General features: G+C 32.8%; 3 protein-coding genes across 4 annotated transcripts; all 3 read right to left on the reverse strand.

The window, feature by feature from the left end:
- Nucleotides 1-3,462: 3,462 nt before the first annotated feature.
- Nucleotides 3,463-3,813, reverse strand: LOC119605526 (uncharacterized protein K02A2.6-like). Its single transcript, XM_037958696.1, has one exon. It carries the CDS (start codon nt 3,811-3,813, stop codon nt 3,463-3,465), a length of 351 nt encoding a protein of 116 aa, XP_037814624.1.
- Nucleotides 3,814-12,264: 8,451 nt separating this feature from the next.
- Nucleotides 12,265-12,615, reverse strand: LOC119605527 (uncharacterized protein K02A2.6-like). The gene has a single exon (XM_037958697.1). The coding sequence runs from the start codon at nt 12,613-12,615 to the stop codon at nt 12,265-12,267; it is 351 nt and encodes a 116-aa protein (XP_037814625.1).
- Nucleotides 12,616-18,379: 5,764 nt separating this feature from the next.
- On the reverse strand, nt 18,380-103,236 carry LOC119605528 (eIF-2-alpha kinase activator GCN1). Of its 2 annotated transcripts, XM_037958698.1 has the most exons (5): nt 103,035-103,230; nt 102,848-102,950; nt 101,830-102,791; nt 26,817-33,702; nt 18,380-18,506 (listed from the first exon to the last, which is right to left on the reverse strand). In XM_037958698.1, the coding sequence occupies exons 1-4, from the start codon at nt 103,050-103,052 to the stop codon at nt 26,863-26,865; spliced, it is 7,923 nt and encodes a 2,640-aa protein (XP_037814626.1). In that variant the 5' UTR covers nt 103,053-103,230; the 3' UTR covers nt 18,380-18,506; nt 26,817-26,862. The 2 variants fall into 2 exon arrangements, with proteins under 2 accessions (XP_037814626.1, XP_037814627.1); XM_037958699.1 differs by lacking the exon at nt 18,380-18,506 and having other exon boundaries at nt 26,794-33,702; nt 103,035-103,236.
- Between the last annotated feature and the right edge of the window lie 40,943 nt (nt 103,237-144,179).

Below are 144,179 nucleotides of genomic sequence, written 5' to 3' on the forward strand. Positions count from 1 at the left end.
TCAAAGAAAACAACAAAAGATTTAGTGGAATATTTAAAAGATGAAATAAATGCACTGGAGCCCATTTGCATAAAAATAAAGGAATTCTCTATTAACGTATCATATCAGCTAAGCTTAACAATGATTGATGGAAAGGTCAGCAATGCCATAACAGAAACTTCTTCCTTCTGGAGATTCTCAATATGTAATGAGAAAAAGTCGCAATTCTCAAATATAAACAAAAGCAGAAGTATTAATGAAGAAGTCCTGTCTTTCGGAATTGGTAGAACGATTTTGGCCAAAAATGAGTGTTAAAATCATTTTCAGATGGGGTCGATCCTAAAGAAAATTTGTAGATTAGTTTTGGTTCGTAAAAAACTTAAAACTTGGTTAAAAGGTTTTAGTTCGTAAGAAACTTTCTTATACCGAATTTCAACGCTATATTCGCATTTTTGGGCCAGTAATGAGTGTTAAAGTCATTTTCTGAAGAGGACCTTGTACGGGGGTAGGGTCATTTATGGGCCGATCCTAAAAAAAAAATGTTGAGAGATTTTAGTTCGTAAGAAACTTACTTGTACCGAATTTCATCACTATACTCGCATTTTTGGGCCAGTAATGAGTGTTAAAGTAATTTTCTAAAGGGGACCTTATATGGGCGGTAGGGTCAATTATGGACCGATCCTAAAAAAAATTGGTAGGAAGATTTTGGCTCATATGAAACTTATTTATGTTAAATTTCATCGCTATACTCGTACTTCTAAAGCCGTTATGCCCTTTAAAGCTGTTTTTGGAGGTCCACTTGTATGGGGGCTATCCGAAAAAGGACGGTATTTCAGGCGTGACAAACAAAAATTTTATGTTTTTGGAAATGTTATTGACATATCTTTAATCGTTATTAACTCATCTTTTTTCGACCCACCTAAATGTACATATTTTTTATTTTCGGTAAATTTTCTGAGCTTTATTTATTATTTTATATTTTTTATTGAAATATATTTAATATTTTTATTCGTATGAAATAAATACATTTAAGTTATCTGAAAGTGGAATATGTTGGTAAACAATTTTATTTAAAAATTTCGGAATTTCACCACTTCATGCCAGAATACGATTTTTTTCGTGATTTTGAAATTACTTCAAAAATAACTGGAATCGACAAGGAGTTGCTTCGAAGAGTTAACACTATTTTAATGGCACTGAATAGTAAACATAAAATTAATGGAAATCGATTTGGGGAATATACATCTGAAATTTCTAAATTACTTGTATCTCTGTATCCATGGAGGGAACTAACACCAACAGTACACAAAGTATTGTGTCATGGTCAAATAATAATTGAATCGAATATTCTTCCACTTGGAGAGTTAACAGAAGAGGCCCAGGAAGCGAGGAATCGAGATTTTAAGCATGTTCAACTATTCAGCTCAAGAAAATGCTCCAGGCAATCACAGAATGAAGATATTGTTAATAGTTTACTTCTATCTTCTGATCCTGTTCTTTCAACTATGCGAAAAAGATGGATTTGTTATGAAACTCTATCATCTCAAAACAAGGTTGTAAGAATTAATTGTACTAAGTTTAAGATAAACAGTTCAAATAAAAAAAGCTATTATACTAACGGATGATATTGTATTAAATTGTGTTTTATGTTTCGGTGGGCGGGAAAGGTGGTTTGTGTGGGGTGATTTAGGTGTTGTTGTGCGTGGCTCATAATAAAATTATAATTTTTTATTGTATATACAATGTTATAGTCTTTAATAAAAAAATTAACTAAATAATTTTTAAAAATTGTCCAAATATTTTATTCAACACCAAATGTATGTTCTGTCATAGTTAATACTAAAATATGAAAAAGATGAAATTAAAGGATACAGGTTTAAATGAACATATTTTTGAATGTAATTGAGATATTGGCTTGAAATTTTTTGTAAAGGGTCGAGAATTTCCATATCTAACTAAAAAATGATATTAAGGGATAAATATGGACTAAATTGTTGTAGCTATCTGCGACCCTATTAAAATTTTGATATAAATCATAGTTTTAGAAATTTAACAAATATGTAATATAAGACAAAATCTTTATTTATGAACAAAACTCAATGAAATTTTCAACGCTTGTTAAATTTGTCATTTCAAATAAGAAAATGCAAAAAAAAATTAAAAGGTCAAAGGGCATCCCGCAATTCCCAAAAATAGGAATGAAAATCCCAAAAATGGGATTTTTTACTTTTTTGCCCATAGGGTCCACATTTCTTTCAGGGCTGGGAAAATACTTTTGGAGTAAATAGAAAACATATTGAGGTTTCCAAAACTGCTTTCAGTTTTCTGATTCCAGCTTTGGGATTTTAGAACATGTCGCCCAAAGTTGAAGTTTTGATAAAAAATAGGTCATATTCGGAAGGACGCAGTGGCAACATTTTCAAAAAATAGGACAAGTTTTTTACGCCAAAGCGTTCTGCGTAAAGATACCTTTTAGAAAACTATAAAATTGTTATATGTTCTTAAAGAAAATTTTATTTTATTAATAAAAGAGTTAAGACACATTTTTGGCAAAAAAACGGCAAAAATCTAAAATTTTTTGAATTTGTAGATTAAAAAACGTATATTTTTGTATCTGTAAATGATATTGATCTGAAATTTTTTGTATATTATTGGAAATTTTGAAAATTTAGTCCATTTGGTCCAAAATTACGCCCGGTATTCAAAAAAAAGGCGGACCAAGGTATGGTAAATTTTGTATCACTAAATTTTTAAATGCCTATAACTCGGATATTATAAGAGATAAGTAGTATGTCCAAGCATGTTTTTTCAAGATCTCGTCGAGCGCTTTCATCCAAAAATCTTTGTATTTGGATGAAAAACAAAAAAATGGCACGAGTTTAAAAATTTTACATGTCGTAGGTACCCTACTTTGAGCCGCCACAGCGCCGTCCCTGGGGCATCTGCGGGGTTCATCTTCAAAACTTAAACTCGAATACTCCTTGGCTACGCTCACGCCAGATTTATTTCCAAAAAATTTCGACTCTGCCCCACTGTGCAGTGTCGCATACCCAACATTGTCCTCCTTGTTAATGATGAACCTCGTAGTCCTGGTGCCATGCTGGAGTACGCTTGTTACGTGTGGAACGCCTGCGTGGTGATGAAATGTTTTTATTTGGAGTGTCATCAGTATTTGAAGATGTATCGACCAATTCATTTACATTTTGACCATCTGGCTGGAGACTGTCTTGTTGTGGTTGTGCATCTTCAACTGGTTGGTTGAATAATGGTTGTAGATTGTAAGACATAGAATCATGGGGATTCTCATCTATGAAACGTTCATGAATCTGATTAGCATGTGATTTTATAATTCTGTCTGTATCAGCATCCTTGATTTTCACATTATAATTCACATGACCAATTTTCTTGATTATGATGCCTGGACGCCATGTCATCTTATTGTCTTTGTAGGATTTTATGAAAACTCGTTGATTTATCCGAAATTCACGATGACCTGCGCCGTTTTCTGTTATATTGTGCTTTCATTTTTGTGTTACGTGTAACTTTAGGAGAAACTTGTGGTTTTATGAGATCGATTTCCGTACGAAGTTTTCGACCAATGAATAGTTCCGAGGGAGTTTTCCCTTCCACACAATTTGAATTAGGAGTCGAACGATATTGTAATAAAAATTCCTGAAGATATTTGTTATCCTTTGAATCATTTTCATATGCATTTTTAATTGCAGTTTTAATTATATCGACGAAACGTTCTGCTTGTCCATTGCTTTGTGGATGATAAGGTTCTGTCCTTATGTGTTGTATACCTCGTTGATTACAAACTGAACTGAGTACCATTGTCTGATACTAACAAGTCTGGATATCCAAATCTGTTTGTGTAATCCGACATAAGATCAATAATTTTTTTACTGGATATGGTGTTACATTGGTATACCTCTGGCCATTTTGAATATGAATCTACTATGACTAAGTAGTACTTTGAACGAATAGGACCTGCAATATCAATATGAACGCGTTGGAGCGGTTTGGTTGATATTGGCCAGGAACATAACGGTGTCTTTGCTGGTGATTTTGTGTTCGTTTGACAATGTGGACATAGTCGAACAAATTCTTCAATTTGTTGATCAATGTTGGGCCAATAAACATTACTGCGTGCAATTGATTTCATGCGTTGTTGACATTGATGTCCCTTATGTAGAATTCTTAGAACTCTGTTCCTAAATACTTGTGGTATTACAATACGTTCACCAAATAGTAAACAACCGTCGACAACTGATAATGATGATCGGCGATTTAAAAATGGTAGTAGATCGTTGCTAGAAAGATCTTTCGATTTCCTGGGCCACGATGACTGAATATGGTGAAGAACTGCTTGTATGGTTGCATCTTTTTCCGTTGCTTGTAGAACCATATGATGTGTAAGTGGAATTGATTGTAGTTTATCCTTTAAAATTGACTTTATGTCATTGTCGGCCAAACATGCCCCTGCGGGCATTGTGTTATTCTCACTCATACACATGCAATACGAATGTTCTCAGCAACAAAACAAACTATACACAAAACAAAAACAATTTAATTTAGTTGCTCTCTTTATGAAATGAAACACAGAGAATATTTTGAAAAGCCGTTACAAATAAATGTTTGTATAAACACTTTTGATAGATAGATTTATTATGTAAATAATTATTTACAATTATATTTGTATCGTCATTTCTTCAAGCAATTAATCGCCAAAATTTTATCGATTAACGTTTAATCATTTGAACACTTATATACGAACATACATACATACATACATACATATGTACATAAATACATCAACATATTCAATAATACATTCTTACATCAATATATGCATCAATACATCGTTTCGTCAATACATACATACATCGATGTATACATTCCCTCTGTTGTTCATTTAAAATACAAATAATATGAATAACACAAATAAGTACAAACATATAATTTTTTTCAGTGCAAAGCACACATATTTTCATTTATGTTCTCTTTCATATTTTACACTACAACATATGCATTTTAAAAATTCTCTTTCTGGCCACCAATGCTTTATGTTATATTCAAGAGTAGCACATGCAATTACAAAATCTTGATCTTCTGGTTGCATTGATGGTAGTAATCGGGATAACATATCAACGTTACCAAAATCATCTGTTTCGACGTATTCGATATCAAAGTTGTATGTCATCATTGTTAGTGCCCACCTCTGAAGTCTGCTGGCTGAATGAACTGGAATACCTTTTCTTGAACCAAATATTGCCAGTAATGGTTTATGATCAGTCCGGAGTAAAAACTTTCTGCCATATACCATGCGATGAAATTTTTTTACTGCAAACACTAATGCTAGTGCTTCTTTCTCTATCTGCCCGTAGTTCTTTTCCGCTGCCGTCAAAGATCTTGATGCGTGTGCAACTGGCATGATGTGTGAAATTTGTGCTCCTAGACCTTGCATTGAAGCATCTGCTGAAATTATAATGGGTAACTTGGGGTTATAATGAGTAAGCATTAAGTCCGATGTTAAAGTCTGCTTAAACTTTTGAAATGAATTCTCACACTCTGAAGACCAATACCATTTAGTATTGTTTTGTAGTAACTCGTCGAGAGGTGCTCTTAGAGATCTTATTGTGCTGATGAATTTTCCGTAGAAATTGATAGAACCAAGAAATGATATCAGCTCACTGACGTTTTGAGGTCTCGGTAAATTGGTGATTGATAGAATTTTGTCTGGATCTGGTCTGATACCATTAGAATTAACTATGTGACCCAAGTATTTGATCTGCGGTTGAATAAATTCGCATTTATCAAAATTGACTGTCATGCCATATTCTGAAAAACGATTTAAAACATCCCGTATTGATTGTAGGTGCTGTTGTATTGTCTCACTTGCAATGATAACGTCGTCTAAATATACTGTGGCTTCTGGAATGCCTGTTAGAATTTTTTCTATAGCCTGTTGGAATGCACCTGGTGCTGACTTTATTCCAGGAACTAGCCTATTAAACGTATATAAGGCTGGATGAGTGTTGATAGTTAAGATGGACTTTGTTGTGTCATCAACTTCAAACTGCATATATGCGTCATTAAAATCTAGTCTCGTGAAGTACTTACGATTATTAAGGCACATAAAAATATCCTCTGGTAGAGGTAGCGGGTGAAAATGAGCTTCCACATTTTCGTTGAGGCCTGTTGAATAGTCTGCGCATATTCTGATTTTACCACTAGAGCGTCTCACTGTGACTATCGGGGCTGCCCACTCTGAATAGTTGGTTGGTGTAATTACGCCTTCTTCCTCTAATCGATCAAGTTCAGCATCCACTAGGGAGATTACTGAATATGGTACTGGACGTTTTGGACAAAATTTTGGAACTGCATCTGGTTTGAGTGGAAGATGGATTTTGATTTTAGTACAATGACCCAACTTCTTCTCAAAAACTTGAGGAAATTCTTTAGTAAAATTGTTGACGTGATGATCAGCATCTGATTTTCCAACTGACTTGCAAAATGTGGTGATAGGAATTTCCCACAGAACAAATTCTTCGAAAAAATCTGTTCCTGCTATGTTCAGTGAATGAACTGTTGTCACAAAAATTGTTATATATGTTTTTGTTGTATTCAAAAATGAAATGTTCGCCTTGAATTCTCCAATGAACGATTAGCAAACGATTAGCATCCTTTGCAATACGCTTTGTTGAGGTCAATTTGGGGCGATTTATGTTGGCCCATATTTGCTCTGAAAATATGGTAATGTCCGAAGCCGTGTCTAGTTGAAGCTCGACATTATGATTGTTGAGTAAAACATTTACATGTTTACGATGAAACCAGTTATCAATGCTGTTATCGATAGCTCTTGTTTGTGCTGAATTCTTATTAGAATTTGTTTGCTGCCTGTGTGCACTGCACACTGTGCAGTTGCTGATTGTTGACGATTTGTTGAATGTCATTGTTTGTTGTTGTTTTTAACGTTGCAATAACCATCTTTGTGTCCTATTCTATCACATTGCTTACATTTATGACTCTTGTATTAGCAAGTTTTTGAGTAGTGCATAGCGCCACAAAACCAACATGGTGTTGAAGGTGTTTTTGAATCATCCTTATTATCGTTAGAGACGTACTTACTTGTGTGAGTACGAATGGCTTGTGTGTAGACAGCTGTCTGTTGGTTGTTGCCAATCATTTTGGTGTCATGCTGACGTTGAAGTGTACGCTGAATTTCCTGGTTGATAAAGTTACCGGCTTTTCGGGTTTTTCCTCATCCAGCATTCTTAAAATTTCATTGCGGAAATTTGCGTCCTTTGGTGACTGAAGACCACTGACAAAAATAAGACATTTTAAATTGTCCTTTGTAAACTTTTCTAGTAGAAAATTTTCACAGAGGCGATTAACTTTTGCAATATACACCCCGTAGTCTTCAATTTCTGATTTGATGGTTTGAAAACACTTGTACCGGCTGCTGAAAAGTGATTCCATTTTGCCAAACATGTTTTTCATCTTTTCCAATGTTACCTCGAATGAAATGTCTGATGGTTTCAATGGTAACACGACGTCCGCATACTGTTGATACACACTTTGGCTTACTTTTCTTAGAAGCAAGCGTGTTTTGTCTGAGTCTGACAGATTTCCAGCGTCAATTAAAAATAATTCCTCGTATTTTGAATACCAGGAACCAAATGTGTGATTTTCGTCTGGTTCATACCCGAACTCACTAATTTGTTTTGCTAGAATGTCCATGAGTTGTTCTTTGTTGAAAGTGCTTGATGACTGTACTACTGTGGTACCTTCCTCCACTGTTGGGGAATGTGATGGATCGCGATTGCAAATGTTCTGAAATGCCTGCTGCTGAGTGACCATGTATCTCTCTTGGCGTTCAAACATATCGAACTGTTTTGAAGCTGTTGCTGCTGCAGTATAATACTTGTTCAAGTGGTGATGTCGCCATGATAGAATAAAATAAAAAATTACTTTCACAAATATTCTCGTCGCCAATTTGTTGTGACCTTACGGTAATGAAACACGCGTTTTTATATTAACAATATAAAAGTAATAATTATTTATTCAATAAGTAAAAATAGTTTATGCAATAAGTAAAAATAGTTTGTAATTATTTGTTGATCACGACTTGTACACACAGATAGTTAAACAGGTTGATGCAGACTGATGCATGCAGCTTTTTAAAATCGTTAGATTTGAAATAGCGTTGTACAACAGCGTTGCATGTTAATAGTGTTGTATTTTGAACAGTGTCGCATACCCAACACATAACTCATATTTTTAAGCCAGTAATGATCGTTTAAGTAATTTTCTGAAGGGGACCTTATATGGGGGGTAGGGTCAATTATGGACTGATCCACATACAATTTGGTAGAGAGATTTTGGCTCGCGAGGAACTTACATACTTGTATCACATTTTATCGCTATACTCGTATATTTTAACCAGTAATGAGCGTTAAAGTGGTAGGGTAAATTATAGACCGATCCTCCCTAAATTTGGTGGAGAGATTTTGGCTCGCATTAAACTTATGTGTGTCAAATTTCGTCACTACATTCATATTTTCAAGCCAGTAATGAGCATTATAGTCATTTGCAGAGGGGGACCTTATATGGGGGAAGGGTCATTTATTGGCCGATCCAAAAAAAATTGGTACAGAGGTTTTGGCTCGTAAGAAACTTACGTGTGTCGCATTTCATCGCTTTACTCGTATTTTTAAGAAAGTAATGAGCGTTAAAGCCATTTCCTGAAGTCGACCCAATAGGAGGAGTAGGGTCAATTATGGACTTATCCACATAAAAGTTGGTAAAGAGATTTTGTCTCGCGAGGAAATTAATTGTGTAAAATTTTATTGCTATATTCGTATTTTTTAGTCAGTAATGTGCGTTAAAGTCATTTTCAGAAGGGGACCTTATATGGGGGTAGGGTCATTTATGGTCCGATCTTAAAAAAAATTGGTAGAACGATTTTGGCCAAAAATGAGTGTTAAAATCATTTTCAGATGGGGTCGATCCTAAAGAAAATTTGTAGATTAGTTTTGGTTCGTAAAAAACTTAAAACTTGGTTAAAAGGTTTTAGTTCGTAAGAAACTTTCTTATACCGAATTTCAACGCTATATTCGCATTTTTGGGCCAGTAATGAGTGTTAAAGTCATTTTCTGAAGAGGACCTTGTATGGGGGGTAGGGTCATTTATGGGCCGATCCTAAAAAAAAATTGTTGAGAGATTTTAGTTCGTAAGAAACTTACTTGTACCGAGTTTCATCACTATACTCGCATTTTTGGGCCAGTAATGAGTGTTAAAGTAATTTTCTAAAGGGGACCTTATATGGGCGGTAGGGTCAATTATGGACCGATCCTAAAAAAAATTGGTAGGAAGATTTTGGCTCATATGAAACTTATTTATGTTAAATTTCATCGCTATACTCGTACTTCTAAAGCCGTTATGCCCTTTAAAGCTGTTTTTGGAGGTCCACTTGTATGGGGGCTATCCGAAAAAGGACGGTATTTCAGGCGTGACAAACAAAAATTTTATGTTTTTGGAAATGTTATTGACATATCTTTAATCGTTATTAACTCATCTTTTTTCGACCCACCTAAATGTACATATTTTTTATTTTCGGTAAATTTTCTGAGCTTTATTTATTATTTTATATTTTTTATTGAAATATATTTAATATTTTTATTCGTATGAAATAAATACATTTAAGTTATCTGAAAGTGGAATATGTTGGTAAACAATTTTATTTAAAAATTTCGGAATTTCACCACTTCATGCCAGAATACGATTTTTTTCGTGATTTTGAAATTACTTCAAAAATAACTGGAATCGACAAGGAGTTGCTTCGAAGAGTTAACACTATTTTAATGGCACTGAATAGTAAACATAAAATTAATGGAAATCGATTTGGGGAATATACATCTGAAATTTCTAAATTACTTGTATCTCTGTATCCATGGAGGGAACTAACACCAACAGTACACAAAGTATTGTGTCATGGTCAAATAATAATTGAATCGAATATTCTTCCACTTGGAGAGTTAACAGAAGAAGCCCAGGAAGCGAGGAATCGAGATTTTAAGCATGTTCAACTATTCAGCTCAAGAAAATGCTCCAGGCAATCACAGAATGAAGATATTTTTAATAGTTTACTTCTATCTTCTGATCCTGTTCTTTCAACTATGCGAAAAAGATGAATTTGTTATGAAACTCTATCATCTCAAAACAAGGAAGATTTAAAGGACTTATATTACCTTCTGGATATGTATACCGATATGACAGATTATTTTATAGAAAATAAGTAGTGTTAGGAATTAACTATATAAGTAGGTTGTAAGAATTAATTGTACTAAGTTTAAGATAAACAGTTCAAATAAAAAAAGCTATTATACTAACGGATGATATTGTATTAAATTGTGTTTTATGTTTCGGTGGGCGGGAAAGGTGGTTTGTGTGGGGTGATTTAGGGGTTGTTGTGCGTGGCTCATAATAAAATTATAATTTTTTATTGTATATACAATGTTATAGTCTTTAATAAAATACTTAACTAAATAATTTTTAAAAATTGTCCAAATATTTTATTCAACACCAAATGTATGTTCTGTCATACTTAATACTAAAATATGAAAAAGATGAAATTAAAGGATACAGGTTTAAATGAACATATTTTTGAATGTAATTGAGATATTGGCTTGAAATTTTTTGTAAAGGGTCGAGAATTTCCATATCTAACTAAAAAATGATATTAAGGGATAAATATGGACTAAATTGTTGTAGCTATCTGCGACCCTATTAAAATTTTGATATAAATCATAGTTTTAGAAATTTAACAAATATGTAATATAAGACAAAATCTTTATTTATGAACAAAACTCAATGAAATTTTCAACGCTTGTTAAATTTGTCATTTCAAATAAGAAAATGCAAAAAAAAATGAAAAGGTCAAAGGGCATCCCGCAATTCCCAAAAATAGGAATGAAAATCCCAAAAATGGGATTTTTACTTTTTTGCCCATAGGGTCCACATTTCTTTCAGGGCTGGGAAAATACTTTTGGAGTAAATAGAAAACATATTGAGGTTTCCAAAACTGCTTTCAGTTTTCTGATCCCAGCTTTGGGATTTTAGAACATGTCGCCCAAAGTTGAAGTTTTGATAAAAAATAGTACATATTCGGAAGGACGCAGTGGCAACATTTTCAAAAAATAGGACAAGTTTTTTACGCCAAAGCGTTCTGCGTAAAGATACCTTTTAGAAAACTATAAAATTGTTATATGTTCTTAAAGAAAATTTTATTAATAAAAGAGTTAAGGCACATTTTTGGCAAAAAAACGCCAAAAATCTAAAATTTTTTGAATTTTTAGATTAAAAAACGTATATTTTTGGATCTGTAAATGATATTGATCTGAAATTTTTTGTATATTATTGGAAATTTTGAAAATTGAGTCCATTTGGTCCAAAATTACGCCCGGTATTTAAAAAAAGGCGAACCAAGGTATGGTAAATTTTGTATCACTAAATTTTTAAATGCCTATAACTCGGATATTATAAGAGATAAGTAGTATGTCCAAGCATGTTTTTTCAAGATCTCGTCGAGCGCTTTCAGAAAATCTTTGTATTTGGATGAAAAACAAAAAAATGGCACGAGTTTAAAAATTTTACATGTCGTAGGTACCCTACTTTGAGCCGCCACAGCGCCGTCCCTGGGGCATCTGCGGGGTTCATCTTCAAAACTTAAACTCGAATACTCCTTGGCTACGCTCACGCCATTTTATACCGATCGGATCAGCCGTTTAGAAATGCCAGATTTATTTCCAAAAAATTTCGACTCTGCCCCACTGTGCAGTGTCGCATACCCAACATTGTCCTCCTTGTTAATGATGAACCTCGTAGTCCTGGTGCCATGCTGGAGTACGCTTGTTACGTGTGGAACGCCTGCGTGGTGATGAAATGTTTTTATTTGGAGTGTCATCAGTATTTGAAGATGTATCGACCAATTCATTTACATTTTGACCATCTGGCTGGAGACTGTCTTGTTGTGGTTGTGCATCTTCAACTGGTTGGTTGAATAATGGTTGTAGATTGTAAGACATAGAATCATGGGGATTCTCATCTATGAAACGTTCATGAATCTGATTAGCATGTGATTTTATAATTCTGTCTGTATCAGCATCCTTGATTTTCACATTATAATTCACATGACCAATTTTCTTGATTATGATGCCTGGACGCCATGTCATCTTATTGTCTTTGTAGGATTTTATGAAAACTCGTTGATTTATCCGAAATTCACGATGACCTGCGCCGTTTTCTGTTATATTGTGCTTTCATTTTTGTGTTACGTGTAACTTTAGGAGAAACTTGTGGTTTTATGAGATCGATTTCCGTACGAAGTTTTCGACCAATGAATAGTTCCGAGGGAGTTTTCCCTTCCACACAATTTGAATTAGGAGTCGAACGATATTGTAATAAAAATTCCTGAAGATATTTGTTATCCTTTGAATCATTTTCATATGCATTTTTAATTGCAGTTTTAATTATATCGACGAAACGTTCTGCTTGTCCATTGCTTTGTGGATGATAAGGTTCTGTCCTTATGTGTTGTATACCTCGTTGATTACAAACTGAACTGAGTACCATTGTCTGATACTAACAAGTCTGGATATCCAAATCTGTTTGTGTAATCCGACATAAGATCAATAATTTTTTTACTGGATATGGTGTTACATTGGTATACCTCTGGCCATTTTGAATATGAATCTACTATGACTAAGTAGTACTTTGAACGAATAGGACCTGCAATATCAATATGAACGCGTTGGAGCGGTTTGGTTGATATTGGCCAGGAACATAACGGTGTCTTTGCTGGTGATTTTGTGTTCGTTTGACAATGTGGACATAGTCGAACAAATTCTTCAATTTGTTGATCAATGTTGGGCCAATAAACATTACTGCGTGCAATTGATTTCATGCGTTGTTGACATTGATGTCCCTTATGTAGAATTCTTAGAACTCTGTTCCTAAATACTTGTGGTATTACAATACGTTCACCAAATAGTAAACAACCGTCGACAACTGATAATGATGATCGGCGATTTAAAAATGGTAGTAGATCGTTGCTAGAAAGATCTTTCGATTTCCTGGGCCACGATGACTGAATATGGTGAAGAACTGCTTGTATGGTTGCATCTTTTTCCGTTGCTTGTAGAACCATATGATGTGTAAGTGGAATTGATTGTAGTTTATCCTTTAAAATTGACTTTATGTCATTGTCGGCCAAACATGCCCCTGCGGGCATTGTGTTATTCTCACTCATACACATGCAATACGAATGTTCTCAGCAACAAAACAAACTATACACAAAACAAAAACAATTTAATTTAGTTGCTCTCTTTATGAAATGAAACACAGAGAATATTTTGAAAAGCCGTTACAAATAAATGTTTGTATAAACACTTTTGATAGATAGATTTATTATGTAAATAATTATTTACAATTATATTTGTATCGTCATTTCTTCAAGCAATTAATCGCCAAAATTTTATCGATTAACGTTTAATCATTTGAACACTTATATACGAACATACATACATACATATGTACATAAATACATCAACATATTCAATAATACATTCTTACATCAATATATGCATCAATACATCGTTTCGTCAATACATACATACATCGATGTATACATTCCCTCTGTTGTTCATTTAAAATACAAATAATATGAATAACACAAATAAGTACAAACATATAATTTTTTTCAGTGCAAAGCACACATATTTTCATTTATGTTCTCTTTCATATTTTACACTACAACATATGCATTTTAAAAATTCTCTTTCTGGCCACCAATGCTTTATGTTATATTCAAGAGTAGCACATGCAATTACAAAATCTTGATCTTCTGGTTGCATTGATGGTAGTAATCGGGATAACATATCAACGTTACCAAAATCATCTGTTTCGACGTATTCGATATCAAAGTTGTATGTCATCATTGTTAGTGCCCACCTCTGAAGTCTGCTGGCTGAATGAACTGGAATACCTTTTCTTGAACCAAATATTGCCAGTAATGGTTTATGATCAGTCCGGAGTAAAAACTTTCTGCCATATACCATGCGATGAAATTTTTTTACTGCAAACACTAATGCTAGTGCTTCTTTCTCTATCTGCCCGTAGTTCTTTTCCGCTGCCGTCAAAGATCTTGATGCGTGTGCAACTGGCATGATGTGTGAAATTTGTGCTCCTAGACCTTGCATTGAAGCATCTGCTGAAATTATAATGGGTAACTTGGGGTTATAATGAGTAAGCATTAAGTCCGATGTTAAAATCTGCTTAAACTTTTGAAATGAATTCTCACACTCTGAAGACCAATACCATTTAGTATTGTTTTGTAGTAACTCGTCGAGAGGTGCTCTTAGAGATCTTATTGTGCTGATGAATTTTCCGTAGAAATTGATAGAACCAAGAAATGATATCAGCTCACTGACGTTTTGAGGTCTCGGTAAATTGGTGATTGATAGAATTTTGTCTGGATCTGGTCTGATACCATTAGAATTAACTATGTGACCCAAGTATTTGATCTGCGGTTGAATAAATTCGCATTTATCAAAATTGACTGTCATGCCATATTCTGAAAAACGATTTAAAACATCCCGTATTGATTGTAGGTGCTGTTGTATTGTCTCACTTGCAATGATAACGTCGTCTAAATATACTGTGGCTTCTGGAATGCCTGTTAGAATTTTTTCTATAGCCTGTTGGAATGCACCTGGTGCTGACTTTATTCCAGGAACTAGCCTATTAAACGTATATAAGGCTGGATGAGTGTTGATAGTTAAGATGGACTTTGTTGTGTCATCAACTTCAAACTGCATATATGCGTCATTAAAATCTAGTCTCGTGAAGTACTTACGATTATTAAGGCACATAAAAATATCCTCTGGTAGAGGTAGCGGGTGAAAATGAGCTTCCACATTTTCGTTGAGGCCTGTTGAATAGTCTGCGCATATTCTGATTTTACCACTAGAGCGTCTCACTGTGACTATCGGGGCTGCCCACTCTGAATAGTTGGTTGGTGTAATTACGCCTTCTTCCTCTAATCGATCAAGTTCAGCATCCACTAGGGAGATTACTGAATATGGTACTGGACGTTTTGGACAAAATTTTGGAACTGCATCTGGTTTGAGTGGAAGATGGATTTTGATTTTAGTACAATGACCCAACTTCTTCTCAAAAACTTGAGGAAATTCTTTAGTAAAATTGTTGACGTGATGATCAGCATCTGATTTTCCAACTGACTTGCAAAATGTGGTGATAGGAATTTCCCACAGAACAAATTCTTCGAAAAAATCTGTTCCTGCTATGTTCAGTGAATGAACTGTTGTCACAAAAATTGTTATATATGTTTTTGTTGTATTCAAAAATGAAATGTTCGCCTTGAATTCTCCAATGAACGATTAGCAAACGATTAGCATCCTTTGCAATACGCTTTGTTGAGGTCAATTTGGGGCGATTTATGTTGGCCCATATTTGCTCTGAAAATATGGTAATGTCCGAAGCCGTGTCTAGTTGAAGCTCGACATTATGATTGTTGAGTAAAACATTTACATGTTTACGATGAAACCAGTTATCAATGCTGTTATCGATAGCTCTTGTTTGTGCTGAATTCTTATTAGAATTTGTTTGCTGCCTGTGTGCACTGCACACTGTGCAGTTGCTGATTGTTGACGATTTGTTGAATGTCATTGTTTGTTGTTGTTTTTAACGTTGCAATAACCATCTTTGTGTCCTATTCTATCACATTGCTTACATTTATGACTCTTGTATTAGCAAGTTTTTGAGTAGTGCATAGCGCCACAAAACCAACATGGTGTTGAAGGTGTTTTTGAATCATCCTTATTATCGTTAGAGACGTACTTACTTGTGTGAGTACGAATGGCTTGTGTGTAGACAGCTGTCTGTTGGTTGTTGCCAATCATTTTGGTGTCATGCTGACGTTGAAGTGTACGCTGAATTTCCTGGTTGATAAAGTTACCGGCTTTTCGGGTTTTTCCTCATCCAGCATTCTTAAAATTTCATTGCGGAAATTTGCGTCCTTTGGTGACTGAAGACCACTGACAAAAATAAGACATTTTAAATTGTCCTTTGTAAACTTTTCTAGTAGAAAATTTTCACAGAGGCGATTAACTTTTGCAATATACACCCCGTAGTCTTCAATTTCTGATTTGATGGTTTGAAAACACTTGTACCGGCTGCTGAAAAGTGATTCCATTTTGCCAAACATGTTTTTCATCTTTTCCAATGTTACCTCGAATGAAATGTCTGATGGTTTCAATGGTAACACGACGTCCGCATACTGTTGATACACACTTTGGCTTACTTTTCTTAGAAGCAAGCGTGTTTTGTCTGAGTCTGACAGATTTCCAGCGTCAATTAAAAATAATTCCTCGTATTTTGAATACCAGGAACCAAATGTGTGATTTTCGTCTGGTTCATACCCGAACTCACTAATTTGTTTTGCTAGAATGTCCATGAGTTGTTCTTTGTTGAAAGTGCTTGATGACTGTACTACTGTGGTACCTTCCTCCACTGTTGGGGAATGTGATGGATCGCGATTGCAAATGTTCTGAAATGCCTGCTGCTGAGTGACCATGTATCTCTCTTGGCGTTCAAACATATCGAACTGTTTTTGAAGCTGTTGCTGCTGCAGTATAATACTTGTTCAAGTGGTGATGTCGCCATGATAGAATAAAATAAAAAATTACTTTCACAAATATTCTCGTCGCCAATTTGTTGTGACCTTACGGTAATGAAACACGCGTTTTTATATTAACAATATAAAAGTAATAATTATTTATTCAATAAGTAAAAATAGTTTATGCAATAAGTAAAAATAGTTTGTAATTATTTGTTGATCACGACTTGTACACACAGATAGTTAAACAGGTTGATGCAGACTGATGCATGCAGCTTTTTAAAATCGTTAGATTTGAAATAGCGTTGTACAACAGCGTTGCATGTTAATAGTGTTGTATTTTGAACAGTGTCGCATACCCAACACATAACTCATATTTTTAAGCCAGTAATGATCGTTTAAGTAATTTTCTGAAGGGGACCTTATATGGGGGGTAGGGTCAATTATGGACTGATCCACATACAATTTGGTAGAGAGATTTTGGCTCGCGAGGAACTTACATACTTGTATCACATTTTATCGCTATACTCGTATATTTTAACCAGTAATGAGCGTTAAAGTGGTAGGGTAAATTATAGACCGATCCTCCCTAAATTTGGTGGAGAGATTTTGGCTCGCATTAAACTTATGTGTGTCAAATTTCGTCACTACATTCATATTTTCAAGCCAGTAATGAGCATTATAGTCATTTGCAGAGGGGGACCTTATATGGGGGAAGGGTCATTTATTGGCCGATCCAAAAAAAATTGGTACAGAGGTTTTGGCTCGTAAGAAACTTACGTGTGTCGCATTTCATCGCTTTACTCGTATTTTTAAGAAAGTAATGAGCGTTAAAGCCATTTCCTGAAGTCGACCCAATAGGAGGAGTAGGGTCAATTATGGACTTATCCACATAAAAGTTGGTAAAGAGATTTTGTCTCGCGAGGAAATTAATTGTGTAAAATTTTATTGCTATATTCGTATTTTTTAGTCAGTAATGTGCGTTAAAGTCATTTTCAGAAGGGGACCTTATATGGGGGTAGGGTCATTTATGGTCCGATCTTAAAAAAAATTGGTAGAACGATTTTGGCCAAAAATGAGTGTTAAAATCATTTTCAGATGGGGTCGATCCTAAAGAAAATTTGTAGATTAGTTTTGGTTCGTAAAAAACTTAAAACTTGGTTAAAAGGTTTTAGTTCGTAAGAAACTTTCTTATACCGAATTTCAACGCTATATTCGCATTTTTGGGCCAGTAATGAGTGTTAAAGTCATTTTCTGAAGAGGACCTTGTATGGGGGGTAGGGTCATTTATGGGCCGATCCTAAAAAAAAATTGTTGAGAGATTTTAGTTCGTAAGAAACTTACTTGTACCGAATTTCATCACTATACTCGCATTTTTGGGCCAGTAATGAGTGTAAAAGTAATTTTCTAAAGGGGACCTTATATGGGCGGTAGGGTCAATTATGGACCGATCCTAAAAAAAATTGGTAGGAAGATTTTGGCTCATATGAAACTTATTTATGTTAAATTTCATCGCTATACTCGTACTTCTAAAGCCGTTATGCCCTTTAAAGCTGTTTTTGGAGGTCCACTTGTATGGGGGCTATCCGAAAAAGGACGGTATTTCAGGCGTGACAAACAAAAATTTTATGTTTTTGGAAATGTTATTGACATATCTTTAATCGTTATTAACTCATCTTTTTTCGACCCACCTAAATGTACATATTTTTTATTTTCGGTAAATTTTCTGAGCTTTATTTATTATTTTATATTTTTTATTGAAATATATTTAATATTTTTATTCGTATGAAATAAATACATTTAAGTTATCTGAAAGTGGAATATGTTGGTAAACAATTTTATTTAAAAATTTCGGAATTTCACCACTTCATGCCAGAATACGATTTTTTTCGTGATTTTGAAATTACTTCAAAAATAACTGGAATCGACAAGGAGTTGCTTCGAAGAGTTAACACTATTTTAATGGCACTGAATAGTAAACATAAAATTAATGGAAATCGATTTGGGGAATATACATCTGAAATTTCTAAATTACTTGTATCTCTGTATCCATGGAGGGAACTAACACCAACAGTACACAAAGTATTGTGTCATGGTCAAATAATAATTGAATCGAATATTCTTCCACTTGGAGAGTTAACAGAAGAGGCCCAGGAAGCGAGGAATCGAGATTTTAAGCATGTTCAACTATTCAGCTCAAGAAAATGCTCCAGGCAATCACAGAATGAAGATATTGTTAATAGTTTACTTCTATCTTCTGATCCTGTTCTTTCAACTATGCGAAAAAGATGGATTTGTTATGAAACTCTATCATCTCAAAACAAGGTTGTAAGAATTAATTGTACTAAGTTTAAGATAAACAGTTCAAATAAAAAAAGCTATTATACTAACGGATGATATTGTATTAAATTGTGTTTTATGTTTCGGTGGGCGGGAAAGGTGGTTTGTGTGGGGTGATTTAGGTGTTGTTGTGCGTGGCTCATAATAAAATTATAATTTTTTATTGTATATACAATGTTATAGTCTTTAATAAAAAAATTAACTAAATAATTTTTAAAAATTGTCCAAATATTTTATTCAACACCAAATGTATGTTCTGTCATACTTAATACTAAAATATGAAAAAGATGAAATTAAAGGATACAGGTTTAAATGAACATATTTTTGAATGTAATTGAGATATTGGCTTGAAATTTTTTGTAAAGGGTCGAGAATTTCCATATCTAACTAAAAAATGATATTAAGGGATAAATATGGACTAAATTGTTGTAGCTATCTGCGACCCTATTAAAATTTTGATATAAATCATAGTTTTAGAAATTTAACAAATATGTAATATAAGACAAAATCTTTATTTATGAACAAAACTCAATGAAATTTTCAACGCTTGTTAAATTTGTCATTTCAAATAAGAAAATGCAAAAAAAAATTAAAAGGTCAAAGGGCATCCCGCAATTCCCAAAAATAGGAATGAAAATCCCAAAAATGGGATTTTTTACTTTTTTGCCCATAGGGTCCACATTTCTTTCAGGGCTGGGAAAATACTTTTGGAGTAAATAGAAAACATATTGAGGTTTCCAAAACTGCTTTCAGTTTTCTGATCCCAGCTTTGGGATTTTAGAACATGTCGCCCAAAGTTGAAGTTTTGATAAAAAATAGGTCATATTCGGAAGGACGCAGTGGCAACATTTTCAAAAAATAGGACAAGTTTTTTACGCCAAAGCGTTCTGCGTAAAGATACCTTTTAGAAAACTATAAAATTGTTATATGTTCTTAAAGAAAATTTTATTTTATTAATAAAAGAGTTAAGACACATTTTTGGCAAAAAAACGGCAAAAATCTAAAATTTTTTGAATTTGTAGATTAAAAAACGTATATTTTTGTATCTGTAAATGATATTGATCTGAAATTTTTTGTATATTATTGGAAATTTTGAAAATTGAGTCCATTTGGTCCAAAATTACGCCCGGTATTCAAAAAAAAGGCGGACCAAGGTATGGTAAATTTTGTATCACTAAATTTTTAAATGCCTATAACTCGGATATTATAAGAGATAAGTAGTATGTCCAAGCATGTTTTTTCAAGATCTCGTCGAGCGCTTTCATCCAAAAATCTTTGTATTTGGATGAAAAACAAAAAAATGGCACGAGTTTAAAAATTTTACATGTCGTAGGTACCCTACTTTGAGCCGCCACAGCGCCGTCCCTGGGGCATCTGCGGGGTTCATCTTCAAAACTTAAACTCGAATACTCCTTGGCTACGCTCACGCCAGATTTATTTCCAAAAAATTTCGACTCTGCCCCACTGTGCAGTGTCGCATACCCAACATTGTCCTCCTTGTTAATGATGAACCTCGTAGTCCTGGTGCCATGCTGGAGTACGCTTGTTACGTGTGGAACGCCTGCGTGGTGATGAAATGTTTTTATTTGGAGTGTCATCAGTATTTGAAGATGTATCGACCAATTCATTTACATTTTGACCATCTGGCTGGAGACTGTCTTGTTGTGGTTGTGCATCTTCAACTGGTTGGTTGAATAATGGTTGTAGATTGTAAGACATAGAATCATGGGGATTCTCATCTATGAAACGTTCATGAATCTGATTAGCATGTGATTTTATAATTCTGTCTGTATCAGCATCCTTGATTTTCACATTATAATTCACATGACCAATTTTCTTCATTATGATGCCTGGACGCCATGTCATCTTATTGTCTTTGTAGGATTTTATGAAAACTCGTTGATTTATCCGAAATTGACGATGACCTGCGCCGTTTTCTGTTATATTGTGCTTTCATTTTTGTGTTACGTGTAACTTTAGGAGAAACTTGTGGCTTTATGAGATCGATTTCCGTACGAAGTTTTCGACCAATGAATAGTTCCGAGGGAGTTTTCCCTTCCACACAATTTGAATTAGGAGTCGAACGATATTGTAATAAAAATTCCTGAAGATATTTGTTATCCTTTGAATCATTTTCATATGCATTTTTAATTGCAGTTTTAATTATATCGACGAAACGTTCTGCTTGTCCATTGCTTTGTGGATGATAAGGTTCTGTCCTTATGTGTTGTATACCTCGTTGATTACAAAATTGTTCAAATTCTGCGCTCACGAACTGAGTACCATTGTCTGATACTAACAAGTCTGGATATCCAAATCTGTTTGTGTAATCCGACATAAGATCAATAATTTTTTTACTGGATATGGTGTTACATTGGTATACCTCTGGCCATTTTGAATATGAGTCTACTATGACTAAGTAGTACTTTGAACGAATAGGACCTGCAATATCAATATGAACGCGTTGGAGCGGTTTGGTTGATATTGGCCAGGAACATAACGGTGTCTTTGCTGGTGATTTTGTGTTCGTTTGACAATGTGGACATAGTCGAACAAATTCTTCAATTTGTTGATCAATGTTGGGCCAATAAACATTACTGCGTGCAATTGATTTCATGCGTTGTTGACATTGATGTCCCTTATGTAGAATTCTTAGAACTCTGTTCCTAAATAGTTGTGGTATTACAATACGTTCACCAAATAGTAAACAACCGTCGACAACTGATAATGATGATCGGCGATTTAAAAATGGTAGTAGATCGTTGCTAGAAAGATCTTTCGATTTCCTGGGCCACGATGACTGAATATGGTGAAGAATTGCTTGTATGGTTGCATCTTTTTCCGTTGCTTGTAGAACCATATGATGTGTAAGTGGAATTGATTGTAGTTTATCCTTTAAAATTGACTTTATGTCATTGTCGGCCAAACATGCCCCTGCGGGCATTGTGTTATTCTCACTCATACACATGCAATACGAATGTTCTCAGCAACAAAACAAACTATACACAAAACAAAAACAATTTAATTTAGTTGCTCTCTTTATGAAATGAAACACAGAGAATATTTTGAAAAGCCGTTACAAATAAATGTTTGTATAAACACTTTTGATAGATAGATTTATTATGTAAATAATTATTTACAATTATATTTGTATTGTCATTTCTTCAAGCAATTAATCGCCAAAATTTTATCGATTAACGGTTAATCATTTGAACACTTATATACGAACATACATACATACATACATACATATGTACATAAATACATCAACATATTCAATAATACATTCTTACATCAATATATGCATCAATACATCGTTTCGTCAATACATACATACATCGATGTATACATTCCCTCTGTTGTTCATTTAAAATACAAATAATATGAATAACACAAATAAGTACAAACATATAATTTTTTTCAGTGCAAAGCACACATATTTTCATTTATGTTCTCTTTCATATTTTACACTACACCATATGCATTTTAAAAATTCTCTTTCTGGCCACCAATGCTTTATGTTATATTCAAGAGTAGCACATGCAATTACAAAATCTTGATCTTCTGGTTGCATTGATGGTAGTAATCGGGATAACATATCAACGTTACCAAAATCATCTGTTTCGACGTATTCGATATCAAAGTTGTATGTCATCATTGTTAGTGCCCACCTCTGAAGTCTGCTGGCTGAATGAACTGGAATACCTTTTCTTGAACCAAATATTGCCAGTAATGGTTTATGATCAGTCCGGAGTAAAAACTTTCTGCCATATACCATGCGATGAAATTTTTTTACTGCAAACACTAATGCTAGTGCTTCTTTCTCTATCTGCCCGTAGTTCTTTTCCGCTGCCGTCAAAGATCTTGATGCGTGTGCAACTGGCAGGATGTGTGAAATTTGTGCTCCTAGACCTTGCATTGAAGCATCTGTTGAAATTATAATGGGTAACTTGGGGTTATAATGAGTAAGCATTAAGTCCGATGTTAAAATCTGCTTAAACTTTTGAAATGAATTCTCACACTCTGAAGACCAATACCATTTAGTATTGTTTTGTAGTAACTCGTCGAGAGGTGCTCTTAGAGATCTTATTGTGCTGATGAATTTTCCGTAGAAATTGATAGAACCAAGAAATGATCTGAGCTCGCTGACGTTTTGAGGTCTCGGTAAATTGGTGATTGATAGAATTTTGTCTGGATCTGGTCTGATACCATTAGAATTAACTATGTGACCCAAGTATTTGATCTGCGGTTGAATAAATTCGCATTTATCAAAATTGACTGTCATGCCATATTCTGAAAAACGATTTAAAACATCCCATATTGATTGTAGGTGCTGTTGTATTGTCTCACTTGCAATGATAACGTCGTCTAAATATGCTGTGGCTTCTGGAATGCCTGTTAGAATTTTTTCTATAGCCTGTTGGAATGCACCTGGTGCTGACTTTATTCCAGGAACTAGCCTATTAAACGTATATAAGCCTGGATGAGTGTTGATAGTTAAGATGGACTTTGTTGTGTCATCAACTTCAAACTGCATATATGCGTCATTAAAATCTAGTCTCGTGGAGTACTTACGATTATTAAGGCACATAAAAATATCCTCTGGTAGAGGTAGCGGGTGAAAATGAGCTTCCACATTTTCGTTGAGGCCTGTTGAATAGTCTGCGCATATTCTGATTTTACCACTAGAGCGTCTCACTGTGACTATCGGGGCTGCCCACTCTGAATAGTTGGTTGGTGTAATTACGCCTTCTTCCTCTAATCGATCAAGTTCAGCATCCACTAGGGAGATTACTGAATATGGTACTGGACGTTTTGGACAAAATTTTGGAACTGCATCTGGTTTGAGTGGAAGATCGATTTTGATTTTAGTACAATGACCCAACTTCTTCTCAAAAACTTGAGGAAATTCTTTAGTAAAATTGTTGACGTGATGATCAGCATCTGATTTTCCAACTGACTTGCAAAATGTGGTGATAGGAATTTCCCACAGACCAAATTCTTCGAAAAAATCTGTTCCTGCTATGTTCAGTGAATGAACTGTTGTCACAAAAATTGTTATATATGTTTTTGTTGTATTCAAAAATGAAATGTTCGCCTTGAATTCTCCAATGAACGATTAGCAAACGATTAGCATCCTTTGCAATACGCTTTGTTGAGGTCAATTTGGGGCGATTTATGTTGGCCCATATTTGCTCTGAAATTATGGTAATGTCCGAAGCCGTGTCTAGTTGAAGCTCGACATTATGATTGTTGAGTAAAACATTTACATGTTTACGATGAAACCAGTTATCAATGCTGTTATCGATAGCTCTTGTTTGTGCTGAATTCTTATTAGAATTTGTTTGCTGCTTGTGTGCACTGCACACTGTGCAGTTGCTGATTGTTGACGATTTGTTGAATGTCATTGTTTGTTGTTGTTTTTAACGTTGCAATATCCATCTTTGTGTCCTATTCTATCACATTGCTTACATTTATGACTCTTGTATTAGCAAGTTTTTGAGTAGTGCATAGCGCCACAAAACCAACATGGTGTTGAAGGTGTTTTTGAATCATCCTTATTATCGTTAGAGACGTACTTACTTGTGTGAGTACGAATGGCTTGTGTGTAGACAGCTGTCTGTTGGTTGTTGCCAATCATTTTGGTGTCATGCTGACGTTGAAGTGTACGCTGAATTTCCTGGTTGATAAAGTTACCGGCTTTTCGGGTTTTTCCTCATCCAGCATTCTTAAAATTTCATTGCGGAAATTTGCGTCCTTTGGTGACTGAAGACCACTGACAAAAATAAGACATTTTAAATTGTCCTTTGTAAACTTTTCTAGTAGAAAATTTTCACAGAGGCGATTAACTTTTGCAATATACACCCCGTAGTCTTCAATTTCTGATTTGATGGTTTGAAAACACTTGTACCGGCTGCTAAAAAGTGATTCCATTTTGCCAAACATGTTTTTCATCTTTTCCAATGTTACCTCGAATGAAATGTCTGATGGTTTCAATGGTAACACGACGTCCGCATACTGTTGATACACACTTTGGCTTACTTTTCTTAGAAGCAAGCGTGTTTTGTCTGAGTCTGACAGATTTCCAGCGTCATTTAAAAATAATTCCTCGTATTTTGAATACCAGGAACCAAATGTTTCAATAAGTAAACAAATTATTCAATAAGTAAAAATAGTTTATGCAATAAGTAAAAATAGTTTGTAATTATTTGTTGATCACGACTTGTACACACAGATAGTTAAACAGGTTGATGCAGACTGATGCAAGCAGCTTTTTAAAATCGTTAGATTTGAAATAGCGTTGTACAACAGCGTTGCATGTTAATAGTGTTGTATTTTGAACAGTGTCGCATACCCAACACATAACTCATATTTTTAAGCCAGTAATGATCGTTTAAGTAATTTTCTGAAGGGGACCTTATATGGGGGGTAGGGTCAATTATGGACTGATCCACATACAATTTGGTAGAGAGATTTTGGCTCGCGAGGAACTTACATACTTGTATCACATTTTATCGCTATACTCGTATATTTTAACCAGTAATGAGCATTAAAGTGGTAGGGTAAATTATAGACCGATCCTCCCTAAATTTGGTGGAGAGATTTTGGCTCGCATTAAACTTATGTGTGTCAAATTTCGTCACTACATTCATATTTTCAAGCCAGTAATGAGCATTATAGTCATTTGCAGAGGGGGACCTTATATGGGGGAAGGGTCATTTATTGGCCGATCCAAAAAAAATTGGTACAGAGGTTTTGGCTCGTAAGAAACTTACGTGTGTCGCATTTCATCGCTTTACTCGTATTTTTAAGAAAGTAATGAGCGTTAAAGCCATTTCCTGAAGTCGACCCAATAGGAGGAGTAGGGTCAATTATGGACTTATCCACATAAAAGTTGGTAAAGAGATTTTGTCTCGCGAGGAAATTAATTGTGTAAAATTTTATTGCTATATTCGTATTTTTTAGTCAGTAATGTGCGTTAAAGTCATTTTCAGAAGGGGACCTTATATGGGGGTAGGGTCATTTATGGTCCGATTTTAAAAAAAATTGGTAGAACGATTTTGGCCAAAAATGAGTGTTAAAATCATTTTCAGATGGGGTCGATCCTAAAAAAAATTTGTAGATTAGTTTTGGTTCGTAAAAAACTTAAAACTTGGTTAAAAGGTTTTAGTTCGTAAGAAACTTTCTTATACCGAATTTCAACGCTATATTCGCATTTTTCGGCCAGTAATGAGTGTTAAAGTCATTTTCTGAAGAGGACCTTGTATGGGGGGTAGGGTCATTTATGGGCCGATCCTAAAAAAAATTGTTGAGAGATTTTAGTTCGTAAGAAACTTACTTGTACCGAATTTCATCACTATACTCGCATTTTTGGGCCAGTAATGAGTGTTAAAGTAATTTTCTAAAGGGGACCTTATATGACCTCAAAAAAATTGGTAGGAAGATTTTGGCTCATATGAAACTTATTTATGTTAAATTTCATCGCTATACTCGTACTTCTAAAGCCGTTATGCCCTTTAAAGCTGTTTTTGGTGGTCCACTTGTATGGGAGCTATCCGAAAAAGGACGGTATTTCAGGCGTGACAAACAAAAATTTTATGTTTTTGGAAATGTTATTGACATATCTTTAATCGTTATTAACTCATCTTTTTTCGACCCACCTAAATGTACATATTTTTTATTTTCGGTAAATTTTCTGAGCTTTATTTATTATTTTATATTTTTTATTGAAATATATTTAATATTTTTATTCGTATGAAATAAATACATTTAAGTTATCTGAAAGTGGAATATGTTGGTAAACAATTTTATTTAAAAAAGTAAATAGTTATATTTGAACGAAATTAATAAATTAAAAGTGTGTCATCTAACTCCTCGTCTTTTCCAGCTGGTTGAATTGCAGCTTTTCGCAACACTTTACTCACAACTTCGCATAAAGAATCTCTGGCACCTGCATCCAAGATTTGACATACATCGTCGAAATTTTGTTCATTATCCCTTAAGCGTAATATAGATATTAAAGCAATTTCCGAATTAGATTTTACGTAACCATTCTTTTCTTTTGTTCCATTTACCAGCATTGGAATTAAGTATCTTAATAATTCAGGAGAAATTTGGTTAGCATTAAGCACTTTGGCTATGTGGTTGCAGCTTTTTGCCACAAGTTGTTTTATTTCATTACTGCTATGATTCATGGCCCTAGTAAACGCATTAACAATTTGAGGCGATGCTGTTTTATTTGTTGCCATCCAGTATTCAATTAAATATGTTGCACCTCGTATCCCATTGCTAGCAATCTGAATTTTATCAGATGATATGTATGAAACAAGTGATTTTAGTATAATTTCTTCATTATTATTATTTAATACCATTTCAACGCTTTCTTTAAGAGCTACGAACAAAACAATTGTACGCCCATGTTTAATATGAGAATCGTCGTTATCTTCTAATAATATATGATTTCGAAGAATATCATCTACTTGTTCCGATGGCAAATATTTAAGCAAAGCTCCGAGGCAGCCTCCAGCAACACTTCGTGTTACGTCTTCTTGATGCCCAATTAAACCTATTAATGTACCGCAAATCTGTTTTTTTATAGGATCTGACATTTTATCTCCAGCGGGCGTTATTACACTTCGAAGGGCTTGTAACATAGTCTCTCGAATTGCTGAGTCGTCACCCGATTTTATACTGTTGTGAATTTCATTAAAAAGGGGATCTGCACGTGTATGTATTATTACTAGTTCAGATAAAGCATGACCTGCTTTCATACGAACCAACCTATTTTGATCGTGTAAAGCTTTCAAAAAAGTAGTTTGAAGTTGCGGCAAAAACTGTTTTAGCATAACTCCAACTTTATGGAGTAGTATTGCTAAAGTTTCCAAAACTGCCGCTTTCACTCCTGCATTAAATCTGTCACCTAAGATTCTAATTAGTGGACCTGTTATATGGACAACAGATGGCTGTAATGATTGTGCGTTAGTAATGGAAATTATTTCGCCTAGACCCTGAGCTGCATTTTCTTTTTCTTCTGGAAGACCGTTTAAAATAGCTTCTCTAAATACTGGCAAAAGCGGTGCAATTCCTTTAGGTAAACAAAATCCTGGAAGTTCTAATTCCTTTGAATCACTAGCAGCAAAGCGTACAGCTTGGCGAACATCGGAAACATGAGCAATTTGTTGAGATGAATCTAACCCTTTAATTACAGCATTAAGAGAATCCCAAGATCTTTGCAATATCTCTCGATCAGATTCTGCCATAAGTCGCAGGAGTGATCTTAACAACTGCGGAACATATTGCGTATAGTCACCGGGTGTATGCATACAAAAGGCTGATAGTAAACTCGCCGATGATTTGCGGGTAGATAAGTTTTCAGATTTAGCAGATGCCATTAGAGTGTCCATGATGGTTCGTATTCCGGCTTCATCAGATACCGATAAAATTACAGCTTGGCAATATTCTAATTCCTGCGATTCGTTAGCTGTACCTTGTGCATCCGAAAGTGCCTGTAATAAAGCAAAAAGTATTTTTGGCAAATATTTTGTTAGAGCTTCTCCAGCCACAGATACAAGAATTGACAGTGCTTTAGTGTTTACAGGGTGAGCTGTTAGCTGTGGAACTAAATAAGGTAATACCACTCTTGATTTAATTGTCATCACTTGGCGTAAACCATCCAATGTATTTTCTGCAACTTCTGGATCGGGATCAGACAATCCTTCCAGCATCGACGGTAGTATATCATCTAAAGCTCTCGATCCTACCGTCGAATGAAGAGATTCAAATGTTTTTGCTGCGGCTTCTCGAACTTCCGGGAGAGGGTCCGACAAAGCCTTTCTAACCGTAGGAACCAAGCTGTTCACAAACGAGAGTACCATTTCTTTTGATGTGGAAGCCATTATCTCGGAAAGCCCAATACAAACGCCTTGTCGTTGGTCTGCTTGCTCAGAGTTGAGTCCTCGCTCTAATATAGGTATTATTTCTGGTAATACTCTTTCGCCAAGTTTTCTAACTAAGTCGCCAAGTGTTCTAGCTGCTACTTGGCGTTTATCGTAACTAGTACTTGCTAAACATCCTAATAGCAATCCAAAAAGAGTAGGTAAAATTTCTCTAAGGGTTCTGGGTGTGTTGGTTACTACTACTTTCCATACGTGGAGAGCTGCTTGGCGAACCATTAGCGATACGTCACTTCGGCCCATATACAAACCGGAAAGAACACGATTACGTCTCTCATTACCTAAGAATCTTATAATAGCTGTATGGGATTGCTCTGTTCCAAAATTGTCGTCTTCACTTGCAGTTTCGGTTGTCATTTTTCCGGAAACTCCAGATATGCGATATAACAAGTCTCCTAACAATTGAACTGAACTGAAACGTATACGCCAATTGTCATCAAATAAACCCTTTTCTAATTCTGGTAATAAAAGTGCAACTGCTGTTTCAGCATAAAGATTTACAATACGCTGCCCAGCCTTTAAAGCAGTATCACGGACATATTCGTTTTCATCTGCAAGTGCCTTAAGAATCGGATTGATTATTTGACCAATATAAGGAGTAAAATCTTGTGGAAATGCGCTAGGCATATATATAAACATCATTATGTATCCATCTTTTACGTGAGGAGCAATGTCACTTCTTTCTGCAGTTGAAATTATATCGGGCATTAACTTATGCAATTTTTCCACTCCAAGACCACCGACAACTTCCGATAGACCTTGAGCGGCACCACTTCTATCTACGCTACTGGATTCAGAAGTAAGAGTTTGCATCAACCATGGAAGTAAATCCTCAAATGAAGATTCTCCCATCCCTCTTACCATGGCTCCTAAAGCTCGAGCAGAGACTGCTCTAACTTCAGGTACTGGATCTAACAATGACATTTTTAGACCTGGAATAATATTAGGAAGATAAGGTGTAAGGTCTTTTTGATCTGTTAAAGAGTACATATTTCCAATAATTTGAGCAGCCATTTTTCTTGTTTCTGTAGATCGATCCATAAAGGCTCTTTGTACAACAGGCATTATTAATGCAAGGGAAGGTGCGTCAATAAAATGAACAAATTTGGTCTGCAACAGACTTTGTAGACAAGTGGACGTATTTTTGGAAGGATCTTCTAGAGCTTTCAACAAAACGGGGACAATGGCCTGTATTTCTGGATTTTTTATAACAGATCCTATTACTTTAAGTGCATCTGCCCCCGCTTCCTGTACTTTAGTATGAGAGTCACCTAATACTTCTATTAATTTGGGAACAATTGATGGTAAGCAAGATGAAAGCTGTTTTGGAGCACAATATGCCATTGCACCTAACAATTCAACTGATGCTGTTTTTGTACGCCAAGAATCTTCGTCAAGAGCTTCTAGCAATGATGGTAGTACTAGCTTAACACCATGAGCAGATAACTTTCCCATTACTACTTTAGCTGTATCATCTGCTGCCTGACGAACATACTGAGAAGGGTCACCAAAGCATTGTAATAAATGGGGAAGTACGTGTACTATATATGGTTCAAAAAGGCGACCAAGAGTAGTGCAAAGAATTTCAAATGCAAACAAAGCGCCTTCTCTAGATTTATAATTTTTTTTTTCCTGAATGTATGTTGTTAGCTTTGACATAATATCAAATTGTTTTAACGATAAGATTCCCAAACCTTTTACAATGCCTGCAATACCGTAGGCTGCACCTCTACGCTCGCCATACTTTTCAGACTTCACTAGTAATTGCAGAAGACGCTTTATCATTGCAGGTGCTTCTTCCTTTACTGATGGCATCAAATGTGGTAGACAGTTTGCTACTGCTTCTTGAACTTGTTGAGATGGAGTAGAAAGAGCTGATAATAATCTTCTTACTATGGGCTCTATACGTTTATCATCTTTCTCTAAGTGACGTGCTAAAGAACCCATCAAAATTACAACAGCTTGTCTTATATTATCATAACTTTGAGATTTTGGAGCTTTATCCAAAAAATCTTCAAAAACAGGCAATAATGTTATTATAGTATCCTTGCCATGCAAATCTACAATCGTAAGAGCAGAAGCTAGCATCTCCTTATGTACAACTTCTTCGCGATCACCCAAACCAGCAGATACCATAAACTGCATAACATGATTCACGTCATCTACTGAGAAGAATTGAGAAATTTTTGATATTGCTATAGCTATTCCTCTACGAGGTTTCCACTGATCAATTGCAGGTGCTATTTCACGATCAAACTCATCTAGTTTTGGTGGAATCATAGAAAGTTTTTCATTATAAATAGTGAGAAGTTTTTTTAAAATGCGTTTAGCACTTGAGCCATCATCCATTAACAATGGAACTAATGAAGATGCAGCGGCTTTTTGTATACAAATTTCCTTATGTATTACATCACACAATAAATCATCAGCTAATGGATGGTTGATTTTAACATTTTTCCAAAGATCATCAGCTATATTCCTGTTAACATTGGATGTATCAAACTTTGCCACCCAGAGTCGACGGGTAATAAATATAGAAAAATTTGCATTGGTTTTACTTTCTGTGCATATAATGTTTGATAAAATCGTTAGAACTCGTAATGCGACGTCACGTATTACTTCTTGTCCATTTTCGAGAGCATTCAAAAATATATTAATTTCATCTTGAGTTGCTGAAGCACAAAAGTCTTCACCAGAACTGCATTTTGCCACTTCCAGTAATGCAGCAACGGCCTGCGTCTGAACACGTCCAGAATGATTGCTAATAAGATCAATCAAGAATTTAAACATTTCCATTCTTGGTAAATATTTAGGATGTCTATAATCCCACAAGCCTCCATTAATGGAATCACCTCTAGTTTGAGCGTGCTGCTCGATTATTTTTATTCCAATTGCCATTAATTCTTCTTTAGATGAAACATATTTAGATATTAGTGCCCGTTTTAGAAATTCAAAGATGTATGTAAAAGCTGGAGAAGTCATAGTGTCATTGTGTTCAATAATAATTTCCTTCAACTGATGTAGAGTATCATGAACTAAATTATTTAAATCATTGTTCATCCATTCTTTATTAAGATCGCATCTAGGCAATTGCATTCGAATTGTTGTAATAGCCAATTTAAACCCTAAATCTGATTCTTCAAACCAAATTTTTCGTAATTGATAATATAATTGAGACAATAGCTCAGCGGATAATGGCGACTTCATCGCTTCTAAAATAAGTGTTAGCAAAACTGGAAAATGTACGGAACATTGTTTTGAATTACCAATACAAGAGGATTCAATCATTTTGATTGCATAATTTAATTTTAAATTTAAATCTTTGAGTCGCATTTTTATTAAAAGCTCTTTCTCAGTCTGATTTTTTATTACTTCTTTCTGTTTCGGTGTCAATTGGGGTGGTTTTAATTTTCCTTCTTTACGTTTTTTTTCTTCAATTTCTCTCCTAAGTTGAAGCTCTTCTATTTGTTCTTTATAACTGTAAACTTTGTTTTCTCTCTTCAGTCCCGCTGTTGTATAAACGTCATTACTATTGGGTATCACACTTTTATCATATAATTCCCCTTCTGGGGTTAAAAATGTAAAATATTCATCATCAGTAACGTTAATTAAGAGGGGATCACTTAGATACGATGTAACCTTGGAAATTAATAGTGGAATGAACTTATCTGGACTTATATATGATAATGTTGCAATCGCATTCTCATAAGTTTTGTTAATTTCAAAATTGTCTATTATGATATCTTTAATTTTTTCTGATTGCAATGAAATCAATTGGCATATTTCTAAATGTAACTGTTTTTTCAGTATACTCTTCCATAATTTTGGATTAGCGGACACTACCAATGGATGGTGACATAAGATTAACAACTGGAGCGCCAAATAATGCGCATCAACAGTTGTAATGTTTTTAATATCACAGAGTAAGCGTATTGTTTCTTCAATTGATTTGGAAAGTAAGAACTGTTCATCTGTATCAAATTCAACTTCCAATAATTTTAATTTCCTTCCAAGTTCCACGATGATGCTTTTAGAAAACATTATTCCGTTCTCTGATACAATTATTTCAGGTAACAAACTATTTACATAACTTCTCACTTTATCAGATGTTGATGTTATTGCTTGTACAAATGCTTTAACTAACGTGTCAAAATTCCCTTTGATTGATTTAAAATGTTGCGTAAGAATTCGCTCTGCCATCAGGACAATGTAGCACAAAGTATCTGTAGGAGCTGAGTTGATAAACCGTTCTGTAAAAAATATTGATTTGTTTATGTCGAGTATAATATTCCAAAAATTATTCAAGGTATCATTGTCTGCACCATCAGTTTTTAATAATAAACAAGTAGCACATACTGCTTCTGATACTAGCGGTATTTGGGATGGGTTTTGCAATGCTTTTTCAAATATTTTCAGTAACATTGTGGTTAGATTGCTATCATTTTCTAAATTACATTTATTAAAACAAGCCAGCAGCCACTGCAAATATGATAAACGAACGTTTGGCGTAGTAGTTTTAAGTCCAACGCCCTTTTTAAAAATTTCTATAACAGTTTTATCTGAAGAATCAGCGTATTTCATTGTCCATAGACCAAACATTTCTAGTGCAAAGCATATTACTTTTTCATGGACCTCTGTATTTAACGACTTCGAAAATAATTCCAAGACCAACGGAAGAATATTCGATAATAGAGTTGGAGAGATTGCATTAAAACTTAAATTACCAGCTCCCTAAAAATATAAAAATGGTAAAAATTTTATTTTAATTATAGTAACGTTTTCTTATAAAAATTATACAAAATGCTTATTAAGATTATCTTTTTTCGGATGCTGATATTTTAACAAATATCAGTTCGTAATTCTGTATTTTTTTTAATTTAATTTATTTTCAAATAAACCTAGCCCATTGGCCATAATCGGTTACAAATTTCTACTTAAAATTTTTTTTAAAGTATATTTTTTCAAATTTAACTACCGGTATTCGGACATGAGTAACGTATCTTTTCGTGGTGTGAGGGCTTAAATTCACATTGTTACTATGGTTTACTGTGTGTGGTATGTGTATTTTACTACATATGGCAGCAACTTGTATATAGACTTGAATCATAACACTCGCGGTTTTCACTCTTGGTAGTAAAGTACCCTGTAAGTTTGATTTGTATCCCAGCAAAAAAAATTGAAGCAGTTCAAGAAGAAGGGATACTTTCACGATTTCTTTAGAACGTATTCAATTTAAAGCGTTTTAAATACATCCCTATATTCTGACCTTTGACTTCTACTATCTCACCATGACTTTTAGTTCTTTATTTACATTTTCTAGATGATGTTGTATACTAGTTTTTATTTTACCGTCTAAATAGTATCACAATATATTTAAAGTATTAATCAACAGATATTTTTAAGTAACACAGCTAAGGCAAATGAAATTGTATTATTTACAAAACTTGTAATAACATCTAAACTCGTGCGTCGAACAATAATCGCGATATATGCAAAGATTTGACCTTTGACTTCTACTATCTCATCATGACTTTTAGTTCTTTATTTACATTTTCTAGATGATGTTGTATACTAGTTTTTATTTTACTGTCTTAAATTCTAAATTTTGGTCAATTTGTCGGATAATTTGGATAGATTACGTTTACAAATATTGCTGAAGTTATGAATGTAATGCTAACACCCGCTACATGGTATTATAATTTGGTCAAATATACCCCTTAAACCCAAATTTCGAACGTAATCTAAAAATCTGTATATAAAATGGGAAGAATTTTTTAATTTAAAATTGTTTTCCAAAAAGGCAAATGTGGAGTATTTTTGAATTGAGCTAAAACGCGTTAAAAACTTATTTTTTAAAATAAATATTAATTACTTTTTTTAACGAATCCGCGAAGAGACATATATTTATTGTTGAAAACACGATAGAGTCGAAAAGAAACAAGATAGAAAACTGAAATATTTTGCCTAAATATTTTTAGTTGACCCAGTTTGCTTGGTATTGAAAATGCGAAATATCGGTCAAAGATTTCACCTAGCCCCCATATTATGCCCTATTCAAAAAATTACTATATTGTTTAAAAAAGCATGTATAGCGATGAAATTCAATATAAAAAAGTTTTATTGGAAATGTATTTGTCAAAGTTTATGAGGATCGGTATATAATTGACTTTATCCCTCATAAAAAGTCTCCTCAGAAAATGACTTTAAAGCTCATAATATCCCCTACTGAAAATTACTTTAACGCTTATAACTGTCTTCATAATACCAGTTTAGCGACGAAATTTAACATAGTTACAAGTTCCACTTCAGAAAATGAATTTGTTATTTTAATGTCTATATGTAAACATGAAACAAATAAAAATAATTTTGTTTACTTTTTTCTTAATTTGGTTATTTTTTATTCGAATTTTGGTTAGAAAAAAATTTGTTGTGGCAACACTGTTTACTACTTTAGTTAACATCTATTATTAATTCAACGAGTAAACCGCTAACTGTATTTAAACTTTGTTAGCCCCCATATACTTAGAAATAAGTAGTTGTTTACCACTCGTCATTTTGAATTGATAATTAGGTTTGGTTTTAATTTTAAGAAGAAAGCTGGAACTCCCGAACTCTGCTCCTGAGTTTACTGGTCTTCACCAAAATTTTAAACGAGTTTTGTTTGGTACTCCACCATGTATCAAAGAAATTTTTAGGTTATCAAAAAGAAGGCATATGGTTAATGCATGAAACTTCGAAGAACAGTAATGCGGTACAGTTATGCGACGCCACACATTAAACCAATGCGAGAGTGAAACGCAAAACTCTCGAAGGCAGCGAAAGAAGGACGGCCTGATTACCCTTAAACGATAATGGCAATGACGCGCATAGGTCTTTATCCACCCAGAGCTGAATTACAAATGATTGATAATTAAAATTAGCATTTTCTTCGGCAAATAAAAAAAAAAATATTTTCAAAAATTTGCGAAAGATAAAATCTTTCCTTTCCTCCTTTTACAAATTTATTGATAGTTACTCTACGGTCGGTCGGTTTGACATAAAATAGGTTGCTTCGAAAATTATAATATAAATTCCATTTTTTTTAATTTTAAACCCTGCTTCCATTTTTATAGTATTTTACTTAATAAAATCCAATCTTAAAATTGTGAAAAATGCCTTTGACATCTCTCGAACATCTCACTCGCGATGCGGACATGGCTGTGAAATTTGAGGTTAATTTCAATAACTACTACTACAAAGTGAACTGAGAATGTTATGGGAAAAAGTGAAAAAAACTTTCGATAAGTGCATGGATGATCTTCAATCATCTGAAGACACTGAGCCTGAGGATATTCAAGCAGTCGAAAGTAAATATCACAGGACCATGGACGTGTATGCTCGTTGTTCGGAAATAATAGATTTTAAGATTGACGAACTTGAGGCAAATTCAAAAAATAAGGCGTCGCCATCAACGGAAAATGTTTTGAATTTCGACAATATTTGTCATAATTTACCTCTCCCACCTTGTGATACTGACATGTTTAGTGGTGACTATATTTCCTGGCCTTCGTTTAGGGACCTTTTTACCGCGTTATATATTAATAATAAACAAGTTTGTAATATAGAAAGTTTATGCTATTTGGTAAAAAGAACTGATAAGGAGGCGAGAGAGATTGTATCGAAATGTCCGTTGGCAAATCAAGGTTTTGAAATCGCATGGAAGAACTTGAAGGACATGTATGAAAATCCGCGCATGTTCGTAAACAATCAGTTGAAAGAATTCTTTGGTTTAGAGACTATAACGGAAGAGACTAGTTCTTCATTTAAAGCTTTACAACGCGGAATTAATGGTTTCCTTACCGCAATGTCTATTTACGAAATTCCTACCGAAAATTGGGACCCAGTTATAGTTTTTATTTGCATACAAAGACTTCCCTCTCAGACAGTGACACTATGGGAACAAAGTGTTAAGTACAAAACTGCCTTATCTTTATTGAAAGATTTGGACATGTTTTTGACTGAAAGAATCCAAACGTTAGATTGCATACGCGATCTTATGAGTTCCAATACTGAGAAGAAAAGCATTGAACGCAAGGAAATGGCTCCTGTTTTGAATATAAGTCCTACGAATGCTTGTGTTTTATGTAAAAACCGGGTCATTTACGTGTTTGCCGTCAGTTTGATAAAATATCTATTCATGAGAGATGTAGAGCGGTTAAAAAATTTCATTTCTGCATTAACTGTCATTCTAACTCACATGAAGTTAATGATTGTTTAAGTGAACATCGTTGTTCTATTTGTAATAAGCGGCACCATACTTCACTACATAAGGATTCTTCAGTTTTGCAAAACTCTAGTAATGCACTTCCTGCGTCATTAGATGACAACTCTTTGGTTTTATGACCCACAATCCCACTCCTAACGACCAACGACCTACTAACACGTCAACTGCATTAGTAGAAAGACCGACTTCGTTAGGCACTATAGTTGAACGGCAAGTCAAAATCATTCTACTCCTTTGGGTACAGTGACTAGCAATGAACCTCCTACTTCATTAGAGGACAATTCTAGTGTGGTTTTACGACCCACTAATCCAACTCCTAATGACCAACGACCCACTTTGTCAGGTACAAAAGCTGGAAGACCTACTACGACAGACACCATGACTGAACGACAAGTATTCCATACTCTTAGGAATCATTCTGTTCTATTGGGTACAGAACTGTCGACTTGATACACAATGGTTGTAGATATCAAGTTACAGCTTTAATTGACCCTGCTTCAGAATGTACAATTATTTCTGAAAAGCTGAGGAAAAGATTCAAGATTCCAAACATTTCCGAAACAGCGAAGTTTTCGGGCGTAAATGACGAAGACTTGTAATTTGATAATATGTACTGATTCGTAATTTTTATTAAATACTTCTGCTTCTACTTTGCCAAGCATTTCGGGAAATTTGCCTTCGGTATCGGTCAATGCCGGCAAATTACCAGATCTTCATTTGGCAGATTCGAATCCTTTCGGAAGCAGACCTGTAGAAATATTATTAGGAGCTGACGTATACCCTCAGCTAATTTTACCCGGAATTAGACAAAACATACTAGGATCATTATTGGCTCAAAAAACCGTATTTGGTAGGAAAGATATAGGCCAACTAAAAATATCTACATTCCAACATGGAATTGTAATGAACCCAAATGATGTAGGAACTAGTATTTTACCGATCTGTAACACAACCGCAACTAACTAAAGTCGTGTATAAAGCATTAATTTTTATATATTCTACGACACGGCACTACTTGCAGACATATTGTAAACTTTTACTAGGTAATATTTAAATATAAATAATTAGAAATTTACATTTATTCCTAGCGCTGAATAAATTAAATCGTAAAAGAAGGAAAGAAGAATATTTAATGATCGTTTTGTATGGCTGATGTTCGTATCTTGTAAACATGTATTGTTTATCGGTCAATAGGCAGACTTGTTGTTTTGAATTCCTTAATGATCACTACATATATATCAATTTACTTTACTAACCTTTTCTTAAATTCCTTTTAATTCAGCAAGAGTCCTTAGTGATTCAACCGGAGTCTTATCATGGCTCAACCAGAGTCTCTTAATGGCTCAACCAGAGTCGCGCAATGGCTCAACCAGAGACTCAGCATGGCTCAAAAGGGTCCATAATGACCCAAGTAGAAAAAACTGGAGTCTTATCATGGCTCATTTTAATTTGGAAAAAACAGTCCACGGGAGTCCTTAATGACTTGCCATTTATTTAGTTACAACACCTTAAGTGTTGCAAGTGGCCGGCAATGTTTAAGTACAAATCGATTATTTGCGGTATTTTTCCTCTAAGTGTAAATCCTATTGATTTACTACTTTAGTTTACATCTTTTATGGAAAACTATTATTAATCCAACGAGTAAACCGCTCACTGTATTTAAACTTTGTTAGCCTCCATATACTTAGAAATAAGTAGTTGTTTAACACTCGTCATTTTGAAGCCTTAAAGAGGACTTCTTGTTGTGTACACTATCTTAAGGTAAATTATCTAATAAAGGAAGACAAATCTTCTCCTTTTTATTGAACTAATCCTTTGTGTTTTATTCTTTTTGCGTATTTGCACTGAACCATATCGGATTGACGCCGAAACAGGAGGGATGTTGTTCATTTTTGGCAACTTTGCACTACATCTAACCTTATTTTTAGAAGCAGAAAAAATCAGATATTTGGATGTCAAAAATAATACACATTCTCTTAATGACACGATTATGTAAATTTTACTGCTTTTTCACCAAACCTTTATGTACTTCAAATATATTACACAGTGAGACAAAATAAGCGAAAATTCAAATACCTGGGAAGTGATACTATTTTTCTGAAAGCTGGAACCGAGTAGAACAAGAGTATGTTTTTGTAATTTGCCATACACCTCCAAAATCTTGAGTTACGGGTACTTTTAAGCATTTATAAATCAGTAACTTAATTTAATCTCAACCGATTTAAAGTTTCTCCGCGGATTTAGAAAGCAGAAGCTGAGGCCTTTATAATGACATATATGATGTTTATATAACCTGGAGAGATATGTGTGAATTTCATCAGATATCATATATTTGATTTTAGTTTTGTACCGTTGTCCAAGTTTGGAGATGTTTTTGAAAGTATTATATATAGTACGGTTCTATTTGTAAATGTACATTAATATCACGATGAAATTCAGCATAAATAACTTTTATATAAACATAAATCCTTCCACCAAATTTTACGAGGATCGGTCCATATTTAACCCTATCCCCCATATAAAGCATCCTTCAGAAAATCAGTTTTTGAACAATTTTGTATTAAGAAAAATATTAATAACTTTGTCAATTGTTTTTTTTAAAACACAGTTGCGTTTTACTCATGCAGAGATTTAGTTTTCTATTACATTTATAATTAGTACGGTTGATATATAAAATACTTTCAAAAAACATCTCCAACTTGGAAAACGGTGCAAAACTAAAATCTAAAATATGTTTGCTGATGAAATTCACACATATCTCTCCAAGTTACTTAAACATCATACATGTCATTATAAAGGCCTCAGCTTCTGTTTTCTAAATCCGTGGAGGAACTTAAAATCGGTTGAGATGCATCTAAGTTACAGAGTTTTACGTGCTTAAAGGTACGAAAACCCGGTTTATTACCCGCAGGAGGTGTTTGGCAAATTCCAAAAACATATTCTTTTTCTCGGGGGAGTTTTCCCGTTTTTCCTACCGAGCGCGTCCCCGGGTGGCGGATAGGGGGTGGTGATAGACCATCTGTCCTCCCCCAGTTTTAGCTTGACTCAAGCTGAGGGAGGGCAGATTGTCCACCACCTGGGAATATTATATTCCCCGCGGACCAAAAAACTGAAAAAAAAACAACATGGAAAATAAAAATAAGAAGATGAAAGTTACGGTGCAGGGCCTAAATAACCCAGTACCGGCGGCAAGTGTTGATCCACTCGCGAGTCACGTGTTGTCGTCATCCTGCAATCGTGAGCAAAATACTACTACGGAGGTGAGTACCTTGGCCTCCGTGGCATACAATGCGTCAAGTGTACAGCATGCCATTGGCAAAAACATAGAGAAGGATGTACTCGGAGAGAGCTCTAAGCTACCTCAGCCTTTAAATATAGGTGAGGGTTCCGACTCTGAATCCTCAGATGATAATAACAACACCATTATAGCAAATCCCAAAAAGAATGAAGTAGAGCAAATGGTGAAACAGGTGAGTGATAGCATAGCTAAACTACCTATTACTAAGAAAAGACTATCTAGAGTACAGAGGAGGAAGTTGAAAAAGATGCTTCAGGAAATCATAGTTAGTCAATCCAACCACACTCCAAAGGAAAAATCGGACTCTGTCACAAGATCTGAGGCAAAAAGGATCAGGTCTACCGAAGAGTTGATAACTGAGAATAAACCTAAGAAGAAAAAGAGCTCCCCGTCTTCTAATACACAGTCGAAGCCAAGCCATACTTCACTCAAAGGAACCTCAAGTCAGAATCCTGAGAGTAAGGGTGACAACGTCAAGATAGATATCCCGAAGACGACTACTTCGGCGAAAACAAACTCGAAGGTACGGGTATCTCAAAAGAAGCCCCGAAAAGCGAGGAAAGATAGGCTAGACAGTGGAAAAGGAAAAGAGCCACCATCTCACGCCAAAGTTGCCAAAAGAAGACACCGGGACGATCTCTGCAATGCAGTTTACGATGCCGGTAATCCGACAGGCAAAATTCCAATAGGCCAACAGAGTAAGGTAGAAGATCTGGTGAACAATAAAATAGTGGACCATGCAATCGCTTCAAAGGGTAAACAACCAATAGAGAGCGTGAGCTGCGAGTTCAGCATGGGCGTGATGTTGATGAGGTTGGCATCTCACCAATGTGTTAGCATCCTAAATAACTTGGTGGAAAGTAGGTATCCCTCCTCCCTGGGACGACAAAGAAGAGCGAGCTTCCGGTGCTCCTAAAGTCCACTGTCTACATAAAAGGATGGGGCAGTAAACTGGCTAATGAACGTATATTGGAAATTCTTGGTGGTCAAAATACTGAGCTGGCCGTGGTAAAATGGGATGTCTTTTACAGGAAAGAAGAACCTAAAGGAACTTTATTTGGAATAGGTATCGACCAGAAATCTATGGCTAGTCTTGCCAAGAATAAAGGTAGGGCTTACATCGCCTCTAAAGCTGCCATATTCAAAATAGGGAAGGTGTCGATTAAAAGGGCTGCACAGTGGTATAGGAAAAAAAAGAGGGAAATAATTCGGTAACTTCTAAACGGTTAATCCGATTTTAATGAAATTTGGTATGCACAAAGAGGAGGTGTTGTCGAGTTTAGGTTTTGAATTTGGACCTTATAGGCCAACCAGGGGCCCGGCGGGGCATCCTCAAATTAGGACACCTCGGCTATGTTAAATTTTTAAAACGATCCTATTTCTTCATTAGAGTTCCGATTTAAAAAAAATTCGTATATAGAATCTCCTCATCGAGCAGTAAATTATCTCTTATAGTTTAGGAGATATTCTAATTAGGACACTTCGGCTATGTTAAATTTTTAAAACGATCCTATTTCTTCATTAGAGTTCCGATTTAAAAAAAAATCGTATATAGAATCTCCTCATCGAGCAGTAAATTATCTCTTATAGTTTAGGAGATATTCGCATTTGAAAATTAAAATTTTAAAATTTTTACCGTCCTTACTTTAGTTTTTTGATAATAGCGGGTCCAAATATTCCCGATTTTCGCTTAACAAGTTTATATATCAAGCAGTGAAAGAATTATGTAAAAATCATGACTGAGTCCAAAGTTATAGGCATTTTAAATAAAAAAATTTAAAAATGGCGATTTTTTGTCATTTTTTTGGGAAAAAAGTATCTTTTTCTTTTTAAGTTATCTAAAAAGTTTCTAAGAAGATGTATATAGAATTTATACTTTTTGGAAAGCTGACTTTACATAAAATACGATAAATGAAACAAAACCTAAAAATGTTTGGTACCGAGGGGACCAGGTCCATCCAAAAAAACCCTATTTTTTATGGAAAATTCCATTTTGAGCAAAAATTCTCAAATCGCATAGTGGATATCAAATTATAGTGTCCCGTTTTATATGACCCAATATGTTCTTAATCATTTTGTAACGGGTTTCGATAACCCCGCCCCTGGTATGGATATAATAGGCAAAAAACCAAAAAATCCCATTTTTGGGATTTTTTAAAACTTTTTTGGGAATTCCGGGATTTCTAATAAGAAAATTCGAAATTTTTATTTAATTTTGGATTTTGAGTAAAAAAATCTACCTAACTGTAAAATTTCATCAATATTCATATATAAATTTTTTTTTTGCAATTTGAAAATTTTGTATCTTCGCAAAAACTGAACAAAAAACATTTTTTAATTTAAAAAAAAAAAAAAATATTCCGCGAATTTTTTAATTTTCAAAAATTATATACAGTTATGAAAAATAGACAAAATTACCTTCCCATTGATATATAACATGCCTACCTAATGTTTTTTAAGTGACAAATTAATTAGGGAAAACTCAACATCTTTTAGAAAATTTATCTAGCACTATTATTTTCATCCATATATGTAACAAATTTAAGAGTTAACCTTATGGATGAAAATAATAGTGCTAGGTAAATTTTCTAAAAGATGTTGAGCTTTAAACGAATTTGTCCACTACATAGCACAGTGGGGCAGAATCGAAATTTTTTGGAACTAAATCTGGCATTTCTAAACGGCTGAATTTGGCGTGAGTGTAGCCAAGGAGTATTCGAGTTTAAGTTTTGAAGATGAACCCCGCAGATGCCCCAGGGACGGCATTGAAAAAACATGCTTGGACATACTACTTATCTCTTATAATATCCGAGTTATAGGCATTTAAAAATTTAGTGATACAAAATTACCATACCTTGGTCCGCCTTTTTTCGAATACCGGGCGTAATTTTGGACCAAATGGACTCAATTTTCAAAATTTCCAATAATATACAAAAAATTTCAGATCAATATCATTTACAGATCCAAAAATATAAGTTTTTTTAATTTAAAAATTCAAAAAATTTTAGATTTTTGCCGTTTTTTTTGCCAAAAATGTGTCTTAACTCTTTTATTAATAAAATAAAATTTTCTTTAAGAACATATAACAATTTTATAGTTTTCTAAAAGGTATCTTTACGCAGAACGCTTTGGCGTAAAAAACTTGTCCTATTTTTGGAAAATGTTGCCACTGCGTCCTTCCGAATATGACCTATTTTTTATCAAAACTTCAACTTTGGGCGACATGTTCTAAAATCCCAAAGCTGGGATCAGAAAAGTGAAAGCAGTTTTGGAAACCTCAATATGTTTTCTATTTACTCCAAAAGTATTTTCCCAGCTCTGAAAGAAATGTGGACCCTATGGGCAAAAAAGTAAAAAATCCCATTTTTGGGATTTTCATTCCTATTTTTGGGAATTGCGGGATGCCCTTTGACCTTTTAAATTTTTTTTAATTTTCTTATTTGAAATGACAAATTTAACAAGCGTTGAAAATTTCATTAAGTTTTGTTCATAAATAAAGATTTTGTCATATATTACATATTTGTTTAATTTCTAAAACTATGATTTATATCAAAATTTTAATAGGGTCGCAGATAGCTACAAAAATTTAGTCCATATTTATCCCTTAATATCTTTTTTTAGTTAGATATGGAAATTCTCGATTCTTTACAAAAATTTTCAAGCCAATATCTCAATTACATTCAAAAATATGTTCATTTAAACCTGTATCCTTTAATTTCATATTTTTCATATTTTAGTATTAAATATGACAGAACATATTTAAATCTTATATTTACCTATTTTCTATTTTTTTGCTTATCCTTATAATTGAAAGATCCTATTATGCTTAAATTTTCAGAAATTTATAACTATTTTTTACCTAAATTTTTTCGACAGATCATTTCGTTCTGTTTCGTTTATGATCATGTAGGTAAAAATATACAGGTAATGATAATTTCGATTCATTCACTAATAAGAAATATCAATGACTGAATTACAGGTTATAGTAATATAGTCCTAAATGTTATTAGGTAGACAATTCGTAATTTTTTACTTTGGAATACCTGTATCGGAAATGACAAGAATTGGTATATAAGTAAACTTCGCAGATTTTAAGTACCATATTTAATAAATCTACAATGAAGATTACATTAAAGTACGAAGAGTTGTGTTCCGTTTTATGGAGTGTATCTTCAAAAGGGCCAGAAAGAATTGAAGACATTTCAAATTATATAAAAACTACATATAGTAGAAAAGTAGACAAAACAGGCATATCAAAAATTGAAAACTTTTTAAAACTTTTGTTCATAAATAAAGATTTTGTAATATATTACATATTTGTTTAATTTCTAAAACTATGATTTATATCAAAATTTTAATAGGGTCGCAGATAGCTACAAAAATTTAGTCCATATTTATCCCTTAATATCTTTTTTTAGTTAGATATGGAAATTCTCGATTCTTTACAAAAATTTTCAAGCCAATATCTCAATTACATTCAAAAATATGTTCATTTAAACCTGTATCCTTTAATTTCATATTTTTCATATTTTAGTATTAAATATGACAGAACATATTTAAATCTTATATTTACCTATTTTCTATTTGTTTGCTTATCCTTATAATTGAAAGATCCTATTATGCTTAAATTTTCAGAAATTTATAACTATTTTTTACCTAAATTTTTTCGACAGATCATTTCGTTCTGTTTCGTTTATGATCATGTAGGTAAAAATATACAGGTAATGATAATTTCGATTCATTCACTAATAAGAAATATCAATGACTGAATTACAGGTTATATGTATGTAATATAGTCCTAAATGTTATTAGGTAGACAATTCGTAATTTTTTACTTTGGAATACCTGTATCGGAAATGACAAGAATTGGTATATAAATAAACTTCTCAGATTTTAAGTACCATATTTAATAAATCTACAATGAAGATTACATTAAAGTACGAAGAGTTGTGTTCCGTTTCATGGAGAGTATCTTCAAAAGGGCCAGAAAGAATTGAAGACATTTCAAATTATATAAAAACTACATATAGTAGAAAAGTAGACAAAACAGGCATATCAAAAATTGAAAACTTTTTAAAACTTTTTGATGTAAAAAGTAAGTCTGTGGATGGAAATCAAAAGAAATTTCGATTAAAATTTTGTAGTTGGATGGAAACTACTACGGAAATCTCAACTTACAACACATCAACAGGAGCGCCTTGCAAGTCATACGAAGACTTATGTTCAAGGTAAAAAAAAGAGGGTCACACAAAAACTTTTTTCAATCTCAAATGAGGAAATTGCTGATACATTTAACGAAATGCTGAAAAAGGAAAACCAACCTATGGATGCCGTACATATTGCAACTATTATTCCTAATGCATCACCCCAAAAATGGGATTTTTTACATTTTTGCCCATAGGGTCCACATTTCTTTCAGGGCTGGGAAAATACTTTTGGAGTAAATAGAAAACATATTGAGGTTTCCAAAACTGCTTTCAGTTTTCTGATCCCAGCTTTGGGATTTTAGAACATGTCGCCCAAAGTTGAAGTTTTGATAAAAAATAGGTCATATTCGTTTTTTTACGCCAAAGCGTTCTGCGTAAAGATACCTTTTAGAAAACTATAAAATTGTTATATATTCTTAAAGAAAATTTTATTTTATTAATAAAAGAGTTAAGACACTTTTTTGGCAAAAATCTAAAATTTTTTGAATTTTTAAATTAAAAGACGTATATTTTTGGATCTGTAAATGATATTGATCTGATATGATATTGATTTTTTGTATATTATTGGAAATTTTGTTGTCTAACTAACAAGAAAAAATTGAGTCCATTTGGTCCAAAATTACGCCCGGTATTCAAAACAAGGCGGACCAAGGTATGGTAAATTTTGTATCACTAAATTTTTAAATGCCTATAACTCGGATATTATAAGAGATAAGTAGTAAATCTTTGTATTTGGGTGAAAAACAAAAAAATGACACGAGTTTAAAAATTTTACATGTCGTAGGTACCCTACTTTGAGCCGCCACAGCGCCGTCCCTGGGACATCTGCAGGGTTCATCTTCAAAACTTGAACTCGAATACTCCTCACGCCAAATTTTATCCCGATCGGATCAGCCGTTTAGAAATGCCCGATTTATTTCCAAAAAATTTCGATTCTGCCCCACTGTGCATAGGTGCATCTTTTGATAGCAAACTGTATACACTGGCGGTATGCATTGACATCGAAGGCGCCTTCAAAAACGTGCACACTGATACTCTTATCCAATCGCTACACCAGTTTTATGTTGACCGGGTGCTCCATAACTGGATCAATCACATGCTAAGGAATAGATGGATAAGCTGCGAGATATACGATATAACTATCAGGAAAAAGGTATTTCGCGGTATACCACAGGGTGGCAATTTGTCAACTTTACTCTGGGTTACCACGATTAATAGCCTTCTAAGGACCCTAACCGAGAAAGGACTTAGACCTGTCTGCTATGCAGACGATGTCGTAATGCTTTTAAAGGGAAAGGATCCAAATTACTTGTGTAGAAGAGCTGATGAAGCTCTGAATACGGCCTTGAGCTAGGCTCAACCGAGAGGCCTCAATGTTAACCCGGAAAAAACGGAAATCTGTCTTTTCACAAGAAATACAAAAATTTCTACGTATACTGAACCTTGCTTCCTGGACAAGAAGATACCAGTGACAGACAAAGTTAAGTACTTAGGTGTAATCCTCGACCGGAAATTAAAATAGAGACACCACATAGAGGATAGGGTCAACAAGGCACATCGGTGCTGGGCGATATGTAGGAGAACTATAGGCATGAAATGAGGTCTTAGTCCTACTATTATTCCGGAAATAACATTGCTGACTAACACTGATTGGAAGATTCTTAGAAATTACGTTCAGGAAACACTGAAAAATAATTCATTCAGTTTCCTTTTTTTTCATGATAAGGAGCGCACAACAGGCCCGATAGTGGCTTAGGTGTATTTCTTCGGATTTTATGTAGTATACATCCTCCTATCAACCTACCTATTCTTGTTCTACTCGGATCCACCTTTCAGAAAAATAGATTCACGTCCCAGGTATTTATTTTTGTCGCATAGCGTTATTTGTAATGACTTTTCTACATCTCTTTCCTCACTTTTAACTGGTTTTCATTTGGGGATTTTTAAATAAATATAGTGCACCAATGAAAATTCGCATAAAAATCATCGAATGTTCATTGGTTATAAGCGCTCATTTTAATAACGAACTATTTTTCCAAATACGAACCCATGCTCGCCAATGACACCCCAGCAAAAAAAGTGTGGAAAAATATGTAGTATTTTCATCACAACTAGTAACCCGAAGTGCTTCAAATTCGGATGAAAAACCTATGAATTTTACATTAGCGTGTCATTGAAGGGCTGTTGGTCATTTTTGAACTTTGAACTACATCTAATCTTATTTTAAGAAGCAGTAAAAATCCTATATTTGGATGTCAAAAATAAAACACATTCTCTTAATGACAACCTTAAGTAAATTTCACTGGTTTTTCACCAAACCTTAATGTACTTCAAATATGTTATTTGTAATGACTTTTCTACATCTCTTTTCTCACTTTTGACTGGGTTTTGTAAGGAATATTTGGTTTATAAAATTGAAAAATATGTAATCGCATTTTTAGATGTGATTAAGATTTAGTTTGTAAAGTATGACATCAATTAATTTTCGCTGGGACGTCAATGTTAAAATCATGCATGTTTCACTTAAATATGAAGCAGTTCATTATCAGTTAAACCCATGCATTTACTTCTTTTTTTGCACGTCTTTTTGCTGGGATGGTATGTATATGTACACTGCTAATCATTTAAATAAGGAATTCAATATTGCTAACTTTGAACGAAAATATCTTGTAAACTAAATATTGCAGGATTACAAAATTATGGACTTTTAAAGGTCATATTCTTTCTTTTACTTAACTAGCAAAAAATTGGCAGTAGTGCAAAATGAATTTCAGTTTCATGACTTCTTTAATAACAGTGCTAATACAACTCATTCTAAATGCCTTCCTAAATTCAATCTATTCCACAGTTAAAATATATCTTTAAAAGTTCAAAAATTAATTAAGATTTTTAATTTAATCAAAAGAGATTTATGTGTTATAAGAATTAATTTTGATTATTAATAATAGTTTATATATTTTTCCATATTTTCCTTAAAAAATAATTAAAATATCTTCCAAAAATACATACAGAACCAATGAAACATCGTTTCCGAATCATCGAATTTGCATTGGTTCGATTATTCAAAATTCTCTCATAAACACATGAACGCCAATGGCACGCTAATGTTAAAATCACGCATGTTTCACCTAAATCGAACCACTTCGTCATGTGATTAAACAACACCTCTTATTAAACAACATCTTCGTCATGTAACTTTTTGCTGGGTATTTCTTCTAATGAAATTTAGTTTTTCCTCTTTACCTAAATTAAAATCAGAGTTTTTGTATGCATCACTTGAATAAGGAATTATTATATTTTATAGAAACTAGGCGGTATCTGGTAATTCACATCGATAAAAGTTCCCAGCAAAAATTCTTGAAAATATTTAAAATACCTTCCAAAAGCACATACAAAAGAAATAGTTTGAATGAAACATCGTTTTCGAACATCGAATTTGCATTGGTTTAATTATTCGAAATTCTCGCATAAACACATGATCTCCAATGACACGCTAATGATAAAATCATGCATATTTCACCTAAATCGAACCACTTCGTCATCACTTGCACCTCTTCCCAGCAAAAAGTTACATGACAAAGATGTTGTTTAATCAGAGGTGCAAGTGATGACGAAGTGGTTCGATTTAGGTGAAACATGCATGATTTTAACATTAGCGAGATTAGTGGAGATCATGTGTTTATGCGAGAATTTCGAATAATCGAACCAATGCAAATCCAATGGAATGCCATCTAAATAGCAGGAATAACTAATAAGTAAACAGTCACTCGCAGCAAAAATATGAATGCATGAACAACGCATAGAGAATTGCAAAAAAATGTGAAGACATGTTTCAAATTCGTACAGTTAATCTCAAAAATAAGTATACAGAAATACTGACAATTGGTTTTATTTAAAAATATATATTATTTTTTCAAAAAACAAAAAAAGTAACACATTTATTTATTAAAAACAATTATGATAATTATTATTCACTACTTTTTTCCGGATTATTTTGGTTATTTGAGTTCTCATTTAAGGTGAAGTTAAGAAGGTGCAAAATTTACGTCACAAAAGTAAGTATACATATCATTTCAGTATATATTTGGTTTAATGATATTAACAAAATTTATGAAAATTTTAATTGTATTAATATAATTACTTTATAATAAAATATTTTTTAAACAATACCTTGGAAAAAATCTACTTTTAGTTCCTTAATCATTACTTAATCATGAAATTTGAGCCGATTGGCTCCAGAATTTATTAGTAGAACAGTTTTTCTCATTTTTACGATTTTTTTTCCACTTTAGATCCCGGATTTTGGATCTGGTGGTTATTGAACCCTCCAAATGATGCATTGGAAATAGAATTTTTAACTTTTGAAAAGAGTTGTTATTTTGAAATTAATGTGATATGCTTGGATTTGGCCATTTTGAACACAGTACGTTCTTATTAACTGAAATTTAACTCCGATTTCTTAAGACTTATAACATAAACTTGAAAATTTGGATAATTCTATATATTTCCTTTAAAATAAACAGGTTTTCCAAATCCTCCGATTTCCAAACCATACAATAATGCTACCAATCATACACTCGAGACAATAACCATGTTTTATGGATCGGAAATTTTATTTGTTCTAGCAACAAATTAAGATGTATTCGTGTTCAAAATTATTCAATTTGTATTCATACCACTAATTGAGCCTGATTTAATATAAAAATCTTACTATTTTGGACAACAACCAATTTCAGAACCGATAGGTAGTGTAAGTTATTGACATGGTCACCATTTGACGATTATTGGTAGTATTTAGGAGTGTGTAATGGATGATTGGAACCAAAAAACTTGTTTTAATTAATGGATACTAGTACAAATATTATTAATTTCGCATTTTAAGATATAAATTTTAGGAAATCGTCATTAAATATCGAATATGAACGCTACACTATGTTAAAAACGGCAATGTTCCGCAATGGATTGCAATTACTGTAAAGAAATAATTACTTCAAAAATTAAAATATCGTTTTCCAATGCATCGTAATGAACAAACGAGGGATATTATTGAATACCCGATCCAAAAATCCGGGGGTTTAAATAAAAATTTCAATTTTTTCGGAACAAAAAGTGATTTTTTTCCAAGTTATAGTGTACAAAATATTTTATTATAAAGTAATTACATTCAAACAGGTAAAATTTTCGTAAATTTTGTTAATATCATTAAGCCAAATACATACTGAAATTATCTGTATACTTACTTTTGTGACGTAAATTTTGCACCTATTTAACTCCACCTTAAATGTGAACTCAAATAACCAAAATAATCCGGAAAAAAGTAGTGAATAATAATTATCATAATTGTTTTTAACAAATAAATGTGTTACTTTTTTGTTTTTTGAAAAAATAATATATATTTTTAAATAAAACCAATTGTCAGTATTTCTGTATACTTATTTTTGAGATTAACTGTACATGTCCTCGGACAATTTTGCAAAGAAAACGGAGTAAATGAAAGTGTTTTGCATAATTTGTCGTATGTTAAAGTCATGTCCATTCACATTTTGTCGAAACTTTTCAAAAAACCACTATCAATGGGTCAGATGGAAACAACTTTTATATCCAAGACTTAATAATGGCGAAGAAAAAGATTTTCATCTTAAGTACACCAGAGAAGGTAGAGTTTTGGTGTAGGGTGCCATATCCTGGCACTGTCAAATTTACATTTGAGACAAAAAAAAAAAAAAACGATTGGAGCATCGTACAAGAGCATATTAAGAGACGCGTTTTCACAATTTAAAAACTTATTTGGACCCATACTGTGGATCTACTAACGAGAAAATTCTCCAACTTACACTGCCGAGTTGTTAAACAGTGATTTCGTGAACAAACTGAATTGAATTTAAATTGTCCTCAATTTTATCCGGGTCTTTATATGATGGAAAATGGTTAGTAGAGGCTTGTGAGAAAAGTACACGACAAAGGAAAGCAAATATATGTAAATCAGTATTTAAAGGCCGCTCAATTTTTCGGAACCTTTAAGGGCATTCTCGCGTCCCATTTTTTGAAATATAAAATATAGCTGTTCAATTGTTATGGCATTATAACATTAATCGATTTTCTCAAAACTACCATCTAGAATTTGTTGATTAGTATCTCTTTCATATAATACACATATTTTATAAATCTTCTTTATTCAAAAAATTTGGCATTGGAAAAAATAATAGAAACGATTCATGGTATTGCATGGAGGACATAAGGTAAGATTTCTTAAGAGGAGTTTTTGTATTAAATTTTAAGTATAAATAAAGTTCTTAATATAAAACATGTAAGAGTTCTGTATTCGGCTGTGCCGAATCTTATATACCCTTCACCATGATGTGTTAAAAAAATAGCCTGTACAAAAATGTATTAAAAAAATCAAAAAATACCAGTTGTAGAACGAAAAAGTACCAGAAAGCCCCTTTTTATACATTTTATTTCAAACAGGGTGTTGCGTATGTGCGTAAAAGCCAAAGACTGTCACAGAACCAAAACTATTAACGTATATACATATGTACGTATAAACTACCCAGCAAAAAAATGTGGAAAAAGATGTAGTATTTTCATCACAATTGTAATGATAGATATATCTAAAGCTCATCTTTATATATGCAATTATCAAACATTAGTTTTTATTTTTTGCACGCTGAAATTCTTGTACATTTCTGGAAAATTCTTAATAATTCCAATATGCCTGATCTTTGTGGAGTCTATGGGCTAGATGTTGCTCGGAAAAAAAGTATTTTATGTGTTTTATGCAACAATGGAATGGATTCATGCTGATTGTGATGATGTTTCGAAAGAGTTGTTTGCCGTTCTGAACAAAAACTGGAATTTATCATACAACTGCAAAAAATGCATGTTAAACCCTCCAGATCCTGCAAGTGGCGATAGTTCTTTTAAAGATAAAATGAGAAAAGAATTTGCTGATTTTAAGAACTCAATGAAGTCTCATGCGGATGATATGAAGCGTCAACAAACAGAAGTCAACGATTAATTTTATCCAGTCGTCACTGAAATACGGAAGGAAGTTGCTTTTAATCTCTTTTAAGGTCTAATGATATTGCAACCAAGAAAATATTGCATGAACTGGAAATGCTTCAACATCTACTTAACACATCTGACATTATTATAACCGGACTTTCCAAGGATATTGATAATATTACTGATATGAGTATATATCATTAGGATCGCATCTAAAAGTATAAATCTCATATAATGACATTGATAATGTAATTTATATTAGAAAAAAGAATGCTGTATTTTCAAAAATTTTGGTTCGAGATAAAATAATGTTGTTAAATCCAACATAGAAGGTGTGAACGAATCCGTCCGGGTTTATTTGAATGACAACTATTCATTTCTTGCTTACAAGTTATTTTGAACATGTTGGAAATTAAAAAAAAGATAAAAAAATGAGTACTTCTATTATTATTAATAGAGATATGCCAAAATCTAAAATTAATGGTAATGTTAATACAAAAATTGTTAATTTAGAAGAATGTATTGCTCTATTTGAGTTGAGCTCCTAATATTATAAACCAAAAAAATATATCTACACTATTTTATTTCTTTATTAATTAATTAAAAAAAAAATATTGTATATTAACATTTAATAAAGGATATTCACACTGACGCAATATCGAAAAAGTAACACATTTTTTTCGAATATCTTTTTTTACAGAATTTATTTAATCCTATGACAACCAAAGTATGTTTATTTATATATGTATATGTAAATGGTCGCGGAAGTATGTATCTTTTGTCTATTTTTTTCCATAAGCTTTTTTCTGATTTTAAGCTGAATATTTTTATTTATTTATTATTTTTTTTTTTTTTTTTGACGAGTGCGCATAAAATATTAATGTCAATTCACCATTATGGTGAATTATTTCTATCTTGTGTTCTAGAAGACAGCTTAGTTAAAAAAATATCAACAAATTATTACCGATTTGTCCGATATTTTGACAGTGTGAGTCCACCTTCATGATTAAATTAAAATATATATAATATTTTTTTATGAAGTTTTGTAAATTTTAATGTCTTATACATAACAGTTTGTTAATGGTTTATGGAACTAAGTCTGTATGAAATGCTTATTTTTTTTAAGCCTTTGACAGATTGTTGTTAATATGTACAAAAAGAAGAATACAATCAAGTGGAATTTTTTTATGAAACTCCAATTGTTAATCAGTTATGAATCAAGGAAATAAATTTTATAATTTCTGTTCACTTATAAATACTTGGCTCCCCCACAGGAATAATTATTACCTCACCATTGATGCCGATTAACATTAATAGTGAGCATTATGGTCCCTATTCCTTGAGGTCTTCGGTGAAACTCCAGCGTTGATTGGTGTAGTTTATCCCCCGAATGGTAATATAAATGATTTCGAAAGACTTCATAGTGATCTTTTTGATCGATTCTCAAATATTATAGTTATGGGGGACTTTAACTGTAATCTTTTTAATAATTAAGCTTCCAGCAATTTTAGATCTTCTCCTTCGAGATGTGCTTTTAGTTTTGTGCACAATAGCATACCTACACACTTGTGTGTTCGCAGTAATTCTACTTCCCTGATAGACTATTTTCTAGTGAGCCGCACATTAACGATTGATTGTCATAGTCAAATTCAGTTTCCGTTTTTTTTTGATCACATCACAGCTTTATAATTATGTCTATTAGATTCTCTTCCAGATTGCGTGAAAATTAGTTTGAATTTAAGAATAAATTACATTTGATATATACCACAAACGATGTAAGTAGTCAACAACTGTCCACGTTAGATAGTTTAATTCTCTTCATGATTTAGTACCTGTAATTAGAGTTAAAGCAGGCACTACCGATAATGAGTGGATTAACTCAAGAGAAATAGTTACTGTGAGAAACGCCAGAGACTCGGCATATGGTTTTTACTTAAGGGAACGATCTATGAAGAATTGGAGAAATTATTGTAAATTAAGAAATAAGACAAAGTCTGTAACAGAAGGGTTCGAAGGGAATATGGTCAACGAAAGTTTGAAGGAGCTGAGGGCAGTAGAATATGGTGTAGATTACGTAAGTTTGGTTGCATTGGTCGTAATAGACCACAATAGGATGAATTAGAGGTTGAGAATATAGCTGCGATATTTTTAAGTAACCAGAGCTTAGATAATAACAGCAATTTTAACATTAATGATCTTGTGTCTTACCAAAATTCTTTTTCTTCAATAACAGAATATGAACTTAGTCTTGTTATCAATAAAATTAAATCCAATGCTTTTTGGTTGTGACAAAATACCCATTAAATGTATAAAAAATATTTTTCCGCTAATCTCAACTATTTTACTTCATGTTATTAATACCATTTTTACAACTTCTAAATATCCGTTACAGTGGAAGTTAGGAAGAGTTATACCTATTCCGAAGAACGGAAACTACAATTTTGACAATTTAAGACCAATAACAATTTTACCCGCCATGTCAAAAATAGTTGAAAATTTAATGTATGATAAAATTTTATTACATACTCGAAGACTACTACACCCAAAGCAATATGCACTTCGCCAAAATTAGGAGCTGAGGGCAGTAGAATATGGTGTAGATTACGTAAGTTTGGTTGCATTGGCCGTAATAGACCACAATAGGATGAATTAGAGGTTGAGAATATAGCTGCGATATTTTTAAGTAACCAGAGCTTAGATAATAACAGCAATTTTAACATTAATGATCTTGTGTCTTACCAAAATTCTTTTTCTTCAATAACAGAATATGAACTTAGTCTTGTTATCAATAAAATTAAATCCAATGCTTTTTGGTTGTGACAAAATACCCAATAAATGTATAAAAAATATTTTTCCGCTAATCTCAACTATTTTACTTCATGTTATTAATACCATTTTTACAACTTCTAAATATCCGTTACAGTGGAAGTTAGGAAGAGTTATACCTATTCCGAAGAACGGAAACTACAATTTTGACAATTTAAGACCAATAACAATTTTACCCGCCATGTCAAAAATAGTTGAAAATTTAATGTATGATAAAATTTTATTACATACTCGAAGACTACTACACCCAAAGCAATATGCACTTCGCCAAAATTACAACACGACCTCCCTCCGATGCTCACTCTAATTGTGTAATGGTATCCTTAGATCTAACGAAGGCATTTGATCGTGTTTATCACAAAATTCTTATAAGGAAGCTATATGAAAAATTTTCTTTTTCCGCACCTGCGTGTAATTAATGTTTTCGTATTTATCAGAACAGTCTCAATTTGTTTCGTTTGGTAATGTTAACTCGACAGTTGGTCATGTTACATCAGGTTCTCTACTTATTACAATTAATAACAAAGTTATACTCAAAATTATGTGTTATATTACACAGTGAGACAATATATTTAAGTTTATATGCGGATTTAGAAAGTTTATCTGCGGATTTAGAAAGCAGAAGCTTTTGCCTTTATAATGACATATACATATAACCTGGAAAGATATGTATGTATTTCATCAGCAAGCATACTTTTTATACCCACCATCAAAAAAGATGGGAGGTATATTGATTTTGTCATTCCGTTTGTAACACATCGAAATATTGGTGACAGACCCATAAAAGTATATATATTCTGGGTCCTTATTAATTTCTAAGACGATCTAGCCATGTCCGTCTGTCTGTTGAAAGCACGATAAAGTCCGAACGGAATGAGCTAGAGGGTTGAAATTTTCCACAAATGTTATCTATAGATAAAGTTTGTTTGTTATTGAAAATGGGCAATATCGGTCCACGTTTTCGGATAGCCCACATACAAGTGGACCCCCGAAAATCAGCTTTAACGGGCATATCTGTTTTAAAAGTACGACTATAGCTATGAAATTCGACATAAATAAGTTTCATATGATCCTTAATCTTCCTACCGAAATTTATGAGGATCGGTCCATAATTGACCTTACCCCCCCATATAAGGTCCCCTTCGGAAAATCACTATAACGCTCATTACTGACTTAAAAATAAGAATATAGCGATGAAATTCGACACAATTAAGTTTCATGCAAGTCAAAATCTCTACCAAATTTTATACGGATCGGTCCATAACTGACCCTACCCCCCATATAAGGTCCCCTTCAAAAAATGACTTTAACGCTCATAACTGGCTTTAAAATACGAGTATAGCGATGAAATTCGACACGCATAAGTTCCATACGAGTCAAAATCTGTCTATCAAATTTTATGTGGATCGGTCCATAATTGACCCTACCCCCTATATAAGGTCCCCTTCGAAAAATGACTTTAACGCTCATTACTGGCTTAAAAATACGAATATAGTGATGAAATTTGACACACATTAGTTTCATGCGAGTCAAAATCTCTCCCCCATATAAGATCCCCTTCAGAAGATTACTTTAACGTTACTTACTTTCTTAAAAATACGTGTTTACTATGAAACATTTTATAAAATCAGTAAATTTGATAAGTAATATCTCCCTGACGTTTATAGGAGAGCATTCCTTTGCATTCGGTTTGATGGTGGGTATATTAGATTCGGCATAGCCGAATATAGCACTCTTACTTGTCTATTTTAGTTTTGCAACGTTATTCATGTTTGGAGATGTTTTTTGAAAGTATTTTATATAGGAACCGTACTATATATTAACTGATTAGAAACCCATGTTTATTCATGAGTAAAACGCAACTTTGCTTTTAAAAATCCGTTAGCAATTGACGACGTTATTGATCTTTTGCTCCTGAAGCAGGCTGTGTCGCTGATAAAGGATCCGTGGAAAAGCGCTATACTGGAAGTGATATCTGTGGTCGAGATCCCACGAAGGCCTAGATCCAATCCGGACCTTCCAACTCAAGACTGGAAGGTCGTCAGGGTTTCTCAACCTGTAGGCAGCTCCAGAAGGATTGTTGTGTTCCTGAACCAAGAGTCACTGGTGCCGCTTCACGAGAGACAAGGGAAGGTCTACTACGGTTTCGAGTCGATCTTCCCTCGTGTTTACCTAGGCGATGACAAGGGACTATTGGAACATGATGTTCCCGATCCTGAAAAATCCGCTGCGGATATGTCTTGCGACGAGACTGACCTTTCGCTGAGTCAAGGATTTGCATGGGGGCATGGGGTCAAATAAGGTAAATACAAAAATCGGTAGAAATGAGTTAGCTGTAATCTTTAGCGATACTGCTGATTCTTTAGACAATACGGTCTTATTTGCCCCTACTCCCCATACAAACCCTCCTTCAGAAAATTACTTTAATTCCATAATTCTCCTCTTAATATTAATATCACTATGAAATTCAGCATAATTAAACATAAATCCTTCCACCAAATTTTTCGAGGATCAGCTCATATTTAACCCTATCTCCCATATAAAGCATCCTTCAGAAAAGAAGTTTTTGAACAGTTTTGTATTAAGAAAAAGATCAATAACGTCGTCAATTGCTAACGGATTTTTAAAAACAAAGTTGCGTTTTTCTCATGAATAGAGATATGTGTGATGGAATTCACACATATCTCTCTTGGTTACTTAAACGTTATGTATGCCATTATAAAGGCCTCAGCTTCTGCTTTCTACATCCGTGAAGAAACTTAAAATCGATTCAGATTCAACTAAGTTACTTACTTATAAGTGCTTAAAGGTACGAAAATCGGGTTTTTATCCGTAATTCAAGATTTTGGAGGTGTTTGGCAAATTTCAAAAACATATTCTTGTTCTACTCGGATTCTTCTCTCAGAAAAATAGTATCACGTCCCAGGTATTTATTTTTGTCGCATAGTGTTATTCTTTCTATATTTATAACACAAAATTTTCTGGTTTTTGATGGATTTGAGTAGTGTTAATAATTTTTATTATACCCTACACCACTATAGTGGGGAGGGTATTATGCATTTGTGCTGATGTTTGTAACACCCAAAAATATTGATCCTACATCCACCTTAAAGTATACCAATAGGCTCAGAATCACTTTTTGAGTTGATTTACCTATGTCCGCCTGTGTGTCTATGTAAATCTTGTGCTCACGCTATAGGTCGCAATTTAATTTGATGAAATTTGGCACCTACGCCTCATTTGGTCCAAGGACAAACGCTATTGAAAATGGTTCAAATCGGTCCATTATTTCACCTAGCCCCAAGACAACCGGACCCACTGAATAGTGCTTCTGAGCTCATAATTATGTTAAATGTTCTAGTATTTCAACAAAAATTGGCAAAACTTGGTTTTACATAAGTTTAAATGATACAGCCGATTTTTGTAATGATCGGGCCTCATTTGACCCTAGCATCCATACAAAGTCCCTTTCCAAAAATAACTTGAATGCTCACAAATCACTTATAAACACTAGTATCATGATGAAATTTGGCACAAATAAGTTTCATATAAACGTAAATAAATAAATTTTATAGGGATCGGCCCAAGTTCTGCCTTAGCCCCCATACAACCGGAACTTCCGATTTGAACCTTTTAGATCATAACAACGTCAAATATACTACCATCTTTCAAAAAATCTGCACAACTGAGTTTAATACAAATATAAATAACATATTCGATTTTCGTAATGATCGGGCCTCTTTTGATCCTGGCCCCAATACAAAATCTCCTTCAGAAAATGACTTGAACCTTCACAATTCACTTATAAACACTAGTATCATGATGAAATTTGGTGCAAATATGTTTTATATAAATATAAATCTCGACCAAGTTTTGCCCTAGCCTCCATACAACCTGACCTTCCCATTTGAGCCTTTTAGATCAAAACTACGTCATATATACCACTATCTTTCCAAAAATTTGGCACAACTAAGTTTGATATAAATATAAATAACACTGTCGATTTTCGTAATGATCTGGCCTCATTTGATTCTAGCCCCAATTACAAAGTCAAATTCAATAAATGACTTAATATCCAATATTCACTAATAAACACTAGTATCACCATGAAATTCGGTACAAATGACTTTTATATAAACATAAATCCTGATTCGATAAAGCTATGTACGTCCTTATGTCCGTGTAAACACAGCTCGTAATTTTGAAGATAATTTGTTAACATTTAGCACATACCCTTCTCTGGATCCAATGACGAAGGCATACAACAGTACAAACAAACCCAAAACACCTTCACACAAAGGGTTTTGGAGCTCATAATTATGTTAAAAGATTTAGTATCTCTACAATAATCGGCACAATTAAGTTTTATATAAGTCAAATTAATTTTCTTATTTATCGGGCCGTATCGTCAAAAAGTCGCACAACTATGTATGTATGTTTTATACAATACTTAATGACCTTGCTGAATTTCACAATAATTGGCCTTATCTCTCATACATGTAAATCCATCCACCAAATTTTATGGCTTCTTTCAGTAAATCAGTTTTTTTTTTCAATAAATTTGGAACCTAGGAGAAATTCAACATAAAGTCTTTTTATTGAAAATTAATCACATTTAATATTAGTAAATGGTGTAGGGTATCATATGGTCGGCCACGCCCGACTATAGTTTCTTACTTGTTTTTGATTTGTAATTACATTTATTATATATAATTATACAGTTAATGACATGTATATAGCTCTAATGATACATGTATTATTGGCCAAGAAGGCTTTCTATGTATTGAAAAAAAGTAGAAAAAATCGATTCTTCCAGATTTGTATCAACTTAAAAGTACCAAAAAGTCCCCTTGTACATGTTATCACTTACTCCGTTCTCTACATGCTTAATTTAATGTTTCTAGCTTCAATATTATAGAAAAATCAAAAAATACCCTTGAAGAATGAAAAAGTTAACTTTTATAAATTCTCACTTAATCAAGACTCTACATGCTTAATTTTATGTTTCTAAGTTCCATATTATTAAAAATTCAAAAAGTACCAAAAAGGCCCTTTTATGTGTTCTCACTTAATAGGGGTTCTACATTCTTAATTTCATGTTCAATATTATAGAAAATACCTTTTATAGAACGAAAAAGTACCAATAAGTCCCCTTTTTTAGGTTCTCACCTAATCCGGCCCCTACATGGCAAATTTCATGTTTCTAGGTTCAATTTTATAGAAAATTCAAAAAATAACTTTTGTAGAACGAAAAAGTACCAAAAAGGATCTCACATAATCCTAGCTCTACATAATAAATTTCTTATTTCTAAGTTCAATATTATAGAAATTTCAAAAAGTACCTTTGGTAGAACGAAAAAGTATCAAAAAGTCCTCTTTTAGAGGTTCTCACCAAATCCGTTCTCTACGTGCTTAATTTCATGTCTCCAAGTTCAATATTATAGAACTTTTTTAGAACGAAAATATACCAAAAAGTCCCCCTTAATAGGTCCTTACTTAATCCGGCCACCTTTGAAATTTCTAGGTTCAATATTGCAGAAAATTCAAAAAGTACCTTTTGTAGAACGCAAAACTACCAAAAAGACCTCTTTTAGAGGTTCTAACCTAATCCGGGCTCTACATGCTTAATTTCATGTCTCAAGGTTCAATAATATAGAAAATTCACAAAGTACCAAAATGTTCCCATTTATAAGTTCTCACCTATTTCGGGCCCTACATGCTAAATTTCATGTTTCGAAGTTTAATATTATAGAAATTTCAAAAAGTACCTTTTGTAAAACGAAAAAGTTCCCTTTTATAGGTTTTCACCTAATTCGGGCCCTACATGCTAAATTTCATGTTTCGAAGTTTCAACAAGTTTCAACAAATACCTTTTGTAAAACGAAAAAGTACCAAAAAGATCCCTTTTATAGGTTCTCACCTAATCACCTACTACATGCATGTTTGCAAGTTTAAGCGCCCAATGGAGGTGGTTTAAGCTTGAGCAAAAAATTAAAGAGTGTAAACAGCTGTTGCAAAAAAGTAATAAAATTTTTATAAAAATAAACATTAAATGTTTGATTTATTGATAATTATGAAGTCTTCAAAATACATTATTTTGTTTTAAATTTAAGTTTTCATATTCAGTTTACAATTGTCTTCTTCTTTTTTATAAAACATGCATTGTTTTCATAACAAACAGTAACGTTTTCTGTTGTTTTGTATGGTAACACTGCGAAGTTTAATCTTGTACTCAAAAACATCAAAGGGAATTAACATCAGATTAAATTTATTTTTAGATTAACTAATCTGATTATTAATTGGCATTTGATTGCCAACTCAAAAACCCGCTCTAAGAGTGTTATATTCGGCTATGCCGAATCTTATATACCCACCATCAAACCGTATGCCGTAAAAGGAATGCTCCCCTATAAACATTAGGGTGATATTTGGAATATGGCTTAACTCACGACACATTCTGCATGAAATTCGGTAGCAAAATTAACGTTCGTATAAAAGCCAGCAATGATCGTTTAAGTAATTTTCTAAAGGGCCCTTATATGGTAGGGGTAGGGTCAATTATGGACCGATCCTCACTAAATTTGGTAGAGAGATTTTGTCTCGCATAAAACTTATGTGTCGAATTTCATCGCTTATAAAACATAATAGAGAGATTTTGGCTCGCATCGCTATACTCGTACTTTTAAAACAGATATGCCCGTTAAAGCTGTTTTTCGGGGCTCCACTTGTATGCCCATCTTTTTTGATGGTGGGTATAAAAACCTTTAACCTTTAATATTTAAATGTTTTTGTAGATAGGGCCTTTTGTTTTTTGTCAATAAAATCGCAAATTTTGGTCGGAGGAGTCCCATTTTTTGTGTGAACATTTGTTTCGATGCATTAGAATACATTAGAATCAACAATAAAACCGATTTTGAAGTTTTGGTTAGTTAGGGCCGTTTGCGTTTCAGGTGACGTTATAATTTATTATACCCACCATTAAAAAAATTGGGGTATAATGATCTTGTCATTCCGTTTGTAAATATTAGTCATATACCCACAAAAGTAAGACGATCCAACCACGCCCGTCCGTCTGTCTGTCTATTGATAACACAATAGAGTCGAAACGAGACAAGATAGAGTTTGACCCAGTTTGTTTGGTATTGAATCGGTCAAAGATTTCACATAGCGCCCATATTATGCCCTATTCAGAAAATAACTATATTGCTAGTAACTGGCTTAAAAAAGCCGAAATGTTTTTGTCAAAGTTTATGAGAATCGGCATAAAATTGATCCTATCCCCCATATAAAGTCCTCTCAGAAAATTACTTTAAAGCTCATAATTTGCTACAAAACTGTAATCTATATATATATAAATATATGTGTGTTTTTTGTATGTTTGAACGTTATACACTACTAAACGGCAGAAACGATTTTCTTGAATTTTTCACAGCGTATTCCTGTATATCTGGAATAGGTAATAGGCTTTTTATTTTGAAACTTCAAGTGGGCGAGGAGCCACGCACATATTAAGAAAATATGAAATCCGTATATTTAAGATAATATAACAGAGTACTCAAATTTTGTCGGAGCCACTTTAGTGTCAATATAATTATTTAGGATAAAAAGTGGGCGGACTAGCATTAGGGGGCGTGGCACCTCCAATATAAATTAATTACAAAAATTCGTTTATCTTGGAATTTATTACAGTTAAAATCATAAACTTTAACATCCGTGTAAACATTTTGGGTAATAAATTTGGCAGAAACTCAGTTTCCTGAACGTAAATAATTGGCAGAAACTCAGTTTCCTGAACGTAATTCCTAAGAATCTTCCAATCAGTGTTAGGTACTTGGATCTAACTTCGACGACTACTTGGCAGTGGCAAAGAAAGTGCTCCAGAGTTTCACTGTCCTCTCTACATGCTCTACATTCGTTTGAATCCGCACGTCCAATTTTGCATAGATGTGCTCGTAATCCTGTGTATCCACTCAGAATACGTACCATCATACTAACTTCAGACTTGCTCATTTTGAGAAGATTTTTCGTCTTGCTCTCATCAGGGTCACCCCATAGGATCTTCGTGGTTCTACCCACTGTTTCATTATTCCAAGAGTCTTTATGGGATTCTCTCACCCATATTTTTAGTTCAGCTTTTGTTGCGTCGAATGGTTTTGCTTTGTCAGGTTAACTGCCTCGAGCTCCCTTCCCTTTAGAGCTATTACATTCGCCCCTTCGTTGCCGACTACACCCGATACAATCCAATACGGTCTTAGATTTAATTCTATCACCTGATATCGCCCTAATTGCCTTTTGGCTGTCGGTAAATATATTAAGCGCTGTGGGCGCCATATTTATTCTAATCCAATTTACGCATTCCGTTCTTGCTCGGACTTCTGCCTGAAAGCTTGTGTTATGATTTGGTAAACGCTGGTATATTACTGTATCTGGGTCTTCAACATAGAACGCCAGCCCCACTTTATACCCCAATTTAGAGCCATCCGTGTAACAACGGATCCCTACTGGTATTTGCTCTAATGTTCCGCTTGACCAAGACATTCTATCTGGGATCAGCGTTTCAAAGTTTACGACGACCAGGCACGTCCGATGATTGTGTATAACCTTCCAATATGTCCAGTATACATTGACGACGTGTCCTATAACCGCTTTTGGCCAGTTTGCCTACAGTAAAGAGCCGTTCGGCTGTAAGCGCCGCCTCATATCTTAAATATGTTTCAATGGGTGGAATATCTAGCAACGTTTCCAGAGCCTTGGTTAAAGTAGTACACATGGCACCAATTATACCCAAGCAGCATGTACGCTGAACTCCCTGTAGTAGTTTGATATTGCACTTTTTGTCTAAAGCGGTCCACCAGATTATTGAAGCATAAGCTAGAATTGGTCTAATTACACTTTTATAAAGCCAATTTGTCATTTCCATTTCATGCCTATAGTTCTCCTACATATCGCCCAGCACCGATGTGCCTTGTTGATTCTATCCTCTATGTTGTGTCTCCATATAAGTTTTCGGTCGAGGATTACACCTAAGTATTTAACTTTGTCTGTCACCGGTATTTTCTTGACCAGGAAGCAAGGTTCAGTATAGGTAGAAATTTTTGTATTTCTTGTGAAAAGACAGATTTCCGTTTTTTCCGGGTTAACATTGAGGCCTCTCGGTTGAGCACAGCTCAAGGCCGTCTTCAGAGCCTCCTCAGCTCTTCTACACAAGTAATTTGGATCCTCTCCCTTTAAAAGTATTACGACATCGTCTGCATAGCAGACAAGTCTAAGTCCTTTTTCGGTTAGGGTTTTTAGGAGGCTATTAATCGTGATAACCCAGAGACAAAATGCCACCCTGTGGTATACCGCGAAATACCTTTTTCCTGATAGTTATATCGTACATCTCTGTTCCTTAGCATGTGGTTGATCCAGTTATGGAGCACCCGGTCAATATAAAACTGGTCTAGGGATTAGATAAGAGTAGGGATTGGATAAGAGTATCATATAAGCATGCTGCTTATATTTAAAATCTTTGTCTGGTATACTGCTTTTAACCATACTATCGACTATCCGTTCCAAGGTTTTAAGTAGGAAGGACGTAAGACTTATCAGTCGATGAGATAAAAAAAGACTGGGGTCTTTTTACGCCGTGCCCGGTTAAGTAGTTTGCGAAGGGTCTTCCCAAGGTTCCGGATCTCCCCGGTTACCCAGGGTTTCTCCTGGGCAGATCTCCGCTCTCGCAGAGGGCAGCTGTCCTCGAACGATTCAACCAGAGCATTTGTGAACGTTGCTACTTTGGCGTCTATATCCTCTTTATTTATGACCTAAACGGTTCTTTAGTAAGATCCCGAATATTGTACAATAAGTTTAAGACTTATTCCTGAACTTTATCGGCTTTGGTGGTTGCCTTAGTATTTTGAAACTTATGTACCTATGGTCAGCACTCCTTGCTCGTCCGAAACTCTCCAATCCTGAATTTCGTTTACAAGCTCTTCTGAACATATTGTTATATCTAATACTTCTTCTCTGATTCTATTGACAAAGGTAGCTTTATTACCTAAGTTCAATGTGATCAAGTCTTTAGTATTAAAGAAATCCATTAGGACTTGTCCCCTGCGATTGGTGTTTGTACTACCCCAAGCTACATGGTGGGAATTTGCATCACAACCTATTACAATTTTCATATTTTTCCTTTGTGCCTCTTCAACCAGTTTCATCAGATCCGACGTGGGTGGTAGTGTCGGAGAATCGAAGGGCAGGTATACGGAAGCGAGATATATGTTGCCACTACCTTGCTTCAGTACGGTTGCATCCGTTGTGGATAATTCTGTCGAGAGGAGGAAACATAAGTTCATGTGACATAAGATACATGTTCTCGGGCGAGACCCTGTATCAGCGTGGAATAGTTGGAAATTTACGTGATTTAATCCAGAAACCTTGTTGCGAGTCGTCCAAGGTTCCTGGATTAAAGCTGTATATATTTTACCTGTGTTAATTTTAGCCATCAGAGCGTTGGTAGCCGTCTCGCTCCGATGGAGGTTTATTTGGATAACCTCAATCATGGTCATCCATTTAAACTGTCTTCCAGCGAGTTCGTTTTCACCACCTCGCTCTTTGGAGCGACTCCTCCGGGTAGACTGAAGTGGCAATTGATGCAGTGGGTACTATTGATGGCACTGCGGTGTCCTTATCTGGCATTGGAATGATGCTCAACATTACCAGTACTTGCTAATGATGCCTTGAGTACCGTCGTGTTTTAGAGTCCTTGTCGGAGTCGGTTTTTACAGCCCTTTCAATCGGCGCCTTCTCAATTTTGGAAAGGGCAGCTGCACTTTCTTCTGGCGAGTTGGTAACTTCCTCGATTGGGGACTTGGAGTCCCCATATGAATAAAATAGAATATATATGAATTAAATACAAAATTTCGTTTAACCTAGACCTAGAATCTTTAAATTTTACTGGAAGAACTTGGACATTCATTTGAATATTTAGATTATAACGGGCGGACTTTCAATGGGGGTCTTGGTACCTCCCATATGAATTAAATACAAAATTTCGTTTAACTGGGAAACTAATAGAACTAGATTCTTAAAATTTTGTACAAATTACTTTATATTTTGGAGGAAAAAGGGCGGACTTTAATCTGGGAAGCTTGAAGCCCCCACATGAATTAAATAGAAAAATTCGTATATCTGGGAAACTATTAGAGCTAGCATCTTCAAATTTTTCTTGAAGAACTTTGACATTCATGTGAACATTTAGAGAATAACGGGCGGATTTTCAATGAAGGGCTTGAATTAATTAAAAAAATATATTGAAAACTGTTAGATAATTGAAAACTATTAGATAATTCAAATTTTTCATAGATAGATGGAAATTGGCGATAGATAGAAATTGGCGAACTTGCAGTAATTTGCTTGGCATCTCTCATATATAACATATTGTTAATCTGGAAAACTATTGTAGGTAGTTAGAATTTTCAAAATTGTTAAGTGGGTTTTTTATTTTTATTACTTTTAGGGTAGCAAAGCACACTGGGTATATAGCAATAAAATTCAACATAATCAAGTTTTAAAGGAACTAAAATCTCTTTGTCAAATTTTATGAGAATCGTTACATAATTGACTTTTTTCAGAAAATTACTTTTTCGGTCCTAACTGTCTCCATATTACCAGTATAGCGACGAAATTCAACACAAACAAGTATTGTAGGAACAAAAATTTAAATGATCGGTACATGATTGACCCAAACACCTATACAAGTACGTCCCATTTCAGAAAATGAATTTATTACTTTAAAATTCATTTCCAAATATAAACATAAAATAAATATAAATAATTTTAATTACTTTTTTTTTAATTTGGTTTTTATTCGAATTTTGGTTAGAAAAAATGTAATTTTGTGGCAACACTGTTAACAATAACAAAGTTTACCATATGATTATGTGTGTTGTAGTAGTTTGTTTATTATTCTGTCTCCGCATGCACGAATAATCTCAATTTTTGATGAAATTTTCAGAGGTTGTCTCAAATTTTTGTTCATATCTCCGCCATTCATGATTTTGCTGATTTTAAATAGCGAAGATACCTGTGGTTTTTCGAAAATTGACAGACAGACGGATAGACAGACAAACTGACATAGCTTAATCGACTCCGCTATCTATAAGGACTCGGAATATATATACTTCATAGGGTCGGAAAATTATATTATAGAAATTACAAACGGAATGACAAAATTATATACATATACGATTCTCAAGGGGTGAAGGGTATAAATATACTTTTTACATAATTTTTATAATAAAGTGAGTTTTTATCGTTTAATTTACGTAATAAATAGACATGAATGAAATTAGGAATTTATGTTTTTTATTTTCACATTCGGAAATGAGAAGCTAATTTTTGTTTTAATTTAAGCACACATAAACATTTGTATTTTTTATTTTAGCACATATTTGTAAAGTGAATAGTGAAAAATAAAAAATGCCAAATACTCAAATATGTCAAGTCTTCTCATCACACTCATTAATATTTGTATACATGTGTGAGTTGTTTTCAGTGCGAAATTAAGATAGACAAAATAATGAAACTCTTCAAAGTCTAAGATGGAGCATATTCATAAATAGGTATATTAGAACAAATTTAAGAGAAAATTAACCCTTTGGTGGTTATTAACCCATTGTCTACAATTAAGATGACTTATATAACACAATTTTTTTCATTATGTAAGGACTTGTCGGACTCGCGAAATTATTTAGAACTAATTTCCAGCGTGAGGGTCTTTGCTTCCAAGCACCGGTTGATACTGCCCGAAATAATAATGAATAAGTTTTAATAAAAAAATTTTTTCTTCCTTCCTACTGCAATTTTCCATTTTGTTCCTAAGAACTTACGAAAATTCGGACCTTTAAATACAGTAATTCCTTGCAAACACCATGGACAACAGGATGACAAAAACACATGCCTGATAAGGACATCGTCCTTTGCGTAGTCCATATCAAAATCAATCAAAAAAGCACCGTAGAAGACAGAACAGCAGTGCTATCCAAAATTGGGAAAGTGTCGATTAAAAAGACTGCTCTTGCTATGCCCGATAAGGACACCGCAGTGCCATCAAAGGTACCCACTGCATCAATAGCCACTTCAGGTTACCCGGAGGAGTCAAATCCAACGAGCGGGGATGTGATCACTAACTCGCTGGAAGACAGTTTAAATGGATGACAATGATTGAGGTTATCCAAATAAACCTCCATCGGAGCGAGACAGCTACCAACGCTCTCATGGCTAAAATTAACACAGGTAAGATACATATAGCTTTAATCCAGGAACCTTGGACGATTCGCAACAAGGTTTCTGAATTAAATCACGTAAATTTCCAACTTTTCTACGCTGACCGAGAACATGTATCTTATGTCACAAGAACTTATGCTTTCTCCTCTCAACAGAATTATGCACATCATATGCAAGGGTGCCGAAGCAAGGTCGTAGCAACATATACCTTGCATATGTTTACCTGCATTTCGTTTCTCCGACACTACCATCAACGTCGGAGCTGATGAAACTGGTAGAAGAGGCACAAAGGAAAAATAAGAAAATTGTAATAGGTTGTGATGCCAATTCCCACCATTTAGCTAGGGGACAAGCCCTTATGGATTTCCTTAATACTAAAGACTTGATCACATCGAACTTAGGTAATAAAGCTACCTTCGTCAATAGAATCAGAAGTATTAGATATAGTGATGTTCGATGAAATAGAGCCACCATTACGTTCAAAGTTTCTCTCCTACAAAGAATAGAGTTGGAAAAACTAACTGAAATTTTGTATTGATCTGTTATGAATATAATACCATTATTTTTGTAATAATTTATTTGCGCTATTCGTAATTTTAATGAAATTTTAAATTAAGCTATATAAATATGTGACAAAAAATAGAGCCAGTTTGCAAAAATATAAAAATTTAACAATTTGTAGACAATATTCAAATTGAAATCGATCCAAATAGTAAGTTTTTTATTATTATTTTAAAAGAATCTCATTAAAAAATTATAATTTTGAGTACAAAAAGGGGCAGAGGCAAAAATTGCAGGCGATACAGCAAAAAAACGATAAAACACTCCATGATCTAGGAAAGGGCTATAGACAAATTGTTGAAATAATTGGGTGCTCCAAGAAAGTAATAGAAGATGCTGTAAAATATAAGTTTAAGCCTAAAAATATCGAGAAAAAATAAAAAATTACATCTTTTTTTAAGCGAAAAAATCAGACTCATGCAGAGGATGACACTTTTGTGTGCTCCGTGTAACCTTAAAAGGGAATATAACTTAGATGTTGCCAGCTTAATAGTAAGATCTCTCATGTATAAAAATAACTTAAAGCATAAAATTAGTAGAAAAGTATTATATGGTACTTTAAAGATCCTGAAAGAAAACATAAAATTTTTCAAAAACATTTGAAATCTCCCCTTGAGCAGGAATCGAAATATTTTGTGGTCAGATGTAAAAAAGTCTATTTATTTAATTCTGATATAATCCGTATAGCTGTACGTAGACTTTCCAACACTGGATTTTGTCCCCAATGTACTATGAAGATCATTGAACATGGTGGCGGATACGTAATGGTATGGGATTATTTTTTCTTGTTTGGAACATGGTCTCTATTTCGGATTAAGGGAAGATAGGACTGTAAATATCCCATAATTATAATTAATGATGCTATGCTGAATGAGAAATAGCACTTTTTAAGGAGATTCTCACTATTGTGTCCTCAAAAGCGCAATTTTTTTACATGACTCCATATTTCTTGCTCCAAAAAGAGGTGTTCTTATTTTTTTCTTGATATTTTCTGGTTTAAACTTATGTATTTCTACAGTTTATACTATTTTTCTGGACCAAAGAATTATTTCAACAATTTGCCTATAGCCCCTTACCTTGAATATGGCGTATTTTTATAATTTTTCTGCGGCCTCGCCTGCAAAGTTTGCTTCTGCCTCTTTTTGGACTAAAAATTATAGTTTTTTAATAGATTATATTAGGATTGTAATAATAAGTCTTAAACTTACTATTTGTATCGATTTCAATTTGAAATTTGTCTACAAATTGTTAAATTTTTAAATTTTTGCAAACTGGCTCTATTTTTTGTCACACCATTTTATATAGCTTAATTTCATTAAAATTACGAATAGCGACGCGTAAATTATTGCAAAAATAATGGTATTATATTCATAACAGATCAATACAAAATTTCAGTTAGTTTTTCCAACTCTATTCTTTGTAGGAGAGATTTTATATGGAGAGAAACTTTGAACGTGATGGTGGCTCTATTTTATCGAACATCACTGTATAACTATATGTTCAGAAGAGCTTAAAAATAAAATTCAGGATTGGAGAGTTTCGGACGAGCACTCCTTTTCTGGCCATCGGTACATAAGATTCAAAATACTACGGCCGCCACCAAAGCCAATAAAGTTTCGAAATAAGTCTAAAACTAATTGGACAATGTTCGGTTCCTTACTAAAGAACCGTTTGTCAGAACACTTTTCAATGTCGAAATAAAGATGACATAGACGCCAAAGTAGAAATTTCCCACCCGGTATATCGAATAACATAGATGAACCGATATTGGAGGAAGGGGAGGCTAACACGGAAATTGTAATTACATCTGATATGGTTAAAGGGGCAATCAAGAGCTTAGATCCCTATAAAGCTGCAGGCTCGGATGGCATTTTCCCGGCACTCTTACAGATGGAGGCGGGACTGGTTTCCGTACATCTGTCTCAGATATTTACTGCATGCTTGAAATTCACATATACCCCCATTAAATGGCAGGATGCAAGGGTAATATTTATACCTAAACCAGGGAAACCGATAAGTCTTACGTCATTCCTACTAAAAACCTTGGACCGGATAGTCGATAATATGATTAAAAGCAGTTTACCCGACAAAGACCTAAAATTTAAGCAGCATGCTTATGTAAAGGGACGATCGATGGAAACCGCTTTAGACCTGTCTGCTATGCAGACGATGTCGTAATACTTTTAAAGGGAAAGGATCCAAATTACTTGTGTAGAAGAGCTGAGGAGGCTCTGAATACGGCCTTGAGCTGGGCTTAGCCGAGAGGCCTCAATGTTAACCCGGCAAAAACGGAAATCTGTCACAAGAAAGACAAAAATTTCTACGTATACTGAACCTTGCTTCCGGAAATTAAAATGGAGACAACAAATAGAGGATAGGATCAACAAGGCACATCGGTGCTGGGCGATATGTCCTACTATGAAAAATTAGCTTTATAAAAGTGTATTTAGACCAATTCTAGCTTATGCTTCAATAATCTGGTGGACTGCTTTAGACAAAAAGTGCAATATCAAACTACTACAGGGAGTTCAGCGTACATGCTGTTTGGGTAAAGTGGTTCCATGTGTACTTCAACCAAGGCTCTGGAAACGTTGCTAGATATTCCACCCATTGAAACATATTTAAGATATGAGGCGGCGCTTACGGCTCTTTACTTTAGGCGGCTCTTTACTTTAGGCGAACTGGCCAAAAGCGGTTATAGGACACGCCATCAATGTATACTGGACACATTGGAATATGTCGAAAACTTTGAAACGCTGATCCCAGATAGAATGTCTTGGTCAAGGGGAACAATAGAGCAAATACCAGTAGGAATCGGCGCTTAACATATTTACCGATAGCCAGAAGGCAATTAGGGCGATATCAGGCGATAGAACTAAATCTAAGACCGTATTGGATTGTAGGAAAGCTTTAACTGAATACTCTTCCAGAGGTAAGGTTCACATCATATGTGTACCAGCCCACTCGGGAGTAGTCGGTAACGAAAGGGCGAACGTAATAGCTTTGAAAGGTAGGGAGCTCGAGACAGTTAACCTGACAAACGCGAAACCATTCGACGCAACAAAAGCTGAACTAAAAATATGGGTAAGAGAATTCCATAAGGCCTCTTGGAATAATGAAACAGTGGGTAGAACCACGAAGATCCTATGGGGTGACCCTGATGAGAGCAAGATGAAAAATCTCCTCAAAATGCAAGTCTGAAGTTAGTATGATGGTACGTATTCTGAGTGGACACACAGGATTACGAACACATCTATGCAAAATTGGACGTGCGGAGTCAGACGAATCTAGAGCATGTGGAGAGGACAGTGAAACTCTGGAGCACTTTCTTTGCCACAGCCAGGCATTCGTCGAAGTTAGATCCAAGTATCTTGGAAGTGATGTTGTTCGGGAAATAACATTCCTTACTAACACTGATTGGAAGATTTTTAGGAATTACGTTCAGAAAACTGAGTTTATGAACACTGAAAAATAATTCATTCAGTTCCCTTTTTTTCATGATAAGGAGCGCACAACAGGCCCGATAGTGGCCTAGGTGTATTTCTTCGGATTTGATGTAATATACTATCAACCTACCTACCTACAAGCTTTCATGAAGTTAAAATTTTAAAATCAAATAAATTTTTTTTAAGGTTATTTTCGAAGTGAAGAAATATTATTTCCAACATTTTACAAGAATATATATATATATAAACTACTGACACCTCTTAGTGCTATCCATTTGACAGTTATTTAAAATTATTTACACACTTTCCAGAATTAACGTTTAAAAATAATGATAAAATATAGACTCTACAAAACAATTTTTTAAATATTTTGAAATGATGACTTTGACTGCTTGCAGTAGAACAGTGGTTAGTTAGCATTTCGCAAAATTTTATTCCGAATTTGAATATATTGGTGTATTGCTAACAGGATAGATTATGGTAATCCACCTATTTTTTGCTCAAATTTCGAGCAATATTTAAATTTTTTGCAATATAGCCCACTCCAGGAGGTTTAAAAGTGACTTAAATGTCAAAGTATTTTGACAATCAGGAAAAATAATTTAAAGCTAAGTTAAATTTAACACAAAAAGTTAAAAATTTTTGGGTAAATTTTTAAAATGGGTAAAACAAAATAGGTTTTTTCTATCTGTACCTTTTCTTAAGTCTTATATTTTTTAATGTGGAGAAATATTGTTTTTGATGGTTTAATATTATAGGGCACATTTTACTTACTTTTAATTCCCAAACAATACCTACCCTGCAGGAATGAAGCGATAATTGTCTTAATGACACTAGTACTATTACTAGAACAACAGAAACTAGTGCAAATTGGGTTAGAGTTTATATGGAAAAATACTAGTACTAAGAGTAGTTGAATGGCGCCACTTGTAGACTGATTTTTGTTTGACATGTGTTGGAAAAATAAATTTTTTAAATTATTAAAATATAATTTTGAAACATTTTGCATAAAAACGATATTTTCAAACATATCCCTTCAAATGAGAGAATAAATAGTGCATGCAAATTTAGGTCCGATTGCAAGCAAATCCCTATGTAAGTACGTCTATTAAATTTAAAAACTGCAATAAGTTTAATATTTGATTTATCGTACGGCAAATGTTTTTATAACGAAATAGAGATATGTACCTGAATGGAATTTTTGGACACAATAAAATCAATGATATCAACGTGGTGATACGGATAGAACCAGAATTTCTTCAAACTTTCATATTGAATTGTTAGGTAAATGTATTTACAAAATTTTTTAATATATTTGTTTGCTATCTTTAAAAATAAAACAGTATAAAAAAACTAGTTGTGTAGTAATTTTCACTTGGAATTGTGCAAGAGGATTGCAAAAGAGCAAAACCACCAATTATGGCGACTTTTTATAAATATTATAAATAGTATCAAAATGGTTCTAAAGAACCCAATTGGGTTTGAGCATTAGATGGTATAAGAAAGTTTACAGTTGAGAACTAGTACTGGTGTTTTTGGTACTAGTAAAATACTAGTTTGGTACCATTGCCATTATCTATAAGCGGATCTAAAACTTTTTCGACTGGAAATCTTCTCAAATACTAATTTTATATAAAATTTAAAAATACAGATCAAGCTGTTTTCAAATAAAAATAGCGCCCATTCATAAACATTTATATGGACTATTAGCGCATGTTAAAATAGTTATCGCAGATTTCATATTTCAGGAAATACCTACACTGATATTTAAAAAAATTATTTTAATTTTTTTTTTGTAATTTCTTTCCAAATCCATTGCAAAATGAACTAAGTTAATATCTCAGTTGGTTTAAAAAATATAGACATTTGAAGTAGCTCTCTCGTATATTTTTATATCGATTCAAACATTTTGCTTTGTTCTTAGATCTCTGACATCAAGATATACCTTAAATTGCGTGAAATTACCACACCTATTAAATACGTTACATAAATTTAATTTGATTAATGCGCACACATGGACTATTTAAAAAACTAAAAAATTTACACCTAAAATTAAATTAATGAAATTATTATAAGGCTATTTAAATGTCCAAAGTCTTCTGACTCTTGTTTATAACCTCGTGTCTATATAAGACAAATATTTAATATGCTAATCGTCAAATTGTTATCATGATAAAAAATTAGCAGGTACAAACTGCATTTATTAGCGCACAGTGGTATAGGAAAAAAAAAAGAGGGAAATAATTCGGTAACTTCTAAACGGTTAATCCGATTTTAATGAAATTTGGTATGCACAAAGAGGAGGTGTTGTCGAGTTTAGGTTTTGAATTTGGACCTTATAGGCCAACCAGGGGCCCGGCGGGGGGTCCTCAAATTAGGACACCTCGGCTATGTTAAATTTTTAAAACGATCCTATTTCTTCATTTGAGTTCCGATTTAAAAAAAATTTCGTATATAGAATCTCCTCATCGAGCACTATAAAAAATGTCGCCAACATGTACTCAACATCTTTTAGAAAATTTGCCTAGCACTATTATTTTCATCCATAAGGTTAACTCTTAAATTTGTTACATATATGGATGAAAATAATAGTGCTAGGTAAATTTTCTAAAAGATGTTGAGTTTTCCCTAATTAATTTGTCACTTAAAAAACATTAGGTAGGCATGTTATATATCAATGGAAAGGTAATTTTGTCTATTTTTCAAAACTGTATATAATTTTTGAAAATTAAAAAATTCGCGGAATACTTTTTTTAAAAAAAAATTAAAAAATGTTTTTTATTCAGTTTTTGCGAAGATACAAATTTTTCAAATTGCAATAAAAATTTTATTTATGAATATTTTTTGATGAAATTTTACAGTTAGGTAGATTTTTTTACTCAAAATCCAAAATTAAATAAAAATTTCGAATTTTCTTATTAGAAATCCCGGAATTCCCAAAAAAGTTTTAAAAAATCCCAAAAATGGGATTTTTTGGTTTTTGCCTATTATATCCATACCAGGGGCGGGGTTATCGAAACCCGTTACAAAATGATTAAGAACTTATTGGGTCATATAAAACAGGTCACTATAATTTGATATCGACTATGCGATTTGAGAATTTTTGCTCAAAATTTAATTTTCCATAAAAAATAGGGTTTTTTTGGATGGACCTGGTCCCCTCGGTATCAAAAATTTTTAGGTTTTGTTTCATTTATCGTATTTTATGTAAAGTCAGCTTTCCAAAAAGTATAAATTCTATATACATCTTCTTAGAAACTTTTTAGATAACTTAAAAAGAAAAAGATACTTTTTTCCCAAAAAATGACAAAAAATCGCCTTTTTTTAATTTTTTAAATTTAAATGCCTATAACTTTGGACTCAGTCATGATTTTTACATAATTCTTTCACTGCTTGGTATATAAACTTGTTGTTAAGCAAATAAAAAAAATCGGAAATATTTGGACCTGCTATTATCAAAAAAACTAAAGTAAGGACGGTAAAAATTTTAAAATTTTAATATTCAAATGCGAATATCTCCTAAACTGTAAGAGATAATTTACTGCTACGACGACATTTTTTATAGTGCTCGATGAGGAGATTCTATATACGAAATTTTTTTTAAATCGGAACTCAAATGAAGAAATAGGATCGTTTTAAAAATTTAACATAGCCGAGGTGTCCTAATTTGAGGACCCCCCGCCGGGCCCCTGGTTGGCCTATAAGGTCCAAATTCAAAACCTAAACTCGACAACACCTCCTCTTTGTGCATACCAAATTTCATTAAAATCGGATTAACCGTTTAGAAGTTACCGAATTATTTCCCTCTTTTTTTTTTCCTACACCACTGTGTAGCGTTATAACGTCGTTATAACAGTGTTGTCTAAACAATTGTTTAGGGACCACACGATAGGAGCTGGACAGTTAGGATTTTGCATAAATATACTCTATAGGTAAGGTTTGTTTGGTATTGAAATTGGGCAATATCGGTCCATGTTTTCGGATAGCCCCCATACAATTGGGCACCCGAAAAACAGCTTTAAAGGGCATATCTGTTTTAAAAGTACGAGTATAGCGATGTGAGCCAAAATTTGTCTATCAAATTTTATGTGGATCGGTCCACTATTGACCCTACCCCCCATATAAGGCACCCTTCAAAAAATATGACTTTAATGCTCATTACTGTCTTAAAAATACGACTAAAGCGATGTAATTCGACACACATAAGTTTTATGCGAGCCAAAATCTCTACAATAAATGACCCAATCCCCCTTTTAAGGTCCCCTTCAGAAAAAGTTTCTTACGGGCCAACACCTCTCTACTGCCTTTTATAAGAATCGGCTCATAATTGACGCTACCCCCCATATATGGTCCCCTTCATAAAATTACTTTAACTCTCATTACTGGGTTAAAAACACGAGTATAGCGATGAATTTCGACACAAGTAAGTGCCTCGCCAGCCAAAATCTGTATATAAAAATTTTATGTGGATCGGTCCACAATTAGCCCTGCTCCCCATATAAGGTCCCCTTCAGAAAATGATTTTTACGCTCATTACTATCATAAAAGTACGAGTATAGCGATGAAATTAGAAATAAGTAAGTTTCTAATGAGCCAAATCCTCTCTACTGACCTTTATGAGAATCGGCATATGATTGACCCAACCCTCCATAAAGGTCCCCGTCAGAAAATTTAACGCTCATTACTGGCTTATAAAAAAACTCTCTACCAAATTTAGTGAGGATCGGTCCATAATTGACCTTACCCCTACCATATAAGGGCCCTTTTTTGAAAATTACTTAAACGATCATTGCTGGCATAAAAATATGAGTTAGGAAATACAGTTATGAAATTCGACATAAGTTATAAGAATCGGTCGATAAATGACCCTACCCCTCATATAAAGTCCTCTTCAGAAAATTTCATGAGGACTATTCAGAAAATTACGAGTACGCGATGAAAACCGATATAAAAAAGTTTATACTAAGGAAAATAATTCTTCATTCCGAATTTAATGAGGATTATTCTATAACTGACCCTATTTAAGAGGTGCTTTTTAAAATATGTACCAGTTTTCCTTATTTAGAAATACGAGTATAACGATGAAATTTGACATAAACAAGTTCTATACAAAACAAAATCTTTGTACAATATTTATTTGTAAATTACTCTTGCGCTCACAGTATAGAAATTTAAAAAAAAATATATTTTGTTTTTAAAAATTATTACTTTGCTACTTCAAAAGAGCTCGGTCCATAATTAAGTTCAGCCATATTCCAAATATTACCCTAATGTTTATAGGGGAGCAATCCTTTTACGGCATACAGTATATAAGATTCGGCATAGCCGAATATAACAAGCTTACTTGTTTTAATTTAAATTTTAAATGTTCTTAAAGTTGAGAGATAATAAGCTAGTCGTTTGAAATTATGGACATACATCTGTTTTGGTATATTATACCGAAATGTATCAAAACATTTACTTATTTTTAAAGATAAACGCAAATACGAGGCATTTTAATTCAGTTTCAACACTCATATACATACATATGGGAAATTCTTTTTTGTTTTAGATTTTAAGAAATCAACTTTATGCATTAAATATTTCTTTCGTTTAGTATTTTGAAAATTAAGTTATGACGAATTTTAATTCACAAGACTGGAAAGAATAAATTTTTGTGGTCTTGAGTTGGAGAAATAAACACTCAAAGTTAAATTTTCTCAAAAAAGTGATTGAAACCAAGTAGTTTTTTTTACAACTTTTTGATGTTATGAGGACGGCTTACAACTTAGAAAGTCAATTTCGCTAATGTAAGCTGTATACACTTGTTGAATGACTGTAGTCCATATTTATACAATTTTACAAAAATTGCAGTTTTTTTGATAGAATATTTGCGGCTCTTCGGTTATGTAAAGCGACACGGCCACACATCAAATTTGTTTGACTCAAACTTACCGTTTTTTGATTGTATATATGCGGTGTGAGTTTTTTTTACTAAACAATCAAAAAACTTACCGTTTGAGTCAAACAATTTGATGTGTCGCCAAGACGCTTAAAATGTATAAATGAGAAAAAGTAGACATTGTAATTACGCGTCGTTTGATGTATATCTCCAAAATGTGCTCTAGAAGGTATCACTGCGGGAGAAGCTTAAATATTGGAAAAACGAACGTAAAAGTTTCGAAAAAAGGGCTTTTTCGCGAAGCACACTAACAGCGTAACTTCAGTATACCCAAAATATCGCGTGATCGAAATACTTTTAAATTTTACATGTTGAAATCATAAAGCCGCGATAAAATATTAGCATGCAAAGATTTTAGAGTGAATACAAAAAAATTGCAAATTTTTCATTTTTTACTTTAGCGAATTTTCGCATTACAAACAAATTTTAAATTCTGAATTTTATCTGTAATCAATCGTTACATGGAAAGAATTGGTTTGCATCAAAAAAATTCAATCAAGGCCTTTCACAACATAAATCGATGAAGCACACCTAAGCCGCTAATTTAAATTGGGGACATTATACATCAACCGGTAGCTGACAATGATGCTAATGATAAGCCGTTCGAAAAAATTGCGTTTTTGCATTCAAAAAGTGTAAAAAGTTCATTCATGTAAATATATAAATTCTTTACAAAATTTAAATTAACCGAACAGATTTTCATTTTAACGGTGTTTTGCGTTAATAATTCATTTAAATTAAAAATGATAAAAGCAGTTAATTGTAGAGAAGCTGGGATATGTTAACTGCAAAAGAAATTTTATCAAAATTTCTCATTCGCTGAAAACGCGGTGTTTCTTGTGTTATAAGACTATTCGACGAAGCACATCTAAACCGCTAATTAAAATTGGTAACACTTAACATTAATCGGTAGCTGACAATGATGCTTATATCAAAATCGATAAGCCGTTAGAAAAAAGTACGATTTTGCATTAAATGCATTGAAAAAAGTTCGGTCATGTGTATGAAATTTATTTCCGAACTTTATATAGGTTTTCATTTTAACGGCTTTTATATTATATACTCATTTTAATTCAGAAATGGAAGCAAAAGATAATTATAAACAAGCAGTTATTGGCTAACCACAAAAATATTTCTCGTGTGCAGAAAACGCAGTGTTTTTCTTTTAAGAAAAACTTATGGAGCACACCCTTCATGCTAATTAAAATTAATAAAATTGTATTATTTTAGGTTGCTACTAATGAGGTCTATAGCAAAATCTATAAGCCGTTCGAAAAAATACAACCATTTTGGATTTAATGCAATTTTTAAAAAATTCATTCGAATATATGCATAAATAAATTAAAACCTTATAATTTTTAATCTATCACACATAAATACATAATTTTTTTAGTTAATGATTGTAAATTAATATATTAATACATCATGTTAATAGTCTATAAAAAATGTGTACTTAGTTTTATAAAATATTTTTTGAAGAGGTTGAAATTATCCACGAATATTTAAAATATTTGGGTTAAATTAATTTGTATTATGGGTACTTCGTTGTGAATTATATCCACGCTTATATTTTCGAGTTTCAGGTAAAAACGTAATTTTGGGAATTTTTTTAAACTATTAACTTTAAACCGCTATAACTTTAGCGGCTTTTGCTAAAAATTATTCACGAGAAAATAATTGTACTTCTAAGATGTTAGACAATGCCCATGCAAAATATCATTGATGTGCTATTAAAAATTTTTCATATTTTTTTTTTTTGAACCCCAAAATCTAAATTAAAAAGAGATTTTCGGCAAATTACATGTACACAACACGATCGCAGACGAACTTCTAAACAAGAGCATCAAAAATACAAATATTTTATTTAGTTACTTGACAGCATTCAACAAAGTAGGCTGATGTCGCTTGTTAAAGAAATTGCAAACACAACTTTAAAAAACAAAAACAAGAGCATAATTTACAAAAACAAAGTACACCCTAAATAATTTTCTAGAATGCATAACAATGAAAGTAAATATGTTCACCTTGTTTCATACTTTTTTTGTACATTTTAATTTGAAATGTTGTTTCTATGTGAAGAAATTATCATTCTTATGTACATTGATTACATTTTGTTTATAAATATTCGCATTTTACAGTAATGCAATTTAATCTTCAAAATTAAAAATAACCAAATATTTTTTTCAGTGCAATTTAATTGGAAAAATGCCAATAGTGTGTGTGTAGTGGTGATTTTTTTATCTGCCTCTCTATACGCCGGTATATGGTTTGGACTCGACAACACCTCCTCTTTGTGCATACCAAATTTCATTAAAATCGGATTAACCGTTTAGAAGTTACCGAATTATTTCCCTCTTTTTTTTTTCCTACACCACTGTGTAGCGTTATAACGTCGTTATAACAGTGTTGTCTAAACAATTGTTTAGGGACCACACGATAGGAGCTGGACAGTTAGGATTTTGCATAAATATACTCTATAGGTAAGGTTTGTTTGGTATTGAAATTGGGCAATATCGGTCCATGTTTTCGGATAGCCCCCATACAATTGGGCACCCGAAAAACAGCTTTAAAGGGCATATCTGTTTTAAAAGTACGAGTATAGCGATGTGAGCCAAAATTTGTCTATCAAATTTTATGTGGATCGGTCCACTATTGACCCTACCCCCCATATAAGGCACCCTTCAAAAAATATGACTTTAATGCTCATTACTGTCTTAAAAATACGACTAAAGCGATGTAATTCGACACACATAAGTTTTATGCGAGCCAAAATCTCTACAATAAATGACCCAATCCCCCTTTTAAGGTCCCCTTCAGAAAAAGTTTCTTACGGGCCAACACCTCTCTACTGCCTTTTATAAGAATCGGCTCATAATTGACGCTACCCCCCATATATGGTCCCCTTCATAAAATTACTTTAACTCTCATTACTGGGTTAAAAACACGAGTATAGCGATGAATTTCGACACAAGTAAGTGCCTCGCCAGCCAAAATCTGTATATAAAAATTTTATGTGGATCGGTCCACAATTAGCCCTGCTCCCCATATAAGGTCCCCTTCAGAAAATGATTTTTACGCTCATTACTATCATAAAAGTACGAGTATAGCGATGAAATTAGAAATAAGTAAGTTTCTAATGAGCCAAATCCTCTCTACTGACCTTTATGAGAATCGGCATATGATTGACCCAACCCTCCATAAAGGTCCCCGTCAGAAAATTTAACGCTCATTACTGGCTTATAAAAAAACTCTCTACCAAATTTAGTGAGGATCGGTCCATAATTGACCTTACCCCTACCATATAAGGGCCCTTTTTTGAAAATTACTTAAACGATCATTGCTGGCATAAAAATATGAGTTAGGAAATACAGTTATGAAATTCGACATAAGTTATAAGAATCGGTCGATAAATGACCCTACCCCTCATATAAAGTCCTCTTCAGAAAATTTCATGAGGACTATTCAGAAAATTACGAGTACGCGATGAAAACCGATATAAAAAAGTTTATACTAAGGAAAATAATTCTTCATTCCGAATTTAATGAGGATTATTCTATAACTGACCCTATTTAAGAGGTGCTTTTTAAAATATGTACCAGTTTTCCTTATTTAGAAATACGAGTATAACGATGAAATTTGACATAAACAAGTTCTATACAAAACAAAATCTTTGTACAATATTTATTTGTAAATTACTCTTGCGCTCACAGTATAGAAATTTAAAAAAAAATATATTTTGTTTTTAAAAATTATTACTTTGCTACTTCAAAAGAGCTCGGTCCATAATTAAGTTCAGCCATATTCCAAATATTACCCTAATGTTTATAGGGGAGCAATCCTTTTACGGCATACAGTATATAAGATTCGGCATAGCCGAATATAACAAGCTTACTTGTTTTAATTTAAATTTTAAATGTTCTTAAAGTTGAGAGATAATAAGCTAGTCGTTTGAAATTATGGACATACATCTGTTTTGGTATATTATACCGAAATGTATCAAAACATTTACTTATTTTTAAAGATAAACGCAAATACGAGGCATTTTAATTCAGTTTCAACACTCATATACATACATATGGGAAATTCTTTTTTGTTTTAGATTTTAAGAAATCAACTTTATGCATTAAATATTTCTTTCGTTTAGTATTTTGAAAATTAAGTTATGACGAATTTTAATTCACAAGACTGGAAAGAATAAATTTTTGTGGTCTTGAGTTGGAGAAATAAACACTCAAAGTTAAATTTTCTCAAAAAAGTGATTGAAACCAAGTAGTTTTTTTTACAACTTTTTGATGTTATGAGGACGGCTTACAACTTAGAAAGTCAATTTCGCTAATGTAAGCTGTATACACTTGTTGAATGACTGTAGTCCATATTTATACAATTTTACAAAAATTGCAGTTTTTTTGATAGAATATTTGCGGCTCTTCGGTTATGTAAAGCGACACGGCCACACATCAAATTTGTTTGACTCAAACTTACCGTTTTTTGATTGTATATATGCGGTGTGAGTTTTTTTTACTAAACAATCAAAAAACTTACCGTTTGAGTCAAACAATTTGATGTGTCGCCAAGACGCTTAAAATGTATAAATGAGAAAAAGTAGACATTGTAATTACGCGTCGTTTGATGTATATCTCCAAAATGTGCTCTAGAAGGTATCACTGCGGGAGAAGCTTAAATATTGGAAAAACGAACGTAAAAGTTTCGAAAAAAGGGCTTTTTCGCGAAGCACACTAACAGCGTAACTTCAGTATACCCAAAATATCGCGTGATCGAAATACTTTTAAATTTTACATGTTGAAATCATAAAGCCGCGATAAAATATTAGCATGCAAAGATTTTAGAGTGAATACAAAAAAATTGCAAATTTTTCATTTTTTACTTTAGCGAATTTTCGCATTACAAACAAATTTTAAATTCTGAATTTTATCTGTAATCAATCGTTACATGGAAAGAATTGGTTTGCATCAAAAAAATTCAATCAAGGCCTTTCACAACATAAATCGATGAAGCACACCTAAGCCGCTAATTTAAATTGGGGACATTATACATCAACCGGTAGCTGACAATGATGCTAATGATAAGCCGTTCGAAAAAATTGCGTTTTTGCATTCAAAAAGTGTAAAAAGTTCATTCATGTAAATATATAAATTCTTTACAAAATTTAAATTAACCGAACAGATTTTCATTTTAACGGTGTTTTGCGTTAATAATTCATTTAAATTAAAAATGATAAAAGCAGTTAATTGTAGAGAAGCTGGGATATGTTAACTGCAAAAGAAATTTTATCAAAATTTCTCATTCGCTGAAAACGCGGTGTTTCTTGTGTTATAAGACTATTCGACGAAGCACATCTAAACCGCTAATTAAAATTGGTAACACTTAACATTAATCGGTAGCTGACAATGATGCTTATATCAAAATCGATAAGCCGTTAGAAAAAAGTACGATTTTGCATTAAATGCATTGAAAAAAGTTCGGTCATGTGTATGAAATTTATTTCCGAACTTTATATAGGTTTTCATTTTAACGGCTTTTATATTATATACTCATTTTAATTCAGAAATGGAAGCAAAAGATAATTATAAACAAGCAGTTATTGGCTAACCACAAAAATATTTCTCGTGTGCAGAAAACGCAGTGTTTTTCTTTTAAGAAAAACTTATGGAGCACACCCTTCATGCTAATTAAAATTAATAAAATTGTATTATTTTAGGTTGCTACTAATGAGGTCTATAGCAAAATCTATAAGCCGTTCGAAAAAATACAACCATTTTGGATTTAATGCAATTTTTAAAAAATTCATTCGAATATATGCATAAATAAATTAAAACCTTATAATTTTTAATCTATCACACATAAATACATAATTTTTTTAGTTAATGATTGTAAATTAATATATTAATACATCATGTTAATAGTCTATAAAAAATGTGTACTTAGTTTTATAAAATATTTTTTGAAGAGGTTGAAATTATCCACGAATATTTAAAATATTTGGGTTAAATTAATTTGTATTATGGGTACTTCGTTGTGAATTATATCCACGCTTATATTTTCGAGTTTCAGGTAAAAACGTAATTTTGGGAATTTTTTTAAACTATTAACTTTAAACCGCTATAACTTTAGCGGCTTTTGCTAAAAATTATTCACGAGAAAATAATTGTACTTCTAAGATGTTAGACAATGCCCATGCAAAATATCATTGATGTGCTATTAAAAATTTTTCATATTTTTTTTTTTGAACCCCAAAATCTAAATTAAAAAGAGATTTTCGGCAAATTACATGTACACAACACGATCGCAGACGAACTTCTAAACAAGAGCATCAAAAATACAAATATTTTATTTAGTTACTTGACAGCATTCAACAAAGTAGGCTGATGTCGCTTGTTAAAGAAATTGCAAACACAACTTTAAAAAACAAAAACAAGAGCATAATTTACAAAAACAAAGTACACCCTAAATAATTTTCTAGAATGCATAACAATGAAAGTAAATATGTTCACCTTGTTTCATACTTTTTTTGTACATTTTAATTTGAAATGTTGTTTCTATGTGAAGAAATTATCATTCTTATGTACATTGATTACATTTTGTTTATAAATATTCGCATTTTACAGTAATGCAATTTAATCTTCAAAATTAAAAATAACCAAATATTTTTTTCAGTGCAATTTAATTGGAAAAATGCCAATAGTGTGTGTGTAGTGGTGATTTTTTTATCTGCCTCTCTATACGCCGGTATATGGTTTGGATGTATGTGGATTTCATTGTGTTGTGTATTTTCTTTTTGTTTTTTTTTTTGTGTATTTCGTTTAGTATGTTTGGATGTCTGCTGGTTTCAATGCGTTGTGTATTTTGTTTTTTTTTGTGTATTTCGTTTCGTATGTTTGGATGTCTGTTGGTTTCATTGCCTTGTGAATTTTGTTTCTTGTGGGTTTTATTTCGTTTAGAGTTGTTGTTGTTCCCTTTGTTTTGCTGTTACTATAATTATGATATAGTCGTTAAAATAAAATAAATTTTAATTTTATAAAATTAATATTTTTTAAATACACTATGGTGAAGGGTATATAATATTCGGCACAGCCGAATATAGCACTCTTACTTGTTTTACATGACTCCATATTTCTTGCTCCAAAAAGAGCTGTTATTTTTTATTTTTTCTTGATATTTTCTGGTTCAAACTTATGTATTAGCACATTTTATACTATTTTCTTGGTCCAAAGAATTATTTCACCAATGTGCCTATAGCTTTTACCTTGTACATGGCGTATTTTTATTATTTTTCTGCGAAATCTCCTGCAAAGTTGACTTCTGTCTCTTTTTGGACTCAAAATTAAAGTTTTTTAATGACATTATATTTGGATTGTATATGCCTTAAACTTACTATTTGTATCAGGGACAGAAAATAATGATTATTCTTAAAATTTATAACAAAAAAATCAAATACAAGAATTAAGAGTAAAAGTTAATTGAATATACCATTTGTTTTCTCAAAAGATGCGTTATCGGTTAAAACAATGATTTTTATTTTTTAAGTTTTATTTAAAAAACTTAATTTTAATTATTATTCTTTGAGTTTTATATATTACTCAGAAAATAATAATTTTTCTTAAGTTTTATTTTTTGTTCAAATCATAACGATTATTTTTGATTTTTATATTTTTCATTGAAAAATAAAAATCAATTTTAAGTTTTATTTTTTTACTTGAAAAATAAAAATTATTCTTGAGTTTTATTTTATTTTTTTCAAAAATAAAACTCAATATGAAAACATTTTCTTTTACAAAATGTTTAGAGAAATGGCTTCTTATAATATTAAATGTAGTGTTTGAGCTTTTCTTAAGAAATTTTCCAAAAAAGGAGAGTACCTATGCATTTTAACTCTTCACTATCTAAAACGCATAGCTATGATAATATTGATATTTATAAAATTTTCAATATGGAATATGTGCATCCAATATAAGTTTTAGTTTGAAAATTTGGATTTTTATGTCTATGTCAAGGTTTTTTCGGATTGCATAAACACTCATTTATGGATACATTATCTCTTTTTATACCCACCAATATTGGGGTAATCTGATTTTGTCATTTCGTTTGTAACTCATAGTAGTCGTAGATTCACATAAGTTCATACATACATATATTCTGGGTACTTATAATATTCTAAGACGATGTGGTCAAATACAAACGTCTGTCTGTTGGATGCATTGTATAATGGCAAACGGAAAAGCAAGGATGCTGAAATATATTCTGAAAAGTCCTTCCATAATAAAGTTTAAACTCTTATAAATATGTTTATTATATAGCAATTGTGATCAAATAATACCTAAGGGCCAATCTTTAGGTAAAAGATTAGCGATTAAATTAAAATTAATCCTCGAAAGATGTTTTTGGGTACTCAATTAGTTAATTTTGTTTGCAAGTTTAAGCGCCCAATGGTGGTGGTTTAATCTTAAGCACGAAATGCAAAAGTGTATTTTTTTAAACATAATCTAGAAGCCTTGACTTAAAAAATTAAAAATTTTCTTTCTATTTTTCTATTTGTTAAAAAATGTTTGAAATTTTCTTTGGAAAATTTTTTATTTCTTTATGATTTTTAGAAAACAATGAAAATGCGCGTAACTTGCAGGATTGTCTGAAGAATGGATGTTTAGCAATATTGCTGATGTTTTTTTATTTCATATTTTGTTTTCCAATATTTTTATTTATTTTTCATAAAAATACGCTAATTATTATTATTTTATTTTCTAAAAAAATTGAACATTGGATATTTATTGCAATGTGGATATTTATTGCAATTTTTTATGAAAATCAAAGAAAATAAGTAAGAAAAACCAAAAAGTTTATTCATGTACAAATTCATACATTTTATGAACTTTTAATATTCCGAATGAAAATGGGTTGGGAAAAAAAAGTCATGTTCGATTCATACAATTTATTACAAAATTCATTCTAGTTATGTATTATTTTTTTCTGTGTAACAGTTACTGTCTCTGATTTGTATTGATTTCAGTTTGAAAATAGTCTACAAATTGTAAAAATTTTATATTTTTGGAAAGTGGTTCTATTTTACGGCACACTTTTTGTAAACCTTAATTTAAAATTACATTAAAATTATGAGTAGCGACGCGCAAAATATTGTAAAAATAATGGTATTATATTCATTATCATGCTGAAATCGCAATAAAGTAAGTTGTTCTGTTCAATGTACTTAATCCTATGGTTCATGTTGTTGGCCAAAAATGTCCCAGAAAGTAAAACAATCCAATTTTATTTGTATTTCAACATCGGGACTTACTCTACTTACTAAAAATCTTGCCCACAACCTTAATTGTTTGCTTTTTTAAGTCATTAATGTACGATGATGTAACCGCATATGAATCCCGCAGTGACATGTTTACTTAATGAAATTCGATTTTTTCAAAAATTTTCCTTCTTAAATTCAAACAGAGTATGCGAGGATCAAAGGCTGAAGGAAATATTACAATATACCCTTTTAGTAAAGGCCCAATAATGAATGGAGAGCAAAAATTGAAGGCTGTGGCCACGTTTTTTGGAGAGAAGAGTTAGTCCTGATGTTGAAACACAAACAAAGTTGGATTGTTTTTCCTTTTGGGATTGGTGTGCAATTTGGACAAATATGGAAATGCACACGTATGCCACTATATGGGAGGAGTAGTATAAAGGGTCCCTAACAGCATTCCGGAAGTCATATTTCTGGAGTAGTTTTGGAAGATTTTTAAAAAAAATTTGAAATAATCAATATTTCAATAACAAAAATGTTAAAAATTCTCTAAAGGGTTGGTGTCCAATTTGGACAAAAATTGAAGCGCACACGTATACCACTATATGGCGTTCCCACGACAATCGGTTCTTCGCACCGGAACGACTCGGAGTTCAACGAACAACGACCAAGGATTGTCAACCCAGCCACACCGACTTTACACGTATGTATTCTCTATTCTTCTTTTTTCTTTTAAGGGGCAGACCTATTCCGGCAAATCTGCTCCGTATTCTTTTGGTCCGAACCGGAGTTGAACAAAATCCAGGACCATGGTACTGCTCTGTTTGCCACGGAGTTCTGCACTCTAACAGACCATCAGTTAGGTGCACCGTTTGCAACGAGTGGGTCCACTTCAGAAAAGCTGCCAACCGTAATTGCAGCGGTCTGAATAATCTTGGGGAGTGGAGTGATGGTTCGTTGCCCCGTGTTGCATTAATAGACAACGCAGCCCTTCACCGTCCTCAACGTCATCAACATCGACGCAATCGAGCACGGCTACACCTCCTCCCCAACAGCATCTAACACAACGGCAACACAGGCCACAACAACAAATACACTCGCAGCCACTAACACCTCAAATTGCTGCCCATAGACCTAAAGTGTTGACATTAATGCAGTTTAATTGTAACGGCCTCCTTAGTAAGATCACAGAGGTAACTCACTTTATGCAGCATCATAAAGTCCAGATCGCAGCGATCCAAGTAACCAAATGAACGTCCAGCTGCCAATTACAGCGTTGTAATAATTACAACATCTTGCGAATGGATCGCGCAAGGAGCGGTGGTGGAGGCATTGCATTCATCGTACACTACTCTGTGCAGTACAGACTCATTTCGCCTGACCTTAATAACCCAGATCCATACATCGAACACAGGGGATTGCGGTTAAGTCAGGTGCTGCCGAAATTGAGCTGTACAACTCCGCCAGTCAACAGCTTACCTGCAGGCTATCACCCTGACATCAAATTCCTCCTGGAAGGTGATAACCGTGTCGTGATGGGAGACTTCAATGCTCATCACGAGCTCTGGCACTCGAATCTTGGGGATGACCAGAGGGGTATAGCATTTGCGGAACAGATAGACAACTCCACGTTTTACACAGTGAATGACGATGGCCCCACCAGAATTATGGGTAGTTGCACGAGCTCGCTAGATATAGCAATTTGTAGTGCTGGTCTCTTAAACTATACGTCCTGGCAACCTATAGTTTCGCTGTCATCAGACCATCTACCCATAATAATTAAGCTTGACAAACCGACGCACTTTATTGTCTCTGAACGCCGGACTTATAAAAATCAAAAAAAGGCTGACTGGATAAGCTTCAGAGACTTTACCAACCGCAAGTTTTGTAATTTACCCACCCCCCCCCCCCCCCTCCCCTTCTGACGTGCGCTCCGCAGAAAGGGACTTCCGGAAAATCGTCCTTGCTGCCGCTGCTCGTACAATACCTGCTGGTAGAATCCCGCTTATAAGACCAAATTTCCCAGCAACAGCGGCGGAATTAGCAGATGAGCGAGACGAAATCCGAAGAACCAACCCCAGCGATCCCAGAATTCAACAGCTCAACCGGAAGATCAGCAAGTTGGTTAACGACTACAAGCGGGAAAAGTGGGTAAATCACCTAAAAACCTGTAACTTAACATCCGGAGCCAGCAAACTATGGTCTACTGTCAGATCTCTGTCGAATCCAGCCAAACATGAGGATAGGGTCGCGATATCCTTCAATGGAAATACTATATCCGACCCAGAGCGCTTCTCGAACTACTTTGCACGTCAATTTATAGAGCACCCCGACAGAAAAGAAGCATCGTAAGGAAGGTACACGATCTTCGAGTCAGTGACAGACCATATGTTTTTACTACGAGCGATGTTACGAAGGTCATCAGAGATGCTAAGACATCGAAATACCCAGACGGTATATCCATGTTGATGCTGAAAAATTTAGATGAACCGGGAGTTGAGTACCTTACAAAAGTCCTCAATTTGTCGATGTCAACCCTTATAATACCCGAGGTCTGGAAATTTGGCAGGGTTGTTCCCTTGCTGAAGCCAGGGAAAAGTGCAAACCAGGGAGAATCTTACAGGCCTATATCCCTCCTGTCACCAATTGCCAAGACGCTTGAGGCACTACTCCTCCCGGAATTACAACAACACCTACATCCTGCAGATCATCAACATGGATTCCGCCTAAAGCACAGTACAACAACAGCATTAACTGCCATCACCACACAAGTTTGCCACGGCGTTAATCAGGCTCGACCATGTCAACGAACGGTCCTCGTGGCACTCGACCTATCAAAAACGTTTGGTACGGTCAATCACGCCAATCTCTTCAGAGACATTTTAACATCTGGTCTCTCCGACAACACCAAGAGATGGCTAGTGAATTACATGTGTGGACGACAGTCATTTGTGGAGTTTAGGAACCAGAGATCTAAATCTCGTAGAATTAAACAGGGAGTACCCCAAGGTGGAGTTCTTTCGCCGATCCTGTTTATTTTCTACATGTCTAAACTCCCAACACCCCCGGACGGCGTCCAAATAATATCTTACGCCGATGACTGCTCGATATTGGCCACGGGCAATGGTATTGATGACCTTTGCGGTTTGATAAACAGTTACCTATGTGATCTTTCCAGCCTTCCATTTAAGGAATTTAAAAATATCGCCTACGAAATCCTCAGCAACTCTCTTCACCACGTGGACTAAGGAAGTTGGGCTAGAACTGGATGTGACAGTCGATGTCGAAAAAATTCCGACGGTAAATCACCCCAAAATACTTGGTGTCACATTCGATAGCCTCCTTATGCCTTCAGCGCACACCACTGCAATCTGCAACAAGATGCGAAGTAGAAATAAGGTACTCAAGTCTCTAGCCGGCAGCACTTGGGGAATGGATAAAGATACCCTGTTGACTACCTATCAAACGATTGGCCGGTCAGTGGTAAACTACGCAGCGCCAGTGTGGACACCTAGAGTTAGCGACACGCAATGGAAGAAGCTTCAAAGCTGTCAAAACGCAGCCCTAAGAACGGTAACAGGCTGCATTCAAATGACATGCGAAGAACATCTGCATTACGAAACGAAGATGCTTTCAGTTAAGGAACACAACATCATGCTGTCAAAGCAGTTCCTACTGGGATGTCATCGGAGGGGCCACCCAAACCACCATCTAACGGAGTTACAAACTCCATCAATTCCCACCGCGATAGTATAATACTGGGAGGTCGTGTCCCACCAGTTGCAAACGAGGAACGAAACCTACCACGTCGTACTAGAGTGGTCTTGGCACAACTTAGATCCTAATGGTGTACCCGTTCAAACTCGTACTGGTCGAGAATAAACGACACCATTCAAGATCTTTGTCCTGCATATGAAACAGGCCCACACAATGTTCAACACCTTTTTAACTGCAGGGCAAGTCCAACTCAGTTGGAACCTGAATCCCTTTGGACTCAGTCGTTGGATGCGGCTCGTCTACTGGGTTTTGATCTAACGGAGTTGGATAACCAGAGCGAAGAAGAAGAAGAGTAGGGAATAATGTTTAACTATATATACGTGTAATTTCAGGTGTCGCTGCTACAACAACAACAACCACTATGTGGAACGGGTAGCCTAAAGGGTCCTTAACAGGATTCTAGAAGTCAAATTTCTGGAATAGTTTTTTAAAAAATAATATTTCAATAACAAAAATTTTAAAAATTCTCTAAAGGATTGGTGTCCATTTGGACAAATATGAAAATGCACATGTATACCACTATATGGGAGGAGTAGTCTAAAGGGTCCTTAACAGGATTCCGGAAGTCATATTTCTTGAATAATTTTGGAATTAGTTTAAAAAAATTTTGAAAAAAATCAATATTTCAATAACAAAAATGTTAAAAATTCTCTAAAGGATTGGTGTCCAATTTGGACAAATATGGAAATGCACATGTATACCACTATATGGAAGGAGCAGTATAAAGGGTCCCTAACATGACTCCGGAAGTCATATTTCTGGAATAGTTTTGGAAGTTTTTTGAAAAATTTTGGAGAAAGATATATTTAAAGCAATAATGTTAAAAGTTCTCTAAAGGATTGGTGTCCAATTTGGACAAATATGGAAATGCACACGTATACCACTATATGGGAGGAGTAGTCTAAAGGGTCCCTAACAGAAATAAAATTATAATTAAGTATATTTCTATTTCATTTTGTTTATCCGTTGGTTGGTAGTTTGGTTTTTATTATTCTAATTTTTGTACTCTTTTATAAAATATCCAATTAACTTATATGTATAGTAAAAACCAAGCATGCAAACTAACGTAATTAAATAGTCAATAATTTTCTTATTCATGCTGGTTACCCTTCAGTCTTGGACAATTTCTTAGATGGAATTGTTATCCTTTAAGACATAGGTGAGCAGCATGGATTCGAAATTTTATTATATATTGAAGAAATTACTTAAGGTATTTTTAGACTACAATACTGAGTATTAATACTTGTCAAAAATGTTTGTATCATAATACAATTTACTAGTCTAAATATAATTTGTAATTTGATTTTCAAAAATATTACTGATTTTTTTGGCATACGGTCGGTATTCATAAATTTTTTAAAACAATTCAAAAACTTTTTATTTTCAAACGTATTCGGGGTGTTTTTTTATAAATACAATAAAAAACAAACAAAAATTGTAAAATACATTAAAAATAAGAACGAAAAGTGCATAAATAATTGAAAATTGGATAAAAAATATTACAAATATTATAGTGTAAACATAAAATGTATTTTTCGGATTGATTTTTTGAAAATGCGAATTATTTTCATAATATTTTTAATTTGAAGTGTGTTAATACTCAGTATTGTAGTCTGAAAATACCTTTACAAACATCTAAACTTTGAATTTTAATATCCCATCACCAATATTATTCTGAAAATATTATATTTTTTTTTTTCTTTAAAAATTTATTATAGTATAAAATTCAAATTACTATACAAATTTTTTGCCTTTTCTAGTTTTAAATATACGTTCCTCCCCGGCATCTGATTCTTTTGTTATTTTAGATGTATCATAATGAATCTTAGGTCCTATCGCTAGAGATAATAATATACTCAAAAACTCCCTTTCTGGAAATAGTAATTATTTTAACATTGGACATATTAATGTTCAAAGCATTAACCCTTCCAATAGATCAACGAAACTTGAGGAATTTAGACATTTAATTAGTGATTCTGGTATTGGTGTTGTTGGAGTTTCGGAAATGTGGTTCGTTAAGGAGATCTTATCAAGTGCTGCTGCTTTTGTAAGAATTGATCGTGTTTTAGATGAAGCTAGTAATGGTGAGAATATCCGTACGTTTAGTAGAGGTGATGGTGTCGGTCTTTATATTTCTAATTTTTTTTAATATTTTTATTGGGACTGAATTTGGATTGTGCGAATCTCTATTTATGGGTGTGTGAAATGTTGTGATATTGCTTGGTGTTATGTATTTACCAATAGGCTGCATTGCTACTTTTGAACGTCTTCATAGTGACCTAACAAGTCTTGAGTCATTTTCTTTTCGTATTATTACTGCAGATGAGTTGCTTAGTTATGGAGCAAGTTAAATCGAATGCTATTGGCTATGATATGATTCCAATAAAATTCATTAAACTCATTTATCCTCTTATATAAAACGTATTATTGCACATCGTAAATACAATCTTTACTTTTTTCTTTCTTAAACTATGGAAATTTGAAAAAAATGTACTTATTCCTAAGGGAGGTTGTTGTGATATTGATAACTTGAGGCCAATAAGCATATTACCATCTTTGTCTAAAATAGTTGAAAATTTAATTAAAACCCAAATTTAAAATTTTATTGATCTTTGTTACATACTAGTCAGTTTGAATTTCATCAAAATTACAATACTACCTCTTGGTGTTATCTTTGACAGACTCCATTAGGAAAAATCTTAATGAGAATAGACAATGTATTATGGTCTCATTGGACTTAAGTATGGCATCTGATCTTATTGATCATTATCGGTTATTATGTAAATTGAGAGATGAGTATAACTTTTCGACAACTGCTTGTAAGCTAATTTTTACATATTTATCTGATCGTTCACAATATACTTCGGTTAAACACGCATTGATGCGGTAACTTCAGGGGTGCCCCAAGGCTCTGTCTGGCCCGCTGCTTTTTATAATTTATTTCAATGAGTGTATTGAGATTATGTGTGACGAGTTTTGCAAGCCGTTTGTATTTGCTGATGATATTCAGCTCCTTTTTTCTAATATGCATTCATTTGATGTTTTTAAGCATCTATAAATTACCATTTTCAGGTGATTTCAAATTGGATGCATGTCAATTGGCTTTCGATAAATACTGCTAAAACTATTCAATTTGTTTTGCCTTGTCATGTTATTTAACATCCTGTTATTTATATTTCGAATGCTCCTATTCAATATGTTGATCATCTGAAATGACTTGGTATTTATTTGGATCAAAATTTATCTTTAAGTCATGTTAGTCATGTTTCGAGTAAAGTTTTTTTAATATTAAGAAGATTGTATTCTCTTAGGTCTTATATGCCTAGGCGTATAAGAAGCCGTATTGCTTATGCACATCTGATGTCGAATTTGAATTACTGCATTGAAGTTATTGCTGGTTCATCGAATGGTACCCTTAATAGACTTGAAAGAATTTTTAATAGTGTATTGAGAGTTGTCTATAGTGTAAAGTCACGTGATCATTTGTGCAATATTTTCAATTTTCTTCATTCATCACGTAGTATAGAAATTGACATACCTCTTATACGTTATCAAATTTTCTCATATTCGTATATAAATAGGGTTGCTAGAGTCTGCAATAGCCTGCCTTTAAATGTAAGAAGTTTTTCGTATTTAATTAGGGTTGCTGGAGTCTGCAATAGCCTGCCTTTAAATCTAAGAACTTTTTCGGGGACTATATTTTTAAGAATAACTTCTAGCTTATTTTAATCTCTAGTGGGACTTTTAATGCTTTTACTTTTTGATACTCAAAGTATTTAATTATTAATGAGGTGTTGTTGTTTTGGGGGGGAACGAGAGAGAGAGAAGAGATAGAGAGAGAGAGAGAGAGAGAGGGAGAGAGGGAGAGGAGAGAAGAGAAGGAGAGAGAGAGAGAGAGGAGAGATAGAGAGAGAGAGAGAGAGAGAGAGAGGAAGAAGAGAGAGAGAGAGAGAGAGAGAAGAGACAGAGAGACATAGAGAGAGAGAGATATAGAGAGAGAGAGAGAGAGAGAGATAGATAGAATATAATAGATACAGATATATATATATATAGATACATAAGATATATATATATATATATATATATATATATATATAAAGTTCCCCACCAAAACAACAACACCTCATTAATAATTAAATACTTTGAGTATCAAAAAGTAAAAGCATTAAAAGTCCCACTAGAGATTAAAATAAGCTAGAAGTTATTCTTAAAAATATAGTCCCCGAAAAAGTTCTTAGATTTAAAGGCAGGCTATTGCAGACTCCAGCAACCCTAATTAAATACGAAAAACTTCTTACATTTAAAGGCAGGCTATTGCAGACTCTAGCAACCCTATTTATATACGAATATGAAAAAATTTGATAACGTATAAGAGGTATGTCAATTTCTATACTACGTGATGAATGAAGAAAATTGAAAATATTGCACAAATGATCACGTGACTTTACACTATAGACAACTCTCAATACACTATTAAAAATTCTTTCAAGTCTATTAAGGGTACCATTCGATGAACCAGCAATAACTTCAATGCAGTAATTCAAATTCGACATCAGATGTGCATAAGCAATACGGCTTCTTATACGCCTAGGCATATAAGACCTAAGAGAATACAATCTTCTTAATATTAAAAAAACTTTACTCGAAACATGACTAACATGACTTAAAGATAAATTTTGATCCAAATAAATACCAAGTCATTTCAGATGATCAACATATTGAATAGGAGCATTCGAAATATAAATAACAGGATGTTAAATAACATGACAAGGCAAAACAAATTAAATAGTTTTAGCAGTATTTATCGAAAGCCAATTGGCATGCATCCAATTTGAAATCACCTGAAAATGGTAATTTATAGATGCTTAAAAACATCAAATGAATGCATATTAGAAAAAAGGAGCTGAATATCATCAGCAAATACAAACGGCTTGCAAAACTCGTCACACATAATCTCAATACACTCATTGAAATAAATTATAAAAAGCAGCGGGCCAGACAGAGCCTTGGGGCACCCCTGAAGTTACCGCATCAATGCGTGTTTAACCGAAGTATATTGTGAACGATCAGATAAATATGTAAAAATTAGCTTACAAGCAGTTGTCGAAAAGTTATACTCATCTCTCAATTTACATAATAACCGATAATGATCAATACGATCAGATGCCATACTTAAGTCCAATGAGACCATAATACATTGTCTATTCTCATTAAGATTTTTCCTAATGGAGTCTGTCAAAGATAACACCAAGAGGTAGTATTGTAATTTTGATGAAATTCAAACTGACTAGTATGTAACAAAGATCAATAAAATTTTAAATTTGGGTTTTAATTAAATTTTCAACTATTTTAGACAAAGATGGTAATATGCTTATTGGCCTCAAGTTATCAATATCACAACAACCTCCCTTAGGAATAAGTACATTTTTTTCAAATTTCCATAGTTTAAGAAAGAAAAAAGTAAAGATTGTATTTACGATGTGCAATAATACGTTTTATATAAGAGGATAAATGTAAGTTTTTTTAATATTAAGAAGATTGTATTCTCTTAGGTCTTATATGCCTAGGCGTATAAGAAGCCGTATTGCTTATGCACATCTGATGTCGAATTTGAATTACTGCATTGAAGTTATTGCTGGTTCATCGAATGGTACCCTTAATAGACTTGAAAGAATTTTTAATAGTGTATTGAGAGTTGTCTATAGTGTAAAGTCACGTGATCATTTGTGCAATATTTTCAATTTTCTTCATTCATCACGTAGTATAGAAATTGACATACCTCTTATACGTTATCAAATTTTCTCATATTCGTATATAAATAGGGTTGCTAGAGTCTGCAATAGCCTGCCTTTAAATGTAAGAAGTTTTTCGTATTTAATTAGGGTTGCTGGAGTCTGCAATAGCCTGCCTTTAAATCTAAGAACTTTTTCGGGGACTATATTTTTAAGAATAACTTCTAGCTTATTTTAATCTCTAGTGGGACTTTTAATGCTTTTACTTTTTGATACTCAAAGTATTTAATTATTAATGAGGTGTTGTTGTTTTGGTGGGGAACTTTATATATATATATATATATATATATATATATATATATATATATATGTATATATGTATATTATATATATATATATATATATATATATATATATATATATATATATATATATATATATATATATATATATATATATATATATATATATATATTTTTTTTTTTTAGGCTACCCTTTTCATATATTGGTATACGTGTGCATTTCCATTCTTGTTCAAATTGGACGACACCAATCCTTTAGAGAATTTTTAATATTTTTTTTATTAAAATATTGAATTTTTCAAAAAAAAATTTATATTTTTCATATTTTTTTAAGTTCTGAAATTTTTGTTTTTCATTTTCTGAAAATTTTAAAGTATTTATTTTTCATGTACTTTGCTGTTAAATGCTTTACATTGTTTTGTTAGCTGCAAAAAAGCAATGTCAAAAGATTTATATGCAAAAAATTACTGAATCTATTAATGTTTACAGCACATGTAAAGTACTATTCTTGAAAACAAAGATGTAATAACAATGTTAGAGAATGTTAAAACCCTATTAGATTAGTCAGTTGAAAACAAGGACATTGCTATTTGAGCAGACAGGTCCAAAATGGTTTTACTTTGTAGAAAGGGTCCTTGATTAAATGAAAGGGGTTGGCTAGCCCCCCATGGACCTAGGGCAACGCAACCATAAGCTTATAATAATCCTTAAAGTTAATTTGACACAAAAATACTCAAATTATGAACTCTCTAAAACATTTTCTATTTTTAATATTTGAACACAAGTGGTGCTATTATTTTAACATGCATTTTATTTATATTTTTAAAAAAAAACCTAATTATTTTCAATAAATATGAATTTATATGATTCCGTTTTTTCTCTAATATATTCTTAACACATTTCTCAATATTTTAAACCAATATACAAACACCACTTTTAAATAATATACGTTTTTTTAATAATTTTAAATTTACTAAGGAAGTGGTGCTATTATTCTAGCAACCTTTAAGTATACCACCCATCTGACCGTCCGTCCATATAAACCTCATAATAGCTATTTTGAAGATAATTCAATGAAATTTGGTACATGATTGTAGCATGGACGAAGCCTATTGAAAGCCCCCATACAATTGGACCCACCGCTTTTAGGTTCATAATTATGTTTAGTATTCTCGTAAATCGACACAATGAGGCACAACTACAATTTATACTAGCCTTGATTACCCTTATGAATTTTATAATTATCGGCCTCAAAGCCCCATTCAGAAATGTGAACAATTCACTTAAAAAGACTTATGTCAGCATAAGTACATAAACGTAAATATATCTACCAAATTGTATGAAGATCGGTCCATATTTTCCCCAAGCCCCATATAAAGCCTCTTTCTATATCCGAGGAATGGTACAATTCAATTTAAATGCTTTTTTATATTAAGTAAATACCATTTTATTCAAAAAATTGCTTTTAACGGGCATAACAGTTTTAGAATTACGAATATAGCGATGAAATTCGACATAAATTAGTTTCATATGAGCCAAAATCTTCCTACCAAATTTTTTGAGGATTGATCCATCCCCACAGAAAATTTCCAGAGTACTCGGAATTGTAACCAATGTTATGAGCTTTACTTTGTATTACTTATAATTTGATTTACTTATATATAAAATCGGGATATGAAGTTTAAATTTTTAATAAAATATTTTTTGCATTACATCTTAATAAACTTGTGATTAACATTGTAGATGAGAACAGAAAATTAAAATATAAAAAAATCAAGTGTGCTGTAATTTAATCAACAAAAAATTTTTCATTTATTGAAAAATATTTTTTGGATCAACATTATTTCAATGTTTAGATGCATTTTAAGCAAAATGTTTTGCTTAAAATTAGGATCATGATCTATCGATAATTGGAATGGCCTTATACTTATGAATGAATTTGTAAATACATGTGTTTGGGTAGCATTTTTTTTAAATATACATATTTAGATACTTCTTAACACACATGTATTTAAAGTAGAAAGTTGCTGCAGATACTTTTTGATACACTTGCGTTCCTGCTAGAAAGATGCAGTAGAAACTATTTTACTTACTAGGTATATCGGTAAGAATGTAGGAATAGCTATATTTCCACACACAAGTATATTATAAAAAAGTATAATCTACACACAATATCGCAAACCAAGTATATCAGTTAGTATGTCATTTTAAAGAGCCATAAATAGCCATACCCTGTGTAAAGTAAGCCAGAGTGTGTGTAAGTTTGTAAGCACTTTCGAATACAAAATAAGCAACACAATATCAATGTAGTAAGCTATATATTTTCTGTGCACTGAAAATAATCCATGCTTACAAGAAAAATGTTGTACATTGTACGAAATGCTTCGTGGTTTCGCACCACGAAATTCTTTCGTAATATATACGAAATTGTACGAAATATTTTAGTAAAATGCAAAATAATTTTATATAATTTTTGAAAAAAAAAAATTATTCATTTTACGATTTTTTTAAAGACATAAATATTTTAGTTCTTTTAAAATAATTATTGTAAATTTAGAAAAAAATTGCGAATTAAAAAAAAAAACAAATTTTTTATGTTTTTTAAAAAAACATAAAAAATTTTACAGGAAATTAGCTGCCTAATTTAAATTTTATTTAAAAAAAAATTTAATTTAATTAAAAATTACGTTTAATTTAACTCCCTTAAAATTACGAAAATAAAAAAAAAAATCGTAACAAAATAATTTTTTTGTGAAATCAAAAATAATTCTTGTCTATTACTAAATAATCTTGTTACGAAAAAAATTCGTTACTTTCGTTAAATATTACATACCTTAACGAAATTATTTTTGTAAAAGAAAACAAAGTTTCTTAATATATACGAAAAAAGATATTACGACAGGTTTTCGTACTTTCGTAAAATTAGAAAAGGCGTTGATTAAACAAATCAGAGCAAGAGTAGCAGAGCGAGAGCAGCACTATGTTGTTATTGGCTAGAAACATGAAATTAAGTATGTGGGGTCTGGTTTAAGTTAGAACCCATAAAAGGGAACTTTTTGGCACTTTTTGAATTTTCTATAATATTTAACCTAGAAACATGAAATTAAACTTTTGGTACCTTTTCGTTCTGCAAAAAGTACCTTTTGAATTTTCTATAATATTGAACCTAGAAACATGAAATTAAGTATGTAGAGTAGGAATTAGGTGAGGGCCCATAAAAGGGGACTTTTTGGTACTTTTTTTGTTTTTCAAAAGGTACTATTTGAATTTTCTATAATATTGACCTTAGAAACATGAAATTATGTATGTAGAGCCCGGATTAGGCGAGAACACATAAAAGGTACTTTTTGGTTTTTCGAAAGGTACTTTTTCAATTTTCTATAGTATTGAACCTAGAACCATGAAATTAAGTGTGTAGAGACGGAATATGTGGATTATGTAGAGTCGAAATTATGCGAGAACGCATAAAAAGTAACTTTTTGGTACTTTTTCGTTTTTCAAAAGGTACTTTTTGAATTTTCTATAATATTGAACCCAGAGACATGAAGTTAGGTATGTAGAGCCCTGATTATGTGAGAACCCATAAAAGGGGACTTTTTGGTACTTTTTTCGTTTTTCAAAATGTACTATTTGAATTGTCTATAATATTGAACCTAGAAACATGAAATTAGGTATGTAGAGCCCGGATTAGGCGAGAACACATAAAAGGGGACTTTTTGGTATTTTTTTGTTTTTCAAAAGGTACTTTTTGAATTGTCTATAATATTGAAACTAGAACCATGAAATTAAGTATGTAGAGCCTGGATGAGAATCCATAAAAGGGGATTTTTTGGTACTTTTACGTGGACTTTTAGGTACTGACTGTTTTTTTTTTTTTTTTTTTTTTTTTTTTGTAACACATCATGGTGAAGGGTATATAAGATTCGGCACAGTCGATAATAGAACTTTTACTTGTTTTTCTTCATATTTTACTAAACTTACTTGAATGAGACTTATGCGATATTCTGCAACAGTTATTTTTCCCTCCGCTCCATTAAGAATAGAGAAAATCTCTTTTAGGAGTTCGGCTATTACTGGAAGATCCGAAGTTTTCATTGACAACTGTTTCAAACTTTCCACCGAATAATATCTAGAAAGTTCATCTTTAGAATACAAATGTTGTATAAGCATTTTACCCAAATTCAACGCATATGGACTAAAATCTAAGTTAACATGGCGAATAATTAATCCAACTGCTTCTAAAATAGTTTCGGGATTTCTCAGCATAGATCTTTGCATTGGTGGCAATATTTTTTCTTCAAAATCAACTTTTGATATATTATTTAATAATACTTTGCAAGCTGATATACAGCTTGAATGAGGTTTAGTTTTTGCTGTTATTATTCCTTTAACAAATGAATCAATTAAATTGTTCTTGTAATCACACATGGCATCAACCCCATACTTCTCATTTTTTAATGATATGAGCACTGCCATTAATACAATTACGTTGCTTGTAGGCTCTTTTTTTATTAGCACTGTCATATATTTATCAAAATATTCGTTTTCTAAAATATCTATTAATACATTATTGGCCAAGTTTATCAAACGTTCATTTAAAGAACTTAGAACAATCTGATAAAGAAGTGACTGATATTCTACCAATCGAGGAAGTTCAGTTCTAAAAACATTTGATTCAGTATCACCGTACTTGTTTAATATAATTGTCCATCCGAAAGCAATAAGAGCCGCCTTTGATGCTTTTTGGGGAGGAGCATTTGCCAGTTCTTTACAAGATAAAATTTTAAATACAGCCATCATGCTTTCAATAGTTGCATCGTGGTGGTTTTTTATTAATTCAATAATAATATTACGGACCAATAGTTGAGAGTCGTTATCTTTATATTTCGTCAATGTTATAGCTAATATTTTGCAAACACTACGTATAGTAACTGCATTTACATCTAAAAAGGGAAGATATATTTACGAAACATCTATCATAAATATTAGCAGTGCATACCGGATGATGACAACGAAGCAGACAATCGCTGGAACAATTCTTTTCTTTCCTCTGCTGATACACATAATATACGATTGGGTAGATCTTGCAATAATTTTGATGTCTGTAATATATATTATGAAAATTGCATTAATAAAGCATGTCATATTATTTTAAATGTATATATATAAAGAGATTTTCAAGATACCTCAATTTCAGAAGCCATTTCCAAAAAGTAACCTTACTTTCCTTCTTAACACCGATGTGAACAAAATGAGTAGTGTTCTTATAAATCGACTTTAATTATCGAAGAATCGACTTTTTTGTCCAATGTCGAAAAGTCGACTATATTGTAGGAAAAAAGTCGAAGAATCGATTTTGCAAATAAAAGACGCACATAAAGAAAACAACCCGACGAAAATACCCGTTAATAAAACAACCTTTTGATAAAACAGCAAACCCTAACAGCTGTTTCTGATTGTTGTGTGGTGAGTTTCTGTAAAAATGTAAACAAATGAAAAAAAAAAAAAAACAAATTACTAGACATACAGTGTCTCACATAAGTATTCGAATTTGGTTGTACTTTGAAAAGAAACATAATTTAATAATATTTTTTGTGTGTGAAATGAATAATTAAATTTGTTATATTGTCTAGAGAGTCCTATGGTATAATATCACACTCTTTAAAATTTGGAAAAATTACATTTACCTCAATTGATTTCCTTTTTTTAAAAAAAGTCCATAAAATTGCCTCAAAAAAGTATTCGAATTTTTCCTGTATTTCATATATGATCATATTATACGAAACAAAAAAATTATAATCGAGTGTTGTTTTGCATAAAATTGTGTTAAGGGGTTACTATCGACCGAAATTATATATTTTTGGCCCATTTGTTCCACAATTTTGGAGCATTTGTACCATCTTTTCATGTAATATCATTAAAATGGCGATTTTTGACCATATTTGCAATTTTTTCCTTTTATCCAGAAATAAACCCAAACTTTAATGTTGGGATTTAATAGACCCCTTGAGGCATCTAAAAATAATAATTTTTGTTATATGGATCTGTACTTAAATGTTCCAAGATGTATTTTTAGTATCGTTCTTCTGTTTCTAATTGAATTGTATGGATCTTAAGTCCCTTTTTGTACCACTAGGGTCGATATTTTCCGACAAAGTTGGCTAGTATACATTCATGTACATATTAGCACTAATATATTTTAAATTTTCAATACATTATATCGGCATACAATTCCAAAAAATGTCTTTACAAAACGTCATCCTATACAGTAGATTTCAGTTTTTACAATTCGTAACTTTCACCTTATGTTGCCCATTACAATAACACTGTAAGTCCAAAATTTTGGGTTTATTTTGATCATAGAAATCAATATTTAAAGAGATATTGATATTTTTGAGTTAGACCATAATGATATAGTGGCATGCAGCCTGGAGGTCATTGGTATATAAAAATAATGATACTACCATATTGAATGGTGTTTCTTCGAGGCATGTTTTGGAGTTGTACACTTCCACAATACATTGAAAACTTAAAATATATAAAAGCTGATATCTAAAAGAATATATACAAGAAAACTTCCCCGAAAATTTTTGACCCTAGTATTATGAAAATGGACTTAAGTTCCAATATATTGAATTAGCGACAGAATAATGATATCAATAATATATCTTGGATCGTTTAAATACAGATTCTTGTAACAAAAAATACTATTTTTAGATACTCCAAGGGGTCTATTAAATTCCAATATCAAATTTTGGTTTTATCTCTGGAAAAAAAGAGAAAATACTACAAATATTGCCAAAGATCGCCATTTTAATGATATTACATAAAAAGAGGGTACAAATCCCCAAAAATTGTGGACCAAATGGGCCAAAAATATATCATTTCGGTTGATAGTAACCCCTTAAAACAATTTAAAGCATAAAAACCATTCGATTCTAAAATTTGTGTTTCGTATAATATGCTCAAATATGAAATACAGGAAAAATTCGTATACTTTTGTGAGACAATTTTATGGACTTTTTTAAAAAAAGCTAATTTAATTTAAGTAAATGTAAATTTCTCAAGTTTTAAAAAGCGTGATATCAAACCTAAGGACTGTCTAGACAATATAACAAATTAATTTATTTTATTGCACACAAAATATATTATTAAATTTGGTTTCTTTTCATAGTTTACCTAAATTCGAATACTTATGAGAGACACTGTATTTATTTTGTGCTAAGAAAAATTTATGTATTTTAATGATGTTTTATAGCCAGTGCAAGTGTTCTTGGTGTACACCATCTACCCCAATAACAATCCCGGTTTCTTTAGAATCAAATATTTTTAAAACGGCCTTATATAATGTGCAATTCTATATTCCATGACTGGTTGATAGAGTCACGGAATCCATCGGAGATCAACCTAAAAAAATTAAAAAGGGGTGGCTTTAACTTCTTGTTCCGTTCATATGGGGCAAGATTAGAGCCTCATCCAGATACCTCATTTGTGTATATTGCAGGGTCCTGGTACCCAACACAGCCTTATTGTAAACTGTCTCATAATAACACTTAGATCTTTTCTTCATTCTACGACTATGCAAGAATACAGCTATGACATATTAATGCTTTAAGTACTGCATGACTATCAACCTAAAATCTTACCAGAGACCGGCGAACAATGTGATTCCCTATTAGTTCCGTCACTTTCAAGATCGCTAAATCACCACTTGGAAGACACAACCCATCAGGGAGTCAAGGAACATTTTACACCGTTTGTAACACATCGAAATATTGGTCTAAGGTCCATAAAAGTATATGCTGGGATCTTATTACAGTCTAAGACCATCTAGCCAATATTTGCCAAAATAATTTTAGTTGATGGAATTTTTTATTGAAAATGGACAATATCGGTATACGATAAACTGATCAGGGAGTCACCGTTTGTAACACATCGAAATATTGGTCTAAAATCCATAAAAGTATAGATTGAGATCTTAGCCAATATTTGCCAAAATATTTTTAGTTGATGGAGTTTATCATTGAGCTTCAATATTACAGTATAGCGAGGAAAAACGACAAAAACAAGTTTTATAGAAACTAAAATCTTTTTGCCAAATTTTATGAGGATCGCTTCATATTTGACACTGCTCTCATATAAAGTTCCTCTCAGGAAATTATTTTACAAGATTTAACTGATCCAAAACATTTCTGGGTTGGTCCAAAATTGACCCTACCCCCATATAAGTTCCCCTTCAGAAAAAGATATTAACTATAATAATTGTAATAAAAATACCAATATAGTAAAGAAATCCACATAAAAAATAAGTCAAAATCGTTTTGTCAAATTTAGGGGGATCGGTCCATAATTTAACCTATCCCCGATATATGGTCCACCTCGGGAAATTAATACCGCTCATAACTAGCTTAAAAATGTATATCTATAAACTTCGACATGACAACTTTTATATGAAACAAAATTTATCTGTTGAATTTTGTAAGGGTCGGTCCACAGTTGACCCTTTATCTGTTGAACACAGTTGACTAGCTTAAATCGCTAACAGATTATGCCATCCGATTTCTACACTTCCAACTTAAAGCTCTATATAGGTTTTTATCGTGCACAAGATCGTCCTATAGCAATTATATATCATTTTATATATACGGCCATAGTAACATTTTTTGTAAAAAAAGTTTTTTTGTTGTAGTACACACCCTAGAAAGATGAAATCCGGAAAAAAATGTATGTCATCCGATTTCTAGACTTCCAACTTAAAGTTCTATATAGGTTTTTATCGTGCACAAGATCGTCCGATAGCATTTATATATCATTTTCTATATATTGAATGTTTTTTATTAAAAGGCATTCTGTAACGATATAATCCCAAATATATTTATATTTTATCAGATTTGTTCCTTTCCACAATTATATACATATTTTAATTGATCAAAAATAATTTTTTTAAAGTAAATCATGAAAATCAATTTTTTTGAATCTTTTCCACGTGCATAAACACATTGAAAATGTAAATAATGAAAACGAGTTTTTGCGTCTTTTCCACGTTCAGAAACAAATATTTGTAAACAAAAATAACTCACCACACCAAAAAAAATGTTTATTTTGATAAAACAGCTGTTACGGTTTGTTTTATTTTTGTCGGGTTGTTTTCTTTATGTGCGTCGAAAAGTCTGAAAGACGAAAAGTCCAAAAAAGTCGAAAAAAATCGAAAAGTCGTAAAAGTCGGAAAAAGTCGAAAATTGTAGAAAAAAGTCAAAAATAGTCGAAAATTTTAAAAAAGTAGAAAAAAAGTCAAAAACTCTAAAATAGTCGGAAAAACTCGAAAAAAGTAAAAAAATAGTCGAAAAAAGTTGAAAAAAATCGAAAAGTCGAAGAGTCGAAAAGTCGGATAAAGTCATACCCGTTAATAAAACAACCTTTTGATAAAACAGCAAACCCTAACAGCTGTTTTTGATTGTTGTGTGGTGAGTTTCTGTAAAAACGTAAACAAATGAAACAAAAACAAATTACTAAACATATTTATTTTGTGCTAAGAAAAATTCTGTGCTAAGAAAAATTTATGTATTTTAATAATGTTTTATAGCCAGTGCAAGTGTTCTTGGTGTACATCATCTACCCCAATAATAATCCCGGTTTCTTTAGAATCAAATATTTTTAAGACGGCCTTATATAATGTGCAATTCTATATTCCATGACTGGTTGATAGAGTCACGGAATCCATCGGAGATCAACCTAAAAAATGAAAAAGGGGTGGCTTTAACTTCTTGTTCCGTTTATATGGGGCAAGATTCGAGCCTCATCGTATCAGTTCGCCAGATACCTCATTTGTGTATATTGCAGGGTCCTGGTACCTAACACAGCCTTATTGTAAACAGTCTCATAATAACACTTAGATCTTTTCTTCATTCTACGACTATGCAAGAATACAGCTATGACATATTAATGCTTTAAGTACTGCATGACTATCAACCTAAAATCTTACAAGAGACCGGCGAACAATGTGATTCCCTATTTCAAGATCGCTAAATCACCACTTGTGAGACACAACCCATCAGGGAGTCAAGGAACGTATTACACCGTGTGTAACACATCGAAATATTGGTCTAATGTCCATAAAAGTATATGCTGGGATCTTATTACAGTCTAAGACCATCTAGCCAATATTTGCCAAAATAATTTTAGTTGATGGAGTTTTTTATTGAAAATGGACAATATCGGTATACGATAAACTCATCAGGGAGTCATCGTTTGTAACACATCGAAATATTGGTCTAAAATCCATAAAAGTATATACTGGGATCTTAGCCAATATTTGCCAAAATATATTTAGTTGACGGAGTTTATTATTGAGCTTCAATATTCCAATATAGCGAGAAAAACGACAAAAACAAGTTTTATAGGAACTAAAATCTTTTTTGCCAAATTTTATGAGGATCGCTTCATATTTGACACTGCTCTCATATAAGGTTCCTCTCAGGAAATTATTTTACAAGATTTATAAGATCCAAAACATTTCTGGGTTGGTCCAAAATTGACCCTACCCCCATATAAGTTCCCCTTCAGAAAAAGATATTAACTACAATAATTGTAATAGAAATACCAATATAGTAAAGAAATTCCACATAAAAAACAAGTCAAAACCGTTTTGTCAAATTTAAGGGGATCGGTCCATAATTTAACCTATCCCCGATATAAGGTCCACCTCGGGAAATTAATGCCGCTCATAACTAGCTTAAAAATGTATATCTATAAAATTCGACATGACAACTTTTATATGAAACAAAATTTATCTGTTGAATTTTGTAAGGTTCGGTCCACAGTTGACCCTAGCTAAAATCGCTAACAGATTATGCCATCCGATTTCTACACTTCCAACTTAAAGTTCTATATATGTTTTTATCGTGCACAAGATCGTCCGATAGCAGTTATATATAATTTTCTATATATGGCTATAGTCATATTTTTTGTAAAAAAAAGTTTGTTGCTGTACTCACACCCTAGAACGATGAAATACGGAAAAAAATGTATGCCATCCGATTTTTACACTTTCAACTTAAAGTTCTATATAGGTTTATATCGTGCACAAGATCGTCCGATAGCAGTTATATATAATTTTATGTATACGGCCATAGTAACATTTTTTTAAAAAAAAGTTTGTTGTTGTAGTACACACCCTAGAACGATGAAATCTACAAAAAAATGTATGCCATCCGATTTCTACACTTCAAACTTAAAGTTCTATATAGGTTTTTATCGTGCACAAGATCGTCCGATAGCAGTTATATATCATTTTATATATACGGCCATAGTAACATTTTTTGTAAAAAAAAGTTTGTTGTTGTAGTACACACCCTAGAACGATGAAATCCGGAAAAAAATTTATGCCATCCGATTTCTACACTTTCAACTTAAAGTTCTATATAGGTTTTTATCGTGCACAAGATCGTCCGATAGCAGTTATACATCAATTTATATATACTTCCATAATAACATTTTTTGTAAAAAAAAAGTTTGTTGTTGTAGTACACACCCTAGAACGATGAAATCCGGAAAAAAATGTATGTCGTCCGATTTCTACACTTCCAACTTAAAGTTCTATATAGGTTTTTATCGTACACAAGATCGTCCGATAGCAGTTATATATCAATTTATATATACTTCCATAATAACATTTTTTGTAAAAAAAAAGTTTGTTGTTGTAGTACACACCCTAGAACGATGAAATCTGGAAAAAAATGTATGTCATCCGATATCTACACTTCCAACTTAAAGTTCTATATAGGTCTTTATCGTGCACAAGATCGTCCGATAGCAGTTATATATCATTTAATATATACGGTCATAGTAAAATTTTTTGTAAAAAAAAAGTTTGTTGTTGTAGTACACACCCTAGAACGATGAAATCCGGAAAAAAATGTATGCCATCCGATTTCTACACTTCCAACTTAAAGTTCTATATAGGTCTTTATCGTGCACAAGATCGTCCGATAGCAGTTATATAACAATTTATATATACTTCCATAATAACATTTTTTGTAAAAAAAAAGTTTGTTGTTGTAGTACACACCCTAGAACGATGAAATCCGGAAAAAAATGTATGTCATCCGATTTCTACACTTCCAACTTAAAGTTCTATATAGGTTTTTATCCTGCACAAGATCGTCCGATAGCAGTTATATATCAATTTATATATACTTCCATAATAACATTTTTTGTAAAAAAAAAGTTTGTTGTTGTAGTACACACCCTAGAACGATGAAATCCGGAAAAAAATGTATGTCGTCCGATTTCTACACTTCCAACTTAAAGTTCTATATAGGTTTTTATCGTGCACAAGATCGTCCGATAGCAGTTATATATCATTTAATATATACGGCCATAGTAACATTTTTTGTAAAAAAAAGTTTGTTGTTGTAGTACACACCCTAGAACGATGAAATCCGGAAAAAAATGTATGCCATCCGATTTCTACACTTCCAACTTAAAGTTCTATATAGGTCTTTATCGTGCACAAGATCGTCCGATAGCAGTTATATATCAATTTAGATTTACTTCCATAATAACATTTTTTGTAAAAAAAAAGTTTGTTGTTGTAGTACACACCCTAGAACGATGAAATCCGGAAAAAAATGTATGTCATCCGATTTCTACACTTCCAACTTAAAGTTCTATATAGGTCTTTATCGTGCACAAGATCGTCCGATAGCAGTTATACATCAATTTATATATACTTCCATAATAACATTTTTTGTAAAAAAAAAGTTTGTTGTTGTAGTACACACCCTAGAACGATGAAATCCGGAAAAAAATTTATGCCATCCGATTTCTACACTTTCAACTTAAAGTTCTATATAGGTTTTTATCGTGCACAAGATCGTCCGATAGCAGTTATACATCAATTTATATATACTTCCATAATAACATTTTTTGTAAAAAAAAAGTTTGTTGTTGTAGTACACACCCTAGAACGATGAAATCTGGAAAAAAATGTATGTCATCCGATATCTACACTTCCAACTTAAAGTTCTATATAGGTTTTTATCGTGCACAAGATCGTCCGATAGCAGTTATATATCAATTTATATATACTTCCATAATAACATTTTTTGTAAAAAAAAGTTTGTTGTTGTAGTACACACCCTAGAACGATGAAATCTGGAAAAAAATGTATGTCATCCGATATCTACACTTCCAACTTAAAGTTCTATATAGGTCTTTATCGTGCACAAGATCGTCCGATAGCAGTTATATATCATTTAATATATACGGTCATAGTAAAATTTTTTGTAAAAAAAAAGTTTGTTGTTGTAGTACACACCCTAGAACGATGAAATCCGGAAAAAAATGTATGCCATCCGATTTCTACACTTCCAACTTAAAGTTCTATATAGGTCTTTATCGTGCACAAGATCGTCCGATAGCAGTTATATAACAATTTATATATACTTCCATAATAACATTTTTTGTAAAAAAAAAGTTTGTTGTTGTAGTACACACCCTAGAACGATGAAATCCGGAAAAAAATGTATGTCATCCGATTTCTACACTTCCAACTTAAAGTTCTATATAGGTTTTTATCGTGCACAAGATCGTCCGATAGCAGTTATATATCATTTAATATATACGGCCATAGTAACATTTTTTGTAAAAAAAAAGTTTGTTGTTGTAGTACACACCCTAGAACGATGAAATCCGGAAAAAAATGTATGCCATCCGATTTCTACACTTCCAACTTAAAGTTCTATATAGGTCTTTATCGTGCACAAGATCGTCCGATAGCAGTTATATATCATTTTATATATACGGCCATAGTAACATTTTTTGTTAAAAAAAAGTTTGTTGTTGTAGTACACACCCTAGAACGATGAAATCCGGAAAAAAATGTATGTCGTCCGATTTCTACACTTCCAACTTAAAGTTCTATATAGGTTTTTATCGTGCACAAGATCGTCCGATAGCAGTTATATATCAATTTATATATACTTCCATAATAACATTTTTTGTAAAAAAAAAGTTTGTTGTTGTAGTACACACCCTAGAACGATGAAATCTGGAAAAAAATGTATGTCATCCGATATCTACACTTCCAACTTAAAGTTCTATATAGGTCTTTATCGTGCACAAGATCGTCCGATAGCAGTTATATATCATTTAATATATACGGTCATAGTAAAATTTTTTGTAAAAAAAAAGTTTGTTGTTGTAGTACACACCCTAGAACGATGAAATCCGGAAAAAAATGTATGCCATCCGATTTCTACACTTCCAACTTAAAGTTCTATATAGGTCTTTATCGTGCACAAGATCGTCCGATAGCAGTTATATAACAATTTATATATACTTCCATAATAACATTTTTTGTAAAAAAAAAAGTTTGTTGTTGTAGTACACACCCTAGAACGATGAAATCCGGAAAAAAATGTATGCCATCCGATTTCTACACTTCCAACTTAAAGTTCTATATAGGTTTTTATCGTGCACAAGATCGTCCGATAGCACTTATATATCATTTTATATATACGGCTATAGTAACATTTTTTGTAAAAAAAAGTTTGTTGTTGTAGTACACACCCTAGAACGATGAAATCCGGAAAAAAATGTATGCCATCCGATTTCTACACTTCCAACTTAAAGTTCTATATAGGTTTTTATCGTGCACAAGATCGTCCGATAGCAGTTATATATCATTTTATATATATGACCATAGTAACATTTTTTGAATGTTTTTTATTAAAAGGCATTATGTAACGATATAATCCCAAATATATTTATATTTTATCAGATTTGTTCCTTTCCACATTTATACACATATTTTAATTGATCAAAAATATTTTTTTTAATGTAAATCATGAAAATCAATTTTTTTTAATTTTTTCCACGTGCATAAACACATATTGAAAATGTAAATAATGAAAACGAGTTTTTGCGTCTTTTCCACGTGCAGAAACACATATTTGTAAACAAAAATAACTCACCACACCAAAAAAAATGTTTATTTTGATAAAACAGCTGTTACGGTTTGTTTTATTTTTCGTCGGGTTGTTTTCTTTATGTGCGTGATAAAGTCGAAAAGTCAGAAAAAATCTAAAAGTCGACTATTTATAAAATACTTATATTCGAAAAGTCGGAAAAAAATCTAAAAGTCGACTATTTATAAAATACTTATAGTCGAAAGTCTAAAAGTAGACTTTTAATTAAATGAAAAGTCGAAAAGTCAACTTTTAAATAAATGAAAAAATCGACTTTTCGTTTCAACTATAGAAGCCTAGTACGTACTGATGTCAGAGTTTGTTACTGTTTACATTTTTATATTTAAAAATTTCCGTTAAAACAGAGAAAAACTTCGTTGGTATTTTGAATAATTTATGTAAAAAATCTGAAAATACCAAGCATTTTGTAAACGAATATTTTTCTTATATAATTAATGTATAATTGGCATGTACCAACCTAATATAACAATAATATTTTTTCTATTAAATCCTAACAAATTAAACAATATTGTTTTATATTTACACTTTGCAGATAACGCGATTAACTAAAAAAATTCTGTTCCGGAACACTTTATATAAAAAACCCACATGAGGTATTTACCCGACCGGCGGCGGCAGTCTTCTTCATTATGGTCAAATTTTGAGAACTAAAAGAAGAATTAATAAATTGTTTTATATTTACACTGAGTATATATAATGTGATTAACTAACAAAATTCTGTTCCGGAACGCATTTTATAACAAAACCGATATGAGGTATTTATCCGTCCGGCGGCAGCTGACTACAACGTGTAAATCTTAAAAATTACTCCGCCGGAGTAGAATTTTCCATTCACAACAAATATTCTTTCATTCGGTATATACTTTTCCCATAAAGTTTTACATTTTTATTTTTTCTTTTCACAAAAATATTAATTTTACATAATTTTGGGCAAAAATGTATTTTTTATAAAATATAAAAATTTCACAAAATATTTTCATTAAATGAATTCGCCGCAATTATTGTTTTTGACATCATTGCGTACCAAGATATATTAATTATAAGGTAGTGTCGTCGGCGAATTCATAAATACGGAGCGAATTCATTTTATTTTTTATATATGGAGTTTGACAGTATGCCTACACTTCAAAGTGCCAGCACACTGTCAAACAACATATAAAAAAATCAAAAGTGTATTAGCAAAAAACAATCAGCTGCTCTGTTAACACTACCTTATAATTTATATAGCTTGGTGCGTACCAAAGAATAAACAAGAAGTGAAACGCTGTCATTTTTTTACAACAATAACGTTACGCTCTTCTCACAGACGAGTGCTGTGTAAATCCAACACATATGTAAAAATTTTATTCTCTCTACAAACTTCAAAACTTTTTCGCGAAAATTTGAGGATAATAGCACTTTGAATATTTTTTATCACTTAACATTATATTTTATAATTTTTTTGCACAATTTAAACACATTTAATAGCCCGAAAATAATATATTTTTTACAAACGACAAAAAAATATTTTTTATTTTTTGACATTGAATTTTTGTTGGTTGAAATTAAAACTAAAAAAAAAACAATGTTGTAAATTTTCGTATGGTAAACGAAAAAGATATTTCAAATAAATAATTTATTTTTTCAATATTATAGATTAAAAAACAAATAGACGTGTTTATAAAATGTTTGTAGATAAACCCCCTTATTCACAAACAAAATTTTTATTTTATAAACGGTTTATAAATTAGATTTTGTATGGAAATTTTGTTTTATAAACCTTTTATAAAATAAAAATTTTGTTTGTGAATAATGGAAAAAATATGTGGAAAATATCTTAAGAAACCTTTCAAAGTATAAATTGAAATGTAATATTTTTTTCAATATTTTTCAATACGATTTTTTGCAACTATGTTGACTTGAGAATTCTACTAATACATTCTTAGAGTTAGGTACCGGATGACAGTAGACTTAGGTACTTTTGACAACAGTTTCATTTCTTATTTATTCTTTGGTGCGTACCAAATGCATAAAAAAATTACATGGAAAATTTTGTTGTTACCGAACTGCCACCTCTTTATCTGAATACGCCTTGATTAAGTCATTGCTTTTTCGTTGTTATCTTGGCAGACGTGTATCAATCAATTTAGTGAAACGTTAAACATTAGTGTTGAATATAAACAATATAGGAAATTATTCTGTAATAAAAAAGATGAATATTGTGCGTAAAAAAGTAGAAACTGTGTCACCGTTAACCAAATATCCTTTTTCGAGAAACAAGAATCTGATTTTTTTTTATTTAATATAATTTTATAAGTAAGCCCATAGGGCCAAATATGACTTAAAAACTACTAACATGTATTGTATGTATATTCAATTACAAAATTATGAGTTATTAAACATAAAAAATTTAACAAATTTAATAATATAAATAAGCTTAAACCTAATCGTTCATTCAAATTGGAAACTTGTTAATAGTTAAGTAATATCACAGTTATAATAATCTACAAGTTTGTTTTTTAATACAGTAGGACTATGATTATTTCTGAATCGATTATCCAGCAACATCAATTATCCGTGATGGAAAAAATATTTTTTTTTGCATCAACTTAATTTTATTTTGGATTGACTTAAATTTTTCTGCATCTTTTAAACGTAATTACCTCTATTATCCGTGATTATAAGCAAGATTCTATCATTTTGTACAACCATGTACAATTAGAACAAATCGAAAAGGGGAATTCCCTTGAAACGAATATACAAAATTGAACAATAAGAGACAAACAACATTAGATGATTATTTTTAGAAAATACATATCATGAAATTCTTATCCACAGTTTACTGTTTTCTGACAAAATGATTATTTTTTATATTTTTGAAACATGTATGAATGTAAAATCCTTGAATTAAGATTGAATTAAGAATGAATATGGGAATGTGTATTTAAACTAATCTTATTAACTTTTTATTGTTATTTAGTATATTTTGTGAATTATTTAGCCGAGTATTTTTCATTTTATACTTTTATACTTTTGTAGATTACTTTTTTATTATCTTTTTATATTAATTATAATTATAATGAACGCAGATAATCCTTTATTGGGAAACTTAGGTCCTATTGTTAACGATAACAGTATTCTAAGGAAAAGCTTTATGAAATATAGTAATTGTTTAAATGTTGCACATATAAATATTCAAAGTCTTAATCCTTTTTGGAGAAATTCTATATTTGATGAATTTAAAATTGTTTTAGAGAACTCGTTAACTGATATACTTGCTGTATCTGAAACATGGTTAAAATCACATATTTCGGATAATTTGATTAATATTGATAACTACTACTTAATAAGAAATGATCGTGATAATATGCGCGGTGGTGGTGTAGCCTTTTATGTTCGAAATGGAATATCGGTTAAAGTAATATTTGAAATTTCGGATCCGTTAAGCATTGAGGGCTTATTTATTGAAGTTAATGGATGTAACTCTAAAGTACTTGTGGGAGTAGTATACGCACCTCATGGATCAATTATTAGGGGATATATGTTGTCGTTATAAGGACATTATTATTTTAGGTGATTTTAATAATAACCTATATATTGAATCTAAGGCTGACATTGTTAGAAACTTATGTTATATTAACAATTTGTCATATATACATAATTTTATGCCTACTCATTTTGATATTCAGCATTGTTCGACATCCTTAATAGATTTTGCTTTAATAAGTGATACCAATTTAATAAAACATTCTGGTCAATTTTTAGTACCATCTCTTTCACATCACTCATTTATTTATTATTGTCTTGATGTTCCGCTGTCGACTGGTGATTACGTAAAGGAATTTAAAGATTATAATAATATCGACTGGAGTAGAGTTCATGAAATCATTTCGAGTGAATATTGGAATAGAATCTTTTATACAAATAATGTTGATGAACAATTTAATATATTATACCAACTTCTTAATTCCTTACATGAAACGGTCCCAGTTAGGAAAGAACGTCGAACAGTTCATAATAATGTTAATTTTTGTAAATTTTTTGATGTGAGAAAAGCGAGGAACATGAGGGATTTGGCGTTTAAAGCTTACAAAGAGAATATGAGTCAGTCTAATTGGGTAATATATTGCAAGTATCGGAACAAGGTTAAAAGTCTTTTAAGAAAACATAAAATACTTTATTGGAAATCTAGGTTCGATCGTTGTAGTAATAAAGATGTGTGGAGAGTTTTAAATCAAAATAATGTCTGCAGTAATCCGTTTGATAAACATGACCCGGAGACTTTTAATGAATATTTCACTTCATCCCAAATTTATTCTAATGATCCTCTGCCGGATTTTGCTGGCTCGTCACATTTAGGGTTTCAATTCAGATGTATTGACAAGAATGAACTTTTTTATGCAATTTTGAGAATTAAATCTAATTCTATTAGTTTTGATGGGCTACCACATAAATTTATTAAGGCTATTTATCCACACGTTGAAAACTATCTTCTCTATATATTTAACAATATAATTATTAGCTCTAGCTTTCCTAGTGTTTGGAAAATATCTAGAATATTACCTATAAAGAAGAAGGGAAGTAGTGTTTGTCTTGATAATTATAGACCTATAAGTATTTTGAGTAGTTTATCCAAAACATTAGAAATTATTTTAAAAGATCAAATGTTGGAACATATTCACTCAAAGAACTTGCTTAGTAGTGCTCAATTTGGATTTATATCCGGAGGCAGTACTGCTTCTTTGTTATTAAACCTTACGGAAAATGTTCGTCAAAATTGCAACTCCAATAGATTTTCTACCATGGTATCGTTAGATTTAAGTAAAGCTTTTGATACGGTCAACTATTGTGTGTTAATTAGTAAACTGATTTCTAAATTTGAATTTTCCAATTCCTCTTGTAAACTATTATTCTCGTACATTAGTAATCGTAAACAATATGTTGGTAATGGTCTAATACAATCTACAATATCTGATTGTCTAAGTGGCGTGCCTCAAGGTTCCGTCCTGGGTCCCTTGCTCTTTTTAATTTATATTAACGATTTTGAAGAATTCATCGGTAATTCTCTTTGTAAAAGTTTTTTTTTTGCGGATGATATCAACTTACTTTTTTCTTCCGAAATACAGTTTTTCGATTGCCATGAAAATACTATAAATTATACTTTGTCTAAAGTTTCCGAATGGGCGTTTAATAATAGATTAAAATTCAATCCATCGAAAACAAAAGCAATAACTTTTGCAACAAACAATAGTGCTATAGACTCCATAAATATTGTGCTAGGTGGTGAGCGTATATCGTTTGTTGACTCAATAACTTGCCTTGGGTTAACACTTGATAAAACGTTGACTTTTGACAAGCATATATCTAATGTAAGTTTGAAAATTTGCCAAGTATTGAGATCACTGTATTCGTTAAATTGTTACCTACCAATTAATGTGAAAAAACAAATAGCCCATGCTTTACTTATGCCCCATATTCGTTACTGCCTGGATATTTACAGTGGTACATCTATAATGCATTTTAATCGTATTAAATTAATTTTCAATCGTATCATTAGATATATTTACAATCTCAGAATTACTGATCATGTGTCAGATTATTCGTTAAATTTTCTCAACTGTTCTTTTCGTTCATTCGTAGAAATTGGAATTCTAGTAATGTTTTATAAAACTATCGTTACACGGTCACCACCCTATTTATTACATCTTTTCCATTTTTCAAGATCTACTAGGAATCCTACATTACTGTTGCCAAGAATTACAAACGCTACATTTGAAAGATCCTTTTTGGTAAGATCATGTAGACTTTGGAATTCTTTACCTTCTAACTTAAAAAGGTTTAATTTCTCCAAAAACACCTTTAAACATAAGATATTAGCTTTGATGAATAACTAAAGATTTGTTAACCTTTACTATGTTTTTTGTTATATTCGTTCCCAATAAGGGTTTGTTTGATTTTATTTAACTAATGAATTTCCATCATTTTATTTATTCATTATATAATTGTAAATTTTTGTATTAATCGTATATGCCCCTAGGGCTCGATTATTTGAATAAAAAATTAAAAAAAAAAAAAAAAATTATTTAGTTTTTATGTAAATATGTACATATTCATTTATTAATTAATAAAAATTTCTATTAAAAAACTAGCCAAAATTGGCACTGGGTAGGGAACTGCAAATCCTTGTAGTTCGGACACAAAAAGGTATTTCATGGATAGAACTGTTTATGCGGATTTCTAACAGATCTCGTAAACTCAAATATTTCTACTATAATTTTATAAAATTACAACATTACCCTTATATCAATAAAACTTCCTAAACTTACTCCCTAAGAAATCAATCACACATGCAGCTGAGATCTAATTCTATGATTATAAACATATCGTATAATTCTATTGTGGTCGCTTAATTCTCATTAAGTTACCGCAAAATCTTGTAAAAACCTCAGTACAATACAACATGTTAGGTTGACGACAGAGTGGGCGCTACTATCAATGCGAAGCTTTGCGATACACCTTTCCTTGTGTTTTTCTATGTATCATATAAGAGTGAAAGCGAAGCTTGATGCGAGAAAACACAAGCAAAAGTTTGTAGCGCAAAGCTTCGCATCGCTTGTAGCCTACTCTGACATCAGCCTTAGACATCAATAAAGCATAAGAAATATTTATTTCTTCTTAGTATATTAATTTCCTAAAAATAAACAATCAGAAAAATTTTGGCAGTCAGAAAACTGGACTAGTCTGTCAAAAGTTTTTCTCAATTTAAAATAATTTCTTTTGGTTTTGATATTAAGTTGCCCTCTTAACAGTATGAGGAACTCCTTACCGATTCTAAACAAATTAAATTTTTTTAATTTTTTTCCATTGATAATATTTGTAATCGGAATCTAACAATACAATATATGGAACTAATATAGATTGGGTATAACTCTCCAATTTTTAAAAAATTTACCACTTATGATATATCGCACACCTAGTACAAAAGTGGCAAAACTCAAAAATTTTTTTTTTTTCAGAAAAGTGAACAAATTTTATACAAATTCTGAAACATAGATAATACCAAGATGTATTATTTTACAGGTGAAGTCAATAAGGCAGTTGACTATTTTGTTTTATATTTTCTAATTGTCAAAGTTTGTTTGTTTATTTTTATTTGTTTGTTTGTTTTAAATTTTTTTTTGTTAGAAACAAAAATTCAAAAATGTGTGTTTTTTATAACTCGCCAACATTTTATGGAAAAAAATAGTAAAGGTTAAACCCGTCTATCCGGCTAAATACGGATGAAGTTGATAGTACAAATACTATTCCGCAGCACTTTAAAACAAAAGGAATGCAAGTGTACAAGATGGTGGTACTTTTTCAACCACATAGTGAGCTCATTAGATGACTCACCACCTCCCTTTTGTTCTTCTTACACGCAGGGGGCAATTTTTGTACATGGCTCCGTCGGTCTATATACAAGAATTTTGTGTTTTTTTTTAGTTTTATTTTTGACATTTAGAAAATATTTTTACAAAAACAAAATACGTGTTGTTTTTGCTTAGTTGTATTTGTTGTTGAATTGGGACTACCCATGATAAAAATATGAAGGTAGTGTCATTCCGCTCTCACAAAAAAAATTTTTGAAGTTTGCTGGTATTTTCTGAAATTTGTTTTTTGTAAACATAAAAAAGTGGTTGCCACATACGTTAAAGGGGAAAGAATTTTAAGGCTTTTGTATTTTTTATGTGTAATTTATAAATATTAAATTAGTGTATACGATTTTCTCATTCCGTTTGTAACACATGGAATGATTCATCTAAAACTCACAAAAGTAAAATTGGCAATTTCGTGTCAAGTGACCCAACTTTTAAAATCGATGTCTTCCGATTTGGATGAAATTTGCACCAAGGTTAGTACTATTGAATAGTATCGATTTGGATGAAATTTGCACCAAGGTTAGTACTATCGGGTAGTAGGCCAGACACACATTCTCAGCTCAATCGGTCAAGAACTGCCGGTCTTAGAGGGGGTCAAAGTTGGACATTTTGGTCATACAGGGTTTTATTCAAATGAGTGTGTAACTTATCAACTATTGGCGCGCAGATGAAAGCTTATACAATTTCCTTTAAGGGCTTACAGTCTCATAATGGACAGTTCTTGACCGATACAACTGTTTCCAGTTGTATCAGAATTTTGAAGAATTTAAGTTTTAAGCCTAGTGAAATCTGTTGCACATCAGGGAATACATTTGGAGTACATGATCCGTGCAAATTTCATCCAAATCGATTTTTTGAGTTGGGTCACTTGACACGAAATTGCCCTATGTATACATGGGTCCTTACAAGATTCTAAGACAGACATGTCCGTATGTCTGTGGACCATGTTATAAAAAAAACTACTAAACGGATCATGTACTCCAAATGTATTCCCTGAAGTGCAACAGATTTCACTAGGCTTAAAACTTAAATTCTTCAGAATTCTGATACAACTGGAAACAGTTGTCCGCAGGCCAGTGTACAATAATTTCGGGCTAAATTATATATTTAAATGATGCGGCTTCGGTCGATAAATGTGTTGGCATGTTGGTAGCTGGCCCTTAAAACTGGTAATTAAATTAAGCACTAGTCTCTTGTAGCTTTAAATCATTTGGTGGCCTTGGCAATGCAAATCATCGTAGATTTTTAGCGCTAGCTTTTTTTCTTTTTTAATATTATTTAATTCCTTTGATTTTATCTTTTATATTTTCAAAAAATTCTGCGAGAAATTATTTTATATTTGACTTTTCAATAAACAAAATATGTAGTACTTTTGGAATGAGTATGGTAGCTCGATTTTATAAAATACCAGCAAACGTCAGAAGGTTAATATGGCGACAAAAAGAGAGAATGACACTACCTTGATATTTTTACCATAGGTTACTTCCGGATGATAGTATGAAGAGTACAAAAACAAAAAAATATAAATACTCCATTTTTTAGCGTGAACGCGAAAAAAATAAAAATAAATAATGCAGAAATGTTGCTAAGTTCAGTGATGTTTTGTGTTTTGTCCAGTCATGTTCAATTTTAATTATTCATTGTAAAACTTAAATGAGTTATTGAATTTAATATTCATAGAAAAAAGTGTAATTAATATATTGTGAATATTAAGCAATAAAAAACAGTATGACAGTGTTGTGTTAAAAGTCAACTGTTTATAAACATTTAAGAAGGTTTTGTTAATTGGTGAAGTTTATTAAATATATACCCAAAAGTAATTATCTTCAAGGATTATATAAATAAAATTAAAAAGTAAGTTGTCATATTTTACATTAAAATACTATTTTAGGAATAAATTAACAACTCTAAACGGCTTCCATTTCCATTATTTATAAACGAAGTCTAATATGTTTAATTAAAAATGTTTGTATATTAAATTTCGTCTCTCTCTTAATTGGTTTAGGAGTTATAAGCATTTAAAGACTTTTTCAAGTTGTACGTTTCGGCTTTCATTTGATGAACATTGCATTTTTAACCTATTTAGATTTATTTGAGTTAAATCTTAACTTTAAATATTTTTAAACTATTTGCGCGTTTAGGTCCTATTTCTAGATTACGTATGATCACTTTGAGCTAAAATTTTATTTGTATTTCATTATCGTAACAAAAAAAATACATTAAAATTTTACTTAAAGTATTTAAACGCTAGCTGGAATCATTATATTCAATTTAATACTACTGTTTTATACATAAATTATTTTTTGACTTAAAAACCACCTTTTTTAAATACAATTTTTTTAATTTTCATATAGCTTTGGATTTAATTATTCTAATTATAGGTACTTTTTTAGTTATTAACACCAGGTCTTTCTATGACCTTTATATGATACTTGTTGAAATTACGCAGTATTTGCAGAGTTGTTATATAATGAATAATAATAAAAGTTGCCAGATAGTTTAGAAATTCATTTTCATATTCCAACATCCTCACTAAAATGAAATCCTAAACCATTCCCAACTGATTCACAAATTTCAAAAATTTCATCTTCACTAGGGGTTTGGTTAGTAAATCTGCAATCATGTCATCTGAGGCTATCTTCTCCAAACCTACTTTTCCATTAAACAAGCAGCCTCTAATAAAGTGATGACGAACATCTATGTGCTTCGTTCTGGGATGATAGGATTCATTCATGGCTAACTGTGTTGCAGCATGGTTGTCGCAAAATATCTTAATGGGCTCAGTCTGTTCTCCAAATAGTTCCTCTTCAAAACCTTTCAACCATATGGCTTCTTGAACTGCTGCACCCATTGACATGTATTCGGCTTCACATGTAGATAACGCTGTTGTGTTTTGTTTCTTGGATGTCCAAGTAATTGGCGCTCCCTGTTTCATAAATACATAGCCGCTTACGGATTTTCTCTCATCCAAGTCACCTGCATAATCAGCATCGCAATAGCCTTCTAATTTCAAGTTTCCATTCTTAAATATTATTTTGTAATTTATCGTGCCCTTTAGATAACGCAGAATTCTCTTAGCTGCTTGCCAATGTTGCATACCATAATTGTTGTTGAAACGACTCAAAAAATTGACTGCATAACATATATCGGGTCTTGTTAATTGTGCTGCGAATAACAAACTTCCAATAAGCTCCTGGTACGGGTATTTCTGCATTTCCAATTTCTCCTCTTCGCTTTTAGGACATTGCTCTTTACTTAACTTCACGTTCACATCCATTGGGGTAGATACCGGATTACTTGTTGTCATTGAGAAACGCTGTAGAACTTTCTGAATATACGCTGACTGATCTATTGTCAAGCAACCATTTGTCCTCTCAATGCGTAGTCCTAGAAATGATTTAGCACTTCCTAAATCTCGGAGTTTAAATACATTCTTCAATTTTTCAATTAATAGATTCTTCTGCTGTTCGTTGTTCCAAAAAATTATTATATCATCCACATAAATGGCCAATATGAATATGCTATCGTCTTCAATTCTGAAATAAATACACTGATCACTTTTCAACTGCGTCAGACCAAGATTTCTTAGTGTGTCACTCAATTTCAAATTCCACATTCTGGACGATTGCTTTAAACCATATATTGGTCTATTCAACTTTAACGTTTTACCATCAGGGATTTCAAAACCTTCAGGTGCCTCTATAAAAATCTCTTCCTCCAAATCACCCTGTAGGAAGGCAGTGCATACATCCAAATTATTTATTTCCAAATTGAATTCAACAGCTAACGAAAATAAATATCTCAATGAGGAATACCTTATAACCGGCGAATAAGTCACGTTGTAATCTATATTGGAACGTTGAGCACAGCCTCTTGCCACCAGTCGAGCCTTGTAGCGATCGACATTACCATGTTCATCATGCTTTAATTTAAATATCCATTTCGTAGAAAGTTTTCTTTCATTGCCGTTGCAATCTACAATGCTCCATGTGTTATTTTCGATTAATGAATTAATTTCATCAGTGATCGCAGCTTTCCAAAATTCTCTTTCTTTGCAGTTGACAGCTTCGACAAAATTTTGTGGCTCCACTATTGCACCTATAGCTGCATATGTTACAAAATCGTTCATATTGGTTGGTCGGGATATTCTCGATGAACGCCGGAGAGTTTGAACCTCGTTTACCTCCTCACTTTCTTCCGTAACTTCGCTAGATGTAAAACCAAGTAGTTCATCCTCATCATCATATTCCGAGTTGTCTTGTGGTTCCTCAATAACAGAATCATCATTGGAATGATTGGAATTTTCCTCAAGTATCATCCTCACTAAATTACCATCATTCAATGATTGAGATCTCTCAATTAACCGACCATTATCAATAACTGGGGCTTGGTTCTTCGCAAAATACATCTCATTTTCCATGAATACTGCATTTCTACTCACATGCATTTTCCTTGATATTGGATTGTACAGCCTATATGCCTTCGAAAATTCACAGTATCCAAGCATTATACACTTCACCGATCTAGGATCCCATTTCTTTCGCAACTGTTTTGGTGTCATCATCATTGCCACGCATCCAAAGACCTTTAAGTATGATAAGTTCTGTTTACGGCCACTCCATACCTCCTCAGGCGATTTTTCATTCAACATTTTGTGAGGTGTTCTATTTAATAAATAAGCTGCCGTACTTATCGTCTCAGCCCAATAACACTTTCTCAAACCAGCGTCATACAACATGGTCCGCGCTTTTTCAACTATGGTTCTGTTCATTCGTTCAGCTTTTCCATTCTGCTGCGGGGTATATGGTGCTGACGTTTGATGAACTATACCGCTATTTTCACAAATTTGCCTGATGTCTTTGTTGCAGAACTCTAAACCATTATCTGAACGGAATATTTTAATCTTCCTATTCGTTTGATTCTCCACCATCTCCTTAAATATTTTAAATTTTGCCGGAACCTCGGATTTGTGCCTCAATATGTAAATAAATACCTTGTGGGAATAATCATCCAGAAATAAAAGAAAATACAGGCCTCCACCCATTGATGGCTCCTCCATGGGACCGCATACATCTCCATGTACCAATTCAAGAACATCGTTCGTTTTACTAGTCGATGATTTGAAACGTAAGTTTGTTTGTTTGCCCTGTAGACAGGAGATACATTTCTCATTTTTCGATTCGCCCTGCTCGCAAAAATTATCCTCTAAGCATTTATTCATATAACCAGGATGGCCCAATCTTTTATGCAAAAGCTCCTTCGTAACACCAGCAAAATTTTCACGCGCTGTGTAAAGATCCAATTGATAAACATCTCTGTAAAGAGTACCAGTGGCTATAATTCTTTCACCACACCTAATGAAACAGCTTTCACTTGTAAACTCTATTTCATAACCTTTTTTAACTAATTGACTCACAGATATCAAATTCGTACAAATATGTGGCACGTAAATAACATTCTCAATTGTCGCATCAATCATTTTGTTGTCCACATTTAATTTTACAACAACATCACCTTTACCCAATGCCTTTAAACTACAATTGTTTGCAACTACTACACTTTCATCCATAGAAAATTCCATAAAGTTTTTAAAACAATTTCTATTATTCGTCATATGGGTCGTAGCGCCTGAATCAATCAACCAAGACTCCCCATTGTAAACATACTGCGAGTTGAACGCCGCTGTCAACGTTGTAGCATTCGAGTTTCCAGCCTGGTTGAATTTTTTAGACTTGCAATTTTTCGCCATGTGGCCTTCTTTCTTACACTTAAAACAAACAATGTTCTTCTTCTTGTTCGCATCCTTAGTTTTTGTAAACTTTTGTCTGCTGTACAATGCTGCATCGGATGACGTCATTGCACCTGCCGAGTTGTTGTAGTTGTCAAAATCTTGCAATAGTTTTGTCTTTATTGAATCCGTTGTTATTTCAATATTGCTGCTCTCTATTGCCATAATCATTGGTGTAAAATGATCCGGTAAACCACTCAGTAACAAACTGCCTACCCATTCATCGCTCACAACCATTCCTATTTCGTTTAGTTTCTGCGCTGTAGCTATTATTGTATCGACATATTCGCTGATATTCTCACAATTCACCAAATGTGTAGTCGTTAACTTTCTCAACAAACCGCAGCGTCTTGTCAGACCGGAGTCATCATATGTTGATTTCAACTTATCCCACATCTCTTTAGCTGTTGCTATTCCCTGGATGTGTATATACAAATTCGGTGAAATATACAGCACAAGTCTAGACAGCGCTTTCTCCTGAACATCGGTTTTTGTTTCAGTACCCAGAATTGCCTGCCAGTAGCCTTGAAGCTTTAGTGCATGCTCAGCAGCAAATCTCCATCTATGATAGTTATCTCTGCCCGTTAACTTTTCTATTTCAATAACTCGCTCCATTTTGCGCACCTGGGCCCATAACCTGTTGAAATTACGCAGTATTTGCAGAGTTGTTATATAATGAATAATAATAAAAGTTGCCAGATAGTTTAGAAATTCATTTTCATATTCCAACAATACTAATATTCTTAAGTTTTTGAAAGTGTATAACTCTTTAATTAGAAGAGAGCAAACAAAAAAATAGTATTGCAGTATTAGTGTCAAAAGCAATATCCCGTGTTCCAAAATATAACTCTTACAATTTGATGGATTGATCATAAAATTTATGAAGAACTACAAAAATATTTTAGAGTCCAACATTTTACAATGTTTGGAAGTATACCAGACAACAATTGGAATATCAATACAGATTTCCTGAAAATTATCTTATTATAAGGTAATAATTCTAAATTTTTGATACATATGTACATTAGACCGACTCACTCTGTATGGAAAGCAAAAACGTGTTTTTGTTACCCCTCTTAAAATTTTCCTTGCTTTGTTTTATGATGATTCCCAAAATATTTTAAGTCTAGCGATGACCGTTCGTGAGCTGGACCAAATTAAAAAAAGGTATTTTGGAATTATTTTATTTTAATTTTTGTTTGTTTTGAAACAAAATATCCAATACAGGGTATTGTTTAAAAGGTATTTAAAAGCCGCGTCCAATTATGTATTAATCATAAATAACCGTCTGCTTATAATAGTCATATTCCAAAATATTTAATATTGTTATTATATAATTTTGCAAATTTTTGCGCACCACTAGACTTGACTTCAAAAAACCTTTGTTGTTTTTTGAGAAATGTTTAAGAAATGTTGTATAATTTAAAAAAATAACTAAAAAGTGACTTTTTTGCAACCGGTTCAGCTCACGAACGGCCATCGATAGACTTGAAATATTTTGGGAACCATTATAAAACATAACAAAGATTTTTTGAAGCTGGGTAAAATATTGAATTTAACATCAAGAATCGTGTTCCCATACGATATTTTCTTTAAAACTGTCCAGCTCACGAATGGACAACACTTAACCGAAAATATTTTGGTAAACGTCATATTACATAACAGCGAATATTTTGAGGGGGGTAACTCATGCACCATTTTTTGTGAGTCGGTCTAAAGTATGTACATATATTACTTTGTTTAGATTAGTTGTTAAATAAATTATTTTTTCTATTTTAATTTCAATTATTTTAATAAAAACTATAAAATTTCATTTTATTTAGATTTATTTTTATAGATTTTATCTTGGTGAGTATACAAATAGAAGAAGAGAAAACTCATCTTCTAGAAGACGAGAATACTCATCTTCTAGAAGAAGAGAATATTCTTCTTCTAGAAGATAAGATAGTAACACTTCTAGATGATACTAAGTAGTCACTTCAAGAAGTGACTTCCTAGTCACATCTAGAAGAGTCTTTGGCCTTACTTCCAAGAGTCATCTAGAAGTTTGTTCTGCGGGTCTTCCAGAAGTATCTTCCACGTTACTCTTAGATGTTCCCCAGCTCGGCATCAGTTCTTCCCGACTGGTGACAAGAATTCTTATACTTCCGCAACATCGCTGGCGAGCTTTTAGCACGTTTGGAAGTTTCACACGGGTAACTTCCGCAATAGAAAATGTTTGTAGGGTAAATATGTATTAGTAAGATTTTCTTTAAAAGTGTTAGTGTATAAATACTTTTTACCACACATAAAATGCCCACATAGTTGCATAAAATCGGTCGAAATAATAGTACAATGTTTTTATAGCATTAATTTTCTTATATTATTACATTTTAAATTGTAGATTGCATTTATAAAAGCATGATAATATTTTTCCTGCATTTTATATTTGCTAAAATGTAAATTTCTTTAATTTTTTCGATTTTCATAAATTTGTTTGCTACTAAAAAATGCTACTCTGCACCTTCAATTTGAAATTAGAAAAAACAAAAAATGAAATGTCAAATAATTAAAAAATTAAATTTTTTGGTTTGTGAAAATTAAAAAGATTTTGCTAAAGAAATTATATTAAAATAATTGTAAAAAATTAAAAAATGTGTGTTTGTGTTATAAAATTTGTGTCCGTATTGTTTTTATGTGCGAATTTTGGAATTAAAATATTGAATATTTGTTGTTGTAGCTTTGTGTTGAATTCACACAGAACATGTAAGTGTGAAGAGAGAAAGCTCTTTTATTCGTGGTAAAGCTTGAGTTGGCTATCTATGTCATCTATGTATTCAATATTTCAGGTCCAAAATTCGCACAAAAAAACGATTCGGACACAATTTTTATAACACAAACACACATTATTTATTTTTTTACAATTGTTTTAATATATTTTATTTATCGAAATCTTTTTAATTTTCACAAACCAAAAAATTATTTTTTCAATTGTTTTACATTTCATTTTTTGTTTTTATTAAAATCCGAGAAATGAAAGAATTTTAGACTTTAACAAATATGGAATGCATGAAAAATATTATCATGTTTTTATAAATGCAATCTACAATTTAAAATGTATTAATTTAAGAAAATTAATGCAATAAAAACATTGTAATATTATTTCGACCGATTTTATACAACTATGTGGGCATTGTATGTGTGGTAAAAAGCTTTTATTCACTAACACTTCTAAAGAAAATCTTACTAATACATATTTAGAGTTAGGTTTTTCTGACAGCTGAGTGGGGTTTTTTCCGGGAGAGTTGGCCTTCTACGGTAATATTCTATGGATTATGCCATCGATAATACCATATAGGCGAAAGTGATTGTCAAAGACCTAAGTCCCCTGTCAAAAACCTAACTGGTGAGAATGTATTAGTAGAAGCACAAAAATAAACACAGTTGTTCAAAAGGTACTAAATAATAAATGTATTTCTGATACGTTATTTTTTGTATGTTATTACTGGAATTTTATAACTAGTGAATGAAAATAATAGTTAATTAATTTTTTCCAGAAGATATTTCATCTTAAAACATATTATAAACACGTCTTTTTGATATTTTTTCTGTACTAATGGAAAAAGAAAAAAAGTATGTGAAATACCTTTTTCATTTTCAATACGAAAATTTACAACTTTTCTTTTTTGAGTTTTAATTAAAATGAAATGTCAAAGAATAAAAAATATTTTTTTTTTTTCGTTTGTAAAATTTAAATTATTTTCGGGGTTTTAAATACAATAAAAGTGTCGCAAAAAATAATAAATATTAAGTTTAAGTGATAAGAACTACTATTAAGTGCTAATATCCTCGCAATTTCGCGAAGAAAATTTGAAGTTTTGTGAGTGAGTTTAGTTCTCTCAAGTGTGTTTTATTCTCTCAGAGCTCGTCTGTGTGAAGAGAATAACAAATTTTGTTTGACAACCCCTTCAGTTTCGCCTATATCCCTACTATATGGATAATACTATGGATAATACACATAGATTGCCAACTCAAGCTTTACCACGAAAAAAGAGCTTTCTCTCTTCACACTACAACAACAAATATTGAATATTTCAAGTCCAAAATTCGCACTAAAAAACAATTTAGACACAGTTTTTATAACACAAACACACATTATTTATTTTTTTACAATTATTTTAATATATTTTCTTTATCAAAATCTTTTTAATTTTCACAAACCATAAAATTATTTGTTTAATTATTTGACATTTCATGTTTCGTTTTTCTAGTTTCAAATTGAAGGTGCACAGTAGAATTTGTCAGTAGTAAGCAAATTTATGAAAATTTAAATAATTAAAGAATTTTACATTTTAAAAAATATCAAATGCATGAAAAATATTATCATGTTTTATAAATCTACAATTTGAAATTTAATAATATAAGAAAATAAATGCAATAAAAACATTGCACTATTATTTCGACCGATTTTACGCAACTATGTGGGTATTTTATGTGTGGTAAAAAGCTTTTATACACTAACGCTTCTAAAGAAAGTCTTACTAATACATATATAGAGTTAGGTTTTTTTATACCCACCATCAAAAAAGATGGGGGGTATATTGATTTTGTCATTCCGTTTGTCACACATCGAAATATTGGCCATAGACCCATAAAAGTATATATATTCCGGGTCCTTATTAAATTCTAAGACGATCTAGCCATGTCCGTCCGTCTGTCCGTCCGTCTGTCTGTTGAAATCACGATAGGGACCACACGAGAGGAGCTAGACAGTTGAAATTTTGCATAAATATTCTCTATTGCTAAGGTTTGTTTGGTATTGAAAATAGGCAATATCGGTCCAATTTTTCGGATAGCCCCCATACAAGTGGACCTCCAAAAAACAGCTTTAACGGACATAACTGCTTCAGAAGTACGAGTACAGGGATGAAATTCGACATAAATAAGTTTCATATGAGCCAAAATCTTTCTACCAAATTTTTTGAGGATCGGCCCATAAATGACCCTACCCCTAATATATGGTCCCCTTCAGAAAATTACTTTAACACTCATTACTGGCCTAAAAATTCGAGTATAGCGATGAAATTCGGTATAAGTAAGTTTCTTACGAACCAAAACCTTTTAACCAATTTCGGCCCATAAACGACCCTACCCCCCATATAAGGTCCCCTTCAGAAAATGACTTTAACACTCATTACTGGCCCAAAAATGCGAGTATAGTGTTGAAATTCGGTATAAATAAGTTTTTTACGAACTAAAACCTCTCTACATTTCTATTTTAGGATCGGCCCGTAAATGACCCTACCCCCACATACGGTCCCCTTCTGAAAATGACTCTAACACTCATTACTGGTCCCAAAATGCAAGTATAGCAATGAAATTCTACATAAATAAGTTTCATGTGAGCCAAAATCTTTCTACCAAATTTTTTGAGGATCGGTCCATAATTGACCCTACCCCCATATAAGGTCCCCTTCAGAAAATGACTTTAACACTCATTACTGGTCCAAAAATGCGAGTATAGCGATGAAATTCGGTATAAGTAAGTTTCTTACGAACCAAAATCGCTCTACGATTTTTTTTAGATCGTCCCATAAATGACCCTATCCTCCATCTGAAAATGACTTTAACGCTCATTACTGGCTAAAAATTACGAATATAGCAATAACATTTTACACAATTAAGTTCCTCGCGAGCCAAAATCTTTTTAATAACTTTTATGTGGATAGGTCCATAATTGGCCCTACTCCCCCTATTGGGTCCACTTCAGGAAATAGCTTCAACGCTCATTACTGTCTTAAAAATATGAGTAAAGCGATGAAGTGCTACACACTTAAGTTTCTTACGAGCCAAAACCTCTGTACCATTTTTTTTTTTTTTTTGGATCGGCCAATAAATGACCCTTCCCGCATATAAGGACCCCCTCTGCAAATAACTATAATGCTCATTACTGGCTTAAAAATATGACTGTAGTGACGAAAATTGATGCACATAAGTTTAATGCGTGCCAAAATCTCTCCACCAAATTTAGGGAGGATCGGTCCATAATTTACACTACCGCCCTTCAGAAAATACTTAAACGATCATTACTGGCTTAAAAATATGAGTTATGAAATTCGCTCCGAATTTCATGCGGAATGTGTCGGTAATTCACTCTACCCCCCATACAAGCCCCCTTTATAAAATTACATTAACGTTAATTACTGGCATAAAAATTCGAGTAGGGCGATGATATTTAATGTAAACAAGTTTTATATGAATCAAAATCGGTCTACAAAAAAAGTTATGAGGATAGGTCAACAATTGACCATACCCCATATGAGTTCCTCTTTAGAAAATTTTATGAAGAAAATTCAGATAATTGGAAGTACAGCGATTAAAATCGACATAAAAAAAGTTTATACTTAGGAACATAATTCTTCATTCCGAATTTAATGAGGACTCATTTATAACTGACCCTAGCCCCTATAAAAGGTTCCCTTCAGGAAAGAGTTGTGGTTATTGAAATACGAGTTTTCCTTATTTAAAATAAGAGTATAGCGCTGAAATTTTGCATAAACAAGTTCTATACAAACGAAATCTATGTACAAAATTTTATGAGTATCGGTTCATAATTAACGCATATAAAGGTCCTCTTCAGAAAATTACTCATACGCTCACGGTTTAAAAATTTAAATAAAATATTTGGTTTTTAAAAATTAATATTTTGTTAGTTCAAAAGAGCTCGGTCCATAATTGACTTAAGCCATATTCCGAAATATCACCCTGATGTTTATAGGGGAGCATTCCTTTTATGGCATACAGTTTGATGGTGGGTATATGAGATTCGGCACAGCCGAATATAACACTCTTACTTGTTGACAGCTGAGATAGTTTTTTTCCGGGAGAGTTGGCCTTCTACGGTAATATTCTATCTTTTGAAACTTTTTTTCTTGAATAGTTAACAACAAAATATACTAATATACAGTGCTGTGCAATATATAGTCTTATTTTTTTTGTTTAAAATATTTCGTAAAAGTTATTTGGAAGTTTTAATTATTTACTCAAAAACTAATAATAACAATAATACTATTTACATCATAATAGTAATATAATATTACATAGTAATACTATTTACATCAACGCAAGAACAAAATGTATTTTAAATGTACATCGCTGTATTAGAATTACCATGAAAAAAGATTTACCAACAAAATAAACAGCTCATCTGCATACAGACAAAAACATAAAGTGAAAATTAAAAAATATAAATTTACAAAAATATAAAAAAATAAGACGTGGTCAAAAATAAATGTTCTTGGAATATCTCATAAATAAATAAATATACAACTAAGTGAAAACCGCTAATATTTACAATAGGTTATGTTTTTTCTAAAACTTTATTGAACGTAAAAATCTATAAAAATCATTTATTTGTTCAAAATAATAGACTTTTTAAAAATGTTTAAAATAATATTTTTTATTTCATGAAAGACTAAAACAAAATAATTTTTTTAATTCATATATATCGTCAATGAAATCCAAAAAGCCCTAAGTCACATTGAACAAATTTTTCAGGAGAAGCAAAAAACCGTCTAAAATGATAAATAAACCAAAAATGTTCAACATTTTCTCAAGTTAAGCTTATTTCTTATTGACAAATTATTATTTGAAGAAAAATTTGCGGTTTTTGTTTTACTTACGGAGATATGAAACTTACGCCCTTGAGAATTTGTTTTTTCTGAAACACAAAAGGGCCTAAGTTACATTAAAAAATAGTAAGTTTTAACATTTTCAACTAAATTCATATCGGGTTTTGTTGGTCAAATAGGCCGAAACATGGAAGGCATAAGGCTTCTTTGTTTTCATAAAGATTTTAGGAAATTGGAATTTTTCTTTGAAAAAATTCTAAAACTGATAAAATTATCTCCAAATTATAAGTATCTTAAAGTGCCATTTTTGTTTCATTTGATGCCAACTTATAACATTTCACAGTTTCAAAGTTAAAAATTCAAAAGAATTTTAAAATTTTCATGAATATTAAGGTAATTTTAGAACATTACCTTTGAGAATTTCTTTGATAGGGACGTTGATTTTAATTGTAGAAGTGTAAAATTTAACAGGAACATGTATTTTGATACGGTGCATCACAATCAATCGACTTTTTGATTGATTGTGATGCACCCGGTTTTCTTCGACCGGTTTTTTGCTACGGAGTTTTATTTCGAATGTTGAAAAAATGCATTTTTAATATGAGGTCTTTATTTCTTTAAAGTAAATTTCAAATAAATTGTTTAATAGACAGATGAAAAATAAATGTGAATTTAATTGAACGACTATAAAAGGATGGGGCAATAAACTGGCTAATGAACGTATACTGGAAATTCTTGGTGGTAAAAATGCTGAGCTGGCCGTGGTAAAATGGGACGTCTTTTACAGGAAAGAAGAACCTGAGGGAACTTTATTTGTAATAAACATCGACCAGAAATATATGCATAGTCTTGCCATGAATAAAGGTAGGGCTTACTTCGCCTCTAAAGCTGTCATATTGGAAGGGTTGTTACAACAAGCCTCGAAAAGGAAACTAAAAAACCTATGACCACAGCATCAGTAGCAACTACTGATAACGTTAAGGAGTCAAATCCTAAAAGCGAGGAAGGTATCACTAACTCGCCAAAAGAAGGTGCAGCTGCCCTTTCCAAAATTGGGGAGGCGCCGATTGAAAGGTCTGTCAAAACCGGCCCCGATAAGGACACTAAAACACCTAAGACGGTACCTGTTCAGCTCCAACAAAATTCCCAAGATTTTATATAAAAATAAAACAAAGAATATTTTAAATTTATTAGAGATGAAGATCTCTTTTTATTTAAACCAAAATATTACCTCGTAGAAGTAAATGGTTTTAAATGTAATATGCACGTAGTGCTTGTGTCGTAGACAAATCAAAAGTGATTTATAATGTCAAACGAAACAAGCATAAATTTTGTGGGTAACAGTATTTAAGCACCGTTAGCGGTTACTCATTAAAATCTTCAAATAAAGTTGCAAAAAAAGAGAAGCTTTATAGGATTCTAACGTTGTTATAAATAGTATTTCAAAAAGGTAGTTAAATCAATTTTAACGTAAACATTGCCGGCCACCTTGCAACACCTTAGGAATTGCAAACGATTTTAAAACGATGTAGATTTTTAAGAAGTCTCTCGACTTTCCCCACAGAACCTAAGTCCCGCAGGATTTTTAAGAAGTCTCTCGACTTTCCCCACAGAACCGAAGTCCCGCAGGTGGATTTTTGGAAAGTCTCTCGACTTTTCCCACAGCACCGAAGTCCTGCAGGTGGATTATTATTTAATATAAGTAATATAATATATATAAAGATAATAAATAAGAAGGTAAAAACATAAATAAGGTAGTAGGAACATAAATATATTTCTGTGAGCGTTTTAAAGTGATAATAAATTAAAGGTTAAAAAGCGTTAGACCACGTAGAATACGTTAAATTGTCGATATATGTTTCGAAGTCCCTAGGATTAGCTGGACCTGTCAGTATCCAACCAAATATAGTTTTCTGTGCCAATAATGACCCACGGTTCTTCGTATCAAATGGCAAAGGCGTTCTATATTGCTAAGCCGTGAGCTATTAATAAAAATTGCGGTAAATAAATCCCTAAAAGCGGGCCAAGAAACATAGTCACCTCCGAAAGGATCGATATCACAAGGAGGTAGAGTCAGACTATGCTCTGAATTACCGCAGTTCGGATTTACCGTTGGAGATTCACTACTTTTCGAAGCCGATTTGAATTTATCTAATTTTTCATATATGGATCCTCCACATTGGACATAAGCTGAGTAGGTGGCTTGATATTTAGCACTCACTACTTCAAATTCACTAGTTTCTAAAGTGTTAAGACATACTTTGTAAGTCGTCTTAACATTTTTCCAAAGTTTTTTAACTCCTCACTCTGAATCTTTAAGGTATAAACCGTATGAATTTCTTCGCCAAAATTACTAAAATTATCCCTGAATGCAATAAGAACATTCGATGCTTTAATAAATGCATTTAAAAGTTGATTAAAATAAATAAATTAGTAGCCCGATATCAAATTACTACTTGACTACAAAATTTATAAAAACAACGTGATAATAGTCAAATTGGCCGAACGTAGGGCGATTAATATAAAGGTAGAAGAAGAATCAACCGTTTATGTATTTTATTGTTTTATTTTACAGATCTAAATCTGTAAACAAATAACGCACAAAAGAAAACGTAAAAACCACTGATTTTTGTAATAAAATTTACTTTAGTTTATTGTCCGTAGGATCAAAAAGAAATTTAATAATTACAAACATAAATTAAAGTTCGAATTAATAAAATAAAAAAAAAATAAAACAAAAATTCACAAAGAAATGTGTGTGTATGTTCGCTAAACAAAACAACGAATTTTATCACTTGCTCACAATTGAAATATATTTACGTACCTTATTTCGTAGAAATAAATAAATTATAAATATATATCCGGTGGACTGTATTGTAGGAATGGAGTTGAAGGTGCCAAAAAAGATCCGGTACTGATATCAAGATCCAAAAAATCCGATAAATAATCTAAGAAATCCGGTTCGCTAGGACCAAATGTTCAGCTCTAACAAAATTCCCAAGATTTTATATAAAAATAAAACAAAGAATATTTCAAATTTATTAGAGAAGATCTCTTTTTATTTAAACCAAAATATTACCTCGTAGAAGTAAATGGTTTTTAAATGTAATATGCACGTAGTGCTTGTGTCGTAGACAAATCAAATGTGATTTATAATGTCAAACGAAACAAGCATAAATTTGGAGGTAAACAATATTTAAGCACCGTTAGCGGTTACTCGTTAGAATCTTCAAACAAAGTTGCAAAAAAGGGAAGCTTTATAGGGTTCTAACGTTGTTATAAATAGTATTTCAAAAAGGTAGTTAAATCAATTTTAACTTAAACAGTACCAAAAGCATCATTAGCAAGTACTGGTAATTTTGAGGAGTCAAATCCTAAAAGCGAGGAGGAAATCACTCACCCGCCAGAAAACAGAACAGCAGTACTGTCCAAAATTGGGACAGTGACGATTAAAAAGACTGTTCTTCCTACGCCTGATAAGGACACCGCAGTGCCATCAATAGTACCCACTGCATCAATAGCCACTTCAGGTTACCCGGGGAGTCAAATCCAACGAGCGGGGAGGTGATCATTAACTCGCTGGAAGGCAGATTAAAGGGATGACAATGATCGAGGTTATCCAAAGAAACCTCCATCGGAGCGAGACGGCTACCAACATTCTGATGGCTAAAATTAACACAGGTAAGATAAATATAGCTTTAATCCAGGAACCTTGGACGATTCGCAACAAGGTGGATTAATAAATCACGTAAATTTCCAACTTTTCTACGCTGATACAGGGTCTCGACCGAGGACATGTGTCTTATTTCACAAGAACTTATGTTTTCTCCTCTCAACAGGATTATCCACATCTGATGCAAGGGTGCTGTAGCAAGGTCGTGGAACATATACCTTGCATCTGTTTACCTGCCTTTCGATTCTCCGACACTACCACCAACGTCGGAGCTGATGAAACTGGTTGAAGAGGCACAAAGGAAAAATAAGAAAATTGTAATAGGTTGTGATGCCAACTCCCACCATGTAGCTTGGGGTAGTACAAACACTAATCGCAGAGGACAAGCCCTCATGGATTTCCATAATACTAAAGACTTGATCACATCGAACTTAGGTAATAAAGCTACCTTCGTCAATAGAATCAGAGAAGAAGTAGAGAAGAGCTTATAAACGAAATTCAGGATTGGAGAGTTTCGGACGAGCACTCCTTTTCTGACCATCGTTACATAGGATTCAAAATACTACGGCCACCACCAAAGCCGATAATGTTTCGGAATAAGTCTAAAACTAATTGGACAATGTTCGGTTCCTTACTAAAGAACCGTTTATGTCAGGACACTTTTCAATGTCGAAATAAAGAGGACAAAGAGGCCAAAGCAGGAATGCTCACAAGTGCCCTGGTTGAATCGTTTGAGGACAGCTGCCCTCCGCGAGAGCGGAGGCACCGCGTAAAAAGACCGCAATATACTTGGATGAGTATCGTAGTAAACTTGGTGAATATAAGAAAATAGTTCGTAAAGCCAAACGAGACCCCTGGAAACTTTTCTGTGAAATTCATAATGGACTCTCATTTCCCACCCGGTATATCGAATAACATAGCTGAACCGATATTGGAGGAAGGGGAGGATAACACGGAAATTGTAATTACATCTGATATGGTTAAAGGGGCAATCAAGAGCTTCACTCCCTATAAAGCTGAAGGGCCGGATGGCATTTTCCCGGCACTATTACAGATGTAGGCGGGACTGGTTTCAGTATATCTGTCTCAGATATATACCCCCATTAAATGGCAGGATGCAAGGTTAATATTTATACCTAAAAATAGCTTTGCAACACCTAAGTCTTATCGACTTATAAGTCTTACGTCTTTCCTACTTAAAGCCTTGGAACGGATAATCGATAGTATGGTTAAAAGCAGTATACCCGACAAAGACCTAAAATTTAAGCAGCATGCTTATGTAAAGGGATGATCGGTGGAAACAGCTTTAAACGAAGTTGTTCACTACATAGGTGAATCCTTTGATAGCAAACTGTATACACTGGCGGTATGCATTGACATCGAAGGCGCTTTCAATAACGTGCACACTGATATTCTTATCCAATCCCTAGACCAGTTTTATGTTGATCGGGTGCTCCGCAACTGGATCAACTACATGCTAAGGAACAGATGAATAAGCTGCGAGATGTACGATATTACTATTATGAAAAATGTATTTCGCGGTATACCACAGGCTGGCATTTTGTCACCTTTACTCTGGGTTACCACGATTAATAGCTTCCTAAGGACCCTAACTGAGAAAGGACTTAGTCGTAATGCTTTTAAAGGGAAAGGATCCAAATTACTTGTGTAGAAGAGCTGAGGAGGCTCCGAACACGGCCTTGAGCTGGGCTCAACCGAGAGGCCTCAATGTTAACCCGACGAAGACAGAAATCTGTCTTTTCTCAAGAAAGACATGATGCTTGGGTATAAGTGGTGCCATGTGTACTACTTTAACCAAGGCTCCGGAAACGTTGCTAGATATTCCACCTTATGAAACATATTTATGATATGAGGCGGCGCTTACAGCCGAATGTCTCTTTACTTTAGGCGAACTGGCCAAAAGCGGTTATAGGACACGTCATCAATAGCGGAAAACTAGAGCAAATACCAGTAGGAATCTGTTGTTATACAATGTGTGTGAAGATAAATATTCCTAGTTAAATATGTTTCGACGTAACGACTTAGAAAAAACATATTTAACTAAAAAGTTAAATATGTTAAGACGTAACGATATTTAGACCTGAAAAATTAGATTTTTTGACAAATCGACATACAGTGGTTAAAAGCCAAAGTCGTACACTATGTTTTTTCTATATTATTCTTCATTGCAGCATACTTTTAACAGATTCATATAAAGTTAATAGTGACACAAGTCTTTATTGGATATGAATAACATATTGACAATATTCTAATGTAATGGCAAATAATTAACGGTTGTTTAAAAAATATCGGTAAAAGCCAAACTCGTACAACTTAAAATATATACTAAAAAATACGCTTTTTATGAAGACATTAGGATTTGATAACTATCTTTAACCTATTATACATGCTTTACACCGAGATCCTGCAAAAATTCGGTTCAAGTTTTTTACATTCCTCCGCAAGAACTCGTTTTTACACTGATTTTAAATAACAGTAGGAATTTTTTACTTTAACATCTAGATAACTCCAGCGATTGTCAAGGCTTTGACCATGTGTCTCCATAACTTGCGGACACTTTTTTTCTTCATCTGTTATTTTTATATGTGTTGATAGGTGCTTCCCATTAGGTTTTCGCAACATGTAGGCTTGTTATCAGAACCAACCATCAGTGAACATCTAAATAGTTAACATCAGTAAGAAAAATCTCTGGTTTTGTAGCAATTTACAAATATTAAGCGTTATTATTTATTTTTCACTTATTAGAGTCATCATTCAGAATATGAAGAATATTTTTATTAGTTTAACCGCAAGCAGTTTTCCCGAAGTGCTTTCTGCTACAGTTTCATGGATAGCAAAATAATGGGCAAAATCGGTCAACGATTTCACATAGCCCCCATACAAATGTACCCCCGGAATATTGTGTAAAAAGCTTCAAACATTTACAAATTCGTTGTTTATGAAGCAAATGGCACAAAATTTCGCATAAGTCAGTTTTTTGACCTCCGAAATAAAATTCTGAATTATGTCGGACATTGGACCACAATTGGCCCTACCCCCCATATAAGGTCCCCTTTTGAAAATTACTATAATTCTGATTACTGGATTTAACATACGAATATAGCTATGAAATTTGACACACATAGGTTTCATGCAAGCCAATATCTCTCCACCAAACTATATGTGGATCGGTCCATAATTGACCCTACCCCCCATATAAGGTCCCCTTCAGAAAATGAATTTAACGCTCATTATTGGCGTAAAAATACGAGTATAGCGATGAAATTTGACATAAGTAAGTTTCATACGAGTGTAAATCTCTCCACCAAATTTTATGTGGATCGGTTCATAATTGACCCTACCCCCATATAAAGTCTCCTCCATAAAATTACTTTAACGCTCATTACTGGCTTAAAAATAAGAATATAGCGCTGAAATTTCACAGAAGTAAGTTTTATATAAGATAAAATCTCTTTAAAAAATTGTATGTGGATCGGTCCATAATTGACCCTACCCCCCATATAAGGTCCCCTTCAGAAAATGACCTTAACGCTCATTATTGGCGTAAAAATACGAGTATAACGATGAAATTTGACATAAGTAAGTTTCATACGAGTGAAAATCTCTCCACCAAACTATATGTGGATCGGTCCATAATTGACCCTACCCCCCATATAGCGATGAAATTTCACAGAAGTAAGTTTTATATGAGCTAAAATCTCTTTACCAAATTTTATTTCATATAAGGTCCCCTTCAGAAAATGACTTTAACGTTCTTTTAACGTAAAAATACGAGTATAGCGATGAAATTTGACATAAGTAATTTTCATACGACTGAAAATCTCTCCACCAAATTACATGTGCATTAAAAATAATTGACCCTACCCCCCATATAAGGTCCCCTCCATAAAATTACTTTAACGATCATTACTGGCTTAAAAATACGAATATAGCGATGAAATTTCACAGAAGTAAGTTTTATATGATCCAAAATCTCTCTACAAATTTTATGTGGATCGGTCCATAATTAGCCCTACCCCCCCTATAAGGTCCCCTTTGGAAAATTACTATAATGCTGATTACTGGCTTAAACATACGAACATAGCAATGACGTTTCATGCAAGCCAATATCTCTCCACCAAACTATATGTGGATCGGTCCATAATTGATCCTACCCCCTATATAAGGTCCCTAGTAGAAAATTACTTTAACGCTCATTACTGGCTTAAAAATACGAGTATAGCAATGAAATTTCACAGAAGTAAGTTTTATATGAGCCAAAATCTATCTACCAAATTTTATGTGGATCGGTCCATAATTGCCCCTAACCGCCCATATAACGTCCCCATCAGAAAATGACTTTATCGCTTATTATTGGCGTAAAAATACGAGTATAGCGAAGAAATTTCACATAAGTATCTTAGGAGCCAAAACCTTTCCAGCTAATTTCATGTGGATCGGTCCATAATTGACCCTACTCCCTATATAAGGTCCCCTCCAAAAATGACTTTAACGCTCATTACTGGCTTAAAAAGAAGAGTATAGCGATGAAATTTCACAGAAGTATACGAGCCAAAATCTTTCTAAAAAATTTTATGTTGATCGTCCATAATTAACCCTACCCGCCCATATAAGGTCCCTTCTGAAAATGTCTTTAACGCTCATTGGCGTAAAAATACGAGTATAGCGAAGAAATTTGACATAAATAAGTATCTTAGGAGCCAAAACCTTTCCATCAAATTGTATGTGGACCGGCCTTAAATAGGGTCCCGCAGAAGATTAGAAAATTACAGAAAATTACTTTAACGCTCATTACTGGCCTAAAAAACGAGTAAAGCAATGAAATTCGATATAGTTTTATGGACCTCTTTCAAATATTGCAATGATGTTCTCATTAATATCGATACATAATAATAAAATATACAAAATATAAAAGTTTATTTATATGGCAGTGATTTGATGGTGGGTATATAAGATTCGGCATAGCCGAATATAACACTCTTACTTGTTAATATTGAATATAACAAAAGACATTATACTCTAACATGTTCTATTTAAAAAAAATTGTAAAGCTGCTTAAACCAGGAAATTATTGAAGATTAAATTGAAGTAATGCATGTGTACGAGTTTGGCTTTTAACAACTATTTAACTGCAAAGTTAAAAATGTTTTCTGAATAACGTAGCTCAAATTCATAAAGATCATATTTTACCAAATTTTATAAAAAACTAAACTTAGATATTTTGTAAACCTTTTAAAAACTTATATATATATGACTAAAATGTTTATGCCATTTAAAAGTTTTATTTTTGCTAAGGCTTAACTTTATTGATCTTTTGAGGCATTTTGCCCGAAATTAGGCTTTGTTCCAAGTGGACGTACAGGGGAGAGGCACGTATAACCACCATATGGAAAAAGTGTGTAAGGCTAAAGGTTATCATATCCTATTAATGGAACTCCCGAATTGAATTTGTGGGATTTTTAATGAATTTTAAAAACCTTGGAGAAATTTCTTGATTTGGATTTGGACAAAGTGGGCATAAAAGAAAAAATGGAAAAGGGTCATAGTTATCACTTCTCGTATAAAGAATTCCCGAATTGAATTTGTTAGAATTTTAGCAAATTTTTGAAAAATAGTTCTTGGAGAAATTTCTTGATTTCTCTAAGTGATTTGGTCAAAGTGGGCATATAAGGGAGCGGCATGTACAGCCACCATATAGAATTACCGAATGCAATTTGTAGAATTTTTAACGAATTTTTTAAAACTAAACTTTGAGAATTTTCTTCATTTCTCTAAGGGATTTAGTCAAAGTGGGCATATAAGGGAGAGGCATGTATAGTCACCATATGTAAACAATGTACAAGGGTCTAAGTTATCACATCGCGTATTTAGAATTCCCGAATTGAATTTGTGGGATTTTTAACGAATTTCCAACTTTTCTACGCTGATACAGGGTCTCGACCGAGAACATGTATCTTATGACACAAGAACTTATGTTTTCTCCTCTCAACAGGATTATCCACATCGGATGCAACGGTGCTGAAGCAAGGCCGTGGCAACATATACCTTGCATCTGTTTACCTGCCTTTCGATTCTCCGACACTACCACCAACGTCGGAGCTAATGAAACTGGTCGAAGAGGCACAAAGGAAAAATAAGAAAATTGTAATAGGTTGTGATGCCAACTCCCACCATGTAACCAAAGGCAATAAAGTTTCGGAATAAGTCTAAAACTATTTGGACAATGTTCGGTTCCTTACTAAAGAACCGTTTATGTCAGGACACTTTTCAATGTCGAAATAAAGAAGATATAGACGCCAAAGTAGAATCTTTCGAGGACAGCTGACCTCTGCGAAAGCGGAGATCTGCCCAGGAGAAATCCTGGGTAATCGGGGAGATCCGGAACCTTGGTTAGGTTAGGTAGGCAGGTCGTCCTCGCGATGTCATCACTGAGACACACTTGGTCCAGTATTTGATCCCTTTGTGATACTTGAAACGAGAGAAAACGGTCAGCGCATTAGTACACTTCGACCTAATCACTCTGGTTTCCTAGACCAAACCAGTTTGTCGCACGAATATAGGTATCTATCATTCGGATATTGACCTCCGATAGATCCGATATGTCATGCAGAAAATAGCTACCTAGCAGACCCATTCTGTGATCATCTAGAGCGGCACAAAGACAGAGGAAGTGAGTTATACTCTCTTCTTCCTCTTCATCCTGGCAGCTCCTGCAGAAGTTTTTACTGGGTAAGTTCAGTCTTCTTGCATGGAGTCCGAAAGGCCAGTGGCCAGTTACCACTGCCGTTAAGTTTCGTAGATTAACTCTCGGAATATAGAAAAGGGCTTGGGATCTCTGTGGGCTGTAAGATT

The sequence above is a fragment of the Lucilia sericata genome, unplaced genomic scaffold (genome assembly GCF_015586225.1).
Source record: "Lucilia sericata isolate MDLA Ls3-8-SP2 unplaced genomic scaffold, ASM1558622v1 Contig000494F_arrow, whole genome shotgun sequence".
In the NCBI taxonomy this organism is placed as follows: domain Eukaryota; kingdom Metazoa; phylum Arthropoda; class Insecta; order Diptera; family Calliphoridae; genus Lucilia; species Lucilia sericata.

Excerpts from the sequence above, each read along its gene's own strand:
- LOC119605526 (XM_037958696.1), bottom strand. The coding sequence starts at position 3,813 with ATGGTACTCAGTTCAGTTTGTAATCAACGAGGTATACAACACATAAGG.
- LOC119605527 (XM_037958697.1), bottom strand. The coding sequence starts at position 12,615 with ATGGTACTCAGTTCAGTTTGTAATCAACGAGGTATACAACACATAAGG.
- LOC119605528 (XM_037958698.1), bottom strand. Across the intron at positions 102,792-102,847 it reads TGCTTCGTTGTCATCATCCG|ATGTAAATGCAGTTACTATA; the intron begins GTATGCACTGCT and ends TTCCCTTTTTAG. Across the intron at positions 33,703-101,829 it reads ATCGCATAAGTCTCATTCAA|GGAGCTGGTAATTTAAGTTT; the intron begins GTAAGTTTAGTA and ends TTATATTTTTAG.